This window comes from Eucyclogobius newberryi, unplaced genomic scaffold (assembly GCF_026437365.1).
Source record: "Eucyclogobius newberryi isolate DKJ021-1_F unplaced genomic scaffold, fEucNew1.0.hap1 SCAF_7, whole genome shotgun sequence".
Lineage (NCBI taxonomy): Eukaryota > Metazoa > Chordata > Actinopteri > Gobiiformes > Gobiidae > Eucyclogobius > Eucyclogobius newberryi.
The window spans coordinates 10,938,462-11,056,545 of record NW_027316389.1 but is presented as its reverse complement, the minus strand read 5'-3'; the positions used below and the strand labels follow the sequence as shown (position 1 = coordinate 11,056,545).

Sequence of the window (118,084 nt, the reverse complement as noted above, 5' to 3'; positions counted from 1 at the left end):
ACAGGGCAATACATTTTAAAAATGAGCACAAAAAAGCATTAAAACTATTATTCTCTGGCTGTGGGTGTTCAATCATGGGTTGGTTGGTCTAGTTCTGTCCCCCAAAAAATTCCAAAACAGATTCCAAGTATATGGAAACATATTTTCACTCAAGTACTACCTGTTCATGAAAAGTACAAAAATATTAGATTGGATTCATTAGTATCCCCATGTGCTCCTACTTTTCCTCTGCAAAATGAGCCCATTCTCATCCATTTCTGACCTTGCTTGTGAATAGTGCCCAGAAACTTACTCTAACTAGCTCATTAGTTTTTGGCAAACTTTTGACAGTTTTTCTGCTGTATTGTGAGCTGACATAAAACAGCACTAAAATCAAATCGTGCTCCACTGCTCCCTCTAAGCTTCACCAAATATGTGTCACTCCCCCGGGTTAAGCTATGCAATAGAACAAGACGTACATTGTACGGACATTAGCTTAGTGTCCATGCACATCATCCAAAACTAGAAATTCTTATCCTTTCAAATGGTGTACAACATCACTTTTAATACTCTTTTTGATTTGGAAAATTAGATTAAAAGACACTTGGCGAGGATGGGTGAAAATAGGTGGGCCATAAATGTTTTCACTGGATATGTCTTACTTTTATTTTCCAACGTTTGAGAACACGAATCTGTAGATTCTACTGCAATACATTTAAAAAAAGGCTGAAAAGTAATAAAAAGTTTGAGATGTTTTGTTTTTTTAGCATTTTTATGGTGACAGACTGACTAAACAAACCTAACAAAATGAAGTACTTCCTCCACAACTGCATATTTGTTTTGTCAAATGACTGGTGCCATCAGTGCTGCCACTCACATTATGCACTTATCAGGCAGTGTGTAGGGCATCGAGGGGCACCGCCCTGACCTGGCAGGTTGGACTGAATGACATCATGGCTGTTTGTACAGTAGCTGCACTGTTACTTTTGCCATTAAACAGTAAGGCATAATCTGTCTTTAGTTCTTTATCAATTCAAACTAGGACTCAGTTGCCGCCTCTCTCTCTCCGAGCAGCCACGTGGAGACGACACAGGGAGCGAGTGTCTCTGTTCTTCTCTAAAGTCCAGAGCAGACTAAAGCCCATAGAACTGGTCTGTCTGCCTAAGCTGCTGAATGTGTTCAGCTTCGCTGTCTCTGTTGTGCTGGTGAGGTCAGACGCTCTTTTTGAAAGAGAAAAGTGTCAAATCGACCCAGTTTTCCTTTTGATGTTTAATCAAAGCACTATATTCCTGTGGTGTAGCTCAAGTCATCGAATTGCATCAATAAAAGCACATTTTCTATGTATTTATACTGAAAACCGCTTCACTTCGCGAGCCTCGAGCGAGAAAAATACGTTTGGAGCATTTTGGGTTGACAAGTGGCTGTTACCTGAGGCTCCCAGCAAGGATATTTAGTGACTGTGGGGGCCCTCATAATAGTAATCTGTTACTAATAATGTTAAAGCTAAAATGCGCCAAAAAACTGAAAATGAAATGTTCTTTGTTGAAAACCTTTTAGTTGAAGACCCCCAGATCCCACTTAGGATTGTGAATTAAGCAATATTTACTATATTAAAATGATTAAAAAATAATGACTTCAGAAATAGTCACTTTAAGGTTGTATTTTTGGCATGTTCAAAGTGGGTTGGGGACATGGGGGCACCACTGAGCATTTCTGCTTAGGCCAAATGACAAGCAGCGGCCCTGTGCATTATGCATGACCTTCTACTGAGTTCAGTGAAGGCCTGATTTAACCAAGAATAAAAAAGTTGATACTTTGGGTATAACTGAACACTGTCTGCCTCCACAATGGTTTCTCTGCTCTCAGCATTGGCCCAGAATCCTCTCTATGATGGATGATGAAATGCACTTGAAGCCAAACCCATCTTCAGGACAAACAGTGTTCTCCCCAACAAGAAAAAATAACATTCAGCCTTTACTGCCCTAATTCTTCTGGAGGTTATGTTCTCCTGCTGAAAACCTGTGACATCTGCAGTCTGATGACGAAAGCAGGACTATTTCATCCTGTGCCTTTCCTCTCTGTCAACCTCTAGAATTGTTTACATGCAGAATAAGGCTGCAACAACTAATAGATTCAATTTATTACAACCGATTATTGAAATGATTTGGTCATTGATAAGTTGTCTTATAAAAAAAACATTTTCCGTCAGCTTTTTAGCACATGAAACGACATCCAAAGGGTGGCAGTAGTGAGCGATTTGACGGTGTGATCTACTAGTACAGTAGAAGGTGCGATTAGCCAATCATAGGCCTTCATTTCACCCGCTCACTCACTTCGTGCAGTTTCAACAAGATGAGGGAGGCAACATCCAAACGTTTGGACGCATCAGTAAGTAAAGACATAAATGATGAAAGAAGGTGAAAAACACAAACAAAATATTTCAAAGTGTGGGAGCATTTTGCACTAAATGCAAAAAAGACTTCTATGATTTGCGATGTTTGCACCGTTGTGAGACAGGTTAGTTTTACTCTACTGATGATGTTTTGTTGCAATTGCAAACAGCAGTAAGATAATGTAAGAATCCAACAGCGATAAGATAATTCTAATATTTCTTACCACTCCAGTTCGCTTTTAGTCCAACATGTTTCTTCTTCAGGTGCTATTGCAGCGAGTGATCGAATGTTAGGGAATGATCTCATTCCCATCGTAACATGATATGAACATTGAAAGGCATAGTTTAAACTGTGTCTAATAACATGTCACCATATTTCAAATAATCGTAAAAGTCCCTAAATGCACTGTTGTGCAAAGATTGTACAAAGTTAATTACATAGGCACTTATTTCCTTTTTACTATTTATTTTATATTTATTTTTAATCTGTTTTATGTACAAATGGGGATGATATTCTACCTCATTCTTTCTGTTTATTTCACATAAATATTAACATTTGCTCTGTATAAAATAAGCCCAGTGCTCATTAAGTGCATGTGAGTTGTGTTGAGTTTTACACAACATTTGCATCAAATAAAATGCAAGAAACCTAATATTTGTATTAATGTGTAGTTTTTATCTGATTAATCGATGCAATAATCGACCGATCAATCGATGATCAAAATAATGGTTGGTTGCAGCTCTAGAGGAGAACTGTGAGTGAGAGAGGAGTTATCCAGGGAGAGCACAGATGGAGTGACCCCAGTGTGGAGGAGGAGAGAATATACAATAAAGAAGATGACACGTAGTAAGAATATCATGAATGTAAAGACCCATAAAGAAATCCACTATTGTAAATAAATAAACTGTAACTCCATGTGTTTGTGTTCGTGTGGAACTTTGATTTGTATAAATCTGAGCTATAGGAGGAAAGCTATTGACTGGACTAAATCTGCTGTATAGTTTTGTACAAGAATACCAGTTGTGTACAGTAAGTTATTGATTATACTTTTGTATGACATGTTTGGTTTTACACCAACTTTATAATCATGACATTGCCTCTCATAAACGCTGGTTTAAACCTCCCACACATTTGTATTCATGGATTTCCCAGAAGTTTAAGCCACAGTTACCACATTGTTTGTGTCTTTTCTCTAGCGTTGAGATAGCTATAGGCAATAATCAAACGATTATTTTACAAACTGGTAATTGAACACCAAAACGTTTTTTGTGAAAAGCATGTATTCTGTATTTGCATGTTCTGTTCCATTTCTTCCCATACTCAAATGTTTCCCTCTTGAGCAGCGACACAGTGGACTTTGTGTTTACCTCACAGAGCCACCATAATCTCATACACAGTGTAAACCAGGCATAAGATGGAGAATGGTTTCCTGATTGTGATGTTTGTTTTTCACTCAACCGCAGAGTTTACAGAGGACAGACTGGAAATACCTCCGGATATGTGGTATCAACATATTTGTAGGAAATCGTTACTCAACAGATCCATAAGATACTGTTCTTTCTTTTGAGCACCATTTCTAATTTCTTCTAACTTCTAACTTTATTCCTTTGTTTCAATAAACTTACCTGCATTCCTTTTATAGTGGCTTCTTGTATATAAAACTGCATATGTCGGTGATGGTGGGCTTTGATAACAGATGCAAGCGGTCCACTAGATAATGCCAAGCTGTGTGCACAAATGCTTTAAACAAGGGATATCTAAATATGTAGGATTTAAAAGTGCACAAATAAAAAAGAAGCTCCATGTTTATTTTTGATGAGGACACAACACTATAGGGTAAATACATACGGTAATTGTATCTGTGAAAGTGTCACACAACGTCAGAAAAAAAAGACAGAAATCACAGTTTAGCTTAGATTTGAACATTGTCAGAGTAGAAGCCTGTCTCACATCTTCAGGAAGACTGTTCCAGATTTTAGCTGCATAAAACTGAAATGCAGATTCCCCATGTTTAGTCCTGACTCTGGGCACCAGCAGGAGGCCGGTCCATGTTTAGTCCTGACTCTGGCACCAGCAGGAGGCCGGTCCATGTTTAGTCCTGACTCTGGCACCAGCAGAAGGCCGGTCCATGTTTAATCCTGACTCTGGGCACCAGCAGGAGGCCGGTCCATATTTAGTCCTGACTCTGGCACCAGCAGGAGGCCGGTCCATGTTTAGTCCTGACTCTGGCACCAGCAGGAGGCCGGTCCATGTTTAGTCCTGACTCTGGCACCAGCAGAAGGCCGGTCCATGTTTAATCCTGACTCTGGGCACCAGCAGGAGGCTGGTCCATGTTTAGTCCTGACTCTGGGCACCAGCAGGAGGCCGGTCCATGTTTAGTCCTGACTCTGGCACCAGCAGGAGGCCGGTCCATGTTTAGTCCTGACTCTGGCACCAGCAGAAGGCCGGTCCATGTTTAATCCTGACTCTGGGCACCAGCAGGAGGCTGGTCCATGTTTAGTCCTGACTCTGGGCACCAGCAGGAGGCCGGTCCATGTTTAGTCCTGACTCTGGCACCAGCAGGAGGCCGGTCCATGTTTAGTCCTGACTCTGGCACCAGCAGAAGGCCGGTCCATGTTTAATCCTGACTCTGGGCACCAGCAGGAGGCCGGTCCATATTTAGTCCTGACTCTGGCACCAGCAGGAGGCCGGTCCATGTTTAGTCCTGACTCTGACACCAGCAGGAGACCTGTCCATGTTTAGTCCTGACTCTGGGCACCAGCAGGAGGCCGGTCCATATTTAGTCCTGACTCTGGCACCAGCAGGAGGCCGGTCCATGTTTAGTCCTGACTCTGGACACCAGCAGGAGGCCGGTCCATATTTAGTCCTGACTCTGGGCACCAGCAGGAGGCCGGTCCATATTTAGTCCTGACTCTGGGCACCAGCAGGAGGCCGGTCCATATTTAGTCCTGATTCTGGCACCAGCAGGAGGCCGGTCCATGTTTAGTCCTGACTCTGGGCACCAGCAGGAGGCCGGTCCATGTTTAGTCCTGACTCTGGCACCAGCAGGAGGCCGGTCCATGTCTAGTCCTGACTCTGGCACCAGCAGGAGGCCGGTCCATGTTTAGTCCTGACTCTGGCACCAGCAGGAGGCCAGTCCATATTTAGTCCTGACTCTGGGCACCAGCAGGAGGCCGGTTCATATTTAGTCCTGACTCTGGGCACCAGCAGGAGGCCAGTCCATGTTTAGTCCTGACTCTGGCACCAGCAGGAGGCCGGTCCATGTTTAGTCCTGACTCTGGGCACCAGCAGGAGGCTGGTCCATGTTTAGTCCTGACTCTGGCACCAGCAGGAGGCCGGTCCATGTTTAGTCCTGACTCTGGCACCAGCAGGAGGCCGGTCCATGTTTAGTCCTGACTCTGGGCACCAGCAGGAGGCCAGTCCATGTTTAGTCCTGACTCTGGCACCAGCAGGAGGCTGGTCCATGTTTAGTCCTGACTCTGGCACCAGCAGGAGGCTGGTCCCTGCTCAGAGTAATGAATCCAAGATAAACAGATTTTAAAGAAAGATAATATAATAAGTATGTCATCATAGTTACATCTAAGTTTGTTTTTTTCAAAAATGTGGGCCACAGAATTCAAAACATAGGTATATATTTTATTGGTGCACAAAATGAACCGTGCATCACAGAGTTCAAAGAGCAAAATCATCAAAAGAAGATTTTCACACAAAAAGAAAACATAATAATGAATATTTACTGTCCTTTTGGCCCTTGTCGGGCCGGGCTGGTGCCAAAACGTAGCCCAGAAAGGAGGGCTTTCATACAGGCTAGACTCTTGGGACTTTGGGCTAGTCCTTTTGGCCCTTTTGGGGCCAGGCTGGTGACAGGCCTCTTCGGTGCAAACTGGTACCAAGACGTTGCTCAGAAAAGTGGGCTTTGATTCAATCTCAAATATTAAGAAAGAAATCACAAGACATACCCTCCCGACACAAGTTGACAACTGAGCGCACCAAATTCCCTGCAGCACAAATCATATGAGTCTGAAGTGTGTTTTGACCTCCGCCGAACCCCTGGGTTCCCCAGGTTAAGAACCACTGCAGTGGAGGCTGAAGCTTTGCTGACAAACACTGACTCAGGATGTAGAAGTTTCCTGATGAGTGCTGAAAGACTGAATGTTGATCTAATGATTCAATAGAGTGTGTGATCCAATCCCAGGATACAATTAGATTATGGTTAGAGCAAGACTTCCGCACTTTACTGATTATGTGTTAAATAGATATCCATTTGTCAAATAAAGGGTTGGAGATATATTTCAAGGATTTCTTTCGGGATTCTGTTCATTTTTGTATCATCATGTTTTATTTCATACAATTGTTTGCACAACACGGTCAACTGGGATTTTGCCATGAAAAGATTGTGTGTCCTCATTCTATTCCACATCAGATTTGCTGTGGTGACTTTAGTTTAACAGCTTGTGTAAAAAGGCTGAAAGCATCAAATACCAGGTAAAAAGAAGTTGCTTGAAACCAAGTGACCCTGAAAAATGACACTTCCACCTAAGAGGTTTCTAAAGCATTCTCAGGAAGCTCAAGAGATCCTTTTTTCTGGCTGCAATGTCTTTTAGTTGACCAGATATTGCTTTACCCACAAACACATCTTTATAAAAGGCCTGTAGGCTATAATAAGCAGCGTGTTAACATTAAGAACATGTCCGCTTTGACCAGAGTGGAGAAAAACACAGGAGGCTGTTGTGAGTCTTGCACATAGAGGTCAGTCACTGATACGGGACGTCCTGTCAAAACCGGCCGTCTAAACCCTCCTGATCTGGAACCTGCTGCTCCTGCGCTCCTCTCACTCTGGTGTCCCATTTCTCTTATTATGGACACTTTTCATGAGCAAGTGTCCAAAGTAGTTAGAGACAGACTTTTTACAGCGTTTTGACACGAGGCTGCAGTAAAGGCCACTGAGCTGAAGTTGTATATGAGTGTTCTAAATTTGCATGATGGATGGTGGCAGCGTGTGGCGGGGACAGGCTGTGCCTCTAATGGGTCTCAGAGGAACTTAATCACACGTTCTCACTGCTCCGAGCGAGGATAAATAACAGTCTGGACAGGTCTGTGAGGAAAGAGCTGACCAGCCGCAGTTATAGGGAGACAATCAGGTTCATCGATAGTAATCATAAACATTGTCAACATATTTGTAGAAATGTATTATACCAGGTTATTATTGTACAGTAAACGTGCTAATTTCCGTCTGTAATCCTTGATGCGATTATAACAATTGTGTTTGTTGTATTGTAATTTCTTAAAACTGGATGTAAGTAAAGATCACAAAAGTAAAGATCACAAAATGCTAATAGCTGGTTTTATTTTACATCAACCACATCAACAAGCTCGAAAACATTAAGGATTCTCCATCTACATACTCACTTTGCCTGTTTGAGTCCGAATATATTGTATAGTTTATTACCTGACAGAATGTTCCAAACATTTGTGCATCACACTACTCTAACACGTATATGTAAATATGCTGCTGCTGTGGATCTGGAACACTGCTGTCACAACACAGACAAGTTTAGTTTCGAGTGATTTTGTTGATGTTTTCGGGATAGTTGTATATAATACCTCTCATGTAATATGCTAAGACAAAATACAACTTCCCCTGAATTCTATGATTGATATGGTTCTTCTTGAGGCCCCGTGGGAACCACTAGAAGTTTGGAATGGAATAATTTTTTATCCCTTGAAGGGGGCGCACCAGAAAAAGTTTGAGAAGCACTGAGCTGGAACTATTTAATTGTTATTTGAATTTAGATGACTGCTAATAAAATTGTATTCATTAAGTCTAAAAACATTTTAATAATAAAAAAAAGTCTCCCTGTTAGGCCGCGGTTATTTTATTCCTTGGTTTACGGATCCACCGCACTTAGAGTATTGATTTATACAATATTGATAAAATGTATTATTATATATATATATATTTTTTTAATAAAGTACCACCGACAATGCAAAATAGCATTAAATGAAATATAAAAAGTGGTATTTAGTCAGACAAGAGCGCATGAAGCGTGGCGGAGCAGCTCCGTCCCTGCGCGGTCCCGGCGAGAGCGCGCCCGTTTCCTCCACCTTTTATATCGCAAATACACATTTTAAACTTGTTTACCACATTTTCTCCAGTGTGTTTTGCCGTGACTAAGGCTGAACACCTAGAAGTGTGAGTTCTGAGTGTAAAACAGGCTAAATCTACTGTTCCACTCACCTGCGTGCCGCGTCTCCCCCCCCCCCCTTTCCTACCGTGGTCCGTTTTGGGCAAACCCGGAAGAAAAAATCTTTTGAAATTATATTTATATTTCGCCCGCCTGTTCAATATATTTCATTTAAAAATCCGTAAACCAAGTAATAGAATAGCTACGGCCTTAGTACCCCCAAAGTGTGCTCGTTACAAACGCCTCTGAACATGTGCAGTGCAAGGAACAGCAGTGCGGTCCACGGCTTCACACTCTGACTTCATCAGGATGTTTGAACCCATGTTGGACCTTTTGAGAATAGCCTTTGCTCCTTTGTAAGAAACACGCTGCACACGTCTGCGATAAACGCTGTGATTGAGGCTGTGAAAAGGAGCACTGCATGTTCACCATAAACTTCATTCTCTAACCCTCTCTCTCTGCTTACTTTATTCTAGAATCCCTATGGACAAAGTAGCTCTAACTTGTTGTGTTTATATCATATTTTTAACCTCTTGACCAAGGACTTTGAAGAAGCTCTGACACAAAACAAGGAAACAGTCCTCAGGAAACTCTCATCAGTCAGAGCCATTATTTTTACCCTTCCACTTTTCATTATGGGTTAGTTCATCTATCAACCTTGGAAGGAGATTCTGTGTGCATAAAGCCCTTAATACCTCGTGACTAATTTGTATATCAATTCTCGGTGGCGCTAAACTTTGTAGATGTGCTGCGGCTTTTGCTCCATCAGTCACACACTTGTGCAGGAGACAGAGCAGTCTGAGGTGTTTCTGCTGCTCACTGATGTCTCCACGCTGCTGAAAAAATACACACGAAGAGAGGGAGGGAGTAAAATCCTCAATGAATGTGCTCAAGCGTGAAAGTTTGGAAGATTAAACACCAAAAAGTAACATAGAATAAAATTGAGTGGCTTAAGTGATGGTTTGAGTCTAGGATTTCAGTCCATTTCAGTGGGACTACTTCTTTGTGTGTGAAGTGGAGCAGCTTGTCCTCTCTGTGCCTCTGTATTCTTCTTATAATAATCAAACAGTATTTAAATGTTGGCAAGTGTCAACTTAAATAAGCTCCAACAGATGAGTGTGTTTTTGGCTCTCATGTATGCAGTGTTCTAATGTTAAGAATAAAACCTGAAATGATTTACAAATGTTTTGCTCTGATTATAATGTATTTTACACTATAATCTATACATCTGCCACATATTTGTACCGTTAAGAGTGGATTTTCAGTTGCAAAAATGTGTTTTGAAATAGCGCTAGTCGGAAAAAAAAACCTATAGGCTATGGATTTGACATAGGGTTGACAGGAACAACTGTGGAAAACTGGCAGCTTTTAACAGAATGGTAAATATTTTCTATACGTAATATATCTTACAATGTCTCCAGAAAGTCTGACATGACTGACTTCTCACCATTCCCAGGAAAGTGGCAGCACCTGTGTTATGGAGAACACTTAAAACAATCTTTGCATATTTCTTCAGAGCAGGCACCATGTGGAGCTGAGAGCTGCAGTCAGAGCCTCTAAAGCCCCAAACAGAGCTCCACGGGCCAGTCTCAGGGACCAGACTCTGGACTGTCAGCAGGAAGAGCTGTGGAAACATCTGGAAAGGCCTCCACGTGTAGACAGTGCACTATTCTGCACATATGGGAGTCTTTACATGCCCTCTTTCTTTGTTGTAGCGGGATCAAAGTGGAGAAGAAGCATTTGGTTTTATTTTATGACATGCTTAAGCAAATTGCAGAAGTTCTGCTCTTCAGATTCATGTGTAAAACGTGTTCTGCTCCATGCAAGACCACCACAATATCTTAGGTTAGTTTAGGTTAAACTTTATTGTCCCCGAAAGGAAATTTGTCTTGGGCTCACAGTGCATCCTATGTTTACATTGAAACTGAAGCTTATTTTTATAGTATGTTCAAATTGTCAAAACATTTCACAATTTTTATACCCAAAACAGCTGCAGAATGAACAAAAAAAAAGAGTTTGCAAATGATGTTTATTGTTGAAAAAAGTTGGGCATTTCTAGCACAATGTTCAGGTATTACAAAACAGGAGGAAAAGGCCTACAAATATTCATAATTTATACAAATACAAACAACTTTAAAAAATAACTCTTTTTAATTTAGTAAACGCTTGAGATCCCTGAGCTGAGACAAGGAGTGAAACGTCATTTTTAACCCAAGCAATATTCAAATATAAGCACTTTTATGACAGAAGTGTGCACATTAAAGATGGCAGCTGATGGACATTTTAGTTACATTATAAAATACTGAGTAAAAGGACTTGTGACAAAAACAGTGTGATACCATCAGAACTGCAACATGTCATACTCAATGTATAACAACATTTGACCACAATTAAAGAGACCAATAATGAGCACAAATAGCAAACAGGATTCTCTCCTTCTTTACAAAAAACACAGTTCCAGCTGGTTCTGTCGCTTAGAAGACCCATTGACATAGCTTAATGACTAAAAAAACACAAGTATTATGGCTAGTCAAATCAGACAAATCGGACAATGACAGGAGCACAAATACTGCACAAACTCATGAATGGGAATGTGCTCAGTCATCAAAACACGTTCATTAAACAGAACATACACAAGCGCTTAAGACCAAGGCTCGTACCTCACGTACTTCAAGAAATCATGGTTTTATGTACATATTCTACAATATATTAAAGTCATTTATACAAAACATATTTTTCCCCCAAATAATTTATAAAACACGTCCCTCTGTAGTGGTATGTCTGTGCGATAGTGAAGAGAACAAGGATGTTGTGTTTGTATTTGGTTTGCGAATCCTTCATTTAGTGTTTATAAAATCAGCTTCAGTCATGAGACATGCAGCGCACGCGTTCTGTGTTTCGTCACCAAAAACTCCCCCTGTATTCAATTGCATTGCCATGGAAACCTGGCCTTTTCCCGTTGTGCTAAAAAGCAGCAGTAATGGGAAGAATCCAGCGCTCCACAAACTAATACGGATGATTCACACATTTCGCTGCACGGCGACGGCTTAAACTGCCTCGCCAAGTATAATCTACTTGGCCGACTCCAACCTTCCCGGAGCAATCAGAGGCTATTGATGCATTCAAATCGTTGGATAGTCAATTCCCTTTTCATTTTGGAAGCTACAATTTGACTGCTGATAAAATCCTTTGATAGAAAAAAGCATAATTTATGTTTGATGTGCTTTTCAATGGTCTTCACTTCTTCACACAACCTCATTTAACCGGACCAAGTCATTGTGAAAACCAGGCATTGTTTTTGCACTGACTGTAAAAAAAAAATCTCCTCATTTTTGACTAAATTAATTTGCAATAAAGCTGCAACTGTAAGTGCCCTAATCTATAAAAACATACTTCAGCCGACCACTTTCATCAGGGAGTCTAAATAGCTCAGGCGTGCCAAAGTTGTGCGGAGTACTCGTGGCCTGAGGTGCATTTAGAGCTCAGCAGTCGTCCACCTCTTTAGAAAACCCTCTCCTCCCGGACCGGGGGGACGGGGGTCGGTTCGTACTCAGATCTGGAGCAGACGTGGCGGGCGGGGGCTCCGCTCAGGGGCTGGCAGTCCTCAGGCCCTGCTTCTCCATGATGTTCCAGAGTTTGCGCAGGTTGGACTGAGTGATGGAGTCGTCTGGTTTGAGTTGAAGAGCTCTCAGATAGTTAGATTCCGCCTCCTGTAGTTTGCCGTTGAGGTGCAGGATGGCCCCCAGGTTCATCAGAGCGGCCGGGTACTGGAGGGGGGGACAGAATGGACGTTTCGGATGAGAAGGGAAACATGAAAAGCACAAATACATATATGTATTTTAGCCACTAGGACAGATTCAGAACAGCATTTTTAGACAGAGAAGTGAAGCATTGTGGACCGTCCTTGCACAGCCAATCAGGTTTTGTCCCAAAATTCTGCTTTTACAATGTACTTTCTGAGGTTAAACAACACGTTTATGAGAAAAACAATTGGGTACTTTAATATTTCCGCACAGTATCAACAAACTATTTAGAAAACACAAGACTCACACACCCGAAGTATGACAAAACTGTAGCCACCCAGGCAAGACCCAAACCTGGATTTTCTGTGTCGGGAGGGAAGGGCATTTGCTGTGGTAAGGTCTAGAAAGCCATTTTTTTGGTATAAATCGGTAAATGCCCTTTTAAACTAGACATCCTCATGAGAAGCCTGACACTCTGGCCCTTCTTGTTCCTCCTGGTTGCGGTGAGCCGTTCGGAGCAGTAACCGTCAGTGACCACACATGTCAGGGACAGACAGGAGCAGAGCTTTGAAGTGGCTCCACAGGCTCCATACTGTATATATCCCACTGCAGTGGCTGAAGATCTGTGTCGCTCTCAGGAGGAGCTGACGTGAGCAGAGCCAGGAACAACATCTGACTCACATTATGGCTGAAACTGGGCCTCTATTACTGTCACCAAACTAGTGCGGCTGAACTTCAGTGATCTTTGAAAATTAAGTGTTAAAATGAGCCCCATGTCGTTCCTTTAAAGGTTTGGGATAGAACTTGTTTAGGTTTTTGGAAATAAGAATTCAAATGATGATAAATTAAAGTCAAAGTAAATAAATGAGCTACAAAGGGACCAAAGCAATGTCATTTTTGTTTGTTCGTTTCAAGCCTTGGCAAATGCAGAGAGTCGTATTGGGATGTGATTTTTCCACTAACCCATTATGGCAAATGAATATGCAAATGACACATTCACAAGCAGATTATTAGTTGTGCTGAGCTGATTAAAATGTGTCCCACGTTCAAAACACACCGTCATTTCATCCCTTTCCTCTTTCAGCACTTACTAAAATGTGCAGGTGTGTCTGGCCTATCTATCCAACTCCAACTCTCAAACGTCATCAATAGTCATTTTCTGCAATTACAGTAATCCCCAAGTAAAACAAGCCGCTTCTCAAACGCCTGTGTTTCTATCAGACGTCACCCGAGAAGCCAGGGCTCTCTCCTGTAACGGGCCAGGACATTCTACCACTGTTTGACTCAGAAATTACCTGCTGTTTGACCTGCCATTTCAGGTCACACCACTAATAACACCAAAGAGGGCCATTTGGAAGTCAAGGAAGTGTTTATACATTTGCACACAAGTGAAAATGATAAGAGTCATATACCGTATTTTCCGCACAATAAGGCGCACTGTCAATTAATGGTCTATTTTCAATCATTTTTCATATATAAGTCGCACCGGACTATAAAGCCAAACAATACGTGTACCACACAAAATCGCTTCGAAGTCAGTAAGCACAACCAGAATTAATCCATATATAAGGAGCACTGGATTATAAGTTGTTTTTTGAGAAAATTAAAGGCTTTTAAGTGCGCTTTATAGTGCGAAAAACACTGTACAAACGCGTTATAGGGCTGACACACTCAATACAGTGCAGTATATAGAGGCTTTAATGTGGATTTGTTCTGTGCAAATCCTCAAACTTATGATCAGCGTATTATGTAACATTTCTGTAACAGTAATGGGTTCGAGAATCACACACACCAATGCGGTAAAACGTTAAAATGTTCGATGTATAATAATGGCTTGTTGTAAAACCTCAGCTATACACTCCGATCCAACCGCACTGTTGAGGCATCACGTTGTCAGACCACTTTTCACATTTGCTTGACGATTCAGATCATTCTCACTGCCCACTTTCCTACTCTTAAACAATTATCTTTAAGAAACCCCTCTTACTTTGCTGCCATATAATCATTTTTATCTCCTTTATGCGGCTTATCAGTGTTCTGGTCATGAGCGAAAGACTAAGAGATGATCTGTTAACAGTTAAAAGCAACGTTTTAAAAAGTAATGTAAAAGAGATGGATATGAGAAGAGCAACGGTGAAGAAACATCATGCAGCACATTCCAAAAACAAATACTGTTCAGGCTGAGCAAAATAATATGTCTGTTTGCCGTAACCCGACCGACCCGGTATGAAACTAGCCGACTGAAAAAAAAAAAAAAAAATCAGCATTTTGTTTAAAAAACGTCGACCGGTCTTTCCTAAACCGCCGTGTCATATAGTTTTATCACGTTGGTAAACCTGTCTTTCACCCCAAAGGACTAATAACGCATAGCGCAACACATGTGCATCTTCATATTCAGTCCTCCACATGCGTCTGTAACAAAACAAAACGCGCGTAGGTGTCGTTATATTGCTATTTACAAGTTAGTTTGCCTCTGTCGGAGCCACTGACATGTCCATAGTAATGTCACGCTCTATCACGGTGTGAAATTTGACTTACGCAATGCATTCTGGGATTGAAACGCGCCCAGCAGCGTCATCACAACAAACATGGCGGCGCCCGTGTCCCCCGCATGTTCCCCCCGCTCGCCTTTGCTACCAAAATAAAGGATAGCCTGACCCCTGGACTGTTGAAGCCTGACCCCTGGACTGTTGGAGCCTGACCCCTGGACTGTTGGAGCCTGACCCCTGGACTGTTGGAGCCTGACCCCTGGACTGTTGGAGCCTGACCCCTGGACTGTTGGAGCCTGACCCCTGGACTGTTGGAGCCTGACCCCTGGACTGTTGGAGCCTGACCCCTGGACTGTTGAAGCCTGACCCCTGGACTGTTGAAGCCTGACCCCTGGACTGTTGAAGCCTGACCCCTGGACTGTTGGAGCCTGACCCCTGGACTGTTGAAGCCTGACCCCTGGACTGTTGAAGCCTGACCCCTGGAGCCTGACCCCTGGAGCCTGACCCCTGGACTGTTGAAGCCTGACCCCTGGACTGTTGAAGCCTGACCCCTGGACTGTTGAAGCCTGACCCCTGGTGGTCACTCCGAGTCAAAAAATGGCAAAATTTGGATCTTTTTTTTGCCTTCAAAGTAAAAAAAAATAAGAATTTGCCTAACGTCCGAGCCACTTGAAAAATGTTACAGCAAATGTTACAGACAATTTATTTGGGGTAGCCTCAGTGTTCTTCTCATCTGGGTCTACTGTAGTCCTAATTTTAGTTTTTTTTATTCCAGTTCCACCACGTCTCTGCACATTTTCTTCTACCTTCTAAAAACGTTTTTGATTTATACTGTGGCATACTTTTTTTTACTACGCCCTACTATGTCCTGTACAAAAAAAACATTCCCTCGTCAAAGTCTTTGCTTTTTACTCATTTCCTGCTGCTCTGTTACCTTTCAACCTCCGAAGCCTTTCCCCTAAACTGGCATGAAGGCAAAGAGGTCGGAGCAGATGTGGAGCGGATTAGGCCACACCGTAAAGAAAAGGCGCGCCGTAAAACATTTAAAATGGTACAGCTTTCGTGTATTTGTCAGACATTTTGAAAAGAAATACATGAACCGTTTGAACAAAAAAGTAATGGTACAGCTCTACGGGCGTTTGAACCTGGTCGATTGTGTCCCTCTTTCAACATAAGCGTCCATATGAGTTCAATATAAAATGTCTCGCTGAGTGAAGCGTTCGAAAAGTAGTGAAGCATGACGTGGAAAACGCAGACGGACAGAGAACACAGCTACAGTCAAGTCCCATTGTGCAGAACAGAGGAGAACGCTCTGAAGATGGATGAACGTTTAAGACAAGACTTTGGTGCATCGGCTGTGAGCGATACAACTCACAGGAGGAGTCCAAGTCCCACTGACCAAAAGGCAACTGTGGTCAATGTTTGGGTTTGGATGTCTAATGTTTATACGGTTGTGGAGGCCAAGAAACAGTCACATTACACCCATCTGGGGACGGCAATGAAACCATGAGAGAAACAAACGTCAAAAGAGTTTTTCGGGAAAGAAGAAGGACACTAAACTTTAGCTGTCTCAACATGTTTACAAGAGACAAAGGGGCAAGGGTTGGATCATTGTACAACTTTGGAAACCACATACATCCGACTGTTTAGTTTAGTGTCTAGAAATAGTCTTGGGCTAACTATGTTTGCATGTTGTCGAAAAAAATAAATGTCTAAATGTGAATGCAATAAAACAAATCCGTATAAATACATGTTTTTGTCGATTTTACAATTGAAAGAAACAGATTAAGCAGTACTGACTATTCCTTTTTGAGCAATTGTTATGCAAATAAGAAGCAAAATGATATATTGAATTTCTTTGCACGTGTTAGCTCAGTAAGCGTTGTATTATATATCATATTATGCTCATTTAATTTTGTTTATATGATCTGGATTAAGTTTGGGGCATATATATGATATTTGGGCTTAAAGAGAGGAAAAAGTCACTCCACCGAACTGAATTTGACGTTAAATCTCAACAATATATATCATCAGATTAAAGTTCAGTTGGTCGACCCTTAAAAAAACAAAGTGAGCGACCACCTGAATAATCACCTGCCAAACACGAAGCCCCTGGAGCCGTCACTTAGAGCAGTCGTGTGTGGACAGAGACACGTTCATTTTCAGAATGTCAGCGACTCGGACCAGGGGGTTATTACCATTATTCTTTCCAATCTGCCCACTCCGCCTGAGCTTTGAAGTCAGTGATTGATGCTGCACAAACACATCTCAGAGTTTAGAGTCCAAACTAGCACTCATTTCACTGCCCGCTTCCACAAAGAGCTCCATTCAGGCCAGTAATAAGAAGGGATTACTGCAGAGCCCAGGCCCCGTGATTGCACTTGCGATAGTTATGATTTATTAGGGCAAAAACCTATGTCTCAGTGAGTTTTGTTGTTACTTCTACATCAGACAATAGGTAAGATGGATGATGTAATTGCCTCAACATGTTTTGACAGAAACTTCCGCCGTCAGAAGTGTCACATGACGGCTGGTGTGATGTGCTCCGCTATTGACAAAGGCGCACGTCTCCATCGAAAAATGTTAAGGTAATTACACAATCTCTCCTACCTCTTGTCTGATATAGAAGTAACAACAAAAGGATTTGAAAATACATAATAATCCATCATATTTCAGTTGTCAGATTCTTCAATACAGACTTGCTGGTACCTGTGGACACCATGACAATGTGTTGAATAATTACGACTGAAGTTAGAGCCTATTTAGCAAACATGACAAATGCCCTTTGTTTTGCTTTCTATTTTACCCATGAGCACATTAAAGTATTGAGATTAATTTTATCATTTGCGGTGCACAATTTATCTTTTTTTGGTGGAGGGTCCGTCAAATTAAAAGGAAATGTAATTGCTTTGCCAGGAATGTTCAACAGAATGACCTTATTCTTAGCTGCATCCTTTGAACACTGTGTACAAATACCTTGAAAGCTAAAAGCATCCTGGAACAACAGCTGACACCTTCAGGGCCGTCGTTGAAATAGTTTTTTCAAACTCGTTCGTGCCCTTTGTAATTAACCTGTTGAATTGGGATGGCAGGGTTTTTTATGTTTACCGTAAACTGTTGTGTACTGTCGGATTCAACTTAATGAGTTCCTCTTTTTAAACTGTGTAAAGGACACACTGAATGTATGTTTATGTATGTGTGCAAACTGCTCTAGACGCATGATTTTCAAGGTAAAAAAACTGGTGGGGGGCAAGAGAGTTTAGTCTTAGTGAATAAATTGTGCTTTGACCTAAAATAAATAAACAGTGAAAGCACAAATGTTGACTCTGATCATTTCTGATTGATTAAACTCTAGAGGTCACTGTACTACAACACAAATCTGCATTTTAACAACATGAATGTAAGCTGTATTAAATATGATTAGTTTTGTGATGTTATCCAAGCCTCATCAATAACATCACAATGGAGAAAGTATTGTAGCTGTCGGACCAGAGAAGTTACAGGGGGCACTATTTTTCTATATCTTCTGAACATTAATATTTGCCTGTTTGAACAAATGTACAGTGGGATATGACTTACATCTGGTCTAAGGCCTGCTGCTTGTCCGTAGTACTTCTCAGCTGCTTCATTGAGACTGGCTTGTCTGTGAAGAAAACACACAGAAGGAGGTCGTCATTCATCTTTACTGCCGCTGGCTTCAGGCCTTGGACTCGGTTCACCAGTGCTCAGGGGTCAGTGGGGAGAAAAACGCCAGGAAATGGAATAAAAAGAATGAGCAGATACAAAAATAAATGATGATTCCAACAGTTTTCCATGTGTGATTGGTTCTTTTATTCTTGGCAAAATATGAGCTGAATCAAACTGAAAGTAATACACATTTTTCAGGCGGTTCTAACATTTGAAAGCACCACTTATATACTATATATATACTATTATATATACTACTACTTAATATATAAGAGTAACAAAGAAAACACTAGTGCCGGTTTTATGCAGCTAAAATCTGGAACAGTCTTCCTGAAGATGTGAGACAGACTTCTACACTGACAATGTTCAAATCTAAGATAAAAACAGTTTTGTTTAGCTGTGCATATGACTGAAAGGATTTTTCTTTGCACTCTTCTCTTTTATGTCTTAAATCATTTACACGTTACCCTTTTTATTTTTTATTTTATTTATTATTTATTTTTGACATTTTAAACACTAAAGATGTATCTGGGACTATTTTGAGGTAATACCCTACACCTTTAAATAAAAAATAGCACATTTTAAATGTATTCAAATTAAAAGGTTAAAAGGTTTATTTTTTATTTTGTTAATTTTATTGTATTTCTGTTTCTGTAATTTCTTTGTGATTTGAATGCATTTTTCCTGCTGTGTGAAGCACTTTGAATTGCCTTGTGTATGAAATGTGCGCTACAAATAAACTTGCCTTGCCTAGTAACACATGATTAAGCGTAAGAAATAAAATAAAAAGAAACATATTGATTCTTGTTTCAGAATTAAAACACCCATAGAAAGTAATAAATAAGATTTATTGGATCTGTATTTTGTCAAGCTGTTAAACAATGAACCCAGCTGATATTTCTGTTGTCTTGGATAAACAGAGCAGGGCCTTCCCTGTGCCACATGCTTTGTTTTCAGCAGATGGTGAATCAGCACGACTCAAAGCAGCACCTGTCACATACCAGTGTTTTCACCTCTAATACCACTGCTCTGCCACTGTCTGCCTCATATTAACACTGAATTCACAATGTCTTTACAGTCCTCATCTGCAGGGCTCTGACCACTGCAGGGCCACTCATTGCAAACAGTTTAAGTCTGAGAAAGTCAAGGACACAGAGAGCAGGGGCTGGTGGAGCCTCAGGATGGACTGATCAAAGCAAGTGCGGCTCTTTCATTTGGGCCGTCCGCCTCTTTAGGGATCATCCACATGCTCAGGATGGAAGGACCTGCTTATGCAAGTGTCAGTGCAGCATGAAGCTCTGTTTTATGCAATGAGTTGGATATCACTATATGACATCGGACACAAATGCACATGACTGAAGAGATGTCCATCGACAGAAATAACACAAGGCTGTTTGCATGTAAAATATTGTCCAAATGCTTTGGACCAGTTTAGTTTAGAAGTCAAATTGGTTTGTAAACTTTGTAATTTTGACTACAGTGTTGATGAAAGTGAATTTACGTGTGTATTTCTGAACTGCACCAGGCTTTGTGAAATATTTAACATTTAACTGGTTCTACTGATTGAGGAGTCAATTCTGTTTAAAAAAAATAAGTAGATTGACAGAGATTAGATTATGATGTGTATCAGCTCTCAAAGCTAGAATTTATGTTTTGGGTCAAACCACTTTAAATTCCAGCGTCGATCCAAACACTGGTTTGTAGCTGAATTTGTCCAGACATTATAAATGTGGCCTCTCGTCCAGCCACAAACACAGACTTGTTTGCCAACAAAAGTATTTACAGAGCTCCGGCTTCAGGGCAAGAATGCATGAGCCGATCTAATCGGATAATATCATTATCACATTTAACAACACATTATCTGAGGAACACATTATCTGTCCACACTTATTATTGAGACCAGTCTGGACCAGACGATACAGAAGTGACTGAGGAGTGAGGGATGAATGACTCCCAAACTTTTCGTGAGAAAAAAACGGACATTAAAAAAGCTTCCAGATTTTTGAACTTTATTATGCAAAGAGATACAACTTTTCTCCCAAGGGCAGCGGGTCATTTATTCTCTAAAATAAAAGGCATGGGACATAGTCATAGGAAGAAGAGCGGAAAAAAGGGGCATTAAAATTCACTGAAGGTTTCTAATATGGATTTGTAGAATGAAGTAATTTAACTATACAACAAGGAAAACATAAATAAATAAGAAAAATATGGCTAAACATAATACAATAAAATGCCTTAATTTTATGTTGTGGGGATTTCTTTATCTACAATGTACGATGCATTTTGAAAATAAATGTATTTTGTCGAGTTTATTTACATTTCTTCAAGATTTGATGATGACATGATGGACATCAGAGCCAATTAACTGAAGTACATTTTACCATATCAACTATTTTCATTTAAGCAGCAGATGCGTGGTCCATCTGTGTCCAGCCTACAATCACATTTTGAAGCTTTTCCACGGTGCCACGCCCACAGCCTGAGGGACTCCTCCTGATGCTACCAGCTCATGATATCACCCACAATCAATTCAAAGCAAATTACACATTAAACAACCACTGAAGAAACAAAATCGTCATGCCACTTACGCAGACTAATGCCTCGAATATGTGCCTCTATAAAACATGTGGCTCCAATAGAAACATTTATGACTATGTAATGTATTTTAACTATTGCTTCCTCAAGTATAAATCCCCGGCACAAGTCATATTTACAAGCCTTGAACTTGGCACACTGTCTGCTCCTGCTTCATCCCTGTCCACTTCAACCAACTATGGAAATATAAATAAATTGTACTTGGTTTGGTGAAAATGCAAGGACCCTGGAGCGTAATAATAGACATTTGCACATCTAAGTGGCCGTATTCTCTGTGTAGAATCAGGTTTGTAAGAGCCTTTCCACTGCTGCGTCCAAAGCAAACACATAAAGATCATGAGCCATGGAGGAGTGGAGCGAGCGGACCCCATGTCGGGAGACAGAGGGTTCACACCACATGCTGCTCCAGGCTCGGCCCGACTGTGAGGGTCTAAGTCTGAAGAGAGGCTGAAGATAGACACAACTGTGGGGGGTAAACAAGCTCTGATGGCTCCTTTTATGATCAGAGAAGGGTAATAATATCTGATATAAAAGTGCTTCCTCCTTAGTATTTCATCAAATCAAGTCATTTTGGTTTAGGATTTTCACATTTTCCAAACATTCAAACTAAAGAGCTTGTTTTCAGTTTATTTGCTGTGTTATTTGAAGAAGCTTTGTCTAGTTTGTTTGATAAAAAATATCTCCATAATTTACATACATTTTGTACTGCAGCTTTCAGGTAGATTAAAATAAGGAACATGGCAAGGATACATTCAATACATGTTTGAAGGTTGGGTAAGTGCTCTGCTGGTTTAAAAGAGGTGTGCTACACTGACAGTGGCTAAACCTGCATGTTGAAGACAAAAAACCTATAACAACCTGTAAAAAAGGGACAGGAGATTGAAATTTGCTTCTGCTTGGGTGTCAATTCTGCATGTTTATTGATATATGTACGTACATGTGTTTATATAATAATGTGCATTGTTCATTTCAAGAAGTTTTGACAGAGTGTCACTGTCTTCAGATGATACACTTCCACAGTCATTGTAATGTCATCTCACAGCTCAGATGTGTTTGAGGACACAGAGCTAAGACAGTCATGGCTCTGGAGCTGGCACTGCTGTGAGAGGAGAGATTACTCTAAATCATGAGGCTGAGGACTGGTGTAAGCCTGGGATAAAGCTGCAGACTGGAGACCTCCCTCTCTCCTCAGCTCTGGAAACTACTGAGGCCCACCCATCTCCTCCACACACTGTAAATTACCGATGTCCGCGCATGGAACTCATCAGGAGCCCAGTGAAGGCCTCACCTGAGCATATGGGCCGCGCTGAAGACCACATCAAACTCGCCACTGTCGAGCTGCGCTGCTTTCTTGGCCATCTCTGCTGCCTCCAGCACTCGAGACTCCTCCAACAAAAACTGCCCTGGAAATACAGGGAAAACATCAGGGAAAACCTGTGTGAGTTAAAGGCCTGACGAAAAACAGACTTACACAGACACTGATTATATAGAGTTTAGGACATGGCAGACTTTCCACAAAGAAAAAGCACATGAAAGGTGGGACTCTTTTTTTATTTAAGACACTTCCCACATTTTCGTTGGCCAAGGCTCAATTAAATTTACTTTATCCCTAAACCTTTACAGTAGACGCTAAACATTCCACCTCTTTTTGGCCCATCTCTCGGACCAATTTGTTCACATTAACCAACCACAGCAGACCTGTTATTGCAATATAAAGTATCTCTCACAGGAAATGTGTGTCTTATTAGGACCATGGCTGCAGTTCAACCACGCCTGGAGGACAAGAAGTGGCTTAGAAAAAACTTAAAGAGGAATTATTGTGGTGTTGCCTTTGGGCAGCCTCACTATTGACCCACATGAGATAATATTCAAGTCAAACCAAAACCTTGACTAAAAGCCTGAGGTGAAACCAATTTAAATTTAAAGTCAAGATCTTGTTGGATTTGCCTTTACAAATGAAACTGCAAATTGAACGCTTAAGTAAAAATCTGCTTGAACAATATGGATAACCAAAGGCCTTCTTGCCTTTGAATATCAGTGGTCCTCATCTGAGCTCTAGATGGTATTTTACCTTTAACACGGTGTCAAGTAAGACGTATAACCGTGTTTCCAACAGCTGAGACGAGCCACTGACCTATTGATCGGCTAAATGTCATTGTGTTAGAGGCCGACACATCACTGCAGAACAAAAGGTGTTGTAGTGACAGTGATGGAAGGTAGAGAGTTTGGAAAAGAAAAAGAAAAAAACACATCCTGATTATCTTATCGGCTTTTGCATTAATAATACTCCTGTTTCAGTGTTGCTGAACCTTCAGGGAATGAATGAAAGAGGAATAATGTAAAAGCTCCAACTGTCTCGTTTTAATGTGTTAAACCAATTAAAAGTGAATCTACCAAGACACAATGATATGTGGGTTTGAAGGAAATGGAAAGGCGGTTCAGATATCTTCAAAGTTAAGTTCAGACACACCCAGTGTGAGAACGTTTAGTGAAATACATGGACTGTTTGCAAAGAAGTTAAATAACTTTTCTGGATGTCTATACAAACTAAAATGCAAAACAAACCTTTGGGTAAAGTAAAAGCATTCCATTGACAGTGACACAAATGTCTAATCAAAATGTCTTTGAAATCCAGTAACATATGACCACAAAACATCTTATTATGTATGTTGTTATGCTGACATCTGATTATGTAGTTATGTAAAATGTAAAAGGTACAATTACCGTAATGCATGTAGCAGTTGCCCTTTGTAGGGTCCAGCTGAATGGCCTTGAGGAAGTAGCGCTCGGCTTCTGATTTCTGCCCCTGAGAGAGAGACACATTACACGGTGCCATTGATATTTCAACCAGTCATTACAAATACACCACATCCAGAATACCTCAGAGTTTACCTTGTGTCGCTGTCCAAACCACACGCCTCCTCTACACAATAAATCCTCATAAAGAGACAGCAAACACGTGTCCTGTTCTGTTATTCTCTCAGACTGTCAGAGTGAACGCTGTGTCTTCAGCTCATTCATTACACACTTTTATCTGTGCAAAAACCCGGGAGCAGAACCACAGAAGAATGCTTGTGTGTGTGTGTGTGTGTGTGTGTGTGTGACAAGGCCGAGAGGAGTGAAAGAGGAGGGGACAGAAGGAGGTGAGCAAAAGATAAATATGAAATAAATGAATTAACATAGTGAGGAATTAGACACTCTACAAAACTATATCATTCTGTCGACTTCTTTTCATGATCTAAAAGAGTGAAATGTCCCTTCAAAATAAAAGAGGAAGAGGAAGTGGAGGCATTCATTGCGCCTCTGCTGGCCAATTGTGAAAATACACAATATCTGCAATGCATTTATTTCATGGCGTCTCCAGGAGATTATAAACCATGAGTTTCAAAAAAGAATCAGACAATGTTGAGTTTTTCACACAATGGGTAGGGGGCGCTATAGAGTAAATTTGTTACATGGGTATTTATTTCCAATCACACCATAAAAACGCATTAATGAGTGAAATAGATAATGAAAAGAAGTCGACATAGGGACAAAATTATATAAAATGTGCATAAGACTTCATTTTCAGACCAAACATAAAACTGCTGAAGCACAGTTCCCCTCTAAAGCGTTTTAATTGTTCTGCCACTTTTAACAGATCATTATCTTATTGACTAAAAATATAAATCTCGTCTCGCTTCTTCTACAGTAACATGCCTAAATAACTAGATAATGCAACGCTGAAGTTAGAAATGGCTCAGGAGTGAAGTCCCAGATGGCCTTTTGACTGTCACACTTGACCAATCACAGCGCACACAGCACACAGCAGCTGGCCAATGAGAGCGACAGCTGGGACTGGCGCCATATGCCGTCTGATCATCAATTAACAACGTGCATTCATCAAGAACTGTAACAATGCTTCAAGTCAGAACAAAAGCTCATGAGGAATAAAGCGTTGGCAAGAAAAGTTCAATTGAAATGGCACGAGCTTGTGATAATAATGACTCTAACGATAATGACATTAGAGGAACTGGTTTACATCCAAATCAGTGAGTTTCACACACTTATTAAAGGATTTATGCAAAGTGAGGGATCTGACAAATCAATGTATGTCCTTCATTTGCAATGCAGACAGCCAAAGTTAATATACAATATGTTTTAATACAAAATAAGTACATGTTAAATGTTCAATATCACTCATTAAATCAAAGTGTGTATTTAATCCAGTGCAAAAAGAGGTTTAGAGTAGATTTATGGACCACCTGGATTGGGGCTCATTTATAAAACTATGTGGAATCCTTACTAAAAGTGCACATAAGGACAAAACACAAACTTCCCCAAACTTGTCATCTTTTTCTCCTGATCCAGAGATTTCAGCCGGATTAAGACGTCTTTTCATAGGTCACAAACTGAATATTCTTAATGGCACACATGCTTTAGAACTGCGATCTGCGCCGCTCCAAGCCCAAGATCACACGACACACTCCGATGACTGATAATGGAGCATGATTACACCGAGTATTGTGTACGTCAAATAATACGCTGTTTTTCATTCCCTATTTGAAAAGAGGGGAACGTCGGCTAATCCCTGGTGTGGCACTTTGTTGCATTATATTTTACGGGCCCTCATTATGGAAACAGTTACCGGCTGGCCCTGTTCCTCGGAGCCAGGTGGGCGTCTGAGTGAAATATAGAAGGAACAAAACCATGCAGGTGTTATCTTCACCGCCACAGAAGACAGGAGGAGGTTTGCTGCCACACATTTACAACAACAACAACTGTGAGTCACCATAGATATGAAATTAGAAATGTGTATATATATATCTGACAGTTAAATGTACATGCCTGGTGTGAGGTCATATCAGGTAAACCTACAATGTAAATGGAATAGCTCAGAATTTGGTAAATGCTTTAGTTTTTTCTGTCAAAAGTAATGAATCACTAACTTTAGACCAAATGTGGCAGTTTAAAGCTAGTGATGTTCATCTCCAAAGTAAAGACATGTAAATTAGCTTTGTTTCTATAATCCGACATATTTATATTTGTTCAATACAGATGTTCAAACATGTCCTTGTTGAATAAATACATACAAATCAAATCAAACAATATTCTTCCAGGCAAATCTCTTTATTATCTGCTTTCATAATTGGATTTTTAAGTTTGGTCATTGATGTTTCCCTCGTACTTCCTGATAAAAGCATACAAAGAGCAGATGCGGGTTTGAGCACATAAAAGCCAGTGGATTATGAGGCCTGTGTTCTATTAGCAAGTGGAGGAAATGACTCTTACAATCTCCCCAGCATCTTGTATCCGTCCCTGTGTTCGTACACATGCTTTTTAACACGTCCTGCCCCGAGGGTATTTACAGAAGAGGGAAGAGGCTCAGTTCAGCTCAGGGTGATGCCTTTCAAAAAGCTCTGGATCTGTCCTTTCAAATCATCATTACAAGCAGTGCAATAGTATATAATAAAAAGCAAAAGTGTGAAAATTGCCTGTTAAACCTGTTGGTGTTTAGAAAAATGTGTTGTTGTTTTTTTTATCCAAATGGAATCCTTTTTACACAGAAGCCACTGAACTGTCAGTCATCATCAAACCTCGGCAGCTTTGAACCAGACATTGCTGGAAAAATCAATAACTCTTTCTTCGACAAATGCCTTTCTCAACACACAACACACACACAACACACACACACAGACACACACAGAGACACACACAGAGACACACACAAACATACACACACAAACATACACACAGAGACAGACACACACACAAACACACACACACAAACAAACAAACAGACACTCACTCGCACACGCACACGCAAACACACACACACACACACACACAACACACACACACAGACACACACAGAGACACACACAGAGACACACACAAACATACACACAGAGACAGACACACACACAAACACACACACACAAACAAACAGACACTCACTCGCACACGCACACGCAAACACACACACACACACACACACACACACACACACACACACACACAGAGACAGAGACACACTCACAAACACAGACACTCACTCACACACGCAAACACACACACAAACACACACACACACACGCACACAGACGCGCACACGCAAACACACAGACGCACACACACACGCACACACACACACACACCTGCTATTGCCTCAACTTCTCACTGGTTCCACACAAGGCAGGGCCAGTTTATTTGTAGAGCACAATTTGTACACAAAGTCAGTCAAAATGTTTTATACAACAAGGAAAGATGCATTAAAATCACAAAACAAACAAATATAAACAGAAATAATCATACATAATTTGCTTTGAAACAGAGGATATCCTTAAGCAAGCAACGCTACCAGGCCAAGTCCTTGGGGGGAGTGAAGCCCACCCTCAGTAAGAATGCATGTTTTTCTCTGTTTGGTGGGACAGTCCCTCATTATTTATCATAGTTTTACTTCAGTCAAGTGGCAATTTCTGAATAAAAGCAATAGGAAGTAGAGCTGCGATTTAACACTTCTGTGATGTCCACACTGACACTCCATTGAAATCAGGATTTATTATCCTATAACTATTGTGTAAATGATTTGGATTTTGGCCCTCGTTTACAATAATGGTTGCTAGGTAACAGTTAGAGAATGCATCATCTAACCTCTTATGCACTTTAAGTTGAAAGTCATACTGGTTTATATTTCAGTCAATGTAATAAATACGTTTTTCATGTAGACATTAAGCAGGCTTTGGTTATGACATTCTGACTCAATATGACTTTAATCTCCCACAACACAAAATATAATGTGGTGGGCTGCATGCCATATTTTTCTGCAAACCCATTTAAAACAATCTACTTTCCTGAACACTCCATCCTGTTTAAATATGGACATTATTAATATGATATGTCCACCCAACATCTGACCTGCACTCCCACCTCCCCTGTGTAATGTGTTTATTTCTTTTGCACACTGTCCTTTATAGCTATAACTTCCATTAATCCGGAAAGGCCTATCCAAGGACAATCTGAGGAGGATGACCGTCTGACCTAAACTTGTGACCACAGTGGAGACTCTGGGTCCGTGAAACTATATTTACCCTGGAGACTGTGACTTTGCTTGTTCTAGGACATGTCACTGACCCTTGTGATCGTATCTGTAATGAGCGGGAAAATAAAGAACAACACAGCTCTTGTATTTCTATAGTGCGGTCAGTAAAAAGTTGCAGAAGCCTTTTTTATTTTACCCCGCTCCACTATATTGATCAAGTCTCTACGCGTTTGTGGCCTGTGATCAGCTAAGAAGTGATGAAAAGCCAGCCTGATGAAAGACTGAAGGACTGGACAGAGCAATGTGTCGAAATGAGAAATGGTTCAGAGACAGATCAGAGACAGATAAGGCCTGTACAGCATGACTAATGCAGGACCAGCCCGGGAGAGATGCTCATATGAACGTGAACTATGCTGGAAATGTTACATGCTCATATGGGAAAAATTGATATTCTGTGAAGAGGACAAACAGCGCGGCGTGAGATCAATTCCAGTCCATATGTTCCCCCTTAATCCGTGCCAGATGAGTTTCATGCATAAATAAATGTCTGCTTTTATACACAATGCACAGATTTAAGTGCAAAAGTCACGCTTTCAATGCTTTGATAATGCTCCAGAGGCAAGGCAAGGCAAGGCAAGTTTATTTGTAGAGCACATTTCATACACAAGGCAATTCAAAGTGCTTCACAGCAGGAAAAATGCATTCAAATCACAAAGAAATTACAGAAACAGAAATACAATAAAATTAACTAAATTAAAAATTATCAATCCAACTGATTTTCTAAACTAATAAAATCACAAACAAAAGAGAAGAGTGCAAAGAAAAAATCCTTTCAGTCATATGCGCAGCTAAACAAAACTGTTTTTAGCTTAGATTTGAACATTGTCAGAGTAGAAGCCTGTCTCACATCTTCAGGAAGACTGTTCCAGATTTTAGCTGCATAAAACTGAAACGCAGATTCCCCATGTTTTGTCCTGACTCTGGGCACCAGCAAGAGGCCGGTCCCTGAGGTCCTCAGAGTCCGAGATGGTTCATATGGCACTAACATATCCAAGATGTACTTTGGTGCTAGGCCATGGAGAGACTTGTACACAAGCAGAGCTGCTTTAAAGTCTATTCTCTGAGCCACAGGGAGCCAGTGCAGAGACCTGAGAACAGGACTAATGTGATCATACTTCCTGGTTCTAGTCAGGACCCGAGCAGCAGCGTTCTGGATGTACTGCAGCTGTTTTACAGCTCGTTTGGAGAGACCAGTGAGCAGGCCGTTACAGTAGTCTAATCTACTGGAGACAAACGCATGGATAAGTCTCTCTAAATCTGGTTTTGACACTATATTTTTGATTTTGGCAATGTTTTTTAGATGGTAAAAAGCTGCTGATGTTATTGATTTGACGTGGCTATTAAAGTTCAAGTCTGAGTCCATTATTACCCCCAGATTTCTAATTTGGTTTGTAGGTTTTAGAGCGAGACTCTGGAGGTGACCGCTAACACTTTCTCTTTGTTTCTGTGGGCCAAAAACGATTATTTCAGTCTTGTCTGAGTTCAGCTGGAGAAAGTTGTTTTGCATCCACAAACTGATCTGTTGGATGCAGTGACAGAGTGAATCTACTGGTCCATAGTCACCTGCCGATAGTGAAACATAGATCTGAGTGTCGTCTGCATAATTGTGATAGGACACATTTTCACTGCGTATCAACTGACCCAACGGCAGCATGTAGAGGTTGAACAGAAGGGGACCCAGGACTGACCCTTGGGGCACTCCACAGGTCAGGGTCATGTGGTCTGAGACACAGCTACCAATTTCAACAAAGTACTTCCTGTCTTCCAGATAGGACCTTAACCAGTTTAGGGCAGTGCCAGTGATGCCCACCCAGTCCTCTAGTCTCTGTAAGAGGATCCCATGATCGACCGTGTCAAAAGCAGCACTCAGATCTAACAGAATTAAGACTGAGGCTTTGCCCGTGTCAGTGTTCAGGCGGATGTCATTTGTCACCTTGACAAGAGCAGTCTCAGTGCTGTGATGAGGTCTAAAACCTGACTGAAAAACATCAAATGAGTTGTTTATTAAGAGGAAATCTGTGAGCTGTTGGTAAACAACCTTTTCAAGGACTTTGCCCAAAAATGGCAGATTAGAGATGGGCCGGTAATGACTCAGTACTGCGGCATCAAGACTGCTCTTCTTTAGGAGAGGCTTTATGACCGCAGTTTTCAAAGACATTGGGAATGTTCCAGATTGAAGCGACATGTTAATTATGTGAGTGAATGGTGCTAACAAACTGTTCAGCACAGACTTTAGAAATCTGGTGGGTAACACATCAAGGCAGCATGTAGATGAACTCAGACTGGTGATGATCTCATGGACAGTTTTGTCAGTTACTGGTGCAAAGTGAGTTAGCTCTAAGTGTCTTGGTGGTTTTAGGGTAATTTTTTGCATTGTGGGATTTATAGCATTTTTAATGCCCTGAACTTTGTCATTAAAGAATAATGCAAACTCATTACACTTGGATGTGGAAATGAGTTCTAACGGCAGCTGAGCTGGAGGGTTTGTTAATCTGTTTACTGTGGCAAACAGGACACGCGAGTTGTTACTGCAGCTTCCAATTATTTCAGAAAAATATCTTTCCCTAGTTCTACATAAGATTAGGTTGTACATGTTCAGCTTTTCTTTGTAAATCTCTTTTTGAACCTGGAGCTTTGACTTGCGCCATTTCCGTTCGGCCCTGCGGCACTCCCTTTTCTGTGCCCTGACCGAATCATCATTTCTCCACGGCGCCTTCTGCTTATTTTTAACCATTTTAGCCTTTATAGGGGCGATGGTGTCCAGAACATTCAAAACACTAGATGTAACAGAGTTCAACAAATCATTTACATTAGAACATGAGACATTTTCGAAGTTTATCATTTCCATAAACAGTGCACCTGTGCCATCACTTATGTGTCTCCGCTGAACAACTGCAGGACCAACCGGAGGTTGGGGAGAAACAGACAGGTCAAAGAAGACACAGAAATGATCAGACAGAGCAACATCGATCACATTAACATTTGAAATATTTACCCCCTTTGTAATTATGAGATCTAGAGTGTGTCCTTTGCTGTGGGTGGGGCCTCTCACATGCTGAGTAAGACTGAAGGTTTCAAGGACAGCATCAAGCTCTTTAGCGTTTCTGTCACAAATATTATCAACATGCACGTTGAAATCACCTGTAATGACCAAACCATCAAAGTCTGTGCATATGACTGAAAGCATCTCAGTAAAATCATCAATAAAACTTTGGCAGTGCTGGGGAGGCTTGTATAAAACAATGAAGAGAATGGATGGAGACCGTTTTAGCTCCATTTTAAAGGATACATACTCAAATGATGAAAACACCCCAAAAGACAACCTGCGGGTAATTATTTCATCTCTAAAGACAGCACAGACTCCACCCCCTTTTTTGTTTTCTCGTGTTTCAGATTCAAACTTAAAGTTGGGTGGAGCAGATTCTATCAGAACTACATTTCCTGTGTTTTTGTCAAGCCATGTTTCAGTTAAAAACATAAAATCAAGATTATAAGAAGAAATAAAATTATTAATTAAGAGAGATTTGTTACATAAGGATCTGACATTTAGCACAGCAAGTTTCAGACTAGTTTCAGTGGGACTGGGCTTTATCTTTTCACAGGGAATATGAATCACATTTCTCAGATTGGGCCTGACTCGCATTTTGTTTTTCCATCTGTGTGATGATGTGACTACAGAAATAGCACTAGGGGGGGCTCTTTTTACATAGGGCCCCGGGTTGGTTTGATTTTTAATGTGACAATAAGTCCCGGCAACGCTGAGACCCAGTGCATCCTAGCTATGGGAGATACCAGGTCGAGGGGGGATGGGTGGTGGGGCTTTTGTTGGTGTAGTCGGCATAGCCCTTGCTATATTGGGCGTGAGTGGAGCCATCTTAATGCCTGATTTGATCAGACTTTCAAAATGGCTGGGAAGGCCCATGGGTGAGAGTGGAGATGAGAAGGAGAATGATGAATCTTTAGTGGGAGTAGATGTTGCAGGGGGAACCCAGGGCTGGTGTGAAGGCAGGGGTGATGACAGGGATGTTGTTGGGCTTGTCACAGATGGGTCCAAGGCCTTTGAAGATTGTTCCTTTGCTGGAGGCGGTGGAGGTGAATGTGGAGCAGCTGGAGCTGAATCCTTTGCTGGTGGTGGTGGAGCAGCTGCTGATGAATCCTTTGGTGGAGGCTGAGGTTGTGGTGCTTTTGATGTTGAAACATTGGCTTGGTCTTTGGCTGATGGAGCAGGAATTCTTCTCTCATTCCTCTCTTCTCTAACTATCTGCTCAGGACCCTGTCCAGGCCCAGTCCAATGCCTCAGAGCGTGGAGCAGGTTCTCTGTCAGCACCCTCACTCCACCTCTGCATAGGTGGGGGCCATTTCTCTTAAACAGGTCCTCTCGTTTCCAGAATAGATAGAAGTTCTCAATATAGTGTAGTCCCCTCGGGGGACACTCTTTGGACAGCCATGTGTTCAGCTGAAGAAGCCGGCTAAACTTGTTTATCCTCCTGTCGATGTTTGGAAGAGGTCCACTTATGAAAGTTTTGATTTCCATTTTATCAAGCACGTCGAATAACTTCAAGAAGTCTTTTTTCAAAACTTCAGTCTGTTCCCGCCGCATGTCCACTGCACCCACGTGCACAATCAGCTGTTTAGCTCCTCCATGCTTAGCCATAATATTTGGAAGGAGTGACGTTATCTCAGAAACAGTGGCGCTTGGAAAAGAATGTGTGTTTATCTTTTCATGCGTCACGTGACTTATCGCCCCGTCTCCTATCAAAACAATCCGTGTGACCTTGGCTTTTGGCACAGTTCCTCCTCGCTGTATTTTGGCCACGTCATCGTTCCTTTTTTCATTTAATTCCATCTCTGAAAGTGGTAAAAATCTGTTGGTGAGCTGTATTTTAGGTGACTTCACGTTATCTTTGTATCGTTTAGGCTTTGCTCCAAGTTTGTTCCAAGAAACAGCCTGGTCTTTCTGGTTTTTAGACAGTTTTGGAAACGACACAGAGTCACTGCGGTTTAGGTTGAAAGTAGCAGTTTTTCTTGTAAAAAGTGTGCTCTTCTTACCGTCGGTTGACACAGGAATGGTATCGTGAAGAACTTTTTCAGATTCCAAAACAAATATCCGTGTTTTCAGCTCATTAATTTCTTGTTGATATTTCCGACAGCGTTCACAATCTTTCTCACTTCTTCTCCCGGACATGTCGCTGGCGTCAGATATGTCGTTAAAACTGGAAAAATGTTCTTAAAATCCTTGGTTTACTTGAAAAAGTCTAAAGCAAAAATGTTTGGAAGACAAAAACTGATTAAAAAGCAAAATAAATAAGGAAAGCAGCGATAGCAAGCGGAGCGAGCAAAAAAGCGTGTGCACTCTTCGGAAGCAGGTACAGATTCCAGAGCCACTGCCGCAGGACATATACTGTAAATCTATGCACATTTACTGTTACTTCAAACTAAATATGACTGAAGTAGAAGTAAAATGATGGTGTCTGAAAAGTACAAGTCACTCAAGAGTAAACGAGTGCTGCCCTCGATATCGTCGCCTTCGATTGTTCCTGTACTTAAGTGTTTTTATATAGATTGTGTGAGACGAGACATTTTAATTGGTGATGAATGTGGCTATTAAGAAATCTAATGTTCCTCGCATTGTCCCAAGTGTTCTCATGTAACATAACGTACCCTTTTCGCTTGTGTGACTACAACGCCAGCGGCATTAAGTGAACATTTCCTTTATTTGATTGCCTGCCTCAGTGCATTACAGCAGTTACACCAGTTAAATGTTCTTTGTGTCATTTTGAGTAAAACTGCTTTAAACCAATTTACAAAGATATAAAATATAGTTAATCCTATCTAGTACATTATCTAACCATCTATAGTACATGTATCTATCCATCCATCTATCAATAGTACATTAATCTATTGACCTTTTTTCGCCCCGCCCACAATCAATTCAACCGGAAGAAGGATTAGGTTGTATGGCGACGCCCACTTCTGGAATAAGGTGGATTGTACTTTCATCTATCTGTCTTTAGTGCATTTATCTAGTTATCCAATAGTGTACTTTTATTTATGTTTGGTCCAGTAAGGTGCACTATACACTACACATTTAGACCTAAAAATAAAAAGAACACATTTTCTCAAGGGCACAATGGATCACCGACTTCAATATTGTCAAATTCCACACTGATATCTATAACAAAATGATTTGAGATACAGTTGCGCATTATTACATAACCGCAATACATGACATAATAGTTTGTGCCCGTTTGAGGACTTGTGTTGTAGCCAATGAAAACACCGGGAGGCAAATAAAGCAACTCACTTTCAAGGCGAGTAGTTTCCCGTAGGTGAGGTGTGCAGGGATGTGGTCCGGCTTCACCCGCAGAGACTCTCTGTACCAGTGCTCAGCGTCAGTCAGCCTGTTCAGCCGCATGTAGGCCTCCCCTGTGGGCCAGAGGTCAGAGGTCAACTCGGCTCAACACTGTACAGCGCCGCTCTGAATTGAACAGCATCAGCGGAACAATACAGTCGGTAAACGGCAGAGGTGGAGTGGAAAATACAATAGAAATAGAAAAATATGTAATTATATTTCCACATTATGAGGCCGTCTCAAGCTGAATCCACACCTGAAAAAACACAGACCGCTCGTCCAATAATGCTTCAATGATTACAGACGTTCAACAACATTGGCCGGCAACGGGATATAATAGAGTTACATCAACATTATCATCTTCTATGACACTTTGGAGACCTGCTGTACTCAGGTGTTATCATTCCTCTACAACGTGTAACAGGGTCTACGTCTCAGCCCACACAGTTCAGTGAGATGTGGAGAGATAGAGGCAGTTTAGACTGTGGAGCACACACACTCTGGATGAGGAGGATTAACACGGAGCACTTCCTGATAGAACTCACTGATACGTCTCGGATCACCAGCATTTCACCACCAGTAACATTGATATTTGAAAGTCAATGATATAATATTGAAAACAAAATGGTTTCCGCATGCTATGTAAAATATCACTCAATTATTAACGGTTTGTTTCTGTCTTAAACATCCACTAATTCAAACTTTAAGTCTTATTCATTATAGCAGTGATTTATGTCATTGCTGTGCCTAGAATATTCCACAATATGGCATTTTATATTGCGGGGGATTTTACTTTTGAAAAGAAGAGCTTGAACAAACATTCATGCTGTGAGTGGGCTCGCTTCTCCACAGACCAGACCTGTAAAGCCCTACTTGTTAGTATCCGCTCTGCTGAGACTCCATTTCCCATGTGCCCCTTGTGTTTGTCATGTGCTCCCATGTTTGTTTTTGTGTGCCATGTGTTCCTGTGTCTCCGCCCCTCACCTGACGTCTGCTACTTCCTGGATTTCACAGTCACCTCCCACCACACCTGCTGTCAGTCAGTCTTCTCATTCCCTCAATTAGTTTCTCCTGCCACTTGTTTGCTCTCCACCAATCACCTGCTTCTCTGTGTATTTAAGTTCAGTCTCCCCTTTGTTCTGTGTCTGTCATTTGATGTCTGTCCAAAAGACTGCTAGTAACCCCTGTCCTGTCCTGCCTCTGCCCCGCTCCTGCCCTGCTCCTGCCCTGCTTTCCTGCCTTGTTTTCCTGCCTGTCTACCTGAGCTAAGTTAGTGCTTTCCTGTTTTCGACTGTTTTTGCATTTTTTTAGACATTCTGAACCTTTGTGCTTTGCCTTTTGATTTTGAACATTTTAGAAATAAACTCTTTTACTTTGCCTTTATTCGGACTGCTTTTGGGTTTTTGCCACCGGGATCATAACATTTTGGGCAAATCAGTTACATAGTGCACCTTTAAAATAAACACAAATTGTAGCTTTTGCCTAATACACAGATTAATATGACAGCAAAAGAGACTGGATTATATAGTTTTGAGCTTAAGTATGACGCTGAGCCACTGTCGCAGAAGCTCTTTGAGGCTGTTTTGACAGAACATCTTCAGATGAAATCCAAACACTGGAGTCGTTTCACTGACAGCAGAGCTCTGTGGGAGATTAGCACCGACTTCATCTCACATTTACATGCAACCCCCGTCTCCACAGAGAGGAGGCAGGCCCTTCAGAGTGGAGCATTCTGGGTAGTGTGTCAGTCAGAGCAGCGGGGAGTAGTTACCGACCCGACCGTCTGCTGTGACACTGCGGTGGTCTGTGTCTGAAGAGCAGCACGAGGGGGGAAGCCGGGCGGATCAGGTGCATCAGAAGTGGAAGACGAGGAGAAAACCGCTCTAGTTTTAAGAAGGAATTTCCCAAAAATGCGACATCAACACAGGGGATGCTACCGTGATGTTTGCCATTTTATTCACCTTTTATTCATTTATTATTGGCCCCAATTTACTCTGGTCAATAGTAGTTTGGTAGCACGTGGCAACTGAAACATCTTTTTTATTAGGCAGCTGATTTTTATACCATGTGCATGGCTTCAGAACATAAAATGGGAGAAGTGGGTGAACCACCACAGCAAGGTTTATGACAGACAAAATACTTTTTAGATGTAGACACCATGCAGTGGTCTCAATTTGTCAAGAAGTCTGGCTTTTACAGGGAAAAACGAGTACCAAAGCTTTATTATAGGCTTAAAATATGAAATAGTGCCTTTTCTTGAATGTGCTTTTCATGAATCACAACATCTATTAAGTTCATTGTTATTGTTATTACCAGTATTATTATTATTGTGGTTATACATTTATTTGTATATAAGCTTTTTTGTGTCCTAATATGAATCAGGCCTTAGTTTTTGTTTCCTCCAGTGTCACTTTAACAAAGCGCTGCACATGTCCCGATACGAGACATCTGGATGTTGTTTTGAAAGTGCAAAGTCAAAGCAGGAAGCTGAGAAAAGAACACGCTCCACTGCTGAGTGTGAAAGCAGCTGCTCAGCATCTGTAATCCTTAAATCTAGGTTTCCTCCTAAAGTGAAAAGCAAATAAACAGTGACAAATACCACCTGACTGTCCACAAAGTCCGAACATTTTGACAATGCTCTTCCTAAACCATCACATGCTGTCTTTTCTGTGAATAAAAGTTTGTCTTACCCATCATGTTGTAGAGGCTCTGTGGGGCAAATTGTCTTGGCATTTTCTGAGTTGCCTCTTTAAACACAGAGAGGGCCTCCTGTGAACGAGACAAACAGGAGATTCTGTGAGAAAGAGTGGTCTTTCCTCCCACAGCAGCCAGGCCCGACGACACTGAATAAGCAGCGTAGAATTGGGGGTCGCCAGAAGGCTGGTGTGCTCAGAAAGGGTCTATCGTCCCAGTGTCACGGCTGTTAGGACGACCAGAGCAGAGTCAACAAGCTGAGGCCACGATATCTTTGAGGAGAATGTCAGAGCAACACTTTCCTCCTGACAGGTTATTAGATTAGCCTCACAGTTGTCCCTGAATATGAGAGCTGGAGAAGTGCCTCGTCTTAATGGGCGTGAAGGAGGGTTTTTGTAAGAAACAGCCGGAGGATTATCTTCACTAAACACACAGTCCCTGATGACACAAGCTATTTCTGGAAGCTGTCCATTTAAAGCCTCAGCAAAGTGAGTTCCATCACCATTCAGCCCACTACTACCGGTACATGTACAGTTCATGTGTACACATATTATATTTAAATTTTGCTTTCATGAAAATGCAATCAAGTCACAGTAATATGATGATTTACGGAAACATTTGAATACTGGTATTTACGCTGCTTAACTTTAGAGCAAAGTGCAGTGTTTTAGCAATCAATAAAGAAGTACGCAGTATGAGCACAAAAACAACTCTGAACTTTCATATATTTGTGTTATTATTTGGACATCACACAGACATAGCATATTATACTGATAATAATATAACTGCCTTATATACAGCACACCTGTGGGCAAACTACAAAAGAGCGAGAATACGGACACAATGAAAAGGTCGAGATGGGAAAGTGCAAGTCGCCTGTTCATACCAGCGTTTGTATCAGCGTTTGTATCAGTGTTTGTATCAGCGTTTGTATCAGCGTTTGTATCAGCGTTTGTATCAGCGTTTGTATCAGCGTTTGTATCAGCGTTTGTATCAGCGTTTGTATCAGCGTTTGTATCAGCGTTTGTATCAGCGTTTGTATCAGCGTTTGTATCAGCGTTTGTATCAGCGTTTGTATCAGCGTTTGTATCAGCGTTTGTATCAGCGTTTGTATCAGCGTTTGTATCAGCGTTTGTATCAGCGTTTGTATCAGCGTTTGTATCAGCTTTTGTATCAGCGTTCGTGTTTGTATCAGCGAGGGTCAAGACTTTTCAGGCAACTTTGCACTGTTTAATCTGTTGACTTAATGACATTGAGAAACTTATTATCATGAGCCTGACTATTGCCAAACTCAGTGCCACACGGTGCCAGTTGTTTATTCTAAATTGTGGTGTGTTGTGTTGGAGGAGTGGGTTTGTTGTGCGTCTTTTAACTGAACAACTCGTCTATAATAAACAGTTTAACGTGACATGACGTGACGGTGCGGTCAGCTGCTGCATGTGGACACTTACCTCCTGATGTCCCTGCTCGTGCAGGAGCTTGCCCAGGTTGTACAAGCAGCTGGTGACTGAGCTCTTGTGAGCGTGGGGGTCTTTGAGATTTTCGTCCGGGATGTCAGCGCAGGTCAGAAATGTTCTCTTGGCCTCGTCAAGTCGGCCCTGGTTCATCAGGATAATGCCCGTGTTCAAGTAGGCCGCTGTAGGAGCCACAAACAGAATTATGAATGTGGAAGAACAACTGGGTATTGGAAGCTTTTGGTTTGACCTTGCATTTCACAGGCTTGTTAAACTTTTCATGAGAGACACTACAGTACGATAAATACAAAAACGGAATAATTATTTCGAAGGGGCTTTATCTGTAAAAATTATCCAGTCCAGCTTCAAGAACAAATTAACTTGATTGAGCTGAAGGACTGATGGGCACTGCCCCAAGAAGCAAACATACAAAAAATAATCTTTTATACATTTAAAAAGACAAAAACAGTATATTAAATCAGGGCTCCAGAGTGTGACCAATTCGGGCACACATGCAACTAAATTAAACAAAATTTAATCTAGTGCACCTATCTTTTATTTAAGATCTGTTCTAATGTGCCTACTGGTGTCAGTCTGTGTGTGTTTAGCCCTTTAAATCTGGCTTCAAGGCCAGTGTGCGCTGGGTGGGGTGGGTTCTTGGTGTGGGCTGGGTGGGTGGGTTCTTGGTGTGGGCTGGGTGGGGTGGGTTCTTGGTGTGGGCTGGGTGGGTGGGTTCTTGGTGTGGGCTGGGTTCTTGGTGTGGGCTGGGTGGGTTCTTGGTGTGGGCTGGGTTCTTGGTGTGGCGCTGGGTGGGGTGGGTTCTTGGTGTGGGCTGGGTGGGGTGGGTTCTTGGTGTGGGCTGGGTGGGCTGGGTGGGTGGGTTCTTGGTGTGGGCTGGGTGGGCTGGGTTCTTGGTGTGGGCTGGGTGGGCTGGGTGGGGTGGGTGGGGTGGGTTCTTGGTGTGGGCTGGGTGGGTGGGTTCTTGGTGTGGGCTGGGTGGGGTGGGTTCTTGGTGTGGGCTGGGTTCTTGGTGTGGGCTGGGTGGGTTCTTGGTGTGGGCTGGGTGGGTGGGTTCTTGGTGTGGGCTGGGTGGGGTGGGTTCTTGGTGTGGGCTGGGTGGGGTGGGTTCTTGGTGTGGGCTGGGTTCTTGGTGTGGGCTGGGTGGGTTCTTGGTGTGGCGCTGGGTGGGTGGGTTCTTGGTGTGGGCTGGGTTCTTGGTGTGGGCTGGGTGGGTTCTTGGTGTGGCGCTGGGTGGGTGGGTTCTTGGTGTGGCGCTGGGTGGGTGGGTTCTTGGTGTGGGCTGGGTTCTTGGTGTGGGCTGGGTGGGTTCTTGGTGTGGCGCTGGGTGGGTGGGTTCTTGGTGTGGCGCTGGGTGGGTGGGTTCTTGGTGTGGCGCTGGGTGGGTGGGTTCTTGGTGTGGGCTGGGTTCTTGGTGTGGGCTGGGTTCTTGGTGTGGGCTGGGTTCTTGGTGTGGGCTGGGTTCTTGGTGTGGGCTGGGTTCTTGGTGTGGGCTGGGTTCTTGGTGTGGGCTGGGTTCTTGGTGTGGGCTGGGTTCTTGGTGTGGGCTGGGTTCTTGGTGTGGGCTGGGTTCTTGGTGTGGGCTGGGTTCTTGGTGTGGGCTGGGTTCTTGGTGTGGGCTGGGTTCTTGGTGTGGGCTGGGTTCTTGGTGTGGGCTGGGCCGCTGTACCAGGGGCTGTACGTTCAGCGTAGTTTGATGTCATTGCCATGTGTGAATGTCAAACCAAACAAAAGTGCAACGAAAGGAAAAAATGCAGAAGCATAAACGAATAAAGTTTTTTGTTCCGTCTTCAATAGTGGCCTCCAACAACAAGGTTCAGAGGGAAGCAGAAGAGGATTTTGAGGATTTTTAAAATATATATTATAATCTCATTATACTTGAACGAGACTGAGAGGCAACGAGAATGTGAGAGATCATTTACAGGCTCCAGACTCCAGATTTGGTTTGGTTGCACTTAGGGCTGGGTATTGCCAAGACCCTTGCGATAAGATAAGTATCCCGATACAGGGGTCACGATACAATACGTATCCCGATACTTGTATATTCCGATACAATTCCCTCATTACGATACTTATCCCGATACATTTTTGAAAAAAGGGTCTTAAAAATGTACCAAACGGGTGATGTTTTTACTCTGGATAAGAAAATGTATGAAATGTCATGTTTATCCACAAAGCACTTATTTATAAATCCATTCTGCTCTAATAACTTCACACATCCAACCAACTGATCCAAATAGAAATATAAGGAACACATTCTAGTAAAGTATTGCATGTTTGTTTGGCCTGGTCTGAACATGCTGCAGCAGCAGCATCTTCTGCACAGATCAGCTTCTGATCAAATCAAATCAAATCAAATCAATTTATTTTTGTAAGGCCCAAAATCACAACAACAGTTGCCTCTGAGGGCCACAGGGAGAAATGAATCAACAATGTCTGTGGTGGCGAGGGACGATGTCCCAGGGTCCTCTGTCCTTAGACTCTCCTTCTCGGCCAGGAAAAACTACAAAAAAAAACCTCTTTGGGAAAAAAACGTAGAAACCTGGAGGAGTTCCAGTGAAGGAGAGATCCGACTCTCACAGACGGACAGACGGACACAAGGAGACTGGAGCTGGACCCACTCTTCAGGCAGATGAGGGACCGACTGAGGCGAACTGGACCCACTCTTCAGGCAGATCAGGTCCACAGCTCCTTCTCACCTCGGCCCAGAGGAGCGCAGCACAAACAGCAGACCAAAAGTACTATTCCACCTCGTTTAAAAAGCCTACGGGCCACAAAAATCTTTTTTTTTCTTCTTTTTAAATAAAAAATACGCGTATCGATACTGAGTCACAGTATCGATACGCGTATATCGCCGTATCGATATTTTGAACACAGCCCAAGTTGGACTAGTGCGGCACTCCATTTAGGTGCATTTATGTGAACGAAATCTTTTTACATTTTTCAAATTTGTTAGAAATTGTAGAAATAATTAATTCTGTGTAATTTCAATTCAAACGGTACTGTCTTTAGTTCAACAACAGAAAACAAAATATTGTAACTTTCAGTTCCATTTAAAGTACTTGAAAATACTGACCATTTGATTTTGCACTGCCAAACCATGGCCAGCTCAAGTCTGCACATTTAAATGACACAGAATTGATTATTTCTACAATTTCTAACAAATTAAAAAAGGTAAAAAGATTCTGTGCTAAATGGAATGCCGCACTAATGCAACCAAACCAAATCTGGAGTCTGGAGCCCTGTAATGCTCTCTCACATTCTTGTTGCCTCTGGGGCTCGTTCATTAAAGTGAGTCATCGTCTCCAGCAGATTGGATAATTGCATGCTGAATGTAAATGTTCTAGTTCAACCACAATCTTGATTAGCACGCTAATTAATCGAAAGAGAAAAAGATGAGCCGTTTTAGAGTAGCTGTTATCTGTCAGTGACGAATGCCTCCGACAGCAGGGAGCTCATTACTGCATGATCAGGTGAGAGTGGCAGCCAGTTTTACTTTTCACTCAACGAAAACACGGTTGCTATGGTGACTGAATGATAAGAGGGGAAGCAATTTGGACCGTAAGAGAGTATATAATAGAAAACAGACGCGGGAACATTTCAGACACGCTTCCTGAATTTATTTGATTTTACACCTGTGCAGCATCACTGATACGATTGTTGGGTTTTAAAACTGACATAACATGTGAATAAATGGTCCAAATCATCTAGCCTGACCCGCCAGCCCCGCCCACATTCTCTTCGAATGCGTAAAGGGTCTGGAATCGGAGTCAGAGCCAATGAAATCGTCGATAATCCATTTTTCCCAGTCGGAGGTTTTAACGCGTCACACTGAGATACGGAAGTAGCGCTTTCCACCCCCGTTCCAAAACATTCAAGATGGCGGACCCGGCTTGTGACCCGGCTCGTGACCCGGCTCGTGACCCGGCCCGTGACCCGGCCCGTGACCCGGCCCGTGACCCGGCCCGTGACCCGGCCCGTGACCCGGCCTGTGACCCGGCTCGTGACCGAGTGTTTACTTCTGCTCTCGCTTCGGCTTCAGGAAAGTCCGCTCTACTCGCCGTGATGAACGTGCGTTAGTTGCGGTTATACGAAGGGCGTCATCGCGATTCAGGAGACATTTTCTGAGTTCGGGACGGATAACGCGGAACACGCCTTGTTGACACGGGCTACGTAATATCCGGTTAAGCGTGTCGCGTTTTTTGCGTCACTTCTGGGTTCTGTCTCTGCTCTAAACTCCGCCCTAGAAATTGACACGCAGCGGTCGAACCCCAGACCCTCACACAGTTTTGATAAGTAGTTTGCCAAAACATGTTGGGAATGGCTGGTCAGGCAAGAAATCATCTGCAATGGCCAACATGTTGTGCAACCTGAATATATACAAGACTAAAAAAAACTGTATATTTGACAATAGACAAAAAAAAAATCCCTGCTTGAGCACACTGTATTTTATTAGTCTTTAAACCCTGTGGCCTTTTGCCACCTCTCGCTCTGTCCTGGCATAACCACTGCCTGTGTGCATGGGTTGCCTGGACGCAGCCACAGCCAAAACTACAAGAGCTGGAGAAAGAGAGTGAGAGCGATACAGAGAGAGAGCAGTACTTACAAGCCAGAGTGGGCCGGCTCCCGATGGCCAGTTTATAGTAATGAACCGCTTCAGAGAACTTGTTGCTCTCCTGGAGCAGCAAACCCCTGGAACAGACACAAACCAAGGACACATGCAGTTCAGAGCAGGCCTTCTCAAAGGGCGTGCCGCGGTGTGAGTGCAGGAGCGTGAGTGCAGGGGCGTGAGTGCAGGGGCGTGAGTGTAGGAGCGTGAGTGCAGGAGCGTGAGTGCAGGGGCGTGAGTGTAGGAGCGTGAGTGCAGGGGCGTGAGTGCAGGGGCGCGAGTGCAGGGGCGCGAGTGCAGGAGCGCGAGTGCAGGGGCGCGAGTGCAGGAGCGTGAGCGCAGGAGCGTGTGCTCAGAAGTGAGTGCAGGAGCGTGTGCTCAGGAGTGAGTGCAGGAGCGTGAGTGCAGGAGCGTGTGCTCAGGAGTGAGTGCAGGAGCGTGTGCTCAGGAGTGAGTGCAGGAGCGTGTGCTCAGGAGTGAGTGCAGGAGCGTGAGTGCAGGAGCGTGTGCTCAGGAGTGAGTGCAGGAGCGTGTGCTCAGGAGTGAGTGCAGGAGCGTGTGCTCAGGAGTGAGTGCAGGAGCGTGTGCTCAGGAGTGAGTGCAGGAGCGTGTGCTCAGGAGTGAGTGCAGGAGCGTGTGCTCAGGAGTGAGTGCAGGAGCGTGTGCTCAGGAGTGAGTGCAGGAGCGTGGCCAAAATGTTAAGAGTTTAATGGCATTTTTTTGAATGAAGACAAATGAACAGATGCAATTATTGATTCATGAAATAATTCTTGTAGGTTGTTTTTTTGATAGCACGTAACCCGTTTCCCATAACTGTGATAAAAGAGATGGGTAGACAGGGGAGGAGGAGAAGAGGAAGAGAGAAGACAGGGGCAGAGAAGAGAGGAGCAGACAGGAGAAGAGAAGAGAGGAGCAGACATGAGAAGAGAGGAGCAGACAGGAGAAGAGAAGAGAGGAGCAGACAGGAGAAGAGAGGAGAGGAGCAGACATGAGAAGAGAAGAGAGGAGCAGACATGAGAAGAGAGGAGCAGACATGAGAAGAGAGGAGCAGACAGGAGAAGAGAAGAGAGGAGCAGACAGGAGAAGAGAAGAGAGGAGCAGACATGAGAAGAGAAGAGAGGAGCAGACATGAGAAGAGAAGAGAAGAGAGGAGCAGACATGAGAAGAGAAGAGAGGAGCAGACATGAGAAGAGAAGAGAGGAGCAGACAGGAGAAGAGAGGAGCAGACAGGAGAAGAGAAGAGAGGAGGAGAGAAGAGAGGCGCAGACAGGAGCAGACAGGAGCAGACAGGAGTAGAGAGGAGGAGAGAGAAGGACGGGGACGAGAGGCTCACAGTTAAAGGGACGGCGTCTGGAGTTTGATGGCGATATGGATCTGAACAGACCACAGACATGACACTGTGAGTAACGGCTGTGGATGTGTTTCCCACAAGCAAACACAACACCATCAATAACACAAACACACGGACACTCAAGGGAGCAGCAGACAGAAGGCGACTTCCACTTAATGGGATCAAAAGTAAATATGTGGTCGCTGTGTCCATGTGTTCTGAAGTAAAGCAGCTGTGCAAAAGCATTATCCAGGTTTGAACTGTGTAAGATATTTAAAGAGTAATTGTAAAGCTGTGTAATAGTGCCATAATAATAGATACTTATGCCATTTAGGTAGGGAAATTAACATAATGACTTACCATCACCGTAAAAGTATTTATACTATCATTTTAGTGTGAATTCTTGAGCCAAACATGCAATTATTGGACTATTATAATGTAAAGATGAATCAATAGTGTAAAGCAGCCGTGTCCAAACCTTTTTCACCGAGGGCCGCATTTTGACACTTGAGCAGAGGGCCACAAACAACATGACCATGTCGAATTATTACTTATCAAAGTGAAGTTTTGCATTCGATATTGTTTCGATGCGCCTTCACGCCTTAATAAGACTTGGAACATTAATATTAGGTTGGTGTAAAGGTCAATTTGACACATTTATGTTAGGTAAGGTTTTGCTTTATTGTGGTAACTTCCTGTGTAACCGGAAGTGATGGTAAAACGGAAGTCTACTTGAGAAGTAAATTGAACAATGAAAAACGGACGGAAAACGGACAAAACACGGACAAAACAGGGACAAACTCAAGGATCTAGCTACAGTCGACAGGGGAACAAGGTCTGTAGTGGAAAACGATTGTATTTATGAGATATTTGAAATGTTTAATGGATGTGTATGTTGCGAAAATATAGTACCATTGTAATGAGTTAAAAATACGGGGATTTACGTCCAAAATGTAATTGTCTTTTTCATTTTATTCTGTCTAGCTCTTACGTTGGTTGAATGACACGGAAAGGAATCATTAAAAGACATTTAACCATCAGTTCTGGCCTTCTCAATTCGACTGGACGCTACAGTTGGTATAACATCACAACGCTTGAACGTTTCCAAATTTGACAGTAAAAATACTACTTTTTGTTGTACAGGAAGCCGGAAGGGAAACTCACAGGTTGTAGAGCATGTCGGCCATGTTGCTGCGGTAGTACAGAGCGTTCCTGTACGCGTGCTCCGCCTCCGCCATGTTGCCTTGGCTCTTGAGCACGTTTCCCAGGTTGCCCCACGCTGACAGGTCACAAAAACAGAGGTCAATCAAACACAAGAATAACAACTTTGTGAAAAAAAACACAGCAGATGGCAGGTGGTCATTTTTTTTCATCCCGGAAGGTGAAAAAAACACTGGAGCAGCTGCTGTATTGAGAGGAGAAAAGGTGGTGACGTGCTGCGAGAGCTTTGTGGCACGACTACCGGTTCTACCAAAGCCAGAGAGCCGGACGGCGGAAGACCACCACAGAGCTATTGCCCCGCTGACGGCGTTTGGCAAAGAATGCCGTACAGAGAGGGGCTGCGACGGCTATTTCAATGGTCAGCGAGTCACACCATTATTTCTGTGGATTTATAAACACATTTTTGAACCAAATTGAAAGACTCCTAGTTTGAGAATATTTGCATTTCTTCCATTTTGGGTGTAATGTTGCAGCTTTCTTTGTTAGAACACATCGTTTAAAGTACTTTGAAGTACTTTGTGTAACGCTTTAAAAGAAAGCTCCTTAGTAAACTATTTATAACGGCGTTAATAGGGTCTAGCTGGTTAATTATAAGCACATAGACTATTACTGGCATTTGAAGATGGATTACTTATGAATGTTGATAAGTCATTCACTAAAAATATGTGTGTTAATAAACCAACTAAAACATTTGGACATTAATAAGCTGCTTATTAAACTATTTTCAAAAAACAAAAGAGTTTAAACGAGTAAATCAAATAACTTGTGCTTAATAATGCATTATGAGCTCTTTACATTATTATGTGTACGACTTTGGATCTACAATTAAACTTGCTTTGCCTTTTTAATGTGTTTTAGTTGTTCTAATTGATTAAATGTTAAATAATCTTCATCATTTCTGATACTTGAATAGATTAACTTGATACTCATTATATATTAAAAAGTGCTATGTAAGATATGATGTAACCTTTCGGGGGAAGGCTCCGTCACCTGCTCGTCTCCATGGAGATGTTGCCTGGAATGTTACAGGTCAGACAAACGCAGTAACTCTCCATGGAAACAGGGAAGTATATATACTAGGCATGAATATACGTCACAAAGGCGCCGGTCCAGCTGGCAGCCCGGTGCAACGCTCCGCTCTTTTTTCACACTTATTGTGCTTTATCTTTTGTATTTTGTAAATATTTTTTCTACTTTAGTTGTACGATCGGGACACGCGCTGGAATCGCTTTAATTCAACTTGTTTCGACTTTGTTCGGCTGGATTATTGAGTGTTTTTCGTCGTGTTGTCGTGATGTGCGCTAGCTCCGAGCTAGCTTCATCTGTATCTACCTGCGTTGTGTCAATGAAATTTCCCCATGTGTGGACAATAAAGGAATATCTTATCTTATCTTATGAGACAATAAACAATAATATTGTGATTAAAAAAGGAAGAGAATAAGCGTTTGAGGTACATTTTGTATCATCGTGATCATCGTCAACAAAAGGTTTTCACTTAAAGGCGGTATGGACGATTTTTCGGCGATTTGAGAACGCAGGCGGAAGTGCACATGCGCACTCCCCCGTGCGGACTGATATAACACTCACGTGCGTTTGTTTATTTGCGCAACGGAGCGCATCGCATCTCTCGTCTCCCGTAGATTTCTGTCCACTTCTGCGTCAGCTCGAACTGTCTTTCTCCGTCTTCATTTTGCCCCGTACACTGAGGGAACTATATTATGATAGATCCATGCGCTTAGGCACGCGGCTGCAGGTGAGCGGTAGGTGCGTTTTATGATTGATACGTGGCAGGACAAATGATTTATCCACGCCACGAGGAAATATGATAAAAAATTTGCTGAAAAAAATCGTCCATACCACCTTTAATAAAATATAATTCTATAATAGAGCGTGAACAATGTGAAAAATAAAAATAAACAGCTGTGGAATATCCCAATAAGCTGCGGTGTCACTGCTTGTAAATACATTTATCGTTCCATAGAGTCAGAATACTACACAATGTTTTAGTATTTAGAATCTCAGTGTCTCCATTGGTTTTATTGGGTTTTAACTTTGTGATGACCCAAGCTCTGGTACGTATCAATCATAAAAAGATATTCATGTCTTTTTAAGTTCAATTCTTAAAGAGTCAGCCATTTTGAATAATGAAATGATTTTGGCCACGATAATTGTGAAAACATTTAAATTCTGTCCCATGCCCAATACATACTGACTTTAAAAAATATGCATGTATACGGCACCAAAGTGTTTACTCTCTCATTACAAGCAAACATTAACAACACATTGTACACGGACAAAATATGAATTGAGTGTTCATGAAACGTATGAAGGATTTGATTCTCTCCCTTTAGATTTTGACACATTGGATGAAAGCTGTGATAAATTAGAGACAGTCGCTTCACTGACGTCTGCCAAAGCAAACATCTGTCATGCTCCACCTCAGCCGGAGCGTCTGAAAGCAAAATTAGCTGCCACAACACGCCCTCCGCCTGCTCCACCTCGCTCCTGCAAAGAAGAAGACTGCGCCCTTGAATTAGCACAATATTGAACCCCAGATCCCCTGCAGACGGTGCCAATCACAGGACGATGCTCCCCGGACGCCCCTCCACAACCACAAAGGAGACAACGGGTTTCACGCTGTGCACGAGTGGAGGATACAACTGTGCTGCTGCATTCAAAATGAAGGGTTCTTGAGACTGAGCGCGTGACAAGATGAGATTTCTCACCAGGCGTAACTGACTCGAACCCTGCTCCTCTGTGACCAATAGGAGACTTTAAGAAACAGCTTTTTACTTTGAATCATACAGAGTGGCAGAGGATCAGCGGAGACCAACAGCGGGTTTACTCTTTGAGCCAAGTTTTTCAATCCTTTTGCTTTTTGCATGATGCTAATACATTTTTTTTAAATTTCTGGATATATACATTAATAAATAAATTATATAAAATGACTTATAAGGGTGTCATAGTGGGTCACAAAGCAAAACTATTTGAAATTGCAATTTTGATCACAAATGGCAACTCAACTGCAATTGATAAGGGATCATCTCAAAATGGGTTGAAGCTGAAAAGACTTAATATTTTTTTGTCTTTTTGTTGCTTTGAAGCTTCAATACATCGTTGTGGCAGTAATTGTTTTGAAACTCTATCAGCAACGAGCAGGGTCTATCATGCTACTATCGTTTTATCAACGCGTAAAATTTTATGTGAAGCCAGAATTTTTTTTTTTGTCTTTTGAGGGGGGAGGGGGTCCAGAGAGAGACGAATTTTTTTTTCGTCTTTTAAGCTTCAACCTATTTTGAGAAGATCCCTAACTACCTTGCAAACAACATATAATCCCATCTCAAGGTAAAAAAAAGTAATTTAGTCATTTAACTTGGAATGCTGGCCAATGTAGTCCGATAAATTTGGATTTGGCTAGGTGTTTTTTATTTTTATTTCTTATTTAGTTAATTTTATTGTATTTCTGTTTCTGTCATTTCTTTGTGATTTGAATGCATTTTTCCTGCTGTGTGAAGCACTTTGAATTGCCTTTTGTATGAAAAGTGCTCTACAAATAAACTTGCCTTGCCTTGCCTTAACTTTAACTTTGAATTTTAACGTTTAACTCGTGAACTTCGAACACAGTCCTACTATCCAAACAAATCGCAAATGTAATCCTAAACTCAATGCATGTCCAAAAACAATCCTCCTAAATCCTTCAGGTTACACCGTCTCACCTTTAGCAGGATTGACATAGATCCCCGACTTGTAGAGCATCTCCTCGTTCTGCCAGTCCCTGTTCCTTAGCACAGTCTTGGCTCCGAACAGGAGGATGAGCGCGGCGCTGCAATAGACCAACGCCGTCCTGGAGGGTCTGTGCCCGAGCCTGACGTACAGCGACCGCGCGGCCACCGCCAGCAGCAGACAGAAGCCCATGCTGGGGATGTAGAGCACCCTCTCGGCGATCACGAAGCCCACGTAGAAGAAGAGGTTTGTGGCCGGGAGAAAGGGGATCGCCATGAGCCCTAAGGAGAAAACCACTACGTTCTCAGTGGTGGGCAGTGGAGTCCTGCTTTCATAGTGCCGTTTGGTTCCGTTCTCCTCGCTCACGTTGTTATTCATATGAGCGTTTGTCTGCTCGTGACTGCAGTGGTAGCCGTGTCCGTTGCTGCTGCCGTTACTTCCATTCGTATACATATGAGCTTTGCCGTTTGTGTCTTTTATTTTCGTCGCCTTGTGCTTCAACAATCCGAACCAGGCCAGCAACAGCACGCCGGAGTAGAACGTCGCCGTCTGGACGTTCCTCCAATCGGAAAAGCCTCGTATTAAAGGCAAGGCGTCCATGGACCAATCGAAGCTGAGCGTGTGGGGGCAGAGGAGGAGCCAGAAGTTGACGACGGGCAGGTAGAAGAAGGTGAGGGTCCGGGTGAGCAGAGAGGGCGAGTCTGCGGCCGGGTTGTCAGAGTTGGAGAAGTTTGGAGGTTTGTTGCCCATCCAGTAGAAGCGACAGGCGAGCAGGAGGACGCCGCTCAGAGCCAAGATGGAGATGTTCAGCAGCAGGTGGAGGTTCTTTCTCTGGAAAAGAGGAAGATACAAACTATTAAATACAAGAAAAACGGAAATCATGATCGTTTTAAGAGTTAGTCAAAGCCATAACTGGTGTAATCACGTCGTTTCATTTATAGCATCTGAATTATGTGTTTTGAAATGGCAAATAAGATGATAATAAAGCTAGGAAAGAAACGAAAAAAATCAAACACACCCTTTCAATTACCGTATTTTCCGGACTATAAGTCGCACCGGCCAAAAAATGCATAATAGAGAAGAAAAAAACATATATAAGTTGCACTGGAGTATGAAATGCGGTTGCAAGTGTGAAAATAACAAATAATATCACTTATCCTTATAATTATATACTTATACTTACAAATAAAAGTCGCACCCCAGCCAAAACTATGAAAAAAGGTGCCACTTATAGTCCGGAAAATACGGGACAACTGATTTCTATTAAGTTGAGTATAAAAGCTGTGGAAAATACAAACTTACATTACCAACAAAGACCACATTTCGGAAACATTGACGTAGTTCTACCAGTGTATGAAACAGAAAAACTTGCGTCAACATTAACTGCTTTTTTAAGTCAGTATAATGTCAAAGTTCAAGTTAGCTCTCTAAATTTGTTTATGTCAGGGAAATGCATAAATCTAATCTGATCTGAAAGAAAAAAAAAGAGCACCATCTCATCGCAAAATCACACAAAAAAACAGAACAACTACAGCCTTAGCAAGTTAAAGCACATTTTCCATTAAAACCATTCAGTCCGTGTTTCATCCAGTAGGAAGTCGTTAACATTTGAACTTGTGAGCGCTCTCCATATGTAGCTAAATCTGGGCTATTCGGCGGTTTATCGAGCGACGCCGGCAGAGTTTCACAGCCCTCACAAAATGCATCAGACACAGAGAATCTTTAAAGCTGCAAAAGGCAACAGAATATAGAAAATCAATAGGTGAAAAGCACAGCTCTCGCCTGTGCCATTAGTCTCAGCTGTACGCACCTCACTCCGATCACACCATGTTGTCTTTTGAATTATTTATATTGAAGTCTGCAACATCGACTGGGCCGGACAATCCGAATATATGTTACAGATGTATGTATAGTAGGTGCAGAGGGGCGCTATTGAGTTGTGGCTTCCTGTTGGAGAGGGTGCTACGCTGATACGCCCGTGTGCATGGAATATTTTTATGAATAACTGTTGGCGATGATACAAAGTGATGCCGACCGGAACCAGAGGAAAATCAGAACGCACTCGAGAGGTGAGTGACAGGAATGAGAATTATACAGCAGGATGGGAAGGTTGTGCTCAGTTTAGAGAACAAAAGGCAAAATGTACAAAAGCAAAGAAATATGTGCAAATAATGTTTTTTCTTCTTCTTTTTTTTAGAAATAGACAGTGGGTGAGCTGAAAAATGAAATTGATAAAGACAGTGGTAATGAGTTACAAAAACGATCAAGGAAAACGTGACTCAATCAGAAAATAACCACTATTATAAGACACATATAGGGCAGGACCGGGACCGGGGCCAAGACCGGGACCGGGACCGAGACCGGGACCAAGACCAGGGCCAGGGCCAGGGCCAAGACCAGGGCCAAGACCAGGGCCAAGACCAGGGCCAAGACCAAGACCAAGACCAGGACCAGGACCAGGACCAGGACCAGGACCAAGACCAGGGCCAAGACCAGGGCCAAGACCAAGACCAAGACCAGGACCAAGACCAAGACCAAGACCAAGACCAAGACCAAGACCAGGACCAAGACCAAGACCAAGACCAAGACCAGGTCCTGTTGCGTGAAGCTCTTTGAATTGCCTTGTGCATGAAATGTGCTCTATAAATAAACTTTACTTGCCTGTGCAATTAATCACATTTTAATTGAGATTTTTTTTTTTTTTAATCAGCCATTTCTAACAATCCATTATGTCGTTTTATTTTGTTGAGAGGTCCAGAGACAATCCCATGTCAACAAAATCATGTGGTTTGCAGCAGAGGCCAGTCTTAGGAGAAGGAATATTGACCCTTTTGTGTGTTAAATAGCACAGATTAAAAGATTTACGTGTGTAATCTCATCAAAGTAGTGTTTATGTGCAGGAAATTCATTATGAAAGCCGAGATTTGTAATGAGAGAAAGTATAATCAAATGTGATCAAGCAAGCAAGAAATGGCGACACATATTTCCCAGAACAAAGACATACAACACTTCTCTTAAAATTAGATTACAGATTGAGTTAAAGTACTACTGAAATAAGGCAATGCAATTCATTTATCGCATTGCACGTTGCAGAGAAAAGTCAGACATGTCCAAACCTTCAGGGCTTCACTTCTTAACCCAACATTTCTCCATTAACCGCCCGCTGCCTCCAGAAATCTGAGCGCAACCTTCTTTAAGTCAGTAAATGTGGAAATGCTTGAACCGCCGCACACTGGTTTAACTGGAAACCAACTGTGACGACCACGTTTAAAATGTGCAAAACAAGACAACCGCAGCTAGGCAACTAAATAGCAAACACTTCCACAAACTACTAAGCTATATCTCAAAGCTATAAAAGTAAAAGTACTACCATGTGTCTTTGGGGTCTGGTCTGGCACAATTTCTCTCATTCTGCTGCTGGGGAAATGCAGCGCGAGATCATTTACAACCACGGACGGTTTCAAGGTATCTATCGATTCTTTCATCTGCTCATCAAGTCATCGAGTGGGAAATATGAATAATACAAATCCATAATACAATAAATGCAAAATGCCGGCTAAAAAAATAATCCTAATAAAATAAGGAAATTGAAAACAGAAAAGAAACAGAAATTCAACATAGAAATCAGTGTACACAAAGATGATGATTTGATGTGCAATTACTGCCGTACTCACATGCAATAATGTCATGTTCATGTGCATATAACTGATGTAAATAGAGTGTTTATTTTACCATTATTATTAGTATTATCTTATGCTGGCTGTTTTTATTTTATTTTATCTTTATTTTTCCCCTCCATTCCTTATTAAGAAATGAGAGGTTTTGTCTGTAGGAGTTTTTGTTTATAAGAGTTTTGTTTATAAGAGTTCTTCTATTAATCCTCTGTATCTACCTGCGTTGCAACAATGAAATTTCCCCATGTGTGGACAATAAAGGATGATCTTATCTTATCTTATTTACTTGAGAGTCAAAATCAAATTAAATTGTACATATATATATATAAACGAGTAATGGTATTGTGACGAAGGTTAAAGCAGGTTAAAGTGGTAATTATGCATGATTCTAATTAGTGCGTGGAGACCTGAAAAACACTATATCTAGGTAAGTTAACTTTTTTTTTTATGAATTATGAACATATATTCTGATTTTGAATGCCTTTATTGTCATTGCACAATCTGCACAACAGCATTTAAAAATAGTCTCCCCCACACGTAGATTTATCTTCCAATGGAAAGTTGTGGCTTTACTTGAGTTTTTTAAGACTCCAAAAGTCCAAAAAAGTCTCGTTCTATTGGTAGATCATTTTACTAGTCAGTGTTCCTCAAAATCAATCAAATATTGCAGCCTGTAGGTACAAGAGACGCAGTCGCTCTGAACTCCAGATGACCTCTATAGTCTGACAGACGTGAAAATGAACCACATCTCAATCCACTTCTCTGGGTGGCAGCGAGTAGGAGCAGGCAAACAAAAACTCCCATAAGGCTTTGTGAAGACCGTGGCAGTGCAAACTTTACCAAAGACCAGAGTTATTTCATCCCCGTCTTGTTAGAAGAGAATCAAACCTGGATTTCCAAGGGTCTTTTGACACAGTCTAGGGGAGTTCCACAGGCTTATGCAAACCACCTCAGACTGTAAAGACTTCTACCTTTAAAGGCAAGAGGCCCCGGCAGGTAGAGAATACACATGAGATTTAGTACACTGGAGATTTAGGTCCAATGGGAAGGAGAAGGCGTAGGAGGGCATAATACAGTTAGAAGTGGAACAGGCTTTAGAGGAGGATGACTGAATGTGAGAGTGAATGGCTGTCCATGTGTCTATGTCTCTGTGTTGTCCCTGCGACGAGTTGGCCACTATCCAGGATGTACCCCACCTAAGGCCCAAAGTCACTGGGATAGACTGTGACCCTGAAAGGGAACAAGCGGTAGAAAATGGATGGATGAGTCTGCGATGAAGTCTGAGAACTCCGATACTCGATTCTACTCGGAGTCGGGCGGAACCTCCTGATTATTACGGTTTACAGTTTCACTTGAAACTACTCTTCTTTGTGTCCTCCAAGAGTAGTAAAAAAGTTGAAACTGTAAACAGCCATAATCAGGAGGTTCCACAGCGACGCCTTCCATGACAAGCTTGACAGTGCAGGGAAGAGATTTATATATGATGTTGCATTCTATTGTTAAAAGCAATAAATAATCAAACATAAATAGTCCAATGTCCCAACCCCCATTGTGAGGCTGTAGAGAAGGTTACATTTTGCTTGCAGTATGTTTATGTCGTTTAGACCCAATGTTAAGGGAAAAACTATGAAAATCGCCCCCAATGTATCGGCCTCAAAGTGTCAGCAGATCTGTCCGGTTGCTCTGGACTCTAGACCGTTGCCGACATGTGTGTTCTTCCTGACGCCCGTGGAGAAGACGTCCACCATCCAAAAGCAGCTCCAGAGTCATTATTTATCCAAACTCACAGTCCAGCTCTTTCTTTGTCTGTAATCCGGTTTAGTCTGAAATAAGTGCTTCAGCTCAGCCCCACAGGAGGCATGAGGCACTTTCTTCCTCTCTTTTGTGTTTGAGAAGCAATCAGTTTAGAATTGAAACTATTTAGGCCTTTATGAGAGAGGCGTGTGAATAAAATATCCCTGGGGATGAAATGCAAAACAGGCCAATTACAGAAGCTCTATTGGTGCGGCTGCCTCAGTACTTTCCCCACTACATTTTCGATTAGACAAAATTGACAATTTTATTTTGATACATTGGCAGGTGCTTTGAGGAAAACCTTTGTCAGAACTGAAGAGGTGAGAGCCAGAAGGAGGGGTCATTTCATTAGCTTTGTGGAAAAGCTCTCCAGAAACACACAGGATATTTGCATAATAGGCACGTCACACGTCTTATTATTTTACAGGGCTTTTTAGCAAGAACTATCCATCACAATATTCCTAACAGTGACAGATGAAAGTGTACAGAGCGGAGCAACGCTTTGCATACCTATAAAGAGAAACTGAATTCTAGTCTATTATTCTCTATATCTCATCATCTTATCAGAGGTGGAATGTAATATAAAAGGTATTTCATTTCTGACTTTGGTGGAAAACAGAAGCACTTGCTCTAAAAATCAGTATTAGAATCCATTTCCCAGTTTCTAAAATACAGATATAAATGGCTTCAACTTAAGATACGGTAGAAGAAGCTAGAAACATGCCTCTGACTCTCACACAGTAAAAACAGTTCTTCCAGCTCGTCTAAACAGCTCGTCTCTGGAGCCACTGCCTCTCACTGCAGCAGAGAGGATCCAGTAAAAGGCAGCGGTGCATGCGTGACCTCTCCCCTCTCTCCATCATTACTCTGCTCAATTGCCCGCACAGAGCTTCTCCAAGCTGATAGACTTATAATTAGAGGTGCTCAGATCAGGATATTTGAGGCCGATCACAATCATCTGAATCATCTGATCAGTCAATAACCGATCACGGCCGATAATGGCGGTGGAAATCAGCTTTGAGCCCCGATCACAGCCGAACCGCTTTCAAAGCCTCACTATAAGACCTGGAAAGCATCAGAGCAGCAGAAACACCTCCTGGTTTGATGGATCGTTCTGCACATGGCGAGCGTCTCTCTTTGACTGATCAAGCCTGTGGTTAATGAGCCGCGAGTTCACTTTGTAGTTTCTTATCAGCGGCAGCTCCTGGTTGGGGTGTAAAAAGCTGATTGCTCACACACGAGGCAAGATAAGAGACGAGGGATTTGAATTCCCAACAGTATGTTTAAGGATTCTAAACATTTGCTAAAGTCAGACGATTACACGTGTTAGGATGAGACAAGACTAGGGCAGAAAGAGTCTAAACATTTAAATGTAGAAGTTGGAATGAATGTAGAATCAGGGACTGCAGATGGAAATGAGCAACGTAGCTACAAACTGGGGTGCAAGATCTGTGTCAGCTACAAGCTTAATGCCTCTGTACATTGTCCCTTCAAATGTCGGTGTAATCCCTCATTCGTCCAGGCGTGTTCCATAGTAGAAAAAGCTTCAGTTGTAGTCATCTGGACTCAGTTAGAAAAAATAGACGTTTCGACTCTCATCCAAGAGTCATTGTCAGTAAAAGAATTTAGATCGAGAACTCCGATATTAATACTGTTCTGTGGTAAGACCCACCCATTGGGCAGAGCCTTCCTGAAGTAGAAAGAGTTGTTTGTTTCAACAGAAACTCCCCCCTTGTATCTACCGAGCTAGCCTATTCAGAATCTTAATGGGCTATTAGAATCCTCTTTGTCTTTGTGAGACCCTGGCTCAACCATAAACAGGGACTTCGTGTTGTCTAAAAATTCTCTGCAATTCAACTGCAGAGAATTTTTAGACAACACGAAGTCCCTGTTTATTTTAAACCAGGCAACACTTTAAGACAAAAACTGGTTCACCCTAAGGACAAGTTGCCGACTCAAAAACAGAGCAATGTAGTTTATTCGATCCAATGCAGTGAAGAAAGTTGTAAAGAACGTTACATAGGTGAGACAAAACAGCCTCTACACAAGAGGCTTTATCAGCACAGAAGAAATACAAGTTCAGGACCTCAGAGCGCCGTGCATCTCCATCTTGAAGCCTCTAATCACTCGTTTGAAGACGGTGAGGTGAAGGTTTTAAGCAGGGAGAAAAGATGGTTTGAAAGAGGAGTCAAGGAAGCTATTTTTGTTAAAAAAGAAAGACCTTCTTTAAACAGAAATGGAGGGCTCAGATTCTATCTCCCTGTTATTTATAATGGGTTACTGAACCCCTGGAAAGGTAGAGGACCAGGACCAGGACATTTAGATGCTAATCAGGTACTCAGGGTGGTTGAGCCAGGGTCTCACAAAGACAAAGAGGATTCTAATAGCCCATTAAGATTCTGAATAGGCTAGCTCGGTAGATACAAGGGGGGAGTTTCTGTTGAAACAAACAACTCTTTCTACTTCAGGAAGGCTCCGCCCAATGGGCGGGTCTTACCACAGAATAGTATTAATATCGGAGTTCTCGATCTAAATTCTTTTATTGACAATGACTCTTGGATGAGAGTCGAAACGTCTATTTTTTCTAACTGAGTCCAGATGACTACAACTGAAGCTTTTTCTACTATGTCCCTTCAAATAAAGATGAAACTAAACTTGATCATTTCATATTTAGCTAAGCTTTCATCTAAATGTATTGGTCTTTTTGCTTTTGTGGAAACATACAGTAAATCTACGCAATAATGAACAATGGAGGGGGGAAAACTAAACTAAACAATCGGTTTAAGGCAGTGCAACTATGAACAATGGTCTGTTCTGTCAGAAAGAGAGAGCACAAGATGAACAGCTAAATCCTTTATAATGACAGCTTTGGTGTATGATCCTGCTGAAGTCAAGAGTGAGACTTTAAACTGAGGAAGCTTTTAACCTCAGTGACCTCAGACAGACCTCCACGCTCATGTGTGGCAACTGTGAAGCAGAGTGGTTTATGCGGTTAATGTGATACGGAAATCGAGGAAGATCTTTTGTCACGATCCGTTGTCTAAATCATTATGTAAAACAGGAAAGTCCAAGAAAAGATTTCCATCCACACCAGTTAAATGCTGCTCAGTTGTTGGACTTCAGCTAGATTGTATGTTAATAGTTGTTTTTTGACACTTTATGTTACGTTAAGTTTCTGGCTGTGGTAGGGTTTTACAGATGCTAGGCTGTAAGAATATGCATGAAACGGTTTTACATGTGAGTGTGACATTTGTGTCGGCTTATCCTGACCATTAACAAGCTTTCAAGAGACGAGAACAAATAGAGAACACTATTGTTTGCTTTTGTGTTGGGAATGAAGTTTATAAGCAGTTTATACATGTAAATTGCACACATCTGCATCTAAATCATCCCATCGACTTAGACAATGACTCATTAAAACCAAAGCATGGTTGAATAAATGATATGCTATAAAACAGAAATGTCCTAAATGATCAGTATGTTTGAATTTTAAAATGTCATGAAATTAGCTTGTGGTTTGAGAGCAAAGCACATTTGGAGAGAAATAACAATTTTTTTGTGTGAGAAATCCAGCTCAGAGGAATTTGAGATGCTTCAAGTTAATTCTTTATTCTGATTATAATCTGATAATTATTCATAAAAGTAAATGCACTTGAAAGATCCTACGTTTAATTATAATTTGGATCAAAATCAGAAAAGGGCTTTAACAAAATGAAACATACAGTCACTCAAACAGACTTATTTCAGATAGTTTAAATAAAATCTTAAAATAGGCAGTTATTCATGTTTTTAATTGCTTAATAGAACCATAACTAACTGATGAAGTGGCAGAATATTGAAATAAAATGACATTCAAGTGCTTAGAGTCCTGTTGCAGTAGAACAGGGCCTTGAAACAGGTCTCAATCATCATCAGAAAATCCTCGCTGCGACAAAGGTCATTTTTATTTGTCGCCTGAGGTGCTGACGGTAAATCCGGGTTGTTAAAAGTGTTGGAGCGCTGACGGGAAGAGGACTGCGGAGATCAAACGTGGGGGAAACAGTTAATAGAAGTTTACGGAGCTTTCAGAACCAGCTTCACAGGGATTTACAAAGGCTTGGCTCCACACCAGGCACGAAAAGGCAATTCAGAACCGCTATATGCCCCCAAACTAGCAATACTACCAGGGATTGACAGAAGAATTCGCACATGTGCAGGCAAAGTCATGGGAAAGCCGAGCAGACTGTGGGAAATGACGTTGAAAGAAGTTGGATATAAGAACTCAGCCACTATTATTCATTCTCATGGACTAAAACACACAGATAAAAGTGTAGATTCAAACTGAGCTACATTTGAGTTCATAGGTACATGCTCTGTTCAGTTTTTACAGGTTTTATATGTGTAAAGAATGCGCCCCAAAATTCTAAATCCAGCCCCACTGCAAATAAATTATACAAATTAAACTGAAAGGAAAACATCAATTTACAAACGAACAGGAAATAGAGAATAATTGTGGGATTACTCTTTGACAACAAGGATTATAATGATTATAAAGCTAAATTGAGAGCCGGGTGACAAACAACAAAACATGTATATTGCATTTTTTCCTCATATTCACAAATAAACATTTTTGATTCAATTTAATTCTGTCTAAAAACAAATAAAATGGCCAAATTCATGAACATAAACTAAACGGATGATAAGTCAGTGCCATTTCACACAAACAACTGTCATATTTCCTCCACTCAAATCTGAACTATGAAAGGTTAACCCGGGTTTACACAGATATGAAGAAAAGTCTTGGTCCACCCTGCTTTGCTCTGAAAAATTACCGTATTTTCGGGACTATAAGTCGCACTAGCTAAAAAAATGCATAATAGATAAGAAAAAAAACACATTAAAGTTGCACTGGAGTATGAAATGCGGTTGCAAGTGTGAGAATAACAAATAATATCACATATAAGTCGCTCCGGAGTATAAGTATAAAGTATAAATATAAGTCACACCACGGCCAAAACTATGAAAAAAGGTGAAACTTATAGTCCGGAAAATACGGTAATGCATGAATCCCTTGTTCCAAATGGTTTGTTAGAGCTATAGGAACAAGAGTCGCAATAACAGTTTAATATACATCCCTTCACTGCTTGGAAAAAAAGAGAAAAAGAAAACTAGGGCGAAAGTGTTAGTGAAAGTTTCAACGGAAAATGTTAAACGCAACTTTTACTAGAAAACCCCTCAACACCAAACCATTTTAATAATAAATCAGCGGTTGCATTTCGGCGGTTCTTCCTGGTGCAGTGAGTGCCAGAGAAACGTATAATACTAAATATTTCAAGGATGATATCTTTAAATAAATAAGTACGACATATCACTGCGGCGCGCTAAAATAAAGAATGAATGATTGAACCGTTGTGTCCTATTTTTTTTTCTTCCTGTTTGAGCCTCCGTCTGCCAGGACTGGGTCAACTCTAGTTTGTCTGAATCCAAAAATAGCGGCGGAGCGGTTGATGGCTCATGAGGCGAGACAAGCGCATGACAAATGCACTTCACGCACTCCCAAACAGGCACTGACAGTACACTCGTTCTCCTCTCTGCGGCTGTCGCTTCCTATTCTCCCTCGCCATCATCAGAAGTTATGTATCGATGGGTTTTTAGTTAATTTTTAACCGTCCCTCTGTCGTCGGACTCATGCACACTTCTTTACACCTGCCACTTTAACTATCATTTAATCGATAACCACTCAGTGCACTGTTCATTTCCGCACTACTCCTGTAAATGTAACTGTAAAACTGTGTACATACTAAGTCTATTTTCATCTTATTAGTAAATTTACATCGTTTTTCTTAAATGCATGTCCGATTTTATATATTGTGCCTCATTATTGCTTATTGTTGTATGTTGCATCGAATCACCAAAGCAAGTTTCGAGCCTGTGCTTTTTTTCACTAAGAATAATGGCAATAAAGCTTTTATGATTCTGATTCCAAGTCAAATCACCCTTCTTAATCCTGTCCCCATATTTACTATATTGAGTTCAGTACATGAAAGCTGGTACGATATTTTTGGGGCTCAATATTTATCATGTGTACATTTTCTTTGCACAAAAGGGTATTTGTTTTTGTCACAGAATTGGATTTGAGCTATAGAGGGTTGAATAATTAACATCTCTGACTCAAAATAGATACGAACTAACTATTACAGTGTCTTATTTGGCTTTTTATCTATTGCAGCTCATTTTCTTTAAACACTATTGCACATTTAGAGCAGTGTTTACTGCCTCTCCTGCTTTAAGGTTAGTATATTATCATTTATTGACGTTGTCTGAAGTAATATATTGCACATTCAAATGCTTAGTGACAGGTCTACTCCCTGCATGGATGAGCAAAACAAAAACACAACATAATCAATGTTTTTGTTGTTGTTGAAAGCAAATCCCAGTGAGAAACAGCAGAGGTTCTTGGCGTGGGAGGAGCTTTACAGTCCAGCGGTGCCGTTCTGGCTTACAACTCATGTTATTTACTGAGCCCAGAGTAAAACCACAGACACACACAAGTATGGTTGTGTTATGTATATATGCTCAACTGTTACTGCATCGTGGTAAGCATATGAATATAGACTGAAGAGACTACGTTACTAAACAATTCCGAAATTACTGCATATGAAAAATTGTGTGTAATATTTAAGAATCAGAAACAGTTTATTGCCATTGTGAAAAATTGTTCACAAACTAGGAACTTGCTTCGGAGCTAAGGTGGAACATGAAACAACAATAATGATAGCAAATATGTAAAATAAAATAGACTAGATACTTTTTCTTAATAATTCAGTAATTCATAATCAGTTTACATTTTGGTCAAACAGGGCCAAACTAGCAGTGCAAATGGAAAAGTGAGACATATTTATTAAAGTGATAAAGCTGTTATAAATTGCTCATGAGTCCAACAGCAGAGGGAAAGAAACTTGTGGAGGTTCTGGCCCGGATGGACTGTAGCCTCCTGCCTGAGGGGAGTAGCCTCCTGCCTGAGGGGAGTGGCCTCCTGCCTGAGGGGAGTGGCCTCCTGCCTGAGGGGAGTGGCCTCCTGTCTGAGGGGAGTGGCCTCCTACCTGAGGGGAGTGGCCTCCTGCCTGAGGGAAGTGGCTCTAACAGTCCATGTCCAGGGTGAGAAGGGTCGGCTGTGATCCGACCTGCTCGTCTCTGGAGACACTGAATCTATGAATCTTAAATGCAATTAAAATGAAAGATTAACACTGGAGAAATGTTAAGAAATACATTTATGAAATTTTACAACATTCAAGCATAGTTTTTTTTTGGTTTTTTTGCATAAAAACTATGGGAGCTGTTCTGTTTGAATTAGGGCTAAACACATTGATAAATGTGTGTATAAATAAATATGATATGCTTTTTGACTTAGAGGTTTTCTCCATATCCGTTTTATGTGTTAGAGACAGAGTCAGGGCATAATCTGGTTGGCATCAGGTCTGTCAGTGCAGCTCATGTCTCCAGAACATAGCGGGAGGCGAGCCTCACAGACCCTGCTCCAGTCACTTCCTGTTACAGTCACTTCACTTATTTCATGTTTGAACACTAGCACACTGAGAGGCTGAGGGATCAGTGCAATCAACTGTGTGCACAATGTGGGATCAGAGACCCCTGTTAGGACACTGACTGGACTATGAACAAAACACTTCCACAATAAACACAAACTCTAAAAAGAAATGCTTGAATTACCATTAATCCACTCTTATTTTAATTACCGTACAAAAAAAAACACTCAAAGGGAAATTGGTCAATAGAAGTGGAACGAGGCAAATCCCACAAGACAAGTTGAGACGTGAGTTTGGGCCCACAAGAAGAGATGAGATTTTGACTTAATTTGTAATAAATAAATTGTGCAGTTGATAATTTTGTCCAAAACAATTTGTATTAATTTCATTGCATATTTTACTGTCATTGTAGAAAAGCTATTTGGAACAACAAATTCTCAAGATCTGTAACTTCCCAACGCTTAACCTTTTGTTCTTTTGTCAAATACACAAAAAATATTAAAATATAAAAATCCGCCCTCCTCACAAGTGCACAATCTTGTGTTTTATCTTGCGAGAGCTTGTGGCACGAGAACTCGTCCCATTCCTTTTGCTCAGCCACAATCAGAGACCTGACTAAAGCACACCAGATGTCAACAGAATTCAGCTCAGTGGAAGGAAGTCTGATACCTCTGACAAACACTGTCATTTTAGATTCAGAGTCTGTCATGTTATTGTTACCTTAAGATATGGGCCATGTTCAGAGAAATGATGGATGTAGAACTGGCGTGACATCACTGAGAAAATCCCTTTAATCCAGATGACACTTTAGGAGCATCAGGTTTCTGTATTGTGTTGGAAGGTTGTTCACATGTGAGGAATGGTGCCTAAGGGTCATTTACATTCCTTCAAAACATTTTTTGTACCAAACTATGGCATGATGAAAAAAAAAAAAGTTGAATATCAGTTTGCAGTTGTAATATCATATTACTAATGTTTCTACATCCACAATCAAAACCACAGCACTATTTATAAGAATAAACATACATCAAAATATAAAGGTGGCATTCAGTGTAAGCTGTGGTTGGCAAAACCTTCCACGATTTAGAAGTATAATGTGCTCCAGTGTCTCGCACAAAAATAAGGCCTAATGGCCTTGTATACTGTAGTAAACACTCTCATAAAGCCGTTTTTCCACATTAGTTGTGGTCCAGCCACAAGTCTTTCCTGTAAGAACTTTCATCCATAACATATGGACATTTCTGATCTTATGAAGCAAAAACACAGCAGCACAGTATCTGCAAAATCAGCCTAAGTAAACAGTTTAAGGACACTTTACAAGGAAAGTGTTTGAGAAAACACTAATTACAGTGCATTGTGAGCTGCAGATTTACTCTGGCAGAGGTTATCCACAGTGAGCTGCTGTTACAATAAACATGCACTAATGAGCTTTATTTAGAAGAGAAGGTTGTTTCATCATTTTCAAATAAAAGTCATAATAATAATAATAATAAATCCAATCTGATAAATATGATGCTTTGTCTATATTTCAAATGGTCAAATGATTCAAACATACAAGTATGAAGTATTACATTTAACCAGGTTAAAACCGTTTTGTCCTCTCGATATACCGGTAGTTGCATCTAAACAAGTTCTAACAGCATGTGCTCTTCCTTTGTGAATTGTTATACCAAAGGAAATGAGCTCTGATCTCGCCAACAGCAAAAATAATCTGCCCTGTCTTCAATCAGGACCCCACACAGACTCTCAATGATAAAGCTGGGGATTTGCAGCCGATATAAAAGTGTAATGTAACTGAGTGAGAGCCACTATCAGATAAACTCGGCTCGTTCACTACTTCCTGCTTTGAATGTCAAATGACTGGAGCTAAGAGCGGTGATAAAACGCCAGCTCGCTGAGGGCCATCAGTCACAGAAACCACAAGGCACTTTACAGACAGATGAGAGCCGTAGATTTCTCTGGTCAGGATTTACTCCAGTGGTGTATGGATTCTCACCAAGTTAAAAAAAAGTGTCAGATTTGAAGCATGGTCTCTTTCAGTTCCTCTGGCCTTGTTTCCTCTCCGGTCGAGCCGCGCCTGACACACCATTAGAAAGTCTGTCTGCTCGCGGCGATAGATGGGCAATACTCCAGAGGACACGCTCCGATAACGCTTGAATCATTAGGAACCAGCAGGAAACAAACAGACGCACTTTTCATCCTCACACTTTTACAATGCCAATCGTTGCAGCATAACTACTCGTGTATCAAAGATGCTGGAGGCTTTTATCACATCGCGCACACGTCCTGTTGCATTAGCGGTGATGGGTGCGGATTCAAGGGAGTCGGGGCTGACTAGAGAGCAAAACATTAACACGTCTGACAGAATGTGTAACAGAACAGCCATAATGATAAAATGATGTGAATAAAAAGTGTTTGCATTATGTTAAAAGGTTCTTATTTGCATTCAATGATGTGTTCGTTCTGTTTGCCAGCTGTTGTAAACAAGCACATGTGGGGCTCACAAGAAATTATTTTAAATACAGATTTATCAACTTTGCATTAATTTAGTCAGTGTATACCATAATCAAAACTAATTATAATGTATGTGATATATTTGAGCAACAGGAAAGTACATTTTGAAGTAGTTGATTTACAGCCAAACAAAGAAGCGGAGCACAAAGTGGTTACTTTGAATTCACCTGACGACATGAGACTAAATATTTGTTATTTGTGGCTAGGGCTGCAATGATTAATCAACTAATTTTGACTAGTAGAAGACAATAAAAAAAATATTTTAGTCGTATTTTGATAATGGTAATCGTCATCTGGACTATACAGGCTAGAAAACACACAAAAATACCTTTTATAACAAAGATATATGTATATGTATGTATGTATATTATATATATCAAAAAATAATAAGCTGTTAAAGGTTTTCATCAGAAATTGACTTCATTTGTAAACATGTTCTATCTAAAAGCATTCAGACGTCATATTTCATCATTTGTTTGCTTATGAATGAGAACTCTGATCATTTTCTTTGAGACAGATGTATCAACTTTGCATTAATTTAGTCAGCGTATTACTATAATCAAAACGTATTATAATGTATGTGATATAGAAAGAAAACATTTGTACAGTTTCAATATCTAGATACCACTTCTCCTTCAGACAAACTGAGCTAGTTTTATGCATTTCTGACATAAATCCCTATAGCTTAAGGTGTGAAGGTACAATCTACATCTTCACTGTACAAAATTGCCAATTTAGAAGAGAAACTTTCACACATCACTTCCAGCTGCAGCAGAAACCTAGCTTTCTCAAAGGTCAAGCCAAGATAAACAAAACCATCAGACCAGATCAGCAGGAATAATTGTGTTTTTATTATTCTCATTACAAACTACGCAATTGCTTATTGTGTATTGATTTTATGAACACCCCAATGAATCATCTGCTGTGCTGCATTTGCTCACGGAGGTGCAGGATATTGGTCTTGAACGGGGAACGCTCCGTGAGAAGAATTACACATGCAGAACGTATCAAATGAACCAGTACAAAGAGACAAAGGGATATCGAATGTTTCTATTTCATGTGTCGAGCAATAAAAAGGCCATTACACCGTTTCCTTAGGCACCATCGGGGTCAACTTACTACTTTTTCTAAGCACCTTTATGGTGTTTGAGCTCAGTTGTTTGTGCTCTACTAATCCAATATGTCCACCAAATGCAGGGAAAACTATCATATTACCAAATTAAGTACTATACTTACTCTAACTGCCATTTGACACCCATTAATAACAATCCAACATTCTTGGAACATGCACAGTAGCAAATGCTTTTCACATTGAGGCGTGTTGAAATGTTAAATATACACCCAGAGCAATGTACACGGACTTAATATCAGTTTTCCAGAGCCGGGCGCCAGATAGCTGAGATTCTTGGCAAACCAGCAGGAAATCAGAGACAGGTGAAAAAACAAGCGAGGTTGCAGTGAGAGCAAATTGTTTACCTTGTAGAGGAGAGCAACGACCTGGCGGACGGTGAGTCGATGGAAAACGCAGACGTCATAGAGCGCGGACACGGCCAGGACGGTCACCCCGAGCTCCTTCCACAACATACTGCACGCGGCGAAGAGAAGGCTGCCGACGAACCAGGCGAAGAGTCGCAAGGGCCCGGCGTGTCCCCGCAGTTTACAGTGGCGCATGTAGCAAAGCAGCGAGACGAGGAAGAAGACGGCGGCGCCTTCGTCCGCCCGGCCGACCACGCCGGCCACGGCCTCGGTGTGGATCGGGTGAGAGGCGAACAGCAGACCGGCCAAAAGGCTCCACAGACCTCCTCCGAGAAGCAGGCGGGACAGCGACGTGAAGAGTCCAGTGACGGCTCCGTGCAGGATGATGTTGACCAAGTGGTAACCCGAAGGATCGAGTCCCCCCAGAGCGTAGTTGAAGCGGAAGGAGAGTGTGCAGAGCGGGCGGTAGGACTTGTGGCTCCCGCTGTGGGTGAGCAACGTGCCCCAGAAGTCGTCGTAAAAGATGTTTGTCCAGGGGGTTTCGGGGAGCAGGTCCTGGTTGGTCTTGATTGCACGGCTGGAAAGAGAAGAAGAAACAATAGAGATATTAGCGTGACCAACTGGCTTAACGCAAGCGGATTTGAGCAACAGGAAAGTGCGTTTTGAAGTAGTTGATTTACAGCCAAACACAGAAGCGGAGCATTGGTACAGTTACTTTGAATTCACTAGACGACATGAGACTAAATATGTGTTATTTGTGGCTAGGGCTGCAATGATTGATCGACTTATTGTGACTAGTAATCGACAATAAAAAAAATATGTGGTCGTATTTTGATCATGGTAATTGTTAACTGGACTATACAGACTAGAAAACACACACAAATACCGTTTATAACAAAGAATAATAAACTATTTAAGGTTTTCATCAGTAATTCACTTCATTTGTAAACATTTTCACAAATACCGTTTATAACAAAGAATAATAAACTATTTAAGGTTTTCATCAGTAATTCACTTCATTTGTAAACATTTTCTATCTAAAAGCCTTCAGACGTCATATTTCATCATTTGTTTGCTTATGAACGAGAACTCTGATCATTTCCTTTGAGACAGGTGCACTGGAGGTGAGAGAGCAACCCAAAAAAATACATAAATAGAAAAGATTCATGCTGCCTTACTTGCAAAATGTGAATTCATGTGGACATACCGTTTTGGCTTGACAATGTATTTTAAAAGTCTCAATGTCCAGTAAAAAATAATTGATTGACAAGTCGCCTAATCAAAAAAACAAGCGCAGACTAGTCAACTACTAAACTAATCCTTTGTGACAGCCTTTCTTGTGGCCACGCTTTATATTTAGTTTCAGAACCCAATGTTGCCTCACTCCTCGACTGCTCCAGCCCCGTGACAATTTCAATAAAGCATAAAATAATAATAAAGCTCAAAACAGACGAAGTAGAGGAAGCAGTGCCATTCTTTCAGTCTAATTAAACTCATTAAATGTTACAACAAAACAATACTATGAATTTTCCTTACAGATGTGCAGTTGTACGGCCTTTTACAAACACAACTTTACAAGCCCCAAGTTTGAAGCGCTCCTTCCACCGCCACGTACAGCTGCGGACTGGAGGAATAAGCAGCAGCGCCACGCCCTCCACCACAGAAAAGTACATTTAAGGGAACGCCATGCTGGCAAAAAGAGCCCGGAGAGACGGAGTGGAGTGTGGTGGTGACAACTGGCACGGACTCTCAAAAATACACTCAAAATGAAGTGCATGCGACATAATGATACTGGCCTGTATTACCTCGTTCTTTTGGCCGGCGCTGCAGCTAACTCGAAGCCATGTTGGAGGTGAATGTGCGTGACAGAACATGCAGCTGCTACATTTGCCCCAAGCTGTGAACATCATGCAGACGTGTGGGGGTGTTCCATATGGGGTCAAAGCAAATTAAGGGATGATAGATTTTTGGATCGGAGCCAACATTGTAATACTATACTAATAAGACGAGATGCAGAATTTTGGAAAAACCTATTAAATCAATTCAATGCAGAATCTAAACTTTTTCCATCATGTTTTGAGCAGATGTTCATCAAATATTCTTGTTTTTTTTTAATCGAACAAAAGCCCAAGGTCATTTAGATTTGCTGTGACAAGACAAGAAGCTGACAGCGCCAGGGGTGAACACCATGGTCACAAATAACATGCTTAGCTCAGAGTGAGGAGAAGGTGCTGAACAGCAGGAGTGTTTGTGTCCAGATGAGAAGGTGTAAAGAACGTTTTCACAGCTTCTGACTCTTTTAAACACACGTGACGCACAACTGCCTCAGCTTAAAGGCAGAATGTTCACGGAGACTTGATTTCACCATCAATGAACCCACAAAACGAAAGGGGGTAAGAGGAAATAGCCATTCTACGGCTGGGAAAACATTGGAGGAGACGTGCCAATAATCAGTTGTAGCTAAAGAGATATTGTGGACCTCAGAGAGAGAAAACGATTGGATTCCGGTGTGTTCCCAAAGCTAGCGGAGCCCACCCAGTTTAGATTAGGGAGCCTATAACTCAGAAATGAAGAAATTGTTTTTGATTCACAATATGTCAAAGGAGATCTTCGTCCCACCACAAGATGCATCTTAGAGCCAATTCAGAGTTAAATGTCTGTGTTTTTTCCCTTTGCAGTGCATTGGATTCACTGTCAAGATACTTCATACTTTCAAACCACACAACCCATTTTCTGGCAACACAGAGAAAAAAAGAGCTTATGTTAGTGTTTACTACAAACGGATTACATAATGCCTAATGGATTCAGCGTGAAGTTGAAAGTCGTGGGAAATGTGTAGAAACATAATGTTGGGGATGGCCAATATTCGATCGTTTTTTAAATTAAAATCATTTTTAAAAATACAGTTCTAAATATAAATTCCATAGAGCTACGTATATGTGGGAGATATACAAAACAAAATTATATAATATATAATTATAAAGATATCTGTAATTAACACTATTAAAGATGAAAGCATAAAGAGCCGATTAAAAAGAAAATGAGCAGAAATATCAGTAATCTTCCAGAGAAGGGTAGCAATAGTTATGCCATTATGTGGTTAATTTTATAGTCAATGGTGATGGTTTTGTGCGATACTTGAACCATGACATTCTTGCACATTCCTGGTGCATTGCTAAAATATTATCTCGTCTGAATAACGATATAATGTAAAAAATATATTGATGTATTCATGTTTGTCAAAAGCACACACCCCTAGAGCTATGTGTCATTTACCTTTCCTTTTAAACAAGTATTTTTAAATACTATACAATATAGTTTTGCATTTTAATTGATGTATATGTATAATTGCAACACACACTGCTCAATCAGCTTAAATATCAGCTTCAATCAATCTACTAAACATAGTGAATCTGCAGTGATCCAGGCAGGTCCTCTTGCTCAGACCCTTCACGGGGCAGCTGGAGTGTGGCTGGAGCACATTAAGCCTGCGTGCCTGAGCTCTGACTGGGGAGGAAGAGGATCATGTGACCTCTAACAAGAGAAGCCCCTGGAAAAGGATCTAACTCCTTCTTCACTCTTCCTCAATCATCTCCTTAGCGCTGCCACCATCAGTCCCACCACAGCCAGCCTGGATCTCCATCACACAAACCCGTCTGTCACAGGCTGTCATCTCTAATATATTATAATTTGTGCAAGACTACCGAGCGGAGCTGCACTGACTCCAAACCTGTTAACAACGTTTGCACGGCTAAGTATTTTTAGAAATATCCAACGCGTCTGAACAAAGATATGTGATATGAACATGTGCTGTTCATATCAGAAGCCTGACTCAGAGTTCTCTAATTCATTGGTTGGTGAATTGTCTAGGACGATTTTATGACATCTGTTAAAATAGTTCATCTCTTTATTGGTGCCTTGCATTATAACCAAGAAAATGTTTTTGTCAAGTTATTCTTGTACACATTTTGTATTTATTTTTTTTAAATAAGGGAAGATTGAACATCAAAAACATCAAGGCTTCTACTTTACATCTGGTCAATACATTTCAAACATAAAACAACCACACAAAAACCAAGCCATGTATGACCAGAATATCAGATTTCTCAATCCTCAGATCTTGAAAACCATGACTGGCTTTTCAGTTTCAATCAATTTAGCAGTTAGAAGAAACGCTTCTTTCAAGGAATTCAAATTGGTGGTTTTCAGATATGATGATGTAAAACTCCCAGATGAAGGGCAAGACCCAGCTTTACCCAACAGATCACACTGCAATCGACAAACATTAAACCCGATCAGCTCCATTACTGATTAGGCCCTTACATTCACAACATAACAACCCCCCCATATCAGTCTATATAAGGTCGTGATGTCATTTGAAACCCATCAATGAGCACTTGACTCATTATTATTCATTGCTTATGAGAGATCAAACCATCGTACAATCCCGTTAGCAAATGAAGCCGTGACGGTGCTTGGAGAACGTGATGGAATATCTGCCAGCTCCATGTCATCGCCGAGCTCTGATGTCTGAAAGACGCCCAGTGGTATTTTTGGACTGCCCACGGAGAGACCCGGGGCTGCGTTTCCACCAAGCCCCTTTGTCTAATCTTTCTTCCCATGTGCATGCCTGCAGCTCATTAGCGGCATGGATCCACATTTCATACCCAACTACTTGAAAATGTTTTGACAGTTGTTTTTATTCACCACTCTGCATGTATTCTAAAAGAGGAAACCGATGCCGAGAATGATAAACAAAATAGAGACATTGCATTCAGCCGGGGTTGTCACAGTCGTCCTGCACAACATCATCCAATACCTGATGAAAATACCAGTTAAAATCTTGGTCAGGTTGTCCGAGTAGAAACTAAAAAAGGTCCACGGGGCAATTTTATGGACCAGTCAAACAGGAAGGACACAATTTCCTTTTATCATAACCTTGATCAGACTAGTTCAATCATTCTCTCTGCAGTCAACATTAAGAGTCATTTGTCATGTTGTAAGTCGACAGAACCAGTGGAATCAACTGATGTCCTTCCCGATAGTAAAAAAGGACTTTAAAAATCAAACATTAAAAGGTAGACTGGATTTAGATGCATTGAAATTGAATTGGCAGTAGAAATAAAGGATATCAAGGAAGATTTTTTTTTTGGATCCGATCCAGACTAATATGGTCTGCGGAATGGACTGTATCCAACTTGCCACCACAGAGGCCAGGGTAAAATCCTCATTGTTGAGAATGAATGGCTTCATTTATCTGTTTGGCATTTGTGATTTGTAGACTACACAGTTTTTAACAAATGAAAACAGCCTGGGGTGTTTCTGTCTCCAGATATTATAGTAATACTCTTACAAAAGCAAAGCTGTAATACACCACTATTATAACAGACAGAAGGGAAATGGAGGTTTCATACAATTAGCCTTGGTTTCGGGCAAGATTGAATTATGTTTTGCTCATTTTCTGTAACTAATGAGCAATTTGGAGAGGTGGGAGAGAGAAGAGGGATGAGAGGGCGGTGATAGACAGCAGGAGAAAGGTCAGGATTGTGATAATTAGACCTGGAGCTGAACTGAGCTCTGGAAAGCATTCCGCCTTCAACATCCCCACAATCTGCACTGCTCATAACAGAATTTGATGTTACTTCCAAACATTGCTTCACTGTGCATAGAACAGACTGAATGAAATAATAAAAAAAGTATAACCGTTAGATTTGTCCCAAAATGGGGAAATGCCAATGTTGCAACAGCTAAAAAACAAGAACTGCCAAAGAGGATTATGGTCCATGACAAAAAATGCCAATTTACAGCAGTTAATGTATTCAAATAGTAACAATAGCCTATTCATGGGTTTCAGTCACATGACTTATTTGTTGTCGTCGCCATTTTGAGGATGTCACTGTATGTTGTAGCCTTTCTTCGCTGGTCGCATACATAACAAAAATAGTAAGAGGTGAAACTTGGACGTTTTGGATTTTGGTCAATATCTACCACCGGCAGGCTGTGATACATTTCTGACAACAAACAGGGTCTTCGAGAAGGAATAATAATCCTTTCTTGTTGTTGGCATGACTCACAGCGCAACAATCAGCCTCCGTCCTCCAGATGGCAGTAGCAATCACTGATCAGCCCTTTGTGGGGTAGAAAACTGACATGGAGGAACGTGACAGGAATGACAATCGCTCTGGTAATCGGCTGGCCAAATGAACCAACCAATCAACTGGTTGGCCACACTTCTTCAACCCAAACCAGGCTGGCAGATGGGGGACCTGCTAGGGCAATGCTTTATATTGTCCAACCTCAATGCAACCATGTCCTACAGAGGCCCAAAGACCTCGGACAGGTCCAAAACCACAGGAAACGCTTACAAAAAGCATTTAAAACCAGGATATATGGACCAGGTTACATTGAAAGTTTTCCCTGCTTTTTTTTAACATTATTAAATGTCAAAGCCACAGTTCAGACCAAATAAAACCTTGTGCGATGTTTATAGTGAGCTCCAGGTGTAAGGTCCAATTACAGGAGCTGCCTGAGCAGAGTGGAGCACAGTGATATATATTCAGATTATTGTATTTCATAAATCTGTCAACATATCAAGGCTCGAGCAGCAGAGAACCGCCTGGTCTGCCCTGTAGGCCTCTCACACATGCGCTTTCACAGGCCCTAACTCTGCAGACATAAACACTAACTGCTCCTTTGTATTAGACACTGCCTTTATCCTGCACAGATTGGCCATGAGAGAGTGAGTGAAGTCAGGCAGAAAATCTCTCTTCTCTTTAACTTTGGTCCTACATTCGTTAAGGCCCCATAGACGGAAATAGAATTAGATCTACTATTTTTTTGATGATAAAATATGCTTTGAGTTCATGTTTTTGCACCAACCCCTACAGTGAATTATAAGTTGATCCAAATAGTTTTAGAGACCTACAACACAGCTGAGCAATTCGTGAACTTGGAGTAAATTTAACAAAAAAGGTTGAACATTTCACTAAACCGGTTCAATAAAATGAATGCTGCAGAAACAAACAAGGCCTTTGTTTGGAGAGCAGAGCTACAGCATGTCTCCTCTGGGCCTGACCCATGTCTAATGCCTGTTTTTGTGAGGGGCACTCCACGGCTCTCCTCTTCACAACAGGACGCCTTTTGTCATGCGCTGACCTTTAGGCTACGCGCTAATAAATGTGTGTGATTTGTTCCTCCTCTTCTGCTCTGAGTGCTGCCCTTTCACCAGACTGCTCTGCGACAGTTCTGTGGACAAAATCCATACCTTTTGGGGCTGTGAGTCTGTTTGAAGAGTTTAGTTTGGGATGAGAAGATGTTCGGCCATTGAAGGGTTCAGACAGAGCCACATCAGTCTGATGGCAGGTGAGGGAGGTGAGGCACAAAGCTTGTCTGTCAAACAGACGACAAACGAGGAAAGGGATGGTCTGTAGCACATTTCACCATCATTCTCCTCAAAGCACTTTGCACTGAAGGCCTTCAAGAGCCCCAGCCTGAAGAAAGAGCCTGATCCTGGTGCATCACAGAACAGGCCTCTAATGTTTATTGCATGAGGCTTAAGTGCAGGAGGAGCCTTTGAAAACACCAGTGGAGCAGAAAGGAGAAGACATCTTTAGTGCTCTCCTTCAGACATGTCCTATATCTGCACATGTAAAACATGTCAGCTAAAACAACACAACCATTCACTTCAAGGCTATGAAGGTTATTGTTTTTTTTAACAATACCCAAAAACTGTACAATACCAAAAAACAAGCACAGGCACATTTTTCACTGTATTATTCCAAAAGAAATGGGAAGAAAAGTGTGAGTTAAGTGCTGCCCAAAAACATCAAGCATTACTGATATGTTCACAACAGGCCAATGGGATGACTCACTCAAAGTCAGTTTCCTGCTGGTGCCTTAATACAGAGCTATTCATTAGGAGGTCTGTGTAATTAATCAAGAGGGAGGTCCACTCAGCTAAAGACCACAGCCGCACAAAGGGGACACATGGGCTGCAATCGATTAGTTTCTCTTCCTTTTTTTCAGACGAGCTTCTCTTGTAGCTTCTTTCTAACAGTTTCCAGACATCACTGAACTGCATTTGCCAAATCAAGAGAGCCTAAAGATGTTGAGACACAAAAAAAGGCATTACATTAATGAATGACCACATGGACTGGTGTGTTGGCAGTGATCTCATTAATGGTGTTTGAGGTGATCGCCACAGCCCGGCTCAGTCTTTTGCTCTGGTAAACTTTTGTCTCCAGTTGCAGCTCTTAATTGAAGGCACATTGAGCTCTCAGAGCGCTCCCATTGACAGAAAGCCTGTCAGCAGGAGCACAGCAATGAGCATTCCCTTTAGGAGCCACTTTAACACTCAAGTAGAGCTGCTGAGCTGCCATACATAGAAGTCACAAATAGACACTCCAATCTGATATTGGCAAATGAGGACCAGCATTAACTTATGGATTTCAAAGATAAAGTCTCTCTGGTAAACTGTCTCATCTCTATTTGTTTTATTCATCATTCATTTATACAAGGTGATCCTAATAGACACATGAGTGCCTTCTAAATAAATACATTGCAGTGTTGTTCGTTTCCATGCCCAAAGCGTCTCATTAAGAAAACCTAAAAGTCTACTTCTCACATTGCGTGAGACCGAAGTTTCTTAGTGCAATAAACCAAGAGAAACTCGAAATATAGTCACTTAAGTTGTTTTTAAATACTTTGTCTTGCACATGGCGTCAATTTGCGTTGGTGGGCCACAGCTCATTTACGCATTCAAAACTTTTACAGCCGCTGCTCACACAAACCACAGCACCAGTGTTACTAGGGCCTGGACGGTTTATGCATGACTAATGGGACTTTTAGTTTCCCCATTCAGAAAGTGATAATCTGTTAGAAACTTAAATGGCATTAATGCACAATAAGAAAAGATTTACAATGAGTTAGGATCAGTACAAGACGCTGCTATATTGAATTTTCCTTTATATTGAGTAGAAAAATGATGTATGTGGCCAGGCTAAGATGCAAATATTACACTACTCCGGGCTACTAAAACAGATTTACAAATGATTATGTTTTCATGTACATATTCAATTGTTAGTCCTGTTCAATAGCTGCAAACGCCTGATATTTAGTTGATATTTGCTGTGGTTGCACAAGACTCTAATACATTATTTTGCCATTCTAACAATCTCCCAACATAATTCCTTATACTGACATGTGCTGACTCAGACATGCTTTTTCATTACATTCCAATTGGCCTCCAGACTACTATTCTATTAGGAAGCATGTACCCCTGTGTTTGTGTGTAGCTCCTGTATTGCGCTATCACATCTGCCGCTGCAACACAAAAGGATTTCCTCAACTAATCTCTTTTAGTGAGTCAATAACATTCTCCAGCAATTTTCTCCACTTCCCATTGTAGGGTCACATCGAATTCAAAACACGTGTCTATTAACCGGCGCTAGAGAACATATTGCTCCAGTTTAGGGCTTTTGATGAGAATGAGTTGTAAGACAATGCTGCAATGTTTACTGTGAAGCTAAAGTGTGCTTGCTGCAGAGGCGCGATCGTTAGCCTGGTGGTACTCTTGGATGAAGTGACTACAATCAATTGAATGAACTGAGAAGTAATCAATGCGTTTGGTCGGGTCTTGTTCTCGGAGGGCAGGTTCCGCACTGGATCTATACGGTCTTGATCCTGAGAGGATTGTCTGTATTGTTAAACAGTCAGCAGCTTGTTTAAGTGTTCCTAATTATTTGAAATAAGAGTTGCTGCAGTAAGAGTTGATCCTTATGTGATTCTTAACCATAATTAGCGGTCTGTTTTTGAGGTGGGATTCGTCGAAGGCAGTTGCAGGGCCAATAGTAGCAGGCAACAACTTATATGTTCATCAGGCAAATGTGACAGCTTTTAAATGAAATCAACTTAATATTCTGGTGCATTCCTGGTGCAGTGCTTGTTTTCCCGCAAAAAAGACAATTAAACTGTATTGAATAATAGTTTAATAAGCGCTTAGCCTAAATGTGTTTGACAGTTACTTCAACATGTCATTTTGGTAGCAGTAGAGCACGTCATAAAAAGTCAAACTTGCTGCACAACTTCGATCTGACATTGCTTATGTGCAGCTCATAAAACAACACTCCCAGATGGAAAAGTGAAATTTAGTATGTGGACATCATTCAACTAACTTCATGTCATTCTTAAGGAATTTCTTGGACTTTGTGAAAACTGTGTCATTTACTCAAGCTGAAAGTGAACAACAAAGCGCCATGTGGTGGAGTGGACTGGCATTAATAAGACTAGTATGGCTTTAACAGGCCTTTTGGCTAAAGAAGCTAATCAGAACCATCTGGAAGGTGGACAAAACCTAATGTTAGCGTTTCAAGAGTAATAATGTCACATCTTCTTTGCTTATGTTTACAGTTATTTCTAATTATTGAGGATCTTAATAGTAGCAAGGCATTGAAATCCACGCTTGAATTCAAATAGAATAACGTTCTTCAGTAAGATCTGGAATAAAATAGTTAAAGCTTTAGATTAAAAAATCCTTTTTGAAGTAGAAGTCACTGAGGGATGACTCAACATATAGAAAATATAGCTAATAATGATGTGATTTTGTGTCATGTCTTTGTGATTTCAATGCGTTTTCTTCCTGTTTTGTGAAGCACCTTGAATTCCCTTCTGTACGAATTGTGCTCCACAAATAAACTTGCCTTGCCAAGATTATTTGATTAACTGATAATAGTGATTTTTCTGGTCGCTAATATAACTTTTACGATATTCATGAGAACTAAAACAACAATTGTGACCATTTCAGAAGCAAAATTAAATCATTTCAATTCAATTCAATCTGTACTACAAAAAGTACAACAAAATGTATAGTGCTTTTTACGTTTATATTCGATATCAAGACATCCCTAATATATTATTGTTACAGTATTCTGTAAGACTGCAAGTCAAATTCAACATTTATAGCCTTTTAGTATTTGAACACAGACATCTCCAGAGAAACCTAAAATCCTCCTTCTTTACTTAGCCACATTCACAGTGACAGAAAAACACGTTCAATGTATTTCTGGTATTGTTGTTGTGAGGGACACTGTGGGAGGAGTGAACAAAGCCGAGGGAGGGGACCGCGAGGTGGAGGGCCCCAGCGACCGGACAAAGAGCAGAGAGGAGCTGGGCCTGAGACACACTGAGAGAGTCAACAAAAGAGGAGAAAAGAGGGCTTTATGCCAGGCTAAAGGAGAGAGCCTGGACTGAGGGGCCAGTGTTGTGACCTGCTGGAGCCATTTCCACAAGCCATACTTAACGCTCTTCGTATTTCAGACACATTCAAGTGACCTAAAACTTCTAATTATTGAGGATAAATATAAATCAGCCGCCTCTTGTGGTTAAACACTTTAGAGACGAGCTTCATCAGCAATACTGCAGCGCCATATTTATCCAGTTATAATGACAGCCGACATGCACACACAAAACACCTCCGGGACATTTAACACGCATGTCAAAGCAGCTCAGGCGCCCGAGCAGAAGTCACTCTTGTCACAACACGGGGGTAAAAGCCGCGAGTCATCTTTCCGTTTATTCATTTTGTCTTCATCGGATCTGACTCGTGCCCACTGCAGCCCTCCGCAACAGGAAACAGATGCAGTCAAAGAAGGTTCAGTGTCCACATCAGATGCCGCCGCTAAAAAGCATCACATAAACAAAGATAAAACTAATAGAACAAGAAGGAGAGAAGCAACAGCCGGAAGAATCTGCAAAGAAATATAAGCCAAAACTAAAAAAGAAAGAAATCATATCACACAGCTGAGTATTGAGATGTTGCATGTAACAGGCCAGACTGCCACAGGAGGAAGTCGTCCCGTCAGGATCTAAGGTCAGACCTCAGACGGATCAGGGAGCAGAGGAGGGAAGGAAGGATATAAGGACACATGCGTCATCCTTAGCGCCTTCAGTGACCCGCGGGGGTTACACGAGAGGATTTGAACTGTCTGTGTGCCCGGCAGGGTGTTTACAGCACAATCATCCTTCACAACATGTACCACTCTCACGTCAGACATGTCCGGCACACACTGAGGTTGAACCCAGTTGGAAGTCTGAGCATTAATAAAGGTTATGTAAAGAAACTGCATTAGCAATCATTCTAACGATAACGATTATTTTATTTTTATCTATATTTTTTTATTTTATTTTTTCCTCCATTCCCTATTAAGATATGAGAGGAGTTTTGTTAATAAGAGTTTTTTGTTTTGTTTATAAGAGTTCTTTCATTAAGAGTGTTTTTTTCCCCTTTCCCTCTGTATCTACTCCGTTGTAACACTGATTATCTTATCTTACATATATTACATAAAGATATTTGGTCTTCATGGATTTACTTTTTACTGACATAGATTACGCACAAAAACAATCAGGATACTTTACATCCATATAATTCAGACCAGCTAAATTATGTTTTGTTTTGTAGTATCATTATTATCATTATTCATATTATTATGATATTATTATTACACAGCCATTGACATTATTTTGTTTATAGGCACTAGATGAAAATGGAACCATAATTAAAAAAAAGTACAGTGTTTTTTGGTTCATTGACCTACTTGTCTCTGTTGTGCAGCGGGCCATTCCTCACAACTGTCACTTCTGATCAATCACACGGATCATGTCGAGCACAGGAGGACTCAGCACTCAGCGCCTTGTTCCTGCGTCTGAAGGATTTCTGCAGAGCTCTGGATGCTCTGGACACTTCTTCTGTTTCTATGCAACAAATGTGTTTGAAATCGGCTCAGATGAGGTTAAATAAACACTCTGCGGTTGTGGAATTAAGTGCAGAACACATTCTGTAAGAGTTTAATGTTCCACAGATGTAAAACTGGCATATTTCCAAAAGGCCATCACTTCCCCTGTAGTATTTAAGTGATGAACTGGACTTAACATCAGATTCACACTGTGTGCAAGATCAGCAAATCACTAGAGACTCATTCATTTCATCTGGAGCAGAAGAGACGGGGAAACTCACAGGACTTTACGGATGGTCCTGTGTGTGGGAGAAGAGAGATGAGCAGCCATTTCATCAAAGTTATAGGACTGAGAAGTTTGAAAGTACATTCGACCAAAGATGAATTACCATTTATGTAAAACAGTTTTTTTACATTGTAATTAGAACATCTGGAGAGGAAGTATTCGTCTGAAGGCCTTTACTTGGTTGTTATATTCATCCAGTGAAACACACAGCTGTGGGACTGAAACTATAAAACACTCCATAGGCAGAGCTCACAGGGTTAACACATGAGGGGCAGTAAACAGACGCCCTACAACACGGTGTGACCACCCAGCGCCTCATCTGGGGCCGGAGCGACGCAGAACCTCAGCACATTCATCTTGTGCATCGAGAGAAAGATCTGCTTTTTGAGATACACTGTTTAAGATCATTGCATAATCCTTTGTCGTTGGGCCAAATGTCACAGGGAAACATCACTTACCACTTTGCAAACATGTGTGATCTGAAACCCACATGTTGGAGGAGTCTTAAAGAAGACCCGTGCTAAGAGGCGTTTGTTTCACACCTTATTTGTCTTTTAGGCCGTTCTCCGAGTCTGGGATCTCCGCTATCACACCATCTATTCAGAAACATTCAAACAAGTAAAGCTCGGCCAGCAATGGTGCAACTCCAGTCCCTTTTGCCAAAGACGAGGTGATTAGTTCAGGCTTCTCCAGTCCAGCCTCCTTCACTCAGTGTCACCTCACTCCCACCTCAGAGTCACAGCCTCGTCTATGTAAACCCAACAGAGACATCACAGTGGACATGAGTGTACTGAAGTTCCCATCCAAGCATGTGTCCAAAGTGTCATACCAGGAAGGTGCTACTGAATACAGTTGGCTGCTACACAAAGAAGGGTTTCTCATCGTGTGACACCTCCAGCTGTACTTCACACTCACAATATGCAGACAGAATATAACATTAAGGCAAAATCAACTTGAGTGCAGCTTTAGGATCTTTATAAACACTGGGGCGGTGTGTTACGGGCTGTAGCAGGTGGTTCGGACAAGAGCAGGACATTTCCATTCGAGAGTATTCCAAAGTTGAGTTGATGTCAATAATACACAAAATCTGAATGACAGAAATATTTGGAGATTTTCTTTGGTGTCGTGTAATGTCAACAGGCAATTGTGCAATGCAATCCTGAAATAATACATTGGTGTTATTGGTGCTTTTTGCTCTTAAGGTCAAACACATACTACAAACATGCAGAGATTCAACAGATGAATTCTGCAATCATTCAGGACTAAAACGCGCACCACAAAAACACAGTTTTCCAGGCCACGATCAATGTAAGGTAAGATGCCAAAAAACTAAATTACATTAGGATGTTTTTCTGCACCCGAACAATTGTCTTTTGTGTGATATAATAACAACCACCCAAAAAAATCTGAAACATTTGCTCTCTGAGATTTAACAGGGCCTGTGGTGAACACTCTGCTTAATATCCACTGAAACAGATTGGTTTATTGTTGGTATTATCCCTTTGTTGCCGGGGGAAACAGGATTTGTGAACAAGCCCTAAGGGGGTTGTTGGGTCCGTTGAGTGTCCAGCACCTACAGCGGTAAAAGGATAGACTGGTTTAAGTGCGTGGTCTGGCCCCTCCCCCCACAGACAGGCGCGTGTATCAACAGACGAACCAGGAACGAGACGTAATGGCACAATGACCTACAAAGCAAAGGCCCATGGGAATTATTCAAAAGTCAGCAGCGATTGCATTCTAGTGCATGAACAGTAATGAGCTTGCTCCAAAACAAAGAAGATGTGATGGTTTACACAGAGTCCGCGGTGTCTAGTTAGAAAATCTGCTTGCAACGTTTAAATTTGAATAATTCACTGTTTGAACTGACAAATCTCAATTTGTTCGGCGTTACCAGTGAAAGAACATCTTATGCACATGTTTGCATCCTGTCATCAATGACCATGAACTCTAGGGGTATGTGCAGGACTAAATTATTGTTATTATGTGAATTGTTTTCATACATATTATTTGATGATTTACAGTAAATAAATACCACTACAAAAAATGGCAATATAAAAAGGCATTGATTTTAAGTCAATATAATTAGATTAGCAGATTTCAAGCCATTAATTTGTGTTCAAAATAATGTAAAATGTCATTATTTACAGTAATAAAGTTAATTTAGTGAACCATAATGTAGATCTAGATAATACAACTCACATCTTTGCTTTTGCGAGACAAAAATAATGGATTTTTCTTTGTATAGACTAAAAATGCATTGCTTGCAAGGTGATAGAGTTGATTGATTTGTATGTTAAGACACCATTGATGGATTCATCTAAATGAAGGCAAAGTAATTGAATAGTGATGAGATATTGACAACAAGAAAGACCTATGGCCCTTTAACTGATGTGAACTTGATATACAGCAGAGGAAGAACGGCCAGAGCATATGATCTGGTAAGAATTAACATTTGTCAGCTCTGTTCACTGTAGTATAAATGGGACTTGAAATCACAGACACAAAAACTTGCATTTTAGCATTGAAAAATAGTGTAAACAACCTTAAAATGCATTAAATAAAAGCGCTTTTATTAAATTAGCTTAATAGAACGACAACAATAGTGCAGATTACTGAGAAGCTGAGGCGGATAATTAATGATGGATGATTAAAATAATGATTCAATCTCCGAACAGGAAGTGCAAGAACACCACAAAATAGTTATTAAATTTGAATGTAGAAAACTTTGAAGGTAGAAAATAATCTCTACACATAGAAACAATCTAAGTCTGCAGGTAGTGTGTGTCAGAGGGACCACCTGTTAGAGAATCATTAGGCTGAAGACTGGAGGCCACTGTGGGACTGTTCTATGAAAGCACCAGCCTCATCCTGAAGGAATCCGCCTGTAAACACACTCTGACTGGGAAATCACAGCCTCGTAAAAGACACACACTGTTTTACACACAAACCCAGAGGGGCAATGGGCTCAAACAAACACAGCAGATAAACAGGAAGGTAAAAAGCTTGGTTACGCATGTGTATTTGATAAGAAACGTATTTATATGCTGTTAAATAACCTGGTTTTCTGTTGTATCTTCTTTAAAAAGAGTAATCAGCATATGAGCTGTTAGGAAGCTGTTAAAACGCAGTGTTGGAGATGACAAGATAATACCGTATTTTCCGGACTATAAGTCATAGTTTTGGCCATGGTGCGACTTAAACTTATATTTATACTTATATACTTCTATTTATACTCCGGAGCGACTTATATATGATAGTATTTGTTATTTTCACACTTGCAACTGCATTTCCTACTCCAGAGCAACTTATATATGTTTTTTATTCTCCATTATGCATTTTTTGGCTGGTGCGACTTATACTCCGGTGCGACTTATACTCTAGACTATACGGTAGTTGATAATCGTGATGCTCCATATAAGTAAGAAGTAAAAAATAATAATAATCGTGACCATTTTAGAAGGAAAAATGATGTCTTTTAAGTCAATACATAGTCCAGTGTGTCTAGCTGCAGGTTAACATGGACTATCTAGGAAACAGGGTTGTTTAAATTCTCTGGAATACTCTGCCTAGGGTTATTGTGCGTTATGCAAACTATTTCAGGCCACAGTTTCATGTTACACTGTTTTACATGAACACAGGAAGGTAATGAGAATGTGTTCCAAGTGAAAGTGTGCACACCGAGCCCCAAAGGCAAACAACGCTGCATTAACTATTAACTCAGCTTGAACAGAATTATATTCGCTGTGTCAATCCAATTCCTAATCTTGGAAGAACAGGAAACGTGCAATGTGGAAAATGCTGTGATAATGATCTGACTAGCAATTTGTAATGTTTGACCGTAGTCCAATCCAAACGCCCCGTGGCTAACGACAAACACGCACTTATGGACTCCTGCCACACGACTGCACAAGAGGATCATGGGAGGCAGGGCTGTGCGTGTGGACGGAGCACAGGCTCTTTAATTATGTGACCCCCGCTCATGTCAAAATCCTGATAACAGAGTTGAGCCGGGGTCAGTGCTTCTCTGAGCAGAGATTTAACGCCACTTTGACCCCGACTGTGCCACTGACAGAGGGAGGAAGGATTCATTACGGAAATGAGAAATGCATAACCTAAATGACCCAGACACGTTTAAATCTAAATCGTTCTGGCTATAGATTTCATTTTACCGTTTTAGATGTGGAAGTTCTTGGCAAGTAAACTTTTGTCTTCAGTGTATTCTTCGTGTAACTTTCTGTTGGAGAAGAAAATAAGACGTTTGTTGTGCAGAATCGTGACAACACTTTCAGCTATTGTCTTCTAAACAGCGATTTGTGCCAATATAACAGACGAGTGTGACGGTGCATGTTATTCAGTGCACGGACAAAACAAAGAACTCATTTGTTACTATTAGCTCAGTTTCCTGCCCTTTTGCCTCAAAGGAGACGACATTCATGAGTCAACTGCCCCGTACACAATAACAGGACCCGCAAAGGAAAGGCTCCTCTCCATCATCTCAGCGGGGCGTGTTCCATGAGAAGAGATCACAAATTCAAGTCACGCAAAGAGGCTCGAGACGCCGTACATTTAGATCAGCTCAGTAGCGCCAAAGACACAAGGAAACTTTAAAGTGTCCGGTGAGTGTGAAGCCCGATATGATGAGAAACGCACAGTAGATTTGTGATGCCCTGTCAGCACCACTGTGGTCTGGTGCACAGATAGAATAAAGTACATGGCAAAGACAGAACGCCTCCCCTGTGCTGTTGTAAAACCTTGATGTGCAGCTGTAGGAAAGTGAAGGGCTTTTGTGAGAGACTTTGAGCAGTTCTGGAGGTGTGCTCCCAGGCTTTTATGAGGTGCAAAAGCAACTGTTATTCCTTCCAGCACATTCACTTCCAATTATAAAGCCAAGGAATTCTTTTACATTCTTTCAAAACCTCCAACAGAAACGCTTGTTCATTTTTATGACTTGAAAACGGTGCATAATCCTGCAAGACTTTCTTTGGATTCAAGTTGTACGTGTTGTAAGTGTTACTGATGCACTACAGTGAACATATCTGTACCGGTCGGTTTCAAAGTCAAACCACAAGCCCACGGGAACGAGCTCCAAGGTCATTCACCTCATTTACTTGGATTATTTATACCGAACTAACAAATTATTTAAGCATCGTCCATGCATGAGCCCATGTTTTTAGTGGACAGGAGACAGTATTTTCTCCATGAGCTAGTGACAGTTACAGTTTGAGCCTGCAGCATTAAATGAACCCGTCAGTGTCCAGTATCAAGGACGTCACGTGAGAGGTGTTTTTGTTCACCTTACGCCTATTCGAACCAGACGGATGAGCTGATAGCACAGTGCATGTGAACAAAGAGCTGTGTGTGGCTGCTCCTTTCTCCAGCTGTGTTGTATTGATCTGACTGCAGGTCGCGGAGCCCTTCTCGTCACATTCCTCACGCTGCTGCTGCTGCTGCTCATCTACGCCTCTGGATATTACTGTCATCTCATTGCAGAGAACCAGAGGGAGCACTAGAACAAATCTATTACCAGGCTTTCACTTGTAAGGTTTATAGGAGGCCACAGGCTGCACTCCACCTCAACACACCACAGGCAGCGCTCTGTGAACTTAGAACAGCTATAGGACCAGGAGACGAAGAGAAAAATGATATAGCTGCTTTGTTACGTAGCAGTGACCAACCAGTACGACAACCAAAAAGAAACATGACGACAAAACATAGCTAATTATATGGAGTGTGATGGAGAAAATGGGTCAGGTCATGTCTTTCCGATGTTGTTTTAGGCCATGACATGTCACGAAATGAATATCTGTGTTGTTTTCCTGTGTGCAGATGATATATGAATGTTGGTTCCTGATTATACTGTCCGGCGCCTCTTAAATCAGCCAGGATCAGGCCAATTAATGCATCAGGACCAGATTATGTGTGGAAAACATCTCCGATTAACCTCTGAAGAGATAGCTCGAACCGTCACAGGCGTGAGGGTCTGGTCTATCTCTTTTGGAGCTAATTTGATTGTTATTATGTGCATACGTTTCAAATGCTTGTCACTGTCTATAAAGGTTTATAAAGGTTTATTCTGTAATTGAGATACAGTTAGGGACAGAATCATTGTCAGGGAAAGTGAGATGTTTGTCCACCGTGCGCGTGAATAAACCTCCACTTTTTGAAAGAGACAAAACGCTGCTTCTACTTCCTGTTTTCTTGGTCACCTTTTACTTGGAGCACATGACACGCCTTTGGCCTGTTCTATACATTTGCCATATATTTACTTCTAAAAGGTTCAGAAATACGACACAAACTTCAGCAGGAACAATTTTCCGTTCCACCCCGAGCACGCTGCAGGAGAATTAAGAACAGAATTGCCTTTTATGCGATTCTTAATGATAGCACCTGTTCTTTTATAAATGAGAGCAGGTGCTGTCATTTACACAAACTAAGGACCGAGATGTGCTAAATCTCCAAAGCTTAACATGAACAGAGCAGGTGTTTTATCCCGATCGTAAATCTCACGGTTATCAGACAGGGCCGACAGTCTGCTGCTGATGCTGGGCTCATAAAACAGCCCTAAATCTAAACCAAATAAACAGACTTTTGTGCTGTGAACGCATCACACATGGAGCGCTTACAGTGATGCGTACAAGTGTGCATTGTAAAGCCTTTGAAATAAACAGAAGACGAATCACATCCGCTGGCATCTGCTTTGCTATTTTTATGCAAACGTATAACTTCCAAAAGTTAAGCAGTAAATAAACACCATCCAGTTTCATCCTTACGTTTGATATCAGAATGCAGGATTGAATCGATTCATAAAAGAACTACACCAAGATACTAATTCAAGCTGAAACTAGAACTGCTTAAAGCTACTAATTTTTAAGTATTGATACCTACAAAATCACATTGCACCTTTTCTAAGTTTAGAATCGTCTTGAACTATATCAGAACAAGTATAAGTATAAGTACAAGTATAAGACCACCTCGTACTGAAGAAACTAATATTATTTGGGGTAGAAAATTCTATCAAAAAGTGTTTTAACCATTTAAGTTTTTTAATTTGTTTTGGAATTGGCGTTTTTCCTTTACAAAATAGAGAGATTTTACCATCGGGACGACACTAATCCACACCTCTTTACTAAATATTAATAGTACAATGATTGCAGCACTTCCTTTTGGGTCTGGCTGCTGTACAACGGTAACAGTGAGCTGAACGTGTGGATCAGCTCCACTCTCCTCCAGCTGCTGCAGATCCACACTCCGGTCTCCACACTTCCCTCACAGCAGTGATGGATGTTGTTTACTTTGCACGCTCCCAAAATGCAAACTGTTGGTACACTGAGCTTAGCAAAGAGCAGTTGCCCTGGTTTCTCAAGCATTTGTCCTCAGAGACGCCGAGGGATCCGTGAGACTGTTTCTGCACATGAATTATGTTTGGAAGTGAAGGTCAGCCAGAGCCAGGCTTCTTTTAAATATTAAACACTGCCAACGCAATGAACTTAGAGAATAAAAGTTCAACAACATTGTATAAATGATTGTTACGGCTTCATGCACCGCCACAAAAACTCTCCATGGAAGATTTGGATGAAAAGACCACACAAAAGATGCCCCTCACCAAGAGAAAAGAGCGCTTAAATAATATATAACAGTCCGACATGACACACACACTTTTTACATTAGTTACAGGCAACTCACAAAGGGCAAAATGCTCACAAAACAGTATCTATTTTAGTCTTTTTTGGTACGAACAATAGATTTCATGATGCTGAGCTGAAGCCTACAAAGACTTCCATCCATTAGTGGTGCGGCTAAAGCAGATGACTCACTCCAGGAGTCCAACCTTTCAAAATCTGCAATTAATTAGCAGATTATAAGTATTACCAGCGGATTTATTGTGGAATTACCCTGGAAGAAGGAGCGTAATGTGATTTCCATCTGCTTCACTAAAAACAGAATGAAGATGTTTGTTAGTTCCGCCAATAAATACAAATTAAACGTAAATGCGACTTAAGTATTTACTGATAATCTGTTAATAGGAAACCATTAAGATTTCATTTGCAAAAATATATATCCATATCCACATATCCATATGGTAAAGTCATTAGTGTGGCAGCACAAAGATGTGATTCAGCAACAGGAACAGTAGGAAAATTCTCAATAAAACCTTTGTCCAAGAATTATAACAGATCTACTAAAACATGATCCTGTATTTGAAACATTTGATTCCAAAGACTCTGCATATGCAAATCATCATTACCGTTAATTCAATGCTCATCAAGCGGTCGCACATTTCAGTATTAGTTGTGACAAGTCTTCAGTCAATTCTGACAACCATTATCAATCATCTATCAGTGTATTTTACAACCAAACGCCTCAAGCTGTGAGCAGAACAAAAGATCATGTTTTTGTCTGCAAATATTATTGTAGAGACAATTTTTGCCAGAGCTTTGTCAGTCACTTGCGAACAATAACTCAGCCTATTGCGATACTGTGAAGACCATTCACTGCAGTGTAAGTACAAGTCACATTTACCTCCCATTATGGACTGAACCCTGCAGAGGAGTAGTATTCACAAAGAGGAAGGAATAATAATAATAATAATAATAATAATAATAACCTAGGTAATAATAAGAGCCTGCCATCTGTGTTACACTCTGGTGGATTATCTGGTGTTAAAATCAATAGTGGCTGAATGAGCTTCCAGCAGGAGCCTGTGGCCCCTGAGGAGAGTCAAGCGCTCGTGTGCTGTTCTGGAGGTGACATAATGATGGCGCTACATTCTGTCCCAACAACAGTGTCTCAAGAGAGAAGCAGAGAGGCAGCACCCAAGGGCCCAGCTGCTTCAGCTCAGCTGTCAAGAGGGAGTCATCAGTCCCATCCATCACCTGCAGTGACAAGGGCAGCGCATTATGTTTAAAAACGGTACTAAATAATGAAGCAGAGGCTCAGGGAGGACCTCCAATGATGTGATCTACACCTCAGGCCTGATTGTGTGGGCAGCTTTCACAAGTCAGCTGTGGGATGCTACTGTACAAACCAAAAATGTGTGTGAGCAGGTTTAAGACATACTTTTCAAAGATGGCACACAGCACTAAACAGATTAACAGTGAACCTGAGGCTAAGTGAGCAAAACTGCAAGAACAATGCACAATGCACAATGCCTCCCATGCGCATTTCAGTCGGTCCCTCTTGAGAGCTCTCAGTCTTTCCCCAATTAGATTTATTTTTCTTGAGAACACAATTTTGAACACTCATTATTCTGTCAAGAGTCCGATCCCTTCAAACCTCGAGGGCTTCTTAGGCCCAGACAGTTGCACACTTCACTTTCCTCCAAGCTAAACTTCCTTGTGGATCAGAAAATAAACCAGAGCCAACAGTGTGTATCCATCTCCCGCTGAAGAGGAAGACCTCACTTGCACGAAAAGCCACAAGGGGTTAAAGTCACACATGCTGAGGTCAGTGAAGTGGGGAAACAATATGGCCGCAGATTCTTAGGGTCAGCGCTCAGACCAAACAAACTCCTGAATGTAACTCAGTGAATCGTCACAGTCCCATCAATCGCATCATTCTCATGTGAAGTTATTCATCATGACAGAGGAAAAGAGAGCGGGCTATAAAGCTGAACGTGCAAATGAAATCCAATCCAACACAAGCTGCTCCCCGTCTGCAGAGATGTCGCTCTGTCTGCAACACCCAGCCATGACCAGCTACATTAGCTGCATTGTTTTACAGATTCTCCAGACACACTTTTTAACAATGACCATCAAGAATGAATAAACACCTTTAACGAGTAAAAGGCATTCTTTTGCCAGTGATTGGGTTAGGAATTTATCCAAACTCAATTAAGGGCTGGGCGATATTAAAAAAATATTTAGTTTTTCTAATATTGATCGAGCTCGATTTTGGTCTTTCCAAGTAAAATGGCTTTTAGTAATGATTCATAAACATATGACTATAAGTATACAGACTTTTAATCTGTGCCATTTAACACAAATAATATAAAAATATCTTCCTGCAAAGTCTGAACTCTGCTAAAACTACATGTTTTTACAGCCAGAGGATCGACTGTGGACCTCGATTCAAAACCTCTCCCAAATAATTAACAATTTCACATGACTCTCTCGAGCTGACGTTCTTTCGATTAATTGCCCAGCCCTAACTCAACATCATTTTGTTGCGTCAAATGCAATTATAAAGATGAATACCACACATGTTGTTGTTTTTTTAAACCAGAGCATTATGTTTTCAATTAAAATATGGAAATACATTTTTCATTAATAACTACTTAGGTTTGATTGGACCAGTTTCATGCAACATTTCTTCAATGATTGATTTATTTTCATTCTGTTATAGGTTTAACTTAGCAACAGTAGAAAACAGAAGTAAAGAAGCAACACTTACGATATCTTGTTTCCTTTTTTCAAAATCCCACACAGGCATTTAGCAAAGAGCACCTCTGGCTGAGATTACAGCCCTGGAATCCATTCAACTCCTGCCGAGTGTGGAAGCCTGACGTCTTGGCAAGTGTTGCATTTGACTGCGGTGGATATTTTCTTCATTTAAGATACCGTACTTTATAAGAACCTGGGCTAGACTCTGGGTAGTGGTTGTAATAAAATGTGGCGTTCCAGAGGGTGGCATATGATATTTTGCTGAGCACTGAAACCACGCAATGAATTCCCAAGGTGCCATGGTATCAATTAAGGAAAGAGTCTGCCCTTTGCTGTTCCTCTAAAAGTGAGGCAGGAAAAGTGTACCCATTATCGGAATCTGGGGAGTCGTTTTCAAACCAAAGACTACACACAATTATCAACAGACAACTCCAGCTTAGTGCTGCAAAAAGGATCAGGAGTTCTGCTCCATCAGCAGAACTCTACAAAAACAATTCATACCTGCGTGGTTATTTCCAATTTCCTCTCTCCGCCTGAAGTGTATATTGATGCCCCTCTTCTGTCCTGAGAGTCCTATCCAGTGTCCCATAAGAAGAGCAGGATAAAGAACAAGGAGCAGATGTTTGTTGTATCCCATGGTTACGGGCCTGAGGGGGGCAAATGCTACTCACAGAAGAGCACTACTACTTCTGCATCAAATGACTCACCTAACCACATTTAGGAAATGCAACATACTGTAATCATATTTGAAAACCGCTGAAACCACAACAATAACAGACTCTGAGAAACGATCACACAGGAGCTTGGGAGGCAATGGGGCCAAACATGACAGAAAATATAACGAAACACAGACAGGATCATTTGCAAATTTACATTTGTGTATACTGGAGAAAAGGCTGGAAAGTATTCTGTTTTATGCAATGAGTCCATAAAACAGTAGAGGTGTGAGACAAAGAAAACCAATGGAATTCATGAACAAAGTTGGTTGTCTGTTGGCCTCAGCGGAAACACTATATAGTACATGTTTCAAGGTCCAGAAGGCACACAGGAAACAGTCAGGGCAGTGCAAGTTACAAAATAAAATACTTTTCACAAAAAGTTGAATTCTGCAGAATATAATATGTAATTGCTTTGATTGCAATGGCTAAAATGATGGCACATGTTATAAAAATTGACAGAAAATGTCACTATCTCTGTAACTAGTCACACAACATTCTCCATGTGCAATAAGTGACAGTTTTACATAACAAACAAAAAGTTGCACATAAAAGAATGAGGCTTCTGTTAGCTTAGCTGTGAATTCTCAACTGTGTGGTGTTCCTCGGAGCAATCAGAGCACAAGAACCAATAATTAGCTCTGACAGATTTGGCCTACATTAACTGTGAATTTCTAAAGTGAATTCTACATAATCATAATTATTCTTGTGTCCTAAACAAGTCAGGACACACAGTTCTTGATTCCCTGCGGCTGGACAAATGGCCTCCTTCAGTGGGAGAACAGAGACCACACAGCTTCTCTCGCACAATGGACAAAGCCGTTGACCCGGAGCGGCCAACTTGTGTCACAACCTTGTAGAAACGAGCCAGTGCTCCCTGCCTCAGAGTAAGTGCACAGAGAAGGAGAGGCCCAGCGAACTGTCATGACCATCTCCTGTTCTTGAATCACAGGATCAGAGCGAACGTCCTGGTAAGGTCTCTGCTTACACATGGAGCCCCTTCTCACCCACAGACCTGTTAATCCAATTAACATGAAGAGGGCCGAGAGCCTGAGAGCGGCCACGGATTAAGGCCCATCAACCCGTATTAGCCGCCAAATCCAAACCCTTGTCTAGACCCATTAAGAACTGAGCCTCAAAAAGTCAAATCATCAGATACACAAACTTCTCCTACTTAAATATGACTTAGAATAACAATTTATTGACAATAAATCCTAATAGTATTAGCCATAACTCAAATGAACAGTTGTTGGGTTCATTGCTCGCGTATTGCCACAAGCATCTCTGTACGACTATGACCACGTTAAGTGTCAAGAGATAATCATGGCTTTTCAATTAAAAGCCATGATTATTGCTGTACTTACATACAGCAATAAAGACTTTAACCTGAGTCCAGCGGCAAGCAGTTAACCCACATCTACTGTACATATGGCCCGCTACCATGGCACCGCCACTGCACTGCATACCAGCTCGTGTGATTACTGAGCATCACAGACTGATTAATGCAGCTTTAGCCGCTTGTCTTGACCTGGTCACAGCACTGGGGCCTTTCAGCAACTCCCTGCATGGTAACTGCACGTTCACAGCCCTCGATACTGTAAAGGCCGGGGGGATTACTGCGGCAGCATATCACAAATGACAATCAGTGCAAGAAGTCAACCCCTGGAGTGAACAAGAGCCACAGGATGTAGTCATGTTCGGTTTCACAGCTAAAGACAGACAGCTCCAGGAATCAAAGAGAATGTGGTAGCTCCACACGCTGCCCGATCAAGTCCATATCAGGTCATCGTAGCTTTCCTCAGGTATTCAGGTCTGATATATGAGCGGTGTATCAAAAGAGCCTAGACAACATCTGTGGTTTGAACCTGCAGCTCAGAGGAGGTCAGAGGCAGCACGTGCAGGTGTGCTTTGTGAACTGTCAAGTAAAAGGCTGATATACAGTTTAACAATGGCACTTAATTTAAGTTACAAACCTCCTGCAACTCCCCATTATCATAAAGACCTGAAACTGGCAACTGGTTATTTGGGGAAGGCTTTTCTAATTGATCCTTTATGAATTCTAAAGTGTTGTGTGTGTGCAGTTATCCAGCTTTTATTTATTGTAGTTTAAGATTCGGCTCTTAATATAGAACATCAAAAGCACCAGCTATCTTTCTTTCAAGGACTAAAAAGACAAAAAGACAAGGTCAAAAAACCTTATTATATGGATAAAGAAAAAAAGCTTCACTCTGGGATACAGCAGAATCTGGGGGTTTTGCTGTTCCACAATAACACGGGTATAACGAACAACCAATAAACTCCAGATTTTCTTCCTCAACCTTAACCATATGGGACTCCAACACAAAAGACCAAATGTCCATGAGGTGAACTTCAATAAGCAGCATAATGAAGTCTTATAAGGGTCCAAAAACAGCAGGAAAGAGACAGCGTCATGTCATGTCAGCTGTTTTCTATTGACCCAAAGATGAACCGAACCCTTGCAGAACTCTTCCGGCCCATCATTCACGAGGCAAGCCTGGAATTGTGGGGAGGCTGAAAATAGCAACTTGAAAAAACTTTAAAGCTTAAACTGAAAATGTGTGGCTGTATATCAGACTCATCTTCCCAGAGCTCTTAAGCTAAAGTGGATACAGCGACAGTTGTTGAAATCGTAAGCTTTACAACTCATCTTATTTGTGCAATTATAGGACAGCACACAAACTGGACTGAGCACAAATATCATTGGCAACACTGTCAAATTGGCACCGAGCATAAAACGACTAAACTAGCCTTGAGCAATATGGGCAAAATGTCTCTTTCATAACTCCTTTAATAATTCCCGCCAAGAAATTAAACTCCCAGGTGGGCGTGTATGACAATTAAAGTTAAGAATCGAAGCGTATAACATTACTTTTTAAAATTAAAGTGTCGCCAGGGTTAAGTCTTGGCAAATCTGAGCAAATCATTTGGATTCTCTTAACCGTGGCTTCCTTTACTCACGACATACTGGGACTGCTGCTGACTGCTCACCAAATGAGACCATCTGGAGACAGTCTCTGGCTGATGAGAGCTGGAGGCCTGGGCCAATTTCAGAGGGTTAGTGTTGGAAAGAGAAGTGGTAGAAACGAGGAAGGAGAAGCTAGGGAGAGAAGCTGGGTACATGTCGTGAGTGTGTCTCCGCAGGCAGGATGGTAATTACAGGGCACCGGGAGAGACTGGATCTGGGGGAAAAACAGAGATATCCAAGCTGTGTAGAAGCCGCCCATGGGAATTGGACATAACCGCAAAGTTAAACAGCCGAGCCTTTTGCACAGGCCGCACAACAGCGTGGAAAGACACTGGGTCTGGATTCGTTACATTTTGATCGAATTGTTGAGTTGTCATACGCCATGCAACTAGGGAAGCAGCTAACGATGAGTCCAGCGATTATTCTTTTGATGAATTGATTATTTCAGTGGTTTAGACGCAGACTTTTTACACCCAGTACCATCAAATAAAAGATTTGGCTTCCCGAGTACCACCAGATCTAAATCGGGTCTATAAACACGACTATTTCAGGTCCAAATCAGGGCTAAACCAGCTCTTAGGAATAGACCATTGCCACAGCAGTTTTAAACAAGAAATTACTCAAGGAAGAGCGAATAAAATGTGCTGTAAATGAAGAAACATCTTTATGGTACATATAAAGATGGGTTTAATCAAATACACTAAATTCACACATTTTCCATGTCATTTTCATGCAATTGTGAGTCATAAAACGTTGCATGTTTTGGAACCTAATGATTTTTCAATTAATAAATGAATTGACAATGATTTAAATAATGGATTAGTTGCGATTAAGCTATTCATTTGTTGCAGCTCTACATGCAACACGATCTTTGTAATAATAAATGGAAAACAGAGAGGAATATGTGTCCCAAAAACACAGGAAACCATATTTGTAAAATTCAGATCGCTCGCCCCAAGTTTTAATAAAAGGGAGATTCTTCATCATCTAAAGGTTTATTTAAATAAGGGAGAGCTACCCAAAAAAAACATTCTTCCTCTTAAAATTTCATTACACCAGGAGTAAAAGGATTTAACCTGTTTTGGTGAAGTAAGTACAAGATGAAATCATGTGTCTAGAGAAATCGGACCACTACCATTTCTTATCAGTAGATTTAGTGGAATAATTAACACTGTCCCATAGGCGGTGAACGGCTTCTTTACCTTCATCACATCGAGGCTCACATCACCACACAGCGCTCAGCTCCATTTCCATCACCACAACTTACTGTAACTAATAAAGCTTTCAGGACATGCAGCAGTCCGACTGTCTGAGCATTATAAATCATGCACCGAAGCCAGAGGAGAGCCACGTCCTTCAGCCAGACCTGCAACCTTCACACTCCTCACCCTCACACAGCAAACCACAGACGTGAACCTTGAGGAATGATGTGCGACCTGTGCCTGACATTCATCAAACTCTGACAAGGAACAACAATCCACAAACGCAGTGACAACAGTGGAACTGACAAGGGTTTGGCTTTAGGTGTGTATTGTTTTCCACTGGAAGAGTCTGCCAGCTGTTGACAGAGGTGCATGTTTGAAGCAACAGCAGTCCAATGTCAAGTTATTGTTCCATTGTTACATTGGACCTATTTTAATACATTTTCTAATAAACCAGGATGTTTTCAAACTGATAAAGCACATTTTTCACCAGGTTTCTCTAAAGCTTATGGCCACTCAGAGATTATTGCAAGTGTATGCACTGATGTTGAGTGCGAAAGGAAACGCTCCCCAGGGTGATACGGCTGCTTTCCACACGACCAGAGGGAGCAATGGATGACTGTGTGGTCTAAAAAAGCTTAGTCCAGTTATTCTGACAGGGAAAGGATTTTCACAATAAACACTGACTTTTTATCTTTGTGGACCCAGGATGGTCTTGTTTGATATGAATGTAAACAGCGATAAGACGTACAACCAACAGAGCTGAGAAGACTGAAGGTTAGAAATAGAGTTGCTAGATAGGGTGAAATGTTCTTTTTGCCCCCTGAACATTGATGAATGTCACACATGGGACATAGATGCGATCGGCTTGGCCCAAACTCCAATAAAATGGAGGTTGTGAGAACGGCCGTCGCAACAGTGCCGACTAGTTCAAAAAAGAAAAAACATGAAACGCTTAATCTCTGGCCTAGGCACATGAAACTTGGAACAGTGATAGAGCTACCCTTGACCTCTGACCTTTGATGAGTAAAACACACTTGGCAGCATCGCTCTATGATAAACAGGAAGTCGAATCAAAGTGGCACCGCCACGTTTGACATATTCATATTTCACTCACTAATGCGTTTTTATGATCTGATTGGAAATAATAAATACCCATGTAACAAATTTACTCTATAGCGCCCCCTACCCATTGTGTGAAAAACTCAACATTGTCTGATTTTTCGAGACGCCATGAAAAAAAGTGCATTGCAGATATTGTGTATTTTCACAATTGACGAGCAGGGGCGCAATTAATTCCTTCACTTCCTCTTCCTCTTATATTTTGATGGGACATTTCCTCTCGTGCCGCGGGCCTAGCATTAGCATTAGAGTTAGCGTTAGCATTAGCGATGGGTCTCTGTTGCTAGGTGACGGAGGTACAGTGAGGAGATAAGATAAGATAAGATAATCCTTTATTGTCCCACATGGGGAAATTTCATTGGTGCAACGCAGGTAGATACAGAAGAACAGATCACTTATAGGAAGTCTGAAAAACACTTTCAGTAGAAGATCTCCTATAAATAAATAAAAACTCCCATAGACAAATAAATAAATAAATACCATTGCATGTGATCCCGACGGTAATTGCACATGAATATGTGTCATAGATTGCACATGAATTTCACAGTAATTGCACATGAATTCCAACAGCAATTGCACATACGACAGAATTGCACATCAGTATTAGGTTAGGTCAGTATTGCGACGGGATAACGTGACGATCTCCGGGTAAGACGACTGTTGTCCGCAGTTTCATGAGTTCCTCCTTTGTGGAAACGCGGTACGGCAACGGCCGTGTTTTTCATATAAACAGTTGAATTAAAAAACTATTCCAGCGCGTGTCCCTATCGTACAGTAAAATAGAAAAAATATACTAACTATATTTACAAAATATAGGAGATAAAGCACAATAAGTGTGAGAAAGAAGAGAGAGCGTTTACACCGGGCTACCAGCTGTACCAGCGCCTTATGACGTATGAGGGGGTGCAGCCAGGTCACCGAGGCTCTCTCTCTCCCTTTTTCCTTGCTCAGGTCAGTGCAGAAGGACCTGGATCGCCTGTAACGCTTACAAAATAAAGGCCTCTGTGTTTTACAGATACAGAAGGAGTTTTATTTTGACATAGAGTGACAGTCTAAAGAATAAAGTCTAAAGAATAAAGCCTAAAGAATAAAGTCCTAGAATAAAGCCTAAGAATAAAGTCCTAGAAAAAAGCCTAAAGAATAAAGTCCTAGAATAAAGCCTAAGAATAAAGCCTAAAGAATAAAGGCCTCTGTGTTTTACAGATACAGAAGGAGTTTTATTTTGACATAGCCTGACAGTGACAGATGATAGCCTAAAGAACTTGTTAAAAGTCCTGTTTGTTTCTGATGTTATTTTATACACAAATATTATTGTGACCACGCCCCCAAACTAACCCTATGGCCGCCATCGTCCTTTGATAATGAAAAGACGCTGAGTCAGCAATTTGGTTCATGTCAAACTTTAACAAACTCCTCCTAGGGCGTTACGCCCACTGGCCTCAAATTGGTGTACGTCCTCTGGACAAGTGGGGCGGTCGCACGGAAAGGCGGTCGCGCGGGTGGCGAGAGCCATCATAAGATAAGATAAGATATTCCTTTATTGTCCCACATGGGGAAATTTCATTGGTGCAACGCAGGTAGATACAGAGGTAGATACAGAAGAACAGATCACTTATAGGAAGTCTGAAAAACACTTTCAGTAGAAGATCTCCTATAAATAAATAAAAACTCCCATAGACAAATAAATAAATAAATACCATTGCATGTGATCCCGACGGTAATTGCACATGAATATGTGTCACGACAGCACATAGATTGCACATGAATTTCACAGTAATTGCACATGAATTCCAACAGCAATTGCACATACGACAGAATTGCACATCAGTATTAGGTTAGGTCAGTATTGCGACGGGATAAAGTGACGATCTCCGGGTAAGACGACTGTTCTCCGCAGTTTCATTAGTTCCTCCTTTGTGGAAACGCGGTACGGCGCCGGGCGGGGGGCGGAGCCGGGGGGCGGAGCCAAGACACATCGCAACGACACGACGAAAACACTCAATCCAGCCGAATAAAGTCAAAACAAGTTAATTTAAAGCGATTCCAGTGCGTGTCCCGATCGTTCGTGAAGTTCCTCTTTCATATAAACGTGTATATCAACGTGTACCGACGACACGTCGTACTTTAGCGCGGCCGGAGGGCGCGGGGGGGGGCTGGTGGGCTCGCTCGGAGCTAGCTCACGTCACAACAACACAACGAACGCAACGAAAAACGCTCAAATCCAGCCGAAAAAAGTCAAAAACAGTTGAATTAAAAAACTATTCCAGCGCGTGTCCCTATCGTACAGTAAAATAGAAAAAAATATACTAACCATATTTACAAAATATAGGAGATAAAGCACAATAAGTGTGAGAAAGAAGAGAGAGCGTTTACACCGGGCTGCCAGCTGTACCAGCGCCTTATGTACCGCGGCTTTAATTCCATATTCAATTTCACATGTTTCAATTTATCCAGGCATAGAAGCTGGAGTAAGGCTCACAACAACAATAAACTGTAAAATGTGTACTAAATTACTCCCAAAAGTTAACCCGTTCTCATACATCCTTTTTACTAACTAAAAAAACTTCCCAACAAACAAAAGAATAGAATGTTATTTCCCTTTTTTACCACTTTTAAGGCATGTGCTGCAGGCCGTAACCGTACGTTTGTGGTGAAATCAGCTCAGATTTACTGATAAACCTCTGCTAGTCTCGCGTCGATTTATAAGCATTCACACGTCGACTTATTCATCATCTTGCCAGCCTCTTTCCCACAACTATGCCCCATTAGCTTTAGCACACAGCCACAACATTAGCAAGTTAAATGACTCCACATTCTCACAACTTTTCCAAATTATACAACACTCTCGTCGCTCTTCCCGAGTGAAGCCAGAAGGGACTAGGAGACAGCCGCTAATTACAAGTTTGAGCGAAACGTGCCGTGGTGACGACAGATAAGCCTGAGTGACATGCAGTGTGCGGTTACAAAACTCCTGTTGAGCTGTGAATTATGGGAGAATGATAAAGTGTGCGCTAACATCATTGGCGTGCTGTGTTTTATTGGAGCGGGGATGTTCGCTTTGGCCGGGCTGCAGATGTCGCTCCTCCCTGACAGCTTTACGGAGACGCCGCACCATGTTAGGGGGAAAGAGGCCGCCAGGATCGTCTGACCTGAGGGCAAGGAGCTACGGCGTCGTGGCAACGGTCCAGCGCAATAAAAGTATCAGGCCTCAGGGAGCGAACGAAGAAGGAAGTGTTCTATAAACAGTCGTGGAATGAGAATTAGGCAGTCGTGATGTGTGAAATAATCGAGTTTGGTGCGTGTGATGCCAAAAGAACTAAATTAACAAAAAAGTGATGAGATTTTATGACGTAAGAAATGAGAAAAAAAACCAACCTCCTGTGAAGTAGGGATTAGAAAAAATAAGACACAAAATCAAGTTGCAACTGAAAAAACATATGATCTTGATTCTGTCCTTTTTTAAATATATATATTTTTTTCCACAAATTTATAACACAAAAACAAAGACAGTGAAAGAAAACAAGACCAGCAGCAAATAATATTCAAAAAAGACAAAATCATGGCACATAAAACCCAAAGAAAACCCAAAGAACAGACAATGTACATATTTTCAAATTAAGTCCGAAAGTAATCTTGATTTTGTCATTTGTAATTAATTGTATGCTTGGGTCTTTTTAATTCAGGTCAACAGACGACGTGGCAGTAAACGCATGTGGTTTGGAGCTGAGGTCAGACGTTAAAAAAAGAAATGAGACTATTTTTATTGCCTCAAAAACAATGAGAAGACGTCTGGAAAGTATAAAAATGTTTTATGCTTATGAAAGCCCTTTAAATGAACGAAGGCTATGTCAGTACTTCCTTTCATATCGGCAGCCGTACTGTACACCGGTGTAAATGTGTTTTACAAGGGTTTACAGCGCTCATATGAGGTCACTCCGTCTGTCTTTACTGTCCTCATATTTAATGATCTACGGCAGCAGACGGATGATGCGCTGACCTGATGCTCTGAGCAAACATGGACAGTAAAGGAGCTGGAGGCGCCCACAGCTGCTCAGCCGTCCCAGATTCAAAAGCCATCTCTGAGTAACACGCCGTTCACTCTTCTCCAACACAATCTCCAAAGTGTGACAGGCTATTTTTAAAACAGAGCAAAAGTCTTCAAAGTTCCACATCGCTGCACATAATGGAGACGTTTTCACAAGCGTCGCTTCCACACAGCACAGCGATGATACTTTCCCTGAGATCAATTACTTTCCCTCAAAACTTTACGAAACTTCACGCTTAGAAGACTGCAATACTTTTGACTGAGACTCCCGAGCGCCGACTCTTATTCACAACTACACGTATTGTTTGTCACAATCACGTCTAAGACAGCTGCAAAGTTAAAATGCAGAGAGATGGCAACACACTAGTTTGCAAAACAGTCTTTTCACATTTTGTCTAAAAGGAGAAAGTCTTGAATTTAGAGAATTTGAAACATTTAAATATATACACGTTTACAGAGGGATTTACAGAGATGTTTTATATAATTTGAGTAAACCAGATCTTTATGAAAATGTGTGTAAAAAAATAATTTTGCCTAATTTTTTGGGGTAAAAACTTTAATAAATCAGTCTTGTAATTAAATATCAACAACTCCATCAGTACAATCCGTCAGAATCTTGATAAGTACACGATTGTACAGTTTGCTGACTTTAGGTGCTACTTTAAGGGCTGATCTTTATGTTCGTATGGGAGAAAAATGCGTTTGGAAAAAACGGCCCCTAGAGTTACAATGTCCCAGCCTAAATCCATGAATGTGTAGAAGTGGATTAAATGTGATAATAAAACATCTTCAGGTGCAGATGTTACAGAAGGTTTTAATTATGTATTTATGTACTTTTATTCAGATTAATGTGTGTGTCTTGAGAAAGAAAACTGACCAATAAAACAAAACAAAATGTTTCAAATAAATAGATTTTGCAGTGTCTCTCCTTAATATGCCACAATTGTAAATCATCATCTAAATTAAAAAAAATTCACTTCTAGCTTTTTTATTTTTCCATTTCTCTAAGACATAATCAAATATGTATCATCTTGTCTTACGCTAGTTGTTTTTATATTATCTTAATCTTTATTTATTTTTCCCCTCCATTCCTTATTAGGAAATGACAGGTTTTGTCTATAGGAGTTTTTGTTTATAAGAGTTTTGTTTATAAGAGTTCTTCTATTAAGAGTATTTTTTAAACTACCTAAGTTATCTGTCCTTTTCCTCTGTATCTACTGCGTTGCAACTATGAAATTTCCCCAATAAAGGATTATCTTATCTTATCTTAAATTCTACAAATAGTTAATTAAGAACACGTTAAGTCTACACAACTCATGTCCATTACAAACACAGCCATGTGCAGCATCATCTTTCCCATCCTAGTTGTGCCACTTGAATGAATGAAAAGCTCGTCACGGAGCACCGGCGGCGGCCAGGGAGCACGGACGCTTCACACCCCGGGCCAAGAGGCTCTGCGCGCGGCTCCGGGGGGGCTCGGCTCGCCCCGGTGGATGGAGGTGTCGTACCTGTCATCGTAGCAGAAATCGGCTCCCAGCGTGTTGACATAGAGGAGCAGAGCCACGGCGCTGCACACCAACTCCGCGTACACCATCTCCACCACCGGCAAAAACTCCCGAATAATAGAAACAAAAACAACAAAAACACTGCAAAAGCCGCCGAGCGTTCCCGTATCAGCGTCTTTGTCAGGATGTGTCCGCGGAAACGAGTCCCCCCGTCATCACCATCATCATCACCATCACTGCCGCCGCCACCATCCCCGCTGCTGGAGCGCACAAAGTGGATAATCCATGGAGGGTGCTCGCGTTTCTAACCCATGATGTTGCGGCGGGATCGGGGGAAGGTTGGCGCGCGCAGAGGGTCGGACGCACTTGGGCGAGTCTCCGCACCCGCACGCGCACCCGGTGCTTTCGCTGGACGTGTGACGGCGAGACGCGCACGCCGGACCGACCGCTGCCGCTGTTGCTGCCGCTGTTGCTACTGCCGCTGGTTCCTTCCTCACGCAGGCGGCGGATCAGCTCTGACGCTTCGCCGCTGCTCCGTGCGGATGGACGTCGTGATTTGGAGTTACGTCAAGTGAGAGGGAAGTAAGGGTAAAGGCATCCGGTGTGATTTTCAAAGTAAGATATGTTGGGTTGTGGGGCAGCGCTGTATTGGTTGTGTTTCTTTCACAAATCAGGATCAGACGTTTTATTGCCATTGTCAGTGAACAGTTTGGAAACTAAGAACTTGCTTTGGCGAAGAAGAAGAGTTTTTAATAAAGTCACTTAAGTTCATAAAGTCTAAAAACAACATTTGTATGATAATCAAGAATTAAAAAAAATATATGACTATTTTTGTCTTCACGATTACACCACTGAAAAATAGCTAACATAGAATTTTTGTATTATTTTTTTTAAATATGCAACCCTATGCAAAAATAAAATCAAGCATAATTAGCCTAATAAAACAAATAATCCAAAGAAATAGGTTTATTATAGTTCAATAACTAAATTAAATGAAATTGAATTTTCGGGCCAGGCTTATTATTGTCCAATCTGTCTCACTTCCGTTCTGTATCGTCTGCAGTCTGTCAACTTAACGCTGTTGTGGTCCACGAGCGCATGTGGTCTGTGCTAGATCTCCTGCGCATGCGCCATACCTCTCACTGGGCACGCGGATAAATCACAGTACATGATGCAAGGGCCCGTTGACGAGGGCCACTTCCTCGCACCAACAACATGAAGCTGGCCTGGATGGATGAGACTGACTGAAGTAGGCCCTTCTCACTTCTGCCCACTCTCCTTTCAGTCTTCACTGTAGTTTAATATAATTGTGCTGCTGATGTAAAGAAGTGCTGTGACTCTGGTTTCTAAGAAGTCTAAGAATAAAGGTCAGAATTAGTGGGAATGAAGGCCTTGTATACAGGAAACGACAGAGTCTGAGGACTACGAAACGTCTGAGGAATAAAGTCTGGCGGTAATGCAACACTCGGATGCCAACCGCCATAAAACAACAACAACAACAACAACAACAACAAAATATAAATAAATAAAAAATGAAAACTCCTCTTGCTATGGATTGAGATCCCTAAAGTGCATATTGATCGCGCTCATTCAGACCCATCTGTCGAAACATAAATCAAAGCTCTTTTATGGACCAACGGCAAGGTGATGTCATACTTCTGGAAAATCAACAAGACCTGCCCTATTAAAACCATTTGCACAAAGTTATGCACAGTTTGAGTGTAAAAAGCCTTGGTCATTTTATGGCAAACGTCTTTATTTGTGTTGATACATGCAGCATATTACAGTGACAGGTTTTAGGCAAGTAAACAGAAGAACATAATATCAAAAAAGACATCAACAAGATAAGATAAGATAAGATATTCCTTTATTGTCCCACATGGGGAAATTTCATTGGTGCAACGCAGGTAGATACAGAGGTAGATACAGAAGAACAGATCACTTATAGGAAGTCTGAAAAACACTTTCAGTAGAAGATCTCCTATAAATAAATAAAAAACTCCCATAGACAAATAAATAAATAAATACATAAATACCATTGCATGTGATCCCGACAGTAATTGCACATGAATATGTGTCACGACAGCACATAGATTGCACATGAATTTCACATGAATTGCACATGAATTCCAACAGCAATTGCACATATGACAGAGTTGCACATCAGTATTAGGTTAGGTCAGTATTGCGAGTGTTCAGTACTAACAGTTTTTGTTATAAAGTCTGACAGCAGCAGGAAGGAAAGACCTACGGAACCTTTCCTTCGCACATCGAGGGTGGATCAGTCTCTCACTGAAGCTGCTCTCCAGAGCAGAGAGAGTGTCCCGCAGGGGGTGACACTCATGGTCCAGCATAGATGTGAATCTAGCCAGGACCCTCCTGTCCCCCACCTCCTGCACCGAGTCCAGAGCACAGCCCAGGACGGAGCTGGACTTCTTGATGACTCTGTCCAGCCTCTTCCTCTCCCTCTCTGTGATGCTGCTGCTCCAGCAGGCCACACCGTACAGGAGGGCTGATGCCACCACAGAGTCATAGAAGGTCTTCAGGAGTGGCCCTGTCACTCCAAAAGACCTGAGTCTCCTCAGGAGGTAGAGCCGACTCTGGCTCTTCCTGTACAGTGCGTATGTGTTATGAGTCCAGTCCAGTTTGTGGTTCAGATGAACACCCAGGTACTTGTATGAGTCCACTCTCTCAATGTCCCGTCCCTGGATGTTCACTGGTGAGGGGGCAGTGGGGTGGCGTCTGCGGAAATCCACCACCATCTCCTTGGTCTTCCCCGCGTTGATGAGGAGGTGGTTCCGCTGACACCAGTCCACAAAGTCCTGCGCCAGTCCTCTGTATTCCGCGTCATCGTCGTCCGTGATGAGTCCGATGATGGCAGAGTCGTCAGAGAACTTCTGCAGGACACAGCTGTCCGTGTCATGTCTGAAGTCTGCAGTGTAAAGGGTGAAGAGAAAGGGCGCGAGGACAGTGCCCTGGGGCGCCCCCACACTGCAGGTCCGAGTGTCAGACACACAGTTCCGGGCTCTCACAAACTGGGGTCGGTCTGTGAGGTAGTCCAGGATCCACTCTGCCAGGTCATACTCCACACCAGCCGTCTCCAGCTTGTCCCTCAGGAGCAGCGGCTGGATGGTGTTGAAGGCACTGGAGAGATCGAAGAACAGGATCCTCACAGAGCTGCCAGGCTTTTCCAGGTGAGAGAGAGAGCGGTGCAGCAGGGAGATGACGGCGTCCTCCACTCCGATGCCAGACCGATATGCAAACTGCAGCGGGTCCATGGCTGAGCTCACGGTGGAGCGGAGGTGGTCCAGGACTAGCCGCTCCAGTGTCTTCATCAGGTGGGACGTGAGAGCCACTGGCCTGAAGCTGTTGAGGTCTTTGGGGCGCGGTGTCTTAGGCACAGGTACCAGACAGGAGGTCTTCCAGACCTGTGGTACCACCCTCAGCTTCAGGCTCATGTTGAAGACATGCTCCATAACTCCACACAGTTCATCTGCGCAGGACTTAAGGAGCCTGGGGCTGATGCCATCAGGTCCTGCTGCCTTCCTCACTTTAATCCTCTTCAGCTCACTCCTCACCTGTGCTGCTGTGACAGTCAGTGGTTGGCAGGGGGACCGTGTGCTGGGGGGATGGGTGAGTCCAGGCGAAGTGGGGAGCTGATGGTCCGGGGCAGATAAGCGAAGAGGAACAGATGCAGGGCATTGTCCAGCTGTGGAAGAGGGAGCATGCAGCTGTGCAGGGGGAGGGGCGGGTGACCGATCAAACCTCAAGAAGTGAGCATTTAAATCATTCACCCACTGTAGATCCCCCTCTGTCTGGGCAGGGGGGATTTTGAAGCCCGAGATGGTTTTCAGGCTCCTCCACACTCCCTGAATGTTCTTTTGCTGCAGCTGCTCCTCCATCCTCCTCTTGTAGCCGGCCTCAGCCTGCCTGATCTTCCTCCTCAGCTCCTTCTGCACAGTCCTCAGCTCCTCCTTGTTCCCTGACCTGAAGGCTCTCTTCTTCTCCTTCAGCAGAGCCTTCAGTTCACGGTTAATCCATGGCTTGTTGTTTGGAAAACACCGCACCGTCCGGGAGGGAACAATGTTCTCAAAACAGAAGTTGATGTAGTCCGTGATGCACTCTGTGATGGTGTTGATGTCCTCCCCATGTGGGTCATAAAGCTCAGTCCAGACAGTGGTGCTGAAGCAGTCCCTCAGAGCCTCCTCGCTCTCAGCAGACCACATCCTCACCTCACGGGACACCACAGGCTGCCTGCGCACGATGGGTTCATACACAGGCCTCAGATGTACAAGGTTGTGGTCCGAGCTGCCCAGGGGAGGGAGGGGGGAAGAGGAATAAGCCTCCTTGGTGTTGGCAAAAAACAAGTCCAATGTTCTATTCTCTCTGGTGGGGCAGGTAACATACTGGGTGTATGTTGGTAGGACAGAAGAGGGAGAAGCGTGGTTAAAGTCACCAGAGATGAGGAAGAGAGCCTGTGGATGCTGTGTTTGCAGCCTACAAGTGCAGGAGAGCAGTGCTTCACAAGCATTTTCAGCATTGGCAGACGGGGTCACATAGACTGCGATTAAAATCACATGTGAGAACTCCCGGGGCAGATAGTATGGCCTCATGCCAATAGCCAATAGTTCAATATCCTTGTTACATAGCTGCTCCCTCACTGTGCAGTGTTCGGGTTTGGACCAGCTCGTGTTCACATACACCGCCAGACCTCCACCTCTTTTCTTCCCGGATTCTCTAGTTCTGTCCGCCCGCAGCAGATGAAAATTGTCCAAACCTACAATAGAGTCTGGCATTTCTGCTGTTAACCAGGTCTCTGTGAAAATCAAGACGCTGCTGTCCCTATAAATCCTCTGGGACCGCATGAGGCTCGCTATTTCCGTCATTTTATTTTGAAGGGACCTCACGTTACCCATGACTACGACGGGAACCGACTTCCTGTTTTCTCCTCTCTTCTCTCGGAGTTTACGTCCAGCCCGTCTGCTTCGTTGCGTTTTCCTTAGGATATCCGCCGGGATAACGTGACGATCTCCGGGTAAGACGACAGTTCTCCGCAGTTTCATGAGTTCCTCCTTTGTGTAAACGCGGTGCGGCGCCGGGCGGGGGGCGGGGCGGGGCCGGAGCCGGGGGACTCAGAGCCAAGACACATCGCAACGACACGACGAAAACACTCAATCCAGCCGAATAAAGTCAAAACAAGTTAATTTAAAGCGATTCCAGTGCGTGTCCCGATCGTTCGTGAAGTTCCTCTTTCATATAAACGTGTATATCAACGTGTACCGACGACACGCCGTACTTTAGCGCGGCCGGAGGGCGCGGGGGGGGGGGGGCTGGTGGGCTCGCTCGGAGCTAGCTCACGTCACAACAACACAACGAACGCAACGAAAAACGCTCAAATCCAGCCGAAAAAAGTCAAAAACAGTTGAATTAAAAAACTATTCCAGCGCGTGTCCCTATCGTACAGTAAAATAGTTAAAATATACTAATTATATTTACAAAATATAGGAGATAAAGCACAATAAGTGTGAGAAAGAAGAGAGAGCGTTTACACCGGGCTGCCAGCTGTACCAGCGCCTTATGACGTATGTAAGTGCTATACCATTTCAAATACTGTAAGAGGGAAAATGTGTGTGAGAAAATTATATTCAGAGAAAACTGGATCAATTTGTTTCAATGACATAATAAAACGTCTTTAGAGATTTTTAGATTGCGTTTGTTTCCAGAAGGTAAAAGTTATGCAAACTGACTCAGTAGACGGCCCAAAAACGAGCTCTTGTACCCTTATGCCAGTGACGCAGAAGACCTCCCTGACAGTTTGGGGAAATAACAGGGGCCCTGCACTGGATAATCACACGGTCTGACCTAAAATGACCACGACATGGAACTTTTGTGAGTGTGGTGGAGAATGGATTAATGTTGAAGACAGGCTCACTTAAGTCTGGCTTCATAAGAACTCACCACCGCTCTCAATACTCTTAAAACTATGGCAACCTAACATTAGAATAACAAGGTAAATATAGATGTGCAAATGATAAGAAGATTGGACTAAACAGATATGATCCTCTGCCATTATCTGTGTTTTTTTTTACTTCTTCTAATTGTATCAATATGATTGATCCATTTATTTTTCTGTAGTTTGAAAAGGCTTTTAATATGGAACAAATTACCAAAATTGCACATGTTTTGAACATATGAATTTGAAAAATAGATGAAATAGAGACTGATTTAGGAGTCTAGATTTGACTGAAAAAACAACAACAAAGAAATCAGGCTCAGAATTGGATATCAACAACTCCTTTGTACAACTTTTTTCAGTCCCTTTGGCACATTTTCTGAAAGTTTTCATAACATTTTTAAATTTGTTACTTCAAAATGCATTTTGAGAAAATTGTAACTTCAAAAAGTCACAATGTCCCATTTAAATCTACGACTGCACGTGGATAAAATAAAAAAATATCTTTAGGTACGGATTGGACAAAGTTGATCTTTCTATGTGAAAGTTCTTATGTTGAGATCGCAAGCTCTCAAAAAAAAAAAAATACTTCTATCGTTTTGTTTGTAGAGATTCTAAATAATCTGTTGGTTAACCATGGCTCTATACCAAGACAATACACTTTTCTGAACAGCTGGGAAAAATGTTGAAAAACCACACATTTTGGCATCGCTTTCGGTCAAACACATTTGATTCATCTCGCATGTCTCTGGTTCTTGATGTATTATGTGCTGTAAAGGATGTTTGGCATTGCTATTCGCTCACAGGGGCAGCCAAAGGAGAAGTAGGAGAGTGGAGAGCCGGAGTTTTCAGCAAAAAGACGAGATGGTTTGACCAGGCAAACCGAGCTGTAATAATCGCGGAATTAACACAGTGTATATTTATGAATGTTATACCAAATTATAGTTATTGGACATTGAGGGCCGACGAGTCAATAGGCAGCTATAAATTCAAAAGTGCAGCCAAGTACAGCATCTGTTTATACTATACAGACATAGCCTTTGTTTGAGGAATGCTGTGGCTTTCTTAAAAATCCCAATAACTCGACCTATCGAACTAGAATTACAGAGCGGGACCAGTAGGTCAATGGGATAATGCTAGCACCAATGGCATACGTCCTACTGGTGCAGAGGTAACGTCAGAACTACTTTGTGCTGTACCAGAACAGTCCCATCTTGCCATTGTATTTATGTATTTAATTATTTTCCCGAAACAGCTTATGCACAATCAACTTCTGAAACCATGGTATAATTGCTTTCCTTTTCATTTATCCATTCAAAGAGTGATTCATGCATGTTTGAGTAACCTTTATTCTGCTTTTTTAAGATGCTATTGCTCCAAAAAGTCTGAGTCTGTATTTACTTTGTTCTCTGATGAATTCATTTGTTGTGTTCTTTTTCTTAATCCGTGTTATATGCAGGATTTAGCAGTGTTGTGTTTTGGCACAAATCTGCTATTGTGAACTGCAGATATCCATACGTTTTTGAGATAATACTGTAGAACTGCTGCCCAGAGGTCGCGGGGTGTAAACAGTCACATGTACCGGGTTCTGTGTTGTCCATGTCCAATCCCGGCTCCGAAAATGAGCCGAATGTCCTCCTAGATCTTCTCCTACGGGCCTGAATAATCTTTTCACAGTTGTTTGTTTTATAGTTTGTGTTATAGTTGTCTGTTTTATTAGTTTTATCCCCTGGAATACTGAAAACGTACAGTCACAGCTTAACTAATAAGAACGTTCTCCTTCAGACAGTGAAAAACTTGAGGTTGTTTCATGGAACAACAAATTCAACTTTGTGTCAATATAATGGTTTTCAAATAAGACATTTGATTGACCTAAATATGCCCCAGTAGGCTGATTATCTCTGTCTGTCTTTCTCATAAATTATTCTATGAGAGAAGTTATTTACTGCTTTCAATAAAAAAAAAATGTTAAAAAAGCCTGTCCCTGCGTAATGTTAGTGCGTTCGCCGACTCAGACAACACAGAGTTTCAAATGTACGTTAACATTTTGGCCTGGATTTATTTATGTTTGAGTCGATGTTGGTCTTGTGCCTGGGTGTCACTGATGAGAAGGACAGCTGATCCATGCTAATGTTTTCAACAGAGCGAGAGGATCCAGAGCCAGAACGTGAGATTCTACACATGTCCGTCTGCGTATATAGGGCTGTTCTGTCCATCACAGGCCTCCATCGTGCACAAGAGGGAACGTATTATGAAGACGAGTCATGTTTATGTCAGTCTTCAATCAGAAATATTACTGACGTACTCTGGGACTGTCAAACGTCACCTGGATCCACCTGAATCCGCACGGAGCGCTCACCAAAAGCCTAAAAACAACACTGCTTAGGCCATAAAAAACAGTTTCCAGTAACCCGAGCCACCTGGATTTCAAAATAAAGAAAACCCGAAACATTTTATCGCACATTTACTGGCCGTACGTTTCAAGAATGTCAAAAAATCATCCTTTGGGATCGTAAGATTTGAAAATTGCCGCACTTTTGATCCATTTTTGGTCAGCGTGCAGACTGCAACGGAGCGGTAATGACTATTTGATTCAATATTTGCATACCAATAAGGCCACTTCAATGTGAAGCGCTCACTTCTGAGAAAAGAAAACTGTCTGCAAAACCTGTGTAAGGATTTTAAAATATTAAAGAAAAAAATCCAACCTACCTACCTGGATTTCTTTTTCAACGTTACCGGAAACACACTATTTCTTTTATTTGGCCTTTAGTATGAGCCAGAGACATTTTAAAAACATCAAAGTATAAAAACGGCAGGCTTTACAAATAACACGAAGAGAGTCAGTGTAATTCAATCGCAGGAGAACAGCCTGACAGCGACGTAGAAACATATCAAACAATTGTACAATTCTGTCTTTTCTCCCGCTTTAACCTGTCAAAATGTCTTTCCATTTATGCTGGATTGTCTTCAAAGGGTCGGACCACGTTGTAAAAAAAAAGAAATGGCTTACAGCTTGTGGGCAACGTTAATATAAAACTGATTTAAAAGTAATATTTGACTTGTATTAATGGCTATGTCCAAAGTAACATTTTCATTTAGAAACGTCTAGACTGCACGCGTGGATTTGGTGAATTGCTTTGCACAGAATTAATATATGCCTTCTGCTGTTTTTTTATTTTTATCATCAATTACAACTTATAAATAATTGCAACATGCTTTTCCAGATGTGTTTCTATGACTATATTGAGCTGATTACATAACGTCACTCCTTTCAATGCAACGGTGAATTTACAGCAGGTGGAAATGGTCCAGAATTGTGAACAAGTCTTACTGCAGTAGGTTTTCGACCCGGTAGAAGCAGCTGGAGCAGGAAATGGCATGAGTACCTGACAAAATCATTTTAGATGGATAAAGCAGCACCTATTAAAGTGTAACATGAGCCGTCAGCCCCGCCCGCGGTGAGGGGAAGTGGGCACAGAGCTGGGAATATGTGTGAGACGCAGGAGCTGTTCCCCATTTCAAGACCTGATTTTTTTAAAAAGTACAAAAAAAAGTACAATTGTTCATCAAATGCTTCAATTAGTATTTGATTTCTCGACCTTTAAGATTATTCACACACGCAAACCGCAAAATCTCATGTAAGCAAGTAACCAAGGGGGGAAATCTGAAAGAAATCTGATGGTTTTGACATTTACTGATCAATGTGGTTTTCCAATTGACATTTTTGAAATAAAAAAGATTTAAAGATTTAAAGATGTCTGATACAAAATAAAAATAAAAAAAATAAACGTAATCACAGCTGACACTAAAGAATAAAGCCTAAAGAATAAAACCTAAAGAATTACGCAGACGCTCAATAATGCCCCATTTATTTCAATGGGGAAAAAGTAAGATATTCCTTTATTGTCCCACGTGGGGAAATTTAATTGTTGCAACGCAGGTAGATACAGAGGTAGATACAGAGGAAAAGAACAGATCACTTATAGGAAGTTTGAAAAACACTCCATATAGTGTTAATGGAGTACAAGTACTCCAATGGAGTACAATGTACATTGTACATTGTCCTTTTGAAAATTCTGCAAAAAGTACAAGTTGTTCAAATGTCAAACGTAATAGCACATGAAATTGGTTGAAGCGTTAAGGAGTTGAAACTGGCTAAATGGAAATCATGGAAAATATTATAATAATAAAAAACAGTAGAACATATAATGCAGACACTCAATAATAATGGTAAAGTAAACACTCTTATTTACATCAGTTATGTGCACATGAATATGACAATAATTGCACATGAATATGACGGTATTGCACATGATTATTGAACATGTAGAATCAGAAATCAGAGCTCTAGAGTAATCGGACAACCCAATTATTATTATCTTTCAGGTTTTAATGACGTTTTTGGCTTCTCTGTTTAGTTTTGCTCAATCTTCTTTGTGCCCCTGTGCATCTGTTACATTCAGAATGAGCTCGAGTACTCCAGAAATCAGATAATAATCAGATTTTTGGTGCGCACGTGAATTTAGACTCTATCTGCTTCCTGTTCATGGTTAACAAAGAGAGTGCCCCCATAGCTGTAGCGTGAGCGGTGCGATGCCCGCGGGCTGTAGCGTGAGCGGTGCGATGCCCGCGGGCTGTAGCGTGAGCGGTGCGATGCCCGCGGGCTGTAGCGTGAGCGGTGCGATGCCCGCGGGCTGTAGCGTGAGCGGTGCGATGCCCGCGGGCTGTAGCGTGAGCGGTGCGATGCCCGCGGGCTGTAGCATGAGCCGTCCCCTCAGTGGAAGCAGTAAACATGCTGTGATTTATACGGACTGAGCACATGGACTGACTACTACTGAATGCTAATGTGCCAGACTTGGGCCTCGCATACAAATGTTTCCTCACTGGTCTTTGCCAACTCACTTGTCACAGTTTTGCATACTTTGGGTGAGCGAAGAAAATGTCGACGCTGGCATGTTTTTCTCTGTTCTTGAATAGCTCGCGTATAACATTTTATTATGTAATGAATACAGACAATAGCGAAATAACCAAACTAAAAACCCGCAAACATTGAGCCAAATTTGTATTTTATTTGTTGTTAACCTGCCATATGAAACATTACACATGACAAGACTTATTGTGTTTGAATAATGGGAAACTACTATTTTGAAACTATTCTGAAAAACAATCATTTTGTCATAGTTTATTTCTGCTGACAGATCCAGTATTTACAAAAAAACAGCAAAATACAGCAACACAATCATTTCACATGTTATTTGCTTATTTGTTCATTTTGTATTTATGTCTATTTTCATTCTCAAAAATCTAAGACAGAAAATAAGTTGTTTTTTCTGTCAAGACTGGCAGAAAAAACACAGTCAGAGGTTAAAAGAGCCCAAGAAAAAGCACAGGATCGTCTACGGGTGCAAGACTGCTTTGTTTTCAACCAATTTTTACGAACGGTTCTGAAGGTTGAGTAGTTGCCAGCGTTTGTGATGTGCTCTGGTTGTGTGCAAATGCGTGAGAACACACTGTAGAAGACCTGATGACTGGTCAGTGTTTCCTCAAGTTGGAGGAGGCGGGAGAAAACCGGTGGAACGAGCTGATTGAAGCCTGCAGAGAGCCGCTTCGTGTGTTTCCATGATGCACAGACGTTGCAAAACCTCCTGACGGCCTCCTCTACATAATGATATCTCTTACATACTATTTACTCTGTCACCGTGGATTAGGCCCTCAGTGATGCTCTGTGATTTCTGCTCACAGTCTTAATGGAGCCTTTAATCTGCTCCACCTTTCAGCGCCGAGGCCCCGCTCAAGCAGGCAGCAGCACAAAATATTTGAACTGGCCGTAAACTGTGGCCTAACCCTTGTTTAGACGTCCTCCTGCAACTTGTCTATTGTGAAAATGTGTTGGGTTTGAATTTCCAATTGTCATGTGGAAGTGATTGGAACTGGGATTTGTTTTGTTGTATGGTAAACTGTTGGATTTGAGCGTGGGTTTTTCAGCTCTTTTGTTTAGTCTTACGTTGTTTTTGAATACGAGGTTGATGTCATCTGTCCTACATTTTTTGACAATCACAATGTGGGAGCGATCGCACTGTATTATGTAATTGATGTGTATTGTCTTCCAAACAGATTGAGTATTGATTCTGCGGTGGATGGGATGATCTAACAGGGACTTTCCCGGGAAAATTCAGACTCTCTGTTCAAGCCAGAAAGTCCAAAACACATGCAAAAAATACAGTCCACTCTTACTATCGGATTCAAAATGTTCTATCTAAAGTCAGCGTTCCAACATGTATCCTACTCAATCATTGTTTATTACGTGTCAGGAAAAGGAAGAATAATATTACACTTGCCACCTTTTTTTCTGGAATTAAGAGCATAAATAAATACCACGACACACAAATCAAATGCATCATTTCAAATACACAATATTTCAAAGGGAGATTTGCTCAACACCAACCTTGTTTGACTTCCATAAATTTCACAGCTTTCAGTTTATTGGGCTCCTCTTGCTCGCCAACATACCTGTCCTCGGAAACAGATGTGCAAATATTTATGGAAATATTTGACCTGAAATATTTTTCCTCCTCCCGATGAAGGTTATTTATGCATTTATTAAGCTCTAGGCAGACGTGGTGTTGGAAAAGTCATAATTATTGACCTGGTGTGGCTCTTTTTCCCATAATCTCACATTAGTTTTCTGGGATCACTATATGTTTTTCAGCCTTGCCTTGTTCATTCCAATCAGACTCTGCACGGACTGTTCTCCGAAAGTCATGACTTATACAGTAATGTTGAGGTGAAGCGAGTAAGAGGCCATTTTAAAAACAGGGGGTGACAAAGCATCTTGAAACGTTTAATCTCATCAAACCTTTTTGGGTCGGTCGTTTTCCTTTAGAAGTGGTATAGACTGAGTGGGCTGAGCACACTCCACCCTGTGCAGTGTGGCACCGAGCCTGGGAGAGCAATTAGCCCAGAGTGAAGCCTTTTGATGATGTAAAGCTGTGGTCTGTCCACAGAGCAGAGGAGTTGGCAAAGAAGTGTCTTCTACAGGATGCATACTGAAAACAAACTGCACTTTGCAAAACAGTGGAACTATCTTAAAGAATCCACACCCTGAAGTGGAATGGTTAGCATTGTGGTCACAAATGAACAAACACAAAGTTTAAACATTGATTTTGAGGTTCTTTTCTTCAATTGTTTTGGAGCCATAAACAAAGTAACTTCATAAGTGAAGACACATAAGCCTATTACAATGGACCAACTGGTTTCCACACAGTGACACGCAGAGCCACTGTTCATCTGTAAACCCTGTGTGCACATCTGGAGCACATCTTCTCTGGACACACAGACACTGATCTCACTCAGACCTTCACCTACACCACTGCACTGCACTCAACATTTACACTAAAGGAGAGTTCAACAATGAACAGCAATGAATGTGGCCTATATATGTCAAAGATGTTTGTAAATTGTGTTCACTGACAATGGCAATTGTCTGATTTGGACTCTGGAATGATTGCTTTCAAGTAACTCATAAACTGCCTTCCTAAGTTTCATGCTTTGACAGCACCAAGTACATTGTTTCTTATTTTCAAACACAGATGGTTGGCCTTCCTGGGCTCAGGGCGAGCGGCTAGAGATATGAAAATAAGATCCAAAACAGAAGCCTCTTCAACCAATGTTAAAGAGTGACAGTTTAAGAAGGCAATGAGCAGTTGGTAAATATAGAGATCTTGGAGTATTTCTCTGTGATATTGCATCAAACTCTCCAGCCGTGCTCTCCCGCTGACCCTGGGGAAAATATCCGATCCAAAGGGAGGATTGCGATTGGTGTGTAAGACACTAATAGTAATAAGTGGAGGAATAATTGTTTGGGAAAATATGGAATTCTCTTTGTGTTGTAAGCAGTCTAAAATGGTACATATATTATTATGTGCATCGTGTGACACTGTCTGACCACACTGGCTAAGCCAAATCCTGTTGGCATTTTAATGTGTTGAATAAAGGCCTGGACTGGCCATCGGGAGCACCGGGAGTTTCCCCAGTGGGCTGGTGCACTTTTGGGCCGGTCACTGTCAGACTTGTGCAACACAACGCAGAGTCTGGGAATATTTTGTACCCATAGTTACATTCTTCACTACTTATTATTTACAATGACTATTTACATAGTAGTTATGATATTGTTCAACCAATTGGAAAAAGACGTTCATTTTCATGCAGCGCAGTCAAAGCGATCGCCGAAGCCCATCGCGCTGACATGATCTCAGCAAAGGAGCAAAAACGTACAAATCACACAAATCATAAGTTCAGACGTCCTGATGCATGTCTGCGAAGCCTTGTTTAGGGGGCACTTTAGACCACCCCTGTTCACTGTGGGCACCACGTCCAGGGGCGTTTCTAATAAGCACACTCTGGGGGCACAAACAGAGGGTCCTAGTGGAAAGTTGTTCTATTTTAGGTAGTAATTCAATTTAAATAATGACATTTGGATTTGTATACCAATTAAAAATCAACTGTAAAATTGTTCTAACATTATTTGGCTAAAAGTTGTAATACTGTAATAAATGTTTTTAATATACACACATTTTAAGTAAGTAAGCTTATCCGACTGAATAGATCAGCTCCGGTCGTGTACGCATGGTGAGCTGGTCCAGACCAAAAAGTCCAGGGCCAATTTTTTCTCCCAGTCCAGCCCTGGTTGATTAGCCCAATTGTTTGTAATATGTATTTAAAAAACAACAACTTTTATTTACGTTGGTGTCACTCAGAATTAATACAGCCTTTAGGATTTATACTTTTCAAAAGGCCAAACTCAAACTATCCACAAATAACAGTTTATGTCAGTGAGATTAACCTTTAGGTTTGTAAACGCCTACAGTAAATGTGCTTTTATTTCCTTTGAAACAATTAGTCTTAATGTTCTCCATACATAAACACACATGGTGCACACACAGGCTCTTTGTTCACAAACTAGCCATTAATTCAGATGCATTAAGTCAACAAACAGCCTGTGCATGTGGCGGACATGTGTTACATCCTACAACATGGACGAACCAAAGCCAGTTTGAAGCATCATTTAAACTGATGAATTTGCATTGACTGTTACAATTAGTTTTTGACAACTACAATGATGACTTTGGGGGCTGGACTTCCTGTTTCACAAACACAGCTTCGTTGCAGTAATCAGTAGCACACTTTTCATTACCTTCATGCCTCATACATCACTATTCCCATTTCCTTTGTTTATTAGACTTTAATTTAACTCTATGGCAGCCGTGGGCCTTTAAAGATGTCTCTCTTTAATCAAGTTGTTCTTACGCAGGGCCCTTCTGAAGTGTGCACAGTCAATCCCTTTGATGAACTAGAAAAAAACATGCTCTCACCACATTTTTACAGCAGATTTGTTTGGAGCCATGAATTTACAGTGATGTCACGTCAACAGTTGAGTGGACTCACAGTTATGTACCTAATCTAATTTTGTGAATTTTGTTATGGGATCAATAGCTTTTGGATTTAGAGATGACTCAGAAAATGGAAAATAGAATAATAAGGGGGATGAGAACACACATTTTTTAAGCAAACACCAGAGAGCTCTGTTAATCTGTTGAATTAATCTGATATTGTATTATTCCTTCCATGACTTGAAGGTAAAAACATTCCATTACTTTTCTTTTCAGGCGTCTCAGTAATGAATTTGAATGCGTTACACAAATTGAATTTACATTTCAAATGAGGCCTTTAATATTCTTACATGGATCATTTGAGACCAACACATTTGCAGCCTGTCATAACAAAGAAGAGACAAATTAATTCACCACTAAAGTTTGCATGACAGATCTGAAGTACACAAAACATTTCAGCTTTTTTTCCGTCCCTCGCCAAAAACAACATCAGCCTCAAGTCTAAACAAATATTCACACTCTCAGGAGGGAGCTCTTAACATTTAGCTCCATCATGTTGGGTTTGGCCTCAGGAAAAGCATTTGTTTTTACTTAGTGACAGCTTCTAAACCTCAGTTGCTCACTTCTCCCATGTGTCACGCTGTAGCTGAAAGAAAATATCCCAGATCAACATCAAGTGAACTACAAAACTGCATGTTCTCCAATGAGTTTTCCTTTGTAGTTGTCTGATCTCCATTTCACCCGAGCAAGCCTTTAATTACATGGCTGCGCTGCTAGCAATTTACACATTTGCTCCCATCAGGATCCAGCGCATTGAGAATGACCTCAAGTATGTTTCCAGTCGACTGGGAGTCACGCTAAGCAGTCGGGCCAAACGTTTCTCCTGTAAATCATATATACGATGATAGATGTGCGCATGCATGTTTGGCTCTGTGTCAGGACATGCAAACACGAGACGAACCATATGTTTATGAGCCTCTACCATCGAAATGATTTAAAAAGGTAATAATCTTAAACTTACGACACATTTGTTTTAGGATGTGATCTGAGGTTGTAGAATTGTAGAATTATATTATCATAATTCTCATAGGGGGTTTAATTCCTTTAGTTTGAACCCATAAATCTGATATTTTAAGTCACACATTAGAGATAGGTTTATGGTACATTTTATTATCCCCATAGAGAGATTTGTTCTCTGCATTTAAGATAAGATAATCCTTTATTGTCCACACATGG

General features: G+C 41.6%; 1 protein-coding gene across 1 annotated transcript; it reads right to left on the bottom strand.

Annotated features, from left to right (window-relative positions):
- Positions 1–10,569: 10,569 nt before the first annotated feature.
- On the bottom strand, positions 10,570–101,661 carry LOC140348668 (protein O-mannosyl-transferase TMTC2-like). The gene is made up of 12 exons (XM_072434686.1): positions 101,507–101,661; positions 66,535–67,111; positions 49,547–50,384; positions 45,774–45,888; positions 43,277–43,362; positions 38,650–38,834; positions 37,195–37,273; positions 34,457–34,578; positions 23,796–23,877; positions 22,360–22,474; positions 18,369–18,432; positions 10,570–12,324 (listed from the first exon to the last, which is right to left on the bottom strand). The coding sequence occupies exons 1-12, from the start codon at positions 101,590–101,592 to the stop codon at positions 12,145–12,147; spliced, it is 2,529 nt and encodes an 842-aa protein (XP_072290787.1). The 5' UTR covers positions 101,593–101,661; the 3' UTR covers positions 10,570–12,144.
- Between the last annotated feature and the right edge of the window lie 16,423 nt (positions 101,662–118,084).

What these genes read in the sequence shown, in the direction of transcription:
- LOC140348668 (XM_072434686.1), bottom strand. Translation starts at nt 101,592, where the DNA reads ATGGTGTACGCGGAGTTGGTGTGCAGCGCCGTGGCTCTGCTCCTCTAT. An exon ending in GAGCCGGCCCACTCTGGCTT is followed by an intron (nt 38,835 to 43,276) that starts GTAAGTACTGCT and finishes TGGCTCCTACAG; the next exon opens with CGGCCTACTTGAACACGGGC. An exon ending in CAGCAGGCCTTAGACCAGAT is followed by an intron (nt 12,325 to 18,368) that starts GTAAGTCATATC and finishes CCCCCCCTCCAG; the next exon opens with TACCCGGCCGCTCTGATGAA.